We start from the raw sequence: 144,179 nt of genomic DNA on the forward strand, positions 1-144,179 counted from the left end.
CGACCTGTCTTATTGTTTAGTGATTAGAGCTTGTTATTTATCTCTGTAGACCAAAAAACTCAATTCTAAAGAAGCCCATCTTCTCTAGTTCTCATTTAGTCCCCAAACCTATCTTCTCCAGTACACTCATGAGACCCAGTAGTGCAAAAAAACCATGTCTGCATATCTGCTGGTACCGCAAGCATCATTTGCTCGATAAATATAATCCATCCTACAGTCTTTTTATTGAAGTACATTTATCCTTCTTCTAGAAGAATGCATAAATATGTGATCTGAGATGCTTTCTTTACTACTGCTAAAGCAAAATTCTATCTGACAGCTTTGCACTGTTGGATCATGAACAACACCAAGACAAATCTGCTATAAATCTCGTTTTAAGGTTCAAGAAGAAGAGCTGGTGAGTGTAAAAGAACCCCCTAGAGTGTGTTGTATAGAGTACGGCTTCACTTCTTGCCTGTTTCAGATGCTATCAGAGTCAGAATGTTTCACTGCAGCGTCTCAATTTTGAGAGTTAAGTAAAATTTTGTTTAGTTCTGTACTTAATATGTACTTCCGAACATAATGCCGGTGCTTTGGGTCGTTAATCTGCATAATATTCGATGCTCTGTACAACAATATCCATTTGTTAATTATGACACCTTTATAGTTTTGATACAAAACATGACAAACGGTACGGCAACTCCGATTTTTCCTCGCACTGGCTTTAATGTTTCCACAGGAAGCAGGATTTATCGGCTCAGCCGTACACTCCCACTCGCCTATAACCTGAAGGTCGAGGTGAGGGCGTTGTTTTCAGGCTCTGGGAGCATCACTCCTATCGTCCATCATTCACGGCCGTCCCATTCAGCGGCGAATGGTAATTACAGCCACTGATGTGTGTCTGCCTAATAAACAGCTCGTTGGAAATGTTCAAGGACTAACGCACGCAGCACACCGACCCCGAGCTTACCATTACTCATATGTCAATCTCATACATTTCCTCCACCTGCTCCTTATTCCTTGCCTGCTGTCGCTTTTTTTTCGGTCTTCAGACTCCAGACACTTTTAGGTTAAAGCGACTGTTTCTCAGAGTCTGAGAAACACCGCACGAATAGCAGCATCCAAATGTCAGAGACTATTACTGTTGTAATTGCCTTTATTAAAAGGTTATTAAAAGCGAATGCATTTTATGCAGTTAGTTCACGTTTTTTCGCAAATACCTTGTACCTGAAACAAATCCTTTTTTTTAATAAGTTACATAAAATGTTGTGGAACATCCAGCATTGCTTTTCTTTCCCTCTTCTGACCTTAATTAGACAAAAAAAGAAACAAAAACCTGAGAAACAGCAAAGCTCTCTGTCCTCAAGAATGTTATAAAACTTCAAATTACAGCTTCAACTTTGACACTGGAGACTCCTTCCATATTTAGTAAAAACACATCTCCATCCATCCATCCATCCATCCATCCATCATCTGTACCACATCTTACGCAGAATCACAGGGACCCTGACGTCTATCCAAGGGGACATGGGTCATGAACTTGGTGGACACCCTGGACAGGATACCAAGAATCACAGAGCACAATCACACACCACAGACAATTTAGAGATGCCAATCAGCCTACTACTCTCTACACTCTGCTACATCTTCTCCGTATAATATAATTAGAATTGTACATAATTGTTAATTCATAGATTATCCTAGTTTATCTATCCATAAATGTCTATCTATCTATCTATCTATCTATCTATCTATCTATCTATCTATCTATCTATCTATCTATCTATCTATCTATCTATCTATCTATCTATCTATCTTTTTGGACAAGGGGAGGAAACCCTCAAAAGCACAGGGAGAACCTTGAAGGTATGAGGCAAACATTCTAACTAGCATATTTCTTCCACAATAAGGTTTAACATATATTAGAACACTTACATTTCTGTTTTGTTTGTTTTTTCACCCTTTTTCAGACACCCTTATCCAGAGAGACGTACAAAAGTGCTCTGAAGTCTCAATCAATGAATGCATCAACACTGGTTCTCAGACTTAGGATACCCTCAGGCCAAAAACTGTGTTAGGAAAAAAATATGACAAAAAAAAAACCCCAAACAATTAAAAATTATATACATAAAACAAACGTAAAATAAGAGCTAGTTTCAGGAAGAGGTAGGTATTAATCTGTATGAAAACGGCCAGTGACTCAGCTGCTTGGACATCTAGGAGAAGTTCATTCCACCACCTCAGTGCCAGAACAGAAAAGAGTCTTGATGTATACTTACTTCTTATCCCCGAGAGATGGTCGGACCAGTCGAGCAGTGCTAGTAGATTGAAGGGAGCGTGGTGCAATGCGAGGAGTAGACAATTATATAACAAAGACATTTATATAAACATGTGATTTGCCTTGCAGCCAGAGCTACTCTAGAGCTGCTATTAAAGAAAATTAATCCACACAGATTCACAAATTCAGCAGCTCTGTACTATAAATCTTATTTAAACTAGTCTGTCATTTATCTCCTCAATGCAGTAATGAGAAATATAACCCCATAGAAGTGTATTCACTGCTAATAAAAAAGAAAACAGTTGTTTTTTTTTTTTAATTGTGGCTTCCATAGTTCACTTTAAGGTCAGCTGGAATTGGGAATTGGTCCAGGTTTCCTCAACCAACCGCATATAACGATAGTGTCAGCTTGGAAATAATGGGTCTGTTCATTCGGGGTGGATTGTGTGTTTCTGTGTGGGCTTCGAGCAAGAACAGAGCGCGATATAAAAGCCTTTATCTCCGTCCTTGACAGTAGCCGTGCAGATCGGAGCATCCATCTTGGCCTCAGAGGCCGTTTGAGGATTTACTGGACTTTCGGTGACAAGGAGGACACACTCTCTCCAGACGTTCCCTGTCTCGTGATGGCTGTTGGAAGACTGTAAATAAAATTGTGGATGAGTGCTCTGTTGGGGATACAATGCGGTGAATTTATGGTTGCTAGGATTATTGCCAAAGACAGCTGTGATACTGGAGCAGCACGGGGAAAGAAAGAAGGGATCTTCACATGGGGTGGAGTCGGATGTCGGATATCGGATATTAAACACCCTGTGTTTACACTAATAACTAACTAAATGAAACGCGATCATTTATTTCCACAACACGGACCTCTGGCTTCAAAGACAAGCATCAGAATGAATTTAAAATCTATTTTTACTTATGCAAATTCGTCAACAAATGATTGACTCAAGTATTTCTGGGCCAATTTTTATGCTTCGGGTTGCTTCTGGCCTTCCTCCAAATCTCTACTCTCTTAACTTTATTCACTACATTCCATTGTGGTAGTGTTTGCCAAACAGAAATGGAAGAAAAACTCCCTAGGAATCTCTTCCTTGGTTTCATTACCAAATAAAAATAGCATGTGCATGTGTATAAATTATACAGTAGACTGAATTCATGACTTGTGAGGAATCCCAAGTGTAAACTTGAGTCTTGACAATATGTAGGGAATATGACATAATCAGACATGGTGTTATAGGGAATAACATAACACTGGTAACAACATCACAGCCGCTTGTCATGGATTATTTTCCAATAACAGCATGTCCTGAAGTGATTTGCCAACAAGAGCAATGTGTTATTTATTAAAAAAATATATAACGTTCTGCTGGATTACTGTAGCAGAGCAGGACATTATGATGGATCTGGACAGAAAATCTATTTTTGTACCAATTTTTGTACTTCTTTGTCATGTTTAATATTTTTTAGATTTTCTGGAGACGTTCAACTGATGGAAACTTTTTAAACGTTGGATAAAAATCTTTTTTTTGTTGTTGTAATATTGTGCCCCTGTTTTTACGGCAAAGCTATGCATAATTGTAAAATTAATATTATATTATAATATTATATATATCCTCAAGATCTTTTTTTGGATATTTTTGTCTTGCCTGAGTTCTCTGAATTTTCTAGATTCTTCTTAGAACCTTCTAGAAACACTGAATTTCTTAAAATAATAATTTCATAATAATGTCATAACCTATACTATCATAACCATAATTCTTATGTTACATTATACATCACTGTTTTAAAACTTTCTGCAGGGTTAATGGTGCATAATTACTCTGGAAACTGTTAACTCACATGGTGGTCTGGCTAATAGTCACCGTTATGCTAATGCACGAGTGTACAAGCACTCATGCATGCGCCCAGAGACCCGTGATAAGGTTGGGAGGCGTGCGCCCCTGAGACCCGGCTCCAAATGTGACAGCGTTGTTAATGAGCTATAAGCTAAATACACAGTGAATACATTAATACATTAGCAGGCCGTAATTCTCATTGCGGATGCTGATCAGCCAGACACATGCCACTGCGGTGTTTGCAGGAGCAAAGAGCCTGCAGCGACGGCCGCCTTCTTCTACTTCATCATCGAGACACTGACATTTCAAACTTTGTCTCTGTAACAGATGCTTCAATTTGGGGCCTGTTTTCCTGCAATATGAGACATTATGGGAAACCGTTTCAAATGTTATTGAATGCTATAAAAAGGTATTTTTAAGTTTTGGGTGTGTGAATAAAAGAAATGGAACGTTAGCTGCTTTATCGGTGTCATATAATAGAGTAGCAGGGACAGCTGGACTTAGCATCTCTAATAATAAATAAATAAATAAAAATAAATAAATAAATATTAAACTTTTTTAATTTTATTAATAATTAATTAATTAATTATAAAATATATTAAAGAAATATATATATATATATATATTATATATATATATATTTTACAAATAATAAATAAATTCATGAAATATAATAAATAAATAAATAAACAAACAAGGGATGTGGTAGCTTAGTGGTTAAGGTGTTGGATTACTGATTGGAAAGTTGTGAGTTTGTGATCCAGGTCCACCAAGCTGTCACGGTCCCTCAGTCCCTAAGCAAGGCCCTTAACCCTCAATTGCTTAGTTGTATAAAAAATGAGACATTCGGCTGAGGCTGATTTCTTTCTAGCTCAGAGTGTAGATTCATTCAGTGCAGCGATTGAGTTTTTCCCAGACTCTCATGCTTTTATGGAAACTGTGTGTAGAAAAACTACCTGCAGTTCAGCAACTCCAGATTTCTAAACATGAGCCGATATTTACATGAATTATTTAGCTGAAGGCAGCTCATTAGACCAAAGACTAGCTAAGTAAAGAACCCTAAGATTTTATAGCAAACCTGAATAAACCATGTTTTTCGCTAACACTTAAACACACACTGCTAAGAGCGATCTCCGATAAGCCTAGCTATAACTTTGTTTGGTGCAGCAGTCGTAAAGGTCTCCATATAAACTGGTCTGCTTATGTCTTGTAAGTGCAGTCGGTCTCTGATGTCTTTCTGAGTTTGTTCTTTACAAGGTAACTTGGCAAGAAGCTTCAACACAGGAACATAAGCCTGTTCTTCACATTCTTGTTCTCGAACAGACGGCCAAAGTTCACATTTTCTCTGCTCTAGCAGACCTTTAACTCCTTAAAGACTTGGTAATTTGATATTCTGTTGAATCAGGTGTGGGGGAAATGTTTTAAGGGGAAAAAAGCAGCAGGCTAAAATGTTTTATCTGCATTTTGGTTATTAGCTTGATGCAATGATGACAGCAATGGAGCAAGATTTGAATATGAAATGGAGGGAATGAAGCTATAAACTGAGGTGAAATAGCCTAAACATCATGTCTGTGCAATAAATATGACTTTAAAGAAATGAAATAAATAACAGATTGCTCTATTTTTTATTTCAGAGAGGTCGAGCCAAGCCTCGAAAGCATTCTTGTGAATACCAAAAAATACGTTTTTATTGAATTCACTTTAAAACGGGCCACAGAGCATAAGGCTTAGGGGCATTCTTCCATCTCACTGAAGCCTCACCTCTCACCCTCTCCCAAGAAATGTCATCACAGTCAATGTTTTGGTCCTGCTGTGATTCTTTCTGAGCTGATGTTTTTCCTCGTCTATGGAAAACGTCAGGAAGGCCAGTTTAACCAAAACATTCATCAAGGCCCATCTCGAAACACCACCTTCGTCATGTTAATTAGCGCCCTGCTGATTCGGTGATGTGTCCCGCCATGGAATACGCCTGGACGTCTACGCAGAGCTCTTTTTTTTTCCGAAGTCTTAAATCAAAACCTTATTGAGCTTGTAGTGCTGAGGTGTTGCCAGGAATCAATAGTGTGCTACAGCTGAGATGGGACTTGGTGTTGACTTGCTGTCCGTCACATTGGTTGCAGCGGGACAAAAAAAAGCAATTAACAACTAGACAGGCTGTATTCATTGGGTTAGGAGCTTGTTTCGATTACTGAAAAGCTGCAGAATTTCTCACCCTGATCTTTATATACACATCAGAAGTGTAGGATAATGCTAATACTAATAATAAAAATCAACAATTCCCTCTTCTGAGAAAAAAAGAAGAAGAAAAATTAGGAATTATATTTATATTCAAAGGCTAAGGGAAGTTATTGAAACTGTCTGAATGCAAATAAAAAAGTACACGACTATGTAACATCAACAATATATAAACCTCAACAAAATATGACAGACATGACAGAAAGCTGTTTTTGTGTATTTTTGATTATTAAAAAATAAAAAAAAAATTAAAATAAAAACTACGTACAAATTCTCACTGAAAAAAAATAACAATGTGTCTGGAATAAAATTTTGACTTTCATTAGAAGTGAGTTTTATTTTCAGTTTTCTGTTCTTTTCTCAGTACAAGCTAAAATTTGTTGAAATGAATACTTCCAAAATAATTCTGGAGTTTTGACTGCCACAGTTGTGCGGATTATCTTCTTTCGGGTTCGACCACAAGCTCCACTGCATAAGGAACTAAAATAACTTCCCACTTTATCGTCCCTAGAACGTTCTATAAGACAAAGATTTATGAGGCCACATTTTTAAGTTCTTCAAGCTGATTGTTGAGAACAGATTCTGTAGGCAAAAACAACATGGCCAACTATTTGTGTAGCGGTGACTAATGACTAAGGCATGTTCCAGCTGTGTGTGTTGGTTAGCAGCAGTCTTCACACAGCTGGGATTCAGCTCTCCTTCATTTAGCTGCACTTCAGTCCAGCCATGAAGTGGAACACAATGTATGTGTGATACTACTGTATCTAGTGCTTCTAAATATTTGCACTCCACATCACAGCTAGCGACTGTTAATGAGCCTGTAGCTCAATTTTTTTAATCAATATTTCTTTCTATGCTGTTTTTAAATTTGCCCTAATAATCTTGTATTGCATATGATGTTTGAGATTGAAGTTTAACCTCCTTTGCTGAGACTGACCAGCCAATAAGCCACATCTCCTTCAATAGGACTGATACACACACAAGGTGTGTGTATCAGTCTCTACTTGACAGACACAGGTAAAGAGGCCATGCTTTCTTCACTGAGACTGACAGATACAGAGGCCACATCTTCTTCACTGGGACTGACTGACAGACACAAGTCCATAGGTCATCCCAATGACAAGAGGCCACACCACTTTCACTGGAACTGATGGACACGCCACCTTTAATGGAAATGGCAGAAGAATAGGTCTGTGCCTCCTTCACTCTAATTGACTAACAGATACAGAGGCAAAGCCTACTTTACATGAGTGGACTAAATGACACAGGCCAAACCTATGCCAATGGACCTGACAGAGGCCACACCTCCTTTACTATAACTGACAGAGGCCACACCTGCATTAGTGGAATTGACAGAGGCCACACCTCCTTCACTGGACCTGACAGAGGCCACACCTCCATTACTGCAACTGACAGAAGCCACACCTCCATTACTGGAAGTAACAGAGGCCAAGACTCCTTCATGGGACCCGACAGAGGCCACATCTCCTTCACTTGAACTGACAGAGGTCACACCTCCTTTACCAGAACTGACAGAGGCCACACCTCCTTCACTAGACCTGACAGAGACCACACCTGCATTAAGGCCACACCTCCTTCACTGGAATTGACAGAGGCCACACCTCCATTACTGCAACTGACAGAGGCCACACCTCCATTACTGGAACTGACAGAAGCCACACCTCCATTACTGGAACTGACAGAAGCCACACCTCCATTACTGGAAATAACAGAGGCCAAGTCTCCTTCATAGGACCTGACAGAGACCACACCTTCTTCACTTGAACTGACAGAGGTCACACCTCCTTTACCAGAACTGACAGAGGCCACACCTCCTTCACTAGACCTGACAGGGACCACACCTCCATTAAGGCCACACGTCCTTCACTGGAACTGACAGAGACCACACCTCTATTACTGGAACTGACAGAAGCCACACCTCCATTACTGGAACTGACAGAAGCCACACCTCTATTACTGGAAATGACAGAGACCACGCCTTCTTCACAGGACCTGACAGAGGCCACACCTTATTCACTGGACCTAACAGAGGCCACACCTCCTTTAATGTAACTGACAGAGACCACACCTCCATTACTGGAAATAACAGATGCCAAGACTCCTTCATGGGACCTGACAGAGGTCACACCTCCTTTACCAGAACTGACAGAGGCCACACCTCCTTCACTAGACCTGACAAAGACTACACCTCCTTCACTTGAACTGACAGAGGTCACACCTCCTTTACCAGAACTGACAGAGACCACACCTCCATAAAGGCCACACCTCCATTAAGGCCACACGTCCTTCACTGGAACTGACATAGGCCACACCTCTATTACTGGAACTGACAGAAGCCACACCTCCATTACTGGAAACAACAGAGACCACGCCTCCTTCACAGGACCTGACAGAGGCCACACCTCCTTCACTGTACCTGACAGAGGCCACACCTCCTTCACCTGAACTGAGTGTGGCCACACATCCTTCACCTGAACTGACAAAAGTCATGCCTCCTCCACTGGAATTTGAAGCCACACCTACTTTAAGAAGCATCGAAGTTGAAAGAAATGTAACTCCATTTAATATTCTTTACATGTTTACAACAAGAGTATGTTGAAATAAAAACATCTGTGTCATAATTACAGAGACAGAAGCATCAGACTCGTCAATCTGCACACCTTTAGTTTATTTTCAGTTCCCTCGCCTCAATATGGCAAATATTCACTACAGAAATCGATTTCTAAATCACTGACTCCAATCTCAGAGGCGAGGAAACCAATCAATAACCATGCAAAAATAGAAAGTACAGCTATTGATTACCCAGTTACTGAAAACACAACAGCGGAGCAGATTGAGTAATTAGATACATATAGATTAACTCTCTCTCTATGTAAGTAAGATCATGAAAAAGCAGAGATTTATTACACCTCGACCCAGCTGAGAAAAGCTCACTATTAGTCAGTTCAGGCTACTATTTGACCTGACCCTGATTTTTTTAAAATTTATTTTTCATACTGTATATCAGAGGCTCTAAGCTTTAAATGCGATAAAATCATACACTCTGTCTTTTAAGTGAAATCAGCCTCGTACCAGGGATCAATAACATCCCTGTTTTCCCACCACTGCTCTTCTTTACAAGCTGTTCAAGCAGATAAAGCTTTGAGTGAGATAAAGAGAGACAGAGCAAATGTGTTTGTGTTTCACTGTGTGGGAGGGAGAAGCAGAGAGAAAGAGGTAGAAAAAGCGCATTAGGTCTCCGGCTGGAAAAGCGGTTTGATTGCTGGAGCCTGACAGGCCTGCGCTGCATTAGCGCACTGATAGCTGCAGATAAAGTACTTGGGAAGATTCTCCACAAACAGAAACTCAATCCATCAAAGATCTCCAGCGGCACAGAGGGAAACAAAGCATGCTTTTATTAAAAGTGCTCGGACGCACCATGCCAGTTGATTGCATGTAGAGCGTAGCATTACTTCAGAGTTATAATCTCTATAATCAATGGAGTCCTGATTAATTTCATATTGAACTTAAAAATCAGCATCTTCGTACTTCAGATCAGCGTGTGGTTGTGCTAAAAATGTCAGAAATTGAAGAAGAAAATGGTATAAAAACACAATAGAATGCCATACGGAGAGCAGTATATGCACAAGAAATTGCACGTGTAATGCAACATGTAATTTGAACAGACTAAAAGCATTGGAAATCTGTTGCTAGGAAACTGGGAGATGTGGACGCTGAGCATAAGCTAGTGACTGAGGCACAATTTAGCTAGCTATCACCAGCCATTAAGTGTTTTATATAAAGAAGGTAAAAGTAAAGTGACCGTAAAAACAACACAAAGCCTTTCAGAACATCAAAACGTACCCTTAGCCTTGGTGGCAATTTACTAAAAACTCCTCATGGCTAAAATAGACTATTATTACACTAAGCAGTGAGAGCTAACTGAACTCGAACTGAAGAGATCACAAAAATAAGTTGTTTATATGGATTTTTCTAGAAAGGGTCAAATGAATTCCATTGACAATTTTTTTCTAAAAAAAAAAAAAAAAAAAAAATTAGAAAACTTTCCTAATATAATTTTTTTTTGGAGCAAGCTGATGATCTTGATCTTTCTGGAGCACACTAAAGATCTTGTTGATGATTTTTTGGAGCAAGAGTTTTAATAGAAAAACAAAAAACAAGCAAAAACATCTGTAAGGAAATGTTTTTGAAGGAACCTCCAGTCTCAGCATTCTGTTAATATTAAATAAATAAATAAATAAATATAAAAGCCTGGTGAAAAAGGACTGTTGTTTTGCAGATGTTCCACAGTATTAAAAGCAACTGTAAACGGATAAAAACTACAATACGTCATTCTTTAACACACTTTGCAGATTGATTGCTGTGGTATAAGAGGAATAAAACACTCGGCTGATTAAGTTCCTATAAGGTCGTGAATACAGTTAATGTATTAACACGACTACGGAGAAATGACATCATTAAACTCACACTCAGTGTAAACAAAAATGTCACTTCCTTGCAATTTCACAATTGTGATTTAACGTCAGACGAGCGCCAGAGGCAAACGAAGACTGTGTAGTGAACGCATTATATGAAACTGAAAGGTAACATTTACACAACGTGGCTGAATAATATGCCGAAGCTGCATTAATGGAAATTAGTATTTCTAATGGCAGAAGGTGCACAGTGTGTTATACAGTGAGCCCCGAGCTGGAAAATTGCTTTTCTCTTCTCCACGCCGGTGCTTTAGTTCCTACTCTGTAACCAATTCTTCCTTAATTTATCACTCGGCGTACGCTGACTTGCCAGTTTATTAGATACTAGATCAATATAGCTAACAAACCGGCAGCTCTGTGTATGTGCCAAATGCCGTGAATGATAATGAACCTTGTTTAGGGATAACTACGCGTGAATAAACGTGAATCTGAGTGAAACTACTGAGTGAAGCGTAGACACAACACAAGCTTGTGTACGCTCCGAAAAAGCAAAATACACAGGCTTTGTTTTATGTGGACGCTTTTTATTCTCGGAATTTGATTCTCAACACAGCGTGACAGAATCTGGGTATTTTTCTCTTTGACGCTGTGTTTATTTCTCGTACAACATTCCTGAAACAGCATTTGTTTTATGCATGGTTAGATTAATAGAGAAATACCTTATGTGTTGTGTGTGTGTGTTGTGTGTGCGAGAGCGACAGAGCGAGAGAGAGAGAGAGAGAGAGAGAGAGAATTCAGATATATATCTCCTTAAAACATGCTCTAACTATTTACACAGAAATATTAATATCATACACAATTTGTCAATAATCTGAACCACATCTTGTCTCTGCTAGTTAGCCACATTAGCATAAACATAAAGCAAACCAACTCAACTAACGTTAGCAAAGTTAGCTAGCATGCAGAAATGTGGGTGAGATAGCTACAGTTAAAACATGGTGATTGGGTACTAGCTAACTACTGTAACATGAAGCAATAACATAATATCATTAGCTAGCAAATGGCTATTCGCTACATAAAGCAAGCCAACTCAACTAATCTTAGCAATGTGAGCTAGCATGCAGAAATGTGAATGAGATAGCTACAGTTAAAACCTGGTGATTGTGTTTTTAGCTAACTACTGTAGCATGATGCAATAACTGAATATCATTAGCTAGCAAACAGCTATTCGCAACAACATATATGTCAGTTGACATTATTTATCAATTGTTTGTTAATGAAAATAAGCTGTTAAAAGTTTTGATGTTTTACACAATTATGTTACAAAGCACATAAACCTGACTTGTTAGCTAATTTTAACTGACACTTGTTGCTAATGGCAGCTAAGTCAGTTGCTGAAGAAGCTATCTTCATCATGAGATAAAATTTTCAATTTTATCAAAGGTCTGCTGTGCTTACAGAATTTTGCCTCAAATTATATAAAATCTTCAAGCTGTCTGCTAGCTAACATGAACCACAAGCTAAGTATTAATTCCATGCTAGCTAATATTAACCTCTAACTTGTTGGGTCACAATCACATCAATTAAAATGATTTATCTAACATCAGCAAAGTTAAAGTTAAAATTGTTTAGTATTACAGTAAAAGCCTTAAAATAAAAATAGAAATTTTAGAGATCTATTGAATTTATGGCAATTTTTAAACATGGTTTTCTGTTGTTCATAAAAACATTGCTAACTTCAGCTAATATCGGGATCTAATTTGTAGCTCATGTCAGTTTGCTAACATTATCACCATGTCAAAATGTAAACTTTCTAGAACTTTTGCATGTTGTTACATCAAACAAACATCATGTTTCACATTATTTAAACCTGACTAAAGTGGAAAGTTAGCTAAGAAACAAATACAAACCATACAAAAACTCTAGCTAATATTATCAAAGACAGTAAGTTAGTATTTAGCTAACGTCACCTAAGTTAATCAGTCAGTTGGCTAACATTATCATGAGGTAAAAATATAAATGTTATAGAAGCTTTGCTTGTTACATCATTATCTTTCACATTATATAAACCTGACTAATCTAAACATTTAGTTAACTAACTAACAGAAACCAGTAGCTAATATTATCCAAGACACTTGTCATTGTTAGCTAACAACTTTGTAGTTAGCTAAGTTAGTTAGTGAGGTAGCAATAAGTAAAAGTTGGCATTTTATTAGAAGGTTTGCAGCTGTTACATTATATTTCTTCATATTAAACAAAAATATGTAATGTGAGGTGTTAGCTAGCTAACTAACACTGACCCCTAGCTAGCTATTGTTTCCATTGTGACTAATATTGTGAGGTAACTTCCATCAAATTTTAGCAAAGCTTTGCTGTTTTTGTCGAATTATGACTCGAAAGTGACCCGATCCTAGCTAATGTGAGCAGTTAGCTAGCTAGCAAAACAAACTGTAATTAGCATGCTGATTAAAAAAACCCCAATTGGTAGTTAGCTAATGTAGGCTAGGTCAGTGAAAGAACACTGTATGATGTTTTGTTTCCAGAGTGAAGTTATATAAAAGTCTGAGATGAAGCTGGCTATCAAAAAATCAGCTGTTGGGAATATTGGAGATTTTTCCACGAGGCTGCATGCGTTTCACTTCATCAGTCTGAGGAACTGCAGCTAAAATGGAGTCTATTGGGAAGGGAAAAAAAGCATTTTTAAGTGGATTCTGATATTAAAGTTATTAAAATGCATTTGTGTGTCAGCATTTTGACATTAAAGATTGAAGGGAACCTGAGTGAATCAAAAGGGATGACAGGAACCAGGTGTGTGTGTGTGTGTGTGTGTGTGTGTGTGTGTTAGCTCTTTGCATATTCCATTATAGCAACACAGGTGTTGTGGAAAAGCCGTGCATCTTTCCCTAACCTCACACAAACACTCGCTCACACACACACGCATCCATCGCCTGTTGATCAGATAGCCGCCATAACTAATGAAAAGTGCCGTGGAAGTGACAGAAAGATTAATGAAGTTTCCCAGGCCGCACTCCTGCGGGGACGGCGGCACGTTAAACGCTATCCGCAGTGACAAATAATGCACCTTCTCAGCGCTGACACCTCAGAGTCAAGGTTAAAAAACACATTTGGCCAGCAGGAGAGGAGCGTCGTCCGCTCCGAGAGCCTCTGCTGCTGCAGATATGGAATGAATAGATTTACTCAAAGAGCTTCTGGTGATGGGAGAAAAGGGGATTGTGGGAAAAATGTACTGAGGAAACAAGGGTTAACGGGAAACAGGAGTACAGCAATGAGTGAAGCAAGTAGCCTTTACCTCAAATGAGTCCTCAGCATGTGAGACAGGATTGGTGTCCAACTTGTGCGCTTGAGGTATGTTGCTAATGTAGCTAATGAATAATGGACGTTTGTTTCAGAAAAAAACAACAACTTTGTGTCAACTTTATTTCTTGAGTGATGTCACCAAGATGTGGGGATGTAGTTCAGTTTGACAAAACTAGGTCTATTTGGGTGTCCTTAATGTGTCTCCAGGTCTGTTTTTGGGTGCACAAGGTGTCCCCAGGTCTATTGTGGTGTCAATAAGGTGTCCCCAGGTCTATTGTGGTGTCAATAAGGTGTCCCCAGGTCTATTTTGGTGTCCTCAATGTGTCCCCAGGTCTGTATTTGGGTGCTCAAGGTGTCCCCAGGTCTATTGTGGTGTCAATAAGGTGTCCCTAGGGCATTTTGGTGTCATTAAATGTCATTTTGGCTATGTCTGTTTCTGGGTGCTCAAGGTGTCCCAAGGTCTATTTTGGTGTCAATAAGTTGTCCCTATGTCATTGTGGTACATTAATGTGTCCCCAGGTCTGTTTCTGGGTGCTCAAGGTGTCCCATGGTCTATTTTGGTGTCCTTAATGTGTCCCCAGGTCTGTTTTTGGGTGCTCAAGATGTCCCTGAATCGATTTCACTGTCAATAAGGGGTCCCCAGGTCTATTTTGGTGTCCTTAATGTGCCCCCATGTCTGTTTTTGTGTGCTTGGGATGTCTCCAGGTCATTTTGATGTCAATATGGTGTCCCCAGGTCTATTGTGGTGTCAATAAGGTGTCCCCAGGTCATTTTGGTGTCAATAAGGTATCCCCAGTTCTATTTTGTTGTCCTTAATGTGTCCTTATGCCGGTTTCTGGGTGCTCATGGTGCCCCTAGGCCTATTTAGGTGTCAATAAGGTGTCCCAATGTCTATTTTGGTGTCCCTAATGTGTCCCCAGGTCTATTTTGGTGTCATTAAGGTGTCCCCAAGTCTGGTGGAAAACCAGGGTCTCACATTTGGCACAGTAAAACTTGCTAGGCTCTGCCTCTTAGATAGAATTACCTCAGAAATTATAAAAGTTATGAGGATATCTTTAATTGTATCATTTATCATCTAGCACGTATAGTATATTTAGTTGTTTAATTTATTTCTTATAACTTTGGTAGCAAAAAAAGTAAGACCTTAACGTTTTTAAATTATATTTTTCTTTTAGTTGAGTCAGAATGTTTACCTTAACATTTTCAGAACACCTGGAGCCATTGCGTTTGCCAAAACATGTTTGCCAAAACATGTTTTTTGAATGTTGCATAAACGTTATTTTCAGAACTTTCCAACCAAACCTTCTTAGAAGTTGTGGAATATTTTTTTATCCTAATCATATATAGCTTACAGATAACCTTATTAGAACATGATGTAAATGCTGACAAGGTTCTAAGATGGTTATAACGTTCTAATATTAATATTCCTGCTTTCACGTTATTAGAACGTTTCAGAATAACCCTTTTAGATCCTTCTAGAATCCCTTTAGATTATTCACTCCTAATTGTTAAAAAGTAGACTCCCAAGCTTCCTGATGTTATCTTAATTGATTTCCCAGCTAACACAGAACGTTATATGAACGTTCATGAAATATTCCCAGTGGTTAACCTCTGAAGGTTAAGGTAACGTTCTAAAAATAGCGCTAAATACAAATACAAGTCTTTTTAACCTGAACAGAACATAAGAGTTAATTCAGTTTGTGTCCAGTGTTTATAGGAGATCTGTGTTGTGTCAGTCATCACATGTGTTCACAGGATGCATAAAAAAATATCCAGTCTGTTGCTCGGATCGGAAAATCTGATCCGATTTGGTCCAAAAATCACAATCCTCAAGGACAGTGAGGATTTTTTTCCCTTTTGGGTAAATTGGAATAAACAGAAGTGAAATGCAGTCTCCTGTTTCCTTTTCTAACTTTGTTGGTGTGTGTGTGTGTGTGTGTACACGTGCCGTGTGGCCAACGTCTCCTTTGGCTAAGCCCCTCATTTGCAGTCGATAGGTGTGGGCCAGCTTTGTAGCGGTCAATTCCTCCTGACCTTCAGCTGTATTATGTTGAAGCGATCGAGAAGATCTAAGCGGAGACAAGCAGCCGGTCAAAAGGAGTCTGGACACACACACACACACACACATAGCAGCATCTATTCAGGGAGTTTGGGGATATTGTAGGGATTTGTTGTTTTGTCATTAATGCAGCTTCTTTTCCCAAAGAACAAAGTGATGGAGAAGGAGAGCGGTTACAGCTGAGATGTGAAATTTCATCAGGTATCCCTTTTACCCTGCCAAGAGCCTTGTTACTTAAAATATAATGCTTTTTAAAGGAGAAGGCGGCACAGTGTGATTCTACAGTGAGATCATTTGTTTCTCACAAATATGACATTTCATCCAAGTAATACAGACGAAAATTTCTCCGTCACATTTGAATGACATTTGGCGCAAACGATTCTTCAGACCTGTTGCGTGACACACCGTAAAACATAACGCTGATCATTCTCAGGGTAATCCATTGTCTTCACTACTTGTGAGGTTATATATTTATGTCTTTATGGCTGCAGGTGAACTTTTGTTTCTATGTTTAACCATCTTGCAATATTTTACAGTGTAATTCGTGGTCCGACTTTTCTTCAGTTTCCTGTTAACAAAGTCCCATTGAAAGAAAATTGAAATAAATTTTCGTTTGCTGTCATGTGTACAATACATTTCTCAGTAACATTTGAGCGACTTTTGGCTCAAATGATTCTCCAGACCTGGAAAACATGACAGTGATGTGAAATTTACACCATTTCGTCTCTTGAACCCCAAGTTTCGGGATAGTGAACTCAGGTTTTTAAAGATGAATTAAGCTTAAAGTAATCTGTTGTCTTGACTACTTGAGGTAATCTTTTACTCCCGTCTTTAAGGCACCATGTCTAACCATCTTGAAATGTCTTATGGTGTAATTCGTGGTCCGACTTTTCTTCAGTTCCCCATTCCAGCGCCGAAATACAGTTAGTTCCCATTAAAAAACAAAATGGAAATGTCATACATACAGTCCATTTTGGCTCAAATGATTCTCCAGGCCTGGAAAACATGACTGATGTGAAATTTACATTATTTCCAATTTCAATTGTCATGACAAGTTTCGTGACATTGGACTCAAGTTTTACTCACATCTTTAAGGCTGCAGGTGAACTTTTAAGCTTTTAAGTTCAACCATCTTGAAATGTCTTACAGTGTAATTTGCGGTCCGACTTTTCTTCAGTTCCCAATTTTAGCGGCTAAATATAGCGGTTAGGTCCTATTGAAAGAAAATTGCAATATTTTTTTGTTTAGCTGTCATACATTTCTCTCTAACATTTGAGCGACTTTCGGCTCAGATGGTTATTCAGACCTGGAAAACATGACAGTGATGTGAAACCTACAATATTTCGTCTCTTTAACTCCAAGTTTTCGGACAAATTTTCCAAAAATGAATGAAGCTTAAAGTAATCTGTTGTCCACGTGAACTCCGAGTTGAGTTTCACTCACATCTTTAAGGCACCAGGTGAACTTTTGTTTCTATGTCTAACCATCTTGAAATGTCTTACGGTGTGATTCGTGGTCCGTCTTTTCTTCAGTTCCCCATTTTAGCACCTAAATACAGTTAGAACACACTGAAAGAAAATTGAAATAAATTTTCGTTTGCTGTCATACATACAGTACATTTCTTAGTTGAACGACTTTTGGCTTAAATGATTCTCCAGACCTGGAAATCATGACAGTGATGAAAAACTGCAAGTTTTTTTTACTTAACTCCAAGTTTTGGCATATCGAACTCAAAAATGAATTAAGCTTAAAGTAATCCCTTGTCTCAACTACGTGATCTTTCAGTTTTACTCTCATCATTTAGGCACCTTTGTTTCCATATCTAACCATCTTGAAATGTCTTACGGTGTGATTCGTGGTCCGACTTTTCTTCAGTTCCCCATTTTAGCACCTAAATACAGTTAGTTAGTAAAAAAAACTGGAAATAATTTTTCTTCTGCTGTCATACACACAGTATATGATCTATTATTAACTGCCCAGAGAGACATTAATAATAATAATAAGAAAAGATAATAAGAAAAGTAAAGCATGGAAGAAAGTTCACAGACGTACTGTACATACACTGATGAATGTATTGTAGATGACTTTAAATTAATGCTACTGAGAGTTGAGTGTGTGTGTGTGTGTGAGTGTGTGTGTGTGAAAGTATTCCTGCGTCGTATCCAGTCATCCGGTGGGATCTTCACCAGGATAAAGCGCTTACAGAAGATGAAGAGTATTATACAGTTATTAATCTTAAGGCGTATTATTCGAAGATGTTTGCTATAATTACGTTTTTAGATGTCAGTGAAACGTAATTCTCATTTTTTTTTAAATCCTTGGCGTATAAGGTAGGATCTAAACCTGTCACTGTTTTAAGACAGCAGCTTCTCTTAGTTATGATTTATTTAATAGCCGCGCTCTCGCCGCTTGATCGACGAATTCAGCTCAACTTCCCTTCCTGTGACTTTCCTCCCGTGATTAATCGACGTAAACAATTCTGTCAATTAATCAAGGAACGACGGAGACAGAGTAAACACCGATAGCGCTCGTGGCAGAAGGAGAGAAAGGGAGTGAATGAGGAATAGAGGAGAGAAAGAGAAGAGAGGGGAAGGAGAGAGGGAACATGACAAAGGGACTGCAAAAAGCCAGAGTAATGGAGAATGAGTGAGAGGAAAGAGAGAGGAGAGAAATAAAGGAGAAAAAGAGGGAGAAAGAGAGAAGAGAAAAGCAACAAGATATGGTAATGAGCACTAACAGATAAAGCCAGAACAATTGAAAGAGAGAAATAATGAAGGGGAGAAAGATAGATAAATGGAAGAGAGCGAGAGGGGGGGATGATAAACAGAAACATACAAGCACCAAAAAAAAAAAAACACAGTGGAAACAGAAAAGAGACTGAAGCAGAGAGAGAGAGAGAGAGTGAGAGAGAGAGAGAGAGAGAGAGAGAGAGAGCAATGCAAACAAACAGAAAGAGAAGAAAATACACAGATGATAAGAGAAGTAGAGAGAGAGAGAGAAAGAAAGAGAGAGAGAGAGAGAGAGAGAGAGAGCAATGCAAACAAACAGAAAGGGAAGAAAATACACAGATGATAAGAGAAGTAGAGAGAGAGAAAGAGAGAGAGAGAGAGAGAGAGCGACAGAATGAGACAGAGAGAAAAAAAGATTGACACGCAGAAAGAGAGAAAGATATGGAGAGAGAAATAAAGAGAGAATAAGAAGGAAACACAAGAAAGAGATGCACAGAGAGAGAGAGAGAGAGAGAGAGAGAGACAGAGATGGAAGAAAGTGAGAGACAGACAGAAAGACAGGAAGAGAAAGAAAGAGATACACCTGGAGAAGAAAGAGACACAAGAGAGAGAAAGAGGGAGACAATAAGTAAGAGAAACAGAGACATATGCACACACACACACAGAGAGAGAGAGAGAGAGAGAGAGAGAGAGAGAGAGAGAGAGCAGTATATAAAGCAGCGGACAGCAGATGCAGAAAGCCAGAACAAGGGAGAGACTGAGAGGGAGACTGGAACAGAAAAAGTGGAGTTTGGATACAGACACACACAAGCAAGCAAGCGCACACGCACACACACACACACACATACACACTCCAGGAACCCTGGGACGAGAGAGAGAGAGAGAGATTGACGGAGGAGGGACAAGACAGCGTTGTGGCAGCGCGTGCGGTGGTTAAACCACACACGCGCTCTGTCTCTCCTACAGAGCACTGCCTCTCTCTCTTACACACACGGTCTCTGACACACACCACACACGCGCACACACACACACACACACAGACACACACACACACACTTGCGCGCGCGTGCTGAGAGCATGGAGCGTCCGTCGGCGTCTCCAGCACGCGACCAAGCCGGAGAGCTGCGCGCCTAACGGATTATGGAGAGCAGCATGTTTCTGGGTAAGTGAGAACACACACACACACACACACACACACACACAGTCTCGTCCATCACTTAGCAGCTGTGAGTTTGAGACTCAGTGGAAATCTGGAGAAATCTTTGTGGACTTGCATGATGCTTCTTATTAAGGAAAGAGAATCAGAAACAAATGTAGTCCATTAGCCAAGAACATGTCTGGACTCTCAAGTTTGCTAATGTTGTTAATAAATAATGGAAGCATATAGCCTCCAGTTTAGCATTGCAAACTTGTTCAGTATATCAGACCGGTCTCAGACACTGTTATCTATGGAGCCTTCAGTACATCATGTTCTTCCTCAGCACATGAGCACCAGCATTAGAATTTAGAGGTGTGACTTTCTGAAAGTTTGAAGGCGGAGTTATGCACTCAGAGTGATTGTACACGGTGTGTCCGAAACATACGTCGATCCTTCTCTGTCCTACACACAATCCCACAATCCTGTGCGTGTACGAGTGTATCATTTTTGTACAGATCTAAATTTTGGTTCATTTTGCAAAACCCCAACCACCAATCATACAACAGCTACGAGTGAAGGCTAACACGTGAGACGTGTGAAGACGCTAAAGACGTATCCATCAAACTGCTGCATCAGCAACTCTGAGAAAAACTTTGCCCTCTTACGCATACTTGAGCTCACAGATGATTGTGATTGGCTGGTGATGCTGTGATTGACAGAGGGCAGAGCGTATGCCCCGCCCACTCACCGGGCAGAGACGTGAACGGATGTGGCATCATCAGGATTTCTCGCAACCTTCTGTTTGCTTATTTTTATTTCATTTTTTCTGTTTTTATTTTGTTTTATTTCTGCTTATTTTTTAGTTAACATTCTTTCTGTTTTTATTGAAATTCTTTTATTTAATTTCTTCTTTTTTTAAAAAAAATATTTCTGTTTTTGTTTTATTTCATTTCTGCTGATTTTTCAATTATTTCTGTTTTTATTTTGATTATTTTTTATTTAATTATTTCTGTTGTTATTTTGTTATATTTCACTTTATTATTTCTGGTTTTATTTCATTTCTGTTGATTTTTAAAAGTACTACTGTTTTCATTTTTTGTTGATTTTCAGTTCATTATTTCTGTTTTTATTTGATTTCTGTCGATTTCTAGTTCATTATTTAGATTATAATATTTCAGTACAGTTCTTTGAATCATTTTTATACTTCTATTTTTTATACATTTTATTTTACTTTACATGTGTGTACTAATTTCATTTTGCTAACATTTGAACTTATTGAATTATAAATTTATTTTTATCTCTCTTGTCAAATCTATGATATTATTTTTTTCATCATATTATATTTACTACTCAATTTTTACAGCACTTTCAGTGACCATGTGTATGATAAATGCTTTATAATGTAAATATTATATTTAAAGTCATACATTATTATTATTATTATTATTATTATTATTACTAATATTATTCAGTCTAACCTAACTGATTTATAGTTTGCACCCATTAGCGTATGCTATCAGTATCTCGGTAACGTTATGAAACCTTTTTAAAGACCGCCTTGTGTTTTGGCCACGCCCATAATTCCATTATTCCACAAAAAAAAAAAAAAAAAAGATTGATCTGTTTGGGGATAACTCTCTTCTACCTGTCCCTTGTATCTAAGGCGAATGTTTTCATAATAATAATAATAATAACAATAATAATGATAATAGTGGAATGTTCCTAGTACATTTTTATAACCATTAAATTTTCCATAAACATTGCACAATCAACCTTCTCAGAAATATCGTTTCCATAACCTAAAAATAACGTTACAGGAACGTTCTTGGAATGTCTAGTAGTTGCTGAGGCTTTGAAGAAGCTTTGAAATAAATACATAAGCTTATTTTTGGTGGTCAGTAAAGTGAGTCTGTAGTAATCATGTAGTGTATATGCAGCAGATACAGAAGATCAAGATGAAGTGCTCCGTTAATACAGATGTTTTCCAGAGAAAACATCCTGCTCGACTGGACGTTAATCTAGTTATCGATGTTGATATCTCTGAAAACGATTATTCCTGATATCTTAAGAAAGGCCTGATGTTTAGCACACACAGAAATACTTCCATGAACATGCTCGATTGTGTTTCGTAACACGCAGTCGTTCCTCGAAACCCCTCCCTTCACTGTTGTAGGTGAAAACAAAAATAAGTTTGCCTGCAGGCCATTAAAAATAATCCTGAACAAGAAATGATCCGTGCAGAAATGATCTCATGCTGTGGGCACGGTCGTCTTATCTGGATCGGTGTCAAGGCTGGGAGCGTAGTTATGGGCCGAGGCGTGTATGAACCGGTTCCCTGTGGGAGTCTGTGGTTGATGCTAATAGTGTTTAAACGTCGCAGCGGTTTTGCTCTGATTACTAAGCGTAGAGCACAGAGTAAAGTGAACACCTGCAGTGAGTTACAAGGTGCTCATCTCTCGTGTGTGTGTGTGAATCAGAAATGAGATGGTCGTAGCCAAGAGTCACTGAGCGAGTGTTGTTTGAAATCTATTTTATACAGTAGTTATGTAACATAAACATGAGGCTCGTCTTCCACCTCTGAGAGGTCGAATGCGGACGAATGAACACTGATTCCTTGGGGGACGTGTCGTTTGGGAATCAGTCGACTCTTTGATTCGAATCTTTTCATCCCAAGGCGATCGTCGGCTTGCGGATCCCGAAGAGGCGCTGGTTTTTTGTGATGCTTTTGCTGCAAAGATATCAGTATTCTGTATTCACGATTCTTTAATGCCACACGAGTGAAAAACATCGAGAGAAATTATGAACGTCCGAGTTGTTTTGATCGGTAGAGAATAAAGATTTGATTTGAGACAGCTCTGCGAAAGCGGGGAGACGTGTGTATGAATATCGCCTGTGTGTGAATGAGGCAGTGTTGAGTTTCTCTGCTGCTTGTAATTATGGATATATGAGGTAATGTACATCAGGACAAAATGAATCCTTTTTAAATTCTATCAAAATAACAGTGCAGGAATTTTGATGATGCATTTGCATGTGTTAAAATTCTCATCCAACAGTTGATTCGATATAAAATTAAAGACAAAAAACTGGCTAGTTTTTTTGGGGGGAAAAATGGCAAGGATTCGTTTGAGATCTGGAAGAGTCGACTCATGAATCATTTGTGATTGATTGATTGTGTCAGAATCCTCTGACTCTAAAAAGAGTCAAGTTCAAAAGTCTCAATTTCCTGGAGGTGATTTTCTTTGTAAAGAGTGATTATTTGACCGCAGTGTAACCTTGAACCTTTCAGGCCAGTCTTATCTGACCTCTACCATCAACAAGGTGTTTCTGAACACAGACAATCAGTACTGCGAGATCTGAAACAGATAATGTGAAAAGGAAAAGCATTATTCATTCTTAGCATGGCTTCAAGTGGAAATAAGATTTTCTAGCAGCGTGTAAAAGCAAAGGGAAATTCAAAATCCTTAAACACGGGTCTCAGGTAATGAACTCTTTCAGCAGAGCTTCTTAAAACCTTAATTGTGTGCACTTTTAAAATGGGAAGTGCTTCAGAATGCAATTACTAAGAGTGTGTAATGCTTCATGTTATGCTAATGCTAGCTGGAGTCTAACACTTGTTTTTCTCCGCTCTGCTTGCATCAGTGAGTGTAGTGTGTGTGTGTGTGTGTGTGCAAGCGTAAGGCTTCACGTTTCACAGTCAGCGACATGGACGTGTATCAATTACAAAGGTGTCATCTTCGTCCCCACAGACATCATCTTCCTTTCGCGTCTTATTATGATCGGCACATCAGAGAGGCGAGACGGGAGTTTTCTTTCTTGCAGCCAAAAACGCACACTACACTAATGCATCAAGGTCACGGTGGGAGCTGTGACAGTGAGCAGGGTTTTAGTGATGGATGTAGCGTCTGTTTCCCAGAGGCAGAGAGTCAGGGAGTGTGCTAAGCCTTCGTGAACCCCCCTCTGGTACCATGAGTTCTGCAATCACATCTGGATTTGGTTCAATTCCGCTGGGGACTGACTGCACACATCATCTGTAAAAAATTAAAAAAAAAAAAAAAAAAAAAAAGAAAGAAAGAAAGAAGAAGGACTGGGTTTGAAAGAAAAACACTTTCTTAAACTCCACTACAACATTATGACATAATTTCTAATATGAAACCAAGTTTGTGTGTAAGACAAGTGATGATTCGTTGATTTGACTCTGTGATTCACTGAATCACTGCTTCAAAACACTGCGTCGTTGAGAGAAATTTTGTCTTGGAAAATTTTTCAACACCAATTTTATAGTTTTATCACTCATTTGAATCCTGTCAGTCCTAATGAAGGAGGCGTGGCCTGTGTGAATAAAGAGGCGTGTTCTATATGTTTGTCAGTCTTACTGAATAGGTTCTGGCTTCTGTGCAGCTTTCTAGCCTGTATCAGTGAGTCCTAGTAGAGAGGCGTGACCTCTGTGTGTATTAGTTATCATAAAGGAGGCGTGGCATATATGCTTGTTAGTCCAGGTGAAGAGGCGTGGCCTTTGTGCATGCCATTTGTCATAAGAAGCGTAGCCTTTATGCTTGTTAGTCCTAGTGAAGAGGCGTGGCCTTTGTGCCATTAAGGAGGTGTGGCCTGTATGCCTCTTAGCAATTAGCATGAGTGCATTTATGTAATGCTAACAAGAGGCATGGCTTCTTCTGTCATTTGTTGACAGCCTCTAACTGACTCTTACGTGATTTTATGCCTGAAATGTTATATTTCAGCAAGACTAATTGGATGGCATTAAATAAGTTCTGTAGCTTGCTATATAATTAGTTATAGCTAATTATAGGAACCAAGATCAATATATCTTTCTTACTATAATAAGAAGCTTGTTAAAAAAGCTAATCAGAGCTTGTTAGCATTACATAAATGCACTCATGCTAATTGCTCTGCTCTAGTTTCCACTCGTTATTAGTCACAACGAGCTGATTCGGATCGAAGTGTTCGTATGAGTCCCGGTTGTGTGGTCTGTCATTACTCACTCGGCCAGACCACACGACGTCCTGCTCACTTTAAACACGCCATCGCCGAACGAGTTCAAACCCACTTTCTCAGAAGTGCAGGGGAATCCCGAGTGTGTTTTTAACCACGATCTGAAGCTAAGCTGTTCAGGACGAAGTGTGTTTTCTGGACAGCGCTCCTTCCCTGGCGACAAGCTCCTGAAGGATTAGTGTACTCGTCCTGAGAGTGGCACGCAATCGAAGGGCAGATTTACTGCGCGGCTCAAGCCGGCCGGACGTTTTCCACATTACGGCTCGGTGGGGAAAAAAACAACGTTGTAAAAGACAGGCTCATGCAACGGGCATGGTGTCAGAATCCCACCATAACGACCCGGGTTTCTGCTCAAGTTAATAAGCCATGCAGCCCTTAATCCAAATGGCTCTCATCCAACAGCCATGTTGGAGTTTATAAAATGTGGGTTGCAACACACACACACACACACACACTCGTTGTCCAAGATAACACACCCTGTTGATTAGGGGGATTTTGCAAGGGTGCACGTTAGAAACCAAATCTAAAGCAAAGTGTGTGTGTAAAAGTAAGAGGCTTATAAAAGATCTCTGTAACTCAGGCGTCTATCCAATATTAATGTTCTGTTCATACCTTCAGAGAATGTTGAACATAAGCAAACACTCTGTGCTAGGGTTCTGCATAGACCTTTAAAGGGTTTCCCCAAACAGCCAACAAACCTTTCAGGAGCCATGGTTTGTAAAAGTAAACACTTACCAAACTAAGGTCTTGGAAAAAATTGGTTCTTCAAGGGTTCTTTGAGAGTTCATTGGATAATCAAGGGTTCTTAGCTATTAATATAAAGTTCTGCTTGAAACATTTTTTAATGAAAAGTTCAGGAATCCTTCTAACATATGAAGACTATGAGTCTACCAATCCACAGTCTTCATATAGTGGTTCCTTAAATGTTCTTCAATGTTTCTACTTCAGATCCTTTCTGATCAGGAAACACAAAATCGTAAGGGTCTATGGAGAACCTTTAACGTTTTTCTCAGCGGAACATTTAAAGAAACCTTAAGAGTTCAAAAAAGATTTTTTAAAAACTCTTTAGTCACACTTTTCCTTCAAATGAACACACTCCAATTTACACTATTAGAAAATTGGGTTCTCATTCGGTTCTTTAAGAATTCATTGTCTAATCAAAAGTATGATGATTCTGCTTGAAATCCTTTCTCATGTACTGTATATACAGAACCTTTAAAGTTGAACACATGCTAATCTACACTGTTCTATAAAAGTTCCTTAAAGGTTCATGGGATACTCACTTGTGCATGGCTTGCAAAAAAGGGTTCTATTAGATAGCTCTTCTGATTGGGAAACACTCTACACTAGGAAGAATGAAAAAAAGGGGTTTCTGCAGTGATGCCGTTGAAGAACCTTTATTGGTTCCCCATAGAACCTTTCAGTAAATGGTTCTTAAATGAGAACCAGTGCCATATTTTATAGACTAAAGATCCTTTTCCACTCCAAAGAACTTTTTGTACAATGGAACCGTTCCATGGATGTGAAAGATTCTTCATAGAACCATATATCCTGACCAAGACCCATTTAAGGACCATTATTGAGGTCACCAGAGCGTGGAGCGTGAAGCTTAGGCATTGTTACTCCAGCATTAGTGCTGCCCATTTTACACAAAGCGTTGATGGAAAATCAACAATTATTTATTTTTTATACCACATTATGTGTTCCAGGAGACCACGCCAACATCATTAGAACTCATGATTTAGGTTCCCTACGGCTTTAATCAACGATGTCTAGAATTAATAGAAAAGGAATTGCTCCAATCTCGTGTTGTTTCCCAGGAGAAGAACCCTGGCTTCTAGTTTGGATTTGTTTTCTACAGATCTACTCGAGGTGTGTGTTCCGCGATACATTTCTGACCCAGAATCATGTAACGTGTAAAACTGGTGTGTTTCAGGCCTCAGGCGCGACTCTGCTCGCGTGCAGGCATGCCGCTCGGCCAACAAAGCCGCGACTCTTAATTTTTTACAGCCTTCTCTTTTTTATTCCCAGTCATTAATAGCTTGCAGGACTTGAAGTGTTATATTTTAAATCCATTTCAAACTGGTGTATTTTAATACAGGGTATGGGCTGCTTTTAGTAGCAGTTGTTATTGGTCTCAGTTGCTCAAAAAAACGATCTGAAACGCGCTTATCCTGAGGCAGTGAGCTTTTAATTCTGGACACACAAACCTCGGGTGGTGGTTTTATAATTCTCTACTCTGACGCCTCTCCCTCCTACAATAATAAAACCCGAAGCGTTGACTTTTATTTTCCATCTCCCGCTATATGTCCCTCCTGCTGCGTCGGCTTGCTTAATGCACCGGCTTTTGTCTGGTGCACTTAATAAGGACGCAGGCATCAGTCTCGCCGTCTGACATTAAGCACTGCATTATGAAGTGCGCAGGATAGTGGACGTATTTGAAAATATATTAGAATAGAAATGTTGTCCTGAAGAATCTCAAGGTGTGTGTGCATTTTTATTTATTTATTTACAGTTTCCCACTAACCCAAGTGTAGTCGATTAGCCAAGATATTAGGTGAGCTAAGGGAAATTGTGGGTTTGTTCTGTCTCTTAACCTCACTTGCTTATGATTTCTGACACTGTATGACACTGGTTTCTATGAAAGTGGATGTATATTGTTGTTGTTACGTGTTTCGAGCATTTTAAAGTACTTTTCGAGTGAGTTGAAGCAGCTTGTAGTGTCAGGATAGCCAAATGTGTCAGGATTCAGTTGAGGATGCGAGGTCTTTACCCTTCAAGAACTCTATTATCTAAAGGGTTCTTTGAGAATCATTTGTGTAATCAAGAGATTTTTTAAAAAATATTATACTCTGAACCCTTTCCAAGAACTTCTTTTTCTCAAGAAAGCATAAAATCCTCAAAAAAAAAAAAACGGTTCCTTAAAGGCTAAAGCTTCCCACGAAACCAAGTGGTCTTGATTAGCAAGATATTAGGTGAGTTAATGGAAGTTCTAAATGGATTTGTTCTGTCTGCTGATGGTTTCTGACACATCGATGTCTATAAAAGTAGTTTTTTGTTGTTACTTTTGAAGTAGCTAGACTGTATGTCAGAATAGATAAATGTCAGGAACCATTCGAGGATGCAAGTGTAGCTACACGAGGATCTTTATCGTCGAGACCTAAGACGTGGTCTGAAAACGTAAACAGGTTCAAACCAGAGAGAATAAAAGTGCAGTAATTCAAAAAGTCTCAGGAATGAAGAGACAGAGTGTATACATTGTGATAAATGTGAGGACAGAGAGTCTGTTAATACTGTGAGAGTGTGTTATGAAGGTGATTGAGTCCAGGTGTTTGTAATCATTCCACTGGAGAACATGAATGTGAGAGAGTCTGGGTGTTGTAGGGCTGTTTTGGCAGGACAAATGAGACCAACACAATATTAGGCAGGTGGTCATAATGTTATGCCTGATTGGTGTAGTTTCCAATAATGAAATCCTTTTTCATGTACTGTAAGGCAGAACCTTTAAAGGTGAACACATTCTAATCTAGGGTTCTTCAAGAGTTCTTAAAAGGTTCGTTGGATACTCAGTTGTGCATGGCTTACAAAAAAAGGATTCCATTAGGTAGCTTTTCTGTTTGGGAAACACTCTACACTAGGAAGAATGAAAAAGGGGTTTTTACAGTGATGCCATTGAAGACCCGTTATAGGTTCCCCTTAGAACCTTTCAGTAAATGGTTATCTCGTAAAAGAACCTCCTCTTTTTTTCTTGCAATGGAACCATTTGATAGATGTTAAAGATTCTTCATGGAACCATATGGCCTGACCAAGAACCATTTAAGGACCATTACTGAGGTCACCAGAGCATGGAGCGTGAAGCTTAGGCATTGTTACTCCAGCATTAGTGCTGCCCATTTTACACAAAATGCTGATGGAAAATCAACAATTATTTATTTTTTATACCACATCATGTGTTCCAGGAGACCACGCCAACATCATTAGAACACTGATTTAGGTTCCCTACGGCTTTAATCAACGATGTCTAGAATTAATAAAAGCCAAATCTTGTATTGTTGCCCAGGAGAGGAAGTAGCTGCCGGGAAAATTTTCTTAGTAGCTTAGCGTCTTTAAGTCATCCCAGTGCCAGAATCCATTACATTTTATTCTATAGCTACTTTATTGGACAAAATAAAATGAGCACGCTTTCTACAAGGCTAGGGTGTCTGATGCCAGTAGAAATAGCTAGTTCTAGTAAACACTAGCTAGCTCGCTTCCAGTGTGTATTTTTTTCTGTGTTCTCCGAGCTAAAACACTTCCATCCGATTTAAGTGTCTGCTAAAACTCCTTGTAGTCAATACAGTCTATCACGTGTATTCACAATGAATTTGTTTACTCTCACACTCTTATTCTCTGTCCTGATTGGCTGCATTTCCTGTCTGTCATCATGTAGTCAGACATCTTGTGTGCCTACATTCGAGCTGTCGTAAAGAAAAAAATCACGTTCTGTATTTTGCGGCTATACCAATCAGACTATATTCTAGTCCTAATTTATCGGTGATGGAGCCATGATAAATTTTTCACTGGTTTTCTTTTGCTTCAGGGAGAATGATAGAAGCTCTACATTTTTTTTAACAGGCAGCATAGGGCAATGTTTATGTGAGGTACCCTGATGTTGCTTATGAGCACTCTATTTTTATTGGAATCAACAGCCAGAGCTACACATTTCTAACGGATATTAAATCGTCCTATCATTATACATTACTGTGTTGCTGGACCCTCTCCTACACTCGCACATCTTTTGGCAGAAGTGCTTTTTATTGCTCCAAAAACAGGAAAAACTGCCACATCTGGTCTTTGTTATTTATCATCCTGATCATGAACAGACGATCCGCAGTCGACCTACAGAGCTAATCATCTCTGCGATAAATACCCATGCCTCCAGTCTGTTGCTTTTACTGCTACTGTAGTTATGAAACATCTCACAAATAGGACACAAATATGACACATCGTGTTGTTTACGATGCACGTGGATCACTCACGTGACGTTATCAGTATGCTCGCCGCTCGTCAGATGCCAGAACTCTGTTTACAAATACGCATGTCAAGCCTCACAGCGGGAAAGAAGTCGAAAATGCGAAAGCAGGAAAATCTGAGGCTACGTATCGATACCGATCAGCCAGGATGTCCTCACATGACTCGAAGCAGGCTGATGAGGCATCGTAAATTTATCCCTATTCTCGCGTCTCACCTCACCTTCACCTGAATTTTAGAAGAGAACCGTTGCGATAAATTTGCTAGTCCTTGACATGTTTTGTCTCCTTCTCTGTCTCGGGTCTCACTTTCTCCCATTGCTTTGTTTTCCTTTGCTGATTTATGTGCAGGTTAGAAGATGATGCTTAACGACTGCTTATAAAAATATTACTTTTTTTTCCTTCCTTCTTCCATAGGTTTACATTAACAAGAGACAAGTAACTTGGCTCAGTCCATTTATATCATGTCTAGAGAAAACAAGTTTAACGCAAATAAAATAACACACTAATTATTGTGAAGACTGGTTGATTGATTTATATGTTGTGTGCACAATACATCTTCAATAGCATGATAATTCTACTAGCTATGTACACTCACAAGCTTTACATATATTCATAATTTTCTTCTGTATACACATTTAATCAGAGGTACTGTATATCCAGGACAAAGGGGGTAATTTGGGGTAAAAACTAAAGTTGTGAGTGGGGAATTAAAGAAACGTCAGACCACACGCTCCACAGAAGGAATTACTCGAGACCTCATTATACCGAATTTGCATAGGAATAGAAAACTTCCATGCCACAGTGCCTCCAGAGTTGCGAATTGAACCCTGGTCTCTGGCAGGTTCATTTAGGATACAAAGTCCAGACCCATATCCTGGATTAAAAACTGATGAGGAACTTTATTAAGGTAAACAACAAACTAACAGGAAACAAAACAGAAATGAAAAGGGCAAAGAGAAACAAATACTCAAAGAAAAAACAAAGCACAACAGGTATATATAGAGGGAGCAATCAGGGGAATAGGTGTGATAATGTGGGAAAACGGAACGATGAGTTGGGCGGGACAAACACATGTAAAGTCATAAAGGTAAACAAAAGCACATGGCAAAAATAAATAAATAAATAAACACAAACAATAACGGAAAAAGCCTTGGCAGATCGCCAGAGAATTTATTATCATGTAATAAGCATGTAATTACACATCTACATTACCCCAGATCTGAGCAAGCGAGAGCTGGGGTGTGGCAACGAATAATAATCAACAGGTTTATTGCTGTCGTTGACATATATTGTTTGTTATATTACATTTATTATGCTGTAATAACTATTTACATTTATTACAGCATTCACAGTCAAGCTTCACAGCAAGGAAACTCCTTTAAAACACACTGTTTCGATATCACTGGCCCTTTCCGCTTGGTGCATCCTTCGAAAACAAACGTTTGCCTGTTGCTATGCCGTTAGTTAGCATGAATGCTCTCGACACATCCATCTTGTCCTCTCTGTCTTTCTTTCTTCTTGCCCTCAAAGTGACCCGAGACGACGGGACACAACATAATTATGTTTATTTTTGGTCGGCAGTGTTTGTTTAATGATCATCACCCTTTCCCCTTCATATACAAACCAAACAGTCATAACACTGTCTGGATTTGAGTTCCTCTCTATACAAGGCTCTAATAAATATGCAGCACTGCAGATGAAAATGTAACCCTAACGGAATATAGGTAGATTTTTCTTCTCGGTAGATACTCTTTCTTTATTTTTCGGGAATGTTTAAATACGCTGTCTGTAAAACACTCCCTTTATAGCGCTTAACCACCGCAACTGGCTGGTAAATTAAAGGAGTTTCCTCGCTGTGCCAGATTTTTAGCCACGTTTGGCAGGTGGGCGGGTTTTCATTTCAAGCCCCGCTGCCAGCGCAATTAAAAGTGACTGAGAATGCTGTAATAACTGTGAATAGTTATTACAGAATAATAAATGCAATATAACAAACAATATATATCCATGACAGCAATAAACCTGTTGCTGATTATTATTCGTTGTCACACTCCAGCTTCCGCTCGATCCGGGTGGAATGTAGATGTGGATGGGTTTTTAATATAAAATGAAATGTTGTAAAAAGCATAATGTGTAATTACATGTTTATTACATGCCGATGAATTCTCTGTCTCTCTGTATTACTTTCTTTTTCTTGCTCTAATCGTCTCTCAACCATGTCCTACATTCCTTCTTCTTCTTCTTCTTTCACTTTCCGTTTCCCTCTTTGTCCATCATCGATTTTCTCTCTTTTCTGCTCTCTCTCTCTCTCTCTCTCTCTCTCTCTCTGTCTCTTATTGTCTCTGTCGTGTTTTGTTTTTTCATTCTTTTCTCTTCCGCTTCATCTCCACTCCTGTTTCTTTTCCTCCTTCCTCCCTTTTTTTTCCCATCACCTCCCTTTTTTTCAATTTCCTCTCTTCGCTGTTTGCTTGTTTTTCCATCTTTTCACTCTCTATTTTATCTATTTCTCTCTTTTTTTTGTCTTTCTTACTTTACCTGTCCACCTATGCTTTTTTTGGTCTTGTTCTCTTTTGCTTTTCTTTATCTCATTCAACCTCTCTGTTTGAACATTACTGCTTTTCTCACCTCTCTCTCTCTCTCTCTCTCTCTCTCTCTCTGTAGGTAGTGTGTGTCAGGGTGGCTTGGTGCCGGCTCTGGTCCGAGCTCCTCTCCCCCAGGTTCACTCGTCTGTTGGCCTGAAACACTTCCTTCCCTTCTCGCTGGAGACGAGCCCCGCCCTCAACCTGCTGCCCACTTTCAGCTCGGTGAGTCTCTCTCTCTCTCTCTCTCATTATCTCTTTCTTGCTTTCTCCCCATCCCTCTCTTTCTCTCATTCTCTTATTCTCCCTCTCTCTCTCTCTCTCACACACACACACACACACACACACACACTGGGGTCATTAATGTTGTTGTTGCTGTAATTTAAACCAGGGTTTTCAGATGATTGCTGGTGCTGGTGCTGCTGGTGCTGGTGCTGCTGGTGCTGGTGCTGGTGGGGGCTGGTTGAGGAAAGTGTGTGTAACTGTGTAATCATGCTGCCTGTATACACTCAACAACACAAACACGATCCAAGAAGATGTTAGTGCCTGAGAGCGCTCGGCTCAGCACAGAGATGTTTGTAGTAGGCAGTGGCGATGAGCCGCGATCGATCGATTTGTTTAGCTTGCACTTAGTCTTACTCTATATAATAAATAAATCGTCAATACCTCAGTACCTGAATTGTGTATGTCAGTGCTCAGACTCAGTCGTTATGAGAATCGGTTTCTTGCACGCGTCGTCTCAGGGAGTGTTTCTGTGTACCGATTTCTATAAAGCTGCTTTGTGAAAATGTCTAGTTAAAAGCAGTATAGAAATAATAATAATAATAATAATAATAATAATAATAATACATTTTATTTATAGGCACCTTTCTAGTCACTCAAGGCCACCATACAAGTAATAAATAATGAAATATCAATAATAATAATAATAATTAATAAAATAATAATAATAATAAAACAATGCTTAAAAAACAGGTAGGTAGATTTGAGTGCAGCTGAAGATCATGTAGAATAAACATTTCTGAATATACAGGTTATGAGCCATGTTTTGAATGTTGGTAGAGAATCTGTGTTACGGATTTTTTTTTCCGGGAGAGAATTCCAGAGACTGGGAGCATTGCGGCTAAATGCTTTAGCGCTCATGGCTAGTGTCCACCAGCAGTTTGCGGGGCGAGGTTTGGGCGCCGGCGAACAATGCTACGGAGATGTAGGGAACATGATCTGGAAACGCCGTTAATCTGTGACTCGAAGGACAGACTACTATCAAAGATGACCCCCAAGACGGAGAAACTGAGGAAATGGAGTTGATTTGCGTTGACGTGGGGGCGGAGTTTACCTGAAACAGAGCTGCAAGTTATTGGTTAGAATGATACTGACGTATTGAGCAACGATTGAATTATTTTATGACAGTTTTTCAGCTTGTAACTAATAGATATTCATGCTTTGCTGTAAATCCACATGCTATTACCTGTTATTAAATACGTGACTCAAATTTTCTTTCTTTCTTTCTTTCTTTCTTTATTTCTTTCTTTTAATTTTTTTAAAAATTTTTTTAATTTTTTGTCCTTTCCAGAGGGAAAATAGATACAGCGATCAGGACATACATAATTTTTTGGAAATAAAGAAAAAAACAACGACATATAAATGGAAATTCATACATCCGTATAAATGTTACTATGGAGATTATATTATAACCAGGTATGAATGCCCTCAATCTTGAAAACTAATTCCTCAAATGTTCCTTATGCTTTATATTTTCTACAACAGAACATGGGGAGCTATTCCTTACAACTTGAATTCTCTATACATTATTTGAGTCGTAAACATGCGCAAATTTAGCAGATTTGACGGCGTTCGGTCAGTTTATCCTTCACAATATGGGGTGTTATATTTAAAAGAGATTGCATTGAATTGAACATTTTATTCAGTGTTGAATGTGGTGGTCTAGACGCCATTGAAGCTACGACTTAAGAAAAAGCTAGAAACGTTGGAGGTGTAAATGACAGACAGGTGATTATTATGATCTGAACAGGCAGTAACTCGAATCTGAACTTTCTCTGCATAGAAATCCTTGTAACCTCGAAAATTGTATCCCTATAAAAAATATCTCTGAAGTAAGTTTTAGTAAAAATTAGCCCTCAGGTCTGCGTCTTTTTCCATAAAAGTTAAGTCCAGGGATAAACACGGTTTCAGCAGACAGGGTGGAGTTATTAAAGGGATCAGAGAAAACCTGAAAAGTTGCGGTCATTGCTTGTAGTGGTTCTCATGCAAGAGTCCAAACTAGACGGCGCAAACACACACACACACACACACACACACAGTGAGTCAGAACTGAAATTGTATCAGTGCCAGCTGACTTGGGTCCCAGAGCACTCAAAATATAATCACACACATTTCTTCTCTAATCATTACTCAAATCAACACACATCTCTCTCTCTCTCTCTCTCTCTCTCTCTCTGAATTATTTCCCCAACCTTAATGTTCCCGTGTTTCTTTTCCTTTCCTTTTCTTTTCTCCACACTCACTATTTTTATCTCTCTCTCCTTCTCTCTTTTTCTGCCTATTAACATTTGTCACTCTGTCTACATTTCTTTTCTTTCTTGTTTTCGTTTTTGTTCTCGGCCACAGATTTTTTTACTTCTGCTCTTTCAGTCTTTCTTTTTGTCTTTAGCTTTCTCTCTCTCTGTCGTCAAACCTCTCTCTATCTTTCTTTCTCTCTGTCCCTTTTCAGTCTTCAAATCTTTCTCTTTTTCCTTTTACACTGTTTTTTTCTTCTTTTTTTCTGTTCTCTCTCTGTTTCCTGTTCTCTCTTTCTGTCTTTCTCTTCTTTCACATCTCTCTCTCTCTATCTTCATCTTTTTCTTTCTTTCTTTCTTTCTTTCTTTCTTTCTTTCTTTCTTTCTTTCTTCCAATGTGTCTCTGTCTTTCTCTCTTTTGTCATATGCATCTATTTTTGTCTTTACTTTCAGCAACTCCACAGACCTGTAGTCTTACTGTGTGTGTGTGTGTGTTTGTGCATGTGTGTGCTTAGAAACACTGCAGTCAGGTTCACTCTTGCTGCCCCGAGGGACATTAAGCCTCTCATTCGTCCAGTTTGAACTCATAAAAGAGCCAGAGAATCAGAGGAAACGTGACAGCGGTTAGTTTTGCGAGTGCTGATGTTATGAGACTCTCTATTGTTCGGCACACAGCTGCTAATGCACACGCTGAACGTCTCAGGGCATTAATAAGTGCAAACGTGGGTCAGTTTATCCTTTCTGGAGAGTAAATCGGGGCTGGGGGCCTCTGTCGTCCAAATAAAAGCCCCATTTAAACCAAGTGTAAAACATTACAACATCCTCAGTGAAGCCCTGACATGCACATACACTGTTATTGCTGCACATGGTGTGGAAGGTAAATATTGTGGCTGCGAGTGTGAGCGCTCATCTCACCGTCACTCAGGATTGTGGGAACGTAGAGAGGTGATCCTCAGCGCATAGGCGAATACATTTCTGGGATTTTAGTCTTTTGAAGACTAAAAAGTCATTTGACTCGGTGAACATGTGTCTACTCTTCTTGGTTGACAAGTTTCAATGTGTTTCCAGATGCTTTTTTGCTCACCACGGTTGTAAAGAGTGGTTATACGAGTGACTATGTTAGTTCAAACCAATTTAGCCATTCTTCTTTCTCACCGAATAGCTGTTTCTGTGCGCAGAACTAAGGTCTCCACACCATTCTGTAAAAGAGCTTATAACCGAAATCACATTATCTAAGCCCCTCCCCAAACAAACCGTTTCTCTATCGATTCTGATGTTCGCTATTCGGGATCAGAATCAGGTTTATCGGCTAAGTATGTTTTGCACACACAAGGAATTTTGTGGTGACCCTCAAAAGCATAGACATTAAAAACGACACTATGCATCTAGTTTACAGACAATGCTATTGAGATGAAATAAAGATCATAATATACAGAGTATGTGATTTTTTGGAGGCTGAGAAGTGCAGAACAAAATAACAAATCGAAAAAGACCAAGACAATTCAGACAAACTGGATAAAGGTAGGTATAGTTTGTGAGTGGATGCTTATACCTACCTTTTCTGAATTGGCTTTGTTTGGCACTTCTCGACCACCGTCCTGCTGAGATGTGTGAGTAGTGCAAGTGTGTGTGTGTAGCATATGTGGATGAAGTGAATGTTCTTACACTACAGTATTGTTTAACATCACCATTAACTCATTGTCTTCTAATTGCATGAGTTAATGCATAGCACCTGATTGGCTGACGTGATTCCTCCTCGTAAAAATTCGATTCATTTAAGAATGAATAGAATTGGGAAGAAATATCAGAACGTGATGGTGCAATGGAAAGTGGTGTTCCTAATAAAGTGGCCGGTGAGCGTACGTCTGGAAATCTTATTCCAGTACTTTATTTTTCCTACTTTAAAGTCATCTAGGTGCTGGAAATAAGCTGTGTAATAAAAAAATATATGACTGGACTCCACCTTGGTGATTCAGTGCTACGCAGCGGTGTTGTACAGAAAAGAAGATCCCAACAGATTATTCTTAACCAGGACTGAAGGTGACGGTGTCCAAAAAAGAACAGAACAAATGAATGAATGACGCTGAGAAGTTTTCAGTTAGGGATTTTTTCCCCACTGCTCCAAAAAAAAAATACCATTTATCTCGCCTGGAGCCTACATTTGTCTTCGAGAAGCAATACAAACTCTATTTCCACTGTAGAGCAATCAGCCGTGGGAGCTATCGATTTCTCGCCCAGCTGCGCCGCGCAAAATTGCTTCAGAGTGGAACGGCAGGAGGAACGACTCGGCCCCGGGCCTCGGCTGACGGGACTGCTGGTCAGACTCCAGTACCGAGAACTGATTTAACTTGAATCATTTATCAAAACCTAATAGGATGTTTTACTTATTATTCAAGAGTGCATTATTAAAAACCACCGAAGGAGTCCCTGTTTACGTGCAACTGGTGGTCCTGAGGACACAAACGAATCCGTTAACACTGTTAAGTGTCGATGAAAACCCTGTTAGTAATATACACTCATCAGCCACTTTATTAGGAACACCTGTACACCCGTACGTTCATGCAGTCACCCAGTTAACCGGACGTGTGGCAGCGTAAAATCAGACAGATAGAAGTTTAATCAGAATGGTGTTGAAAAACAAAGAAACATCCATCGGGTATCAGTTCTGATGAGAGGAAGATGGGTTGGATGCTTTAGGCTGAATACAGTAACTCAAATTTTTAAAAAGAATAATCATTCTTTGCAGCCGTGTTGAGCAGAAAAGCATTTCAAGAACATGTCTCACACACACACACAAACACGCACAGAAAGGCAGATTTATTACTATTTCTTATATTTTGAGTGAAAGCAGTGTGTGTGTGTGTTTGTGTATTTGGTTATACCATGTTTTGGATGCATGTTGAAGAGTGTGAGGTCGACTTGTGCTGTGATAACAAATCTTACAATCTCTCTCTCTCTCTGACACACACACACACACACACACACACACACACAGACAGAGTCCCATTTCTGGAAGACTTATTGGTGTAGATATCATCATGGTAGCACTGCTAACTCTCATATTCTCTCTCTCTCTCTCTATCTCTCTCTCTCTCTCGGCTCCCAGAATGACATTTCATCCTAACCCACACGTTGACGTGTCTCCTAGTGGCCTTTTTCTAATACATTGCAGAACTAATGCCCTAAAGCCAGCACTGATTTTTAGGAGGACAGTTCAGACCAGTTGGAATGCGCTCCAGCGCTCCGATAATACACCGAGTTTTAATTAAAACCTTTCACGTGTTAGGGAATTAAATACGTCTCAGACTGAAAGCTCGGTGAAAAAGGAGAAATGATTTCCACTTCCTTGGGCATGCGCCTTAAATCATGCGCAGGATTGTTTTCAGCCTATTAATAAAGAAAGCAACATGGGCAGCAGTGGCAGGCGATGATTGTGGCATCGTTCAGTGTCTCAACCTTCGGATGTAATTTCACAACAAATCACAACAGGACTCTCGGAAATTTGGGAAACGTTTCCGCGTCCTGATTTGCTCAAGTCACAAATCGCCTTTGTCAAAAAGGGCGGAGCTTAAGTCACCATCTTTTTTTATTTACGATAATCCCAACCGTGTTCTCAAAAAATTTACATATCAACTGTTACATGCACACAATAATTTCAGCTGATAGCATGTGTGCTAGTTTGATTAGCAATACAATGCTAGGATTTTCATTAGAATATAACATTTGACATGAAATCAGATGTAATTATGACCGAATAATTTTTTTGTCTGTGGCAATGAAAGGTCAGTCTAAAACCAGTTTTACTGTCTCTCTCTCTCTGTCTCTCTGTCTCACTATCTCTTTGTCTCTATCTCTGTCTCTATCTCTCTCTCTCTCTCTCGCTGTTTCTCTCTCTCTCTCAACTCTCTCTCTCTCTCTCTCTCTCTCTCCTTTAACTGGCTGCAGCTTCTGGCAGTCGTTATGAAGTCTGACTTCTTTCATGCCTGAAATTCGAGTTATATATAGACACATTTCTTACAATTTCTGACCTTTGAAACAGCACAGATCGTGAATTAGTGTTACAAAACTGTCAGAAAAATATACAGAATCAAAGGAAAATCTAATTTTGCCCCTTTACATGTTTCACACACTGAGTTTTCTGGCTAGTTTTCTAGCTTGCTAACAAACCTGCCACAGTTTTAGTGCTGGTTTAATCTAGTACAGCTAGTTTAGCTACATGACTGCTTACATTAAGCATACTTTTCAGGCCAACATTTCACTTCCCATATTCCGTTTTTGTAAAGAAATGCTAGTTTAATCTAGTACAGCTAGTTTAGCTACATGACTGAGTTGAGAATGTATTAGGGTGTACATTTAGAACCAACGTTTCAAGCCCTGGATCTTACACGTGTTCATTTACTCAGGTGACATCTGAGAAGGAGACATCTGGTCTGGCACACTAACACTTTGCACCTGCGGCATGCCTGAGAGAAACACTCCCTAAAGCCTGCCGCCGCCTTCACCCACCCCCCCATGCTGAAAACACGCTCACATCTTCAAACAGCAAAATTTACGAGTTCCATGAGGGCGCCATTGTTTCAAAGCTTAGCCTGGGGCTACGCTCGTCCTAGCTAATCGCTAAGCCTTACTGCTTGATCTTGTCACCTCGTGCACGCATATCCTCCTTTCTCGATGATATACAGCCGCTACTTAGTCAAGAGCATCAGGGTCCCAGCAAAGTTACCTGCCCTTCGGCCCATCTCGGCTACGAACAGCTGCCGTCTTTATGAACACGGATATAATAAATGTAGAAATTGTGCCGCCAGTGTAATTGGTAGAAGTAACTGTTTCATTCTCCGTTCTTTAGCGTAGCTGCATAATCGTACCGGCTCTTTGTCAGTTCCTCATTACACAATGATCAATCTTGCTCGGCGGGCGCCAAAGGACGTTCTAGCAAAGACGAATAGCCTCATCTATGATCTTGGTGAAGTCGTTATGCCATCAAACCGCTCATCTCTGCTTTAGGAAGTGGAATTCTCAAGGAAAACTGTGTTTTGTGGACCGAGGAAGAACAAACGAGATTTATTTTATTTTGTGAAGAAAATATGCAATTTTTACCTGAAAGGTGCCAAAACTTTTGAGCATATTTGGTTCCCTATATAGCCTTTTGATTGACGGATGTGCCAGAAAAAATACCATCAGTATGAACCTTATATGAAAGGTTTTTGGGAAAACTAATATATATATATATATAATTTAGATTCAGTTTATTGTGGTAAGAGGAACAATGGCTAAAGAACCATACAGCCAAAAGGTTCTTCAGGGAGGAATTATGGACTGAAAAGCTTTATTAGGGAAGAATCATTGACTGAAAGGTTCTTTATAGATAAATTACGGACTGAAGCGTTCTTTCATGAGGAGTCATAGACCCAAAGGTCCTTTAGAGATTAATTAGACTGAAAGGATCAGAATTAAATGCTTCTATCGAGAAGAATCAATGGCTGAAAGGTTCTTAATGGAAGTGTCCAGGTCTGGAAGGTTCTTTATGGAAAAGTCACGGACAGGAAGTGTCTTTAGGGAAGAATTGTGGACTGAAATGTGCTTTAGGGTAGAAACCTGGACCAGATGGTTCGTTAGAGTAGAATTGTTGACGTACAGAAAAGAATTATGGACTGGAAGGATCTTTAGGGAAGAATTGTGGACTGAAATGTTCTTTAGTGTAGTATCATGGACCAAAGGGTTTGTAAGAGAACAATTGTGAACTGCAAGTTTCTTTGTCAAGAAAAAAATCATGACTGACATGGACCGAAAGGTGTTTTGGTGAAGAATCCTGGACTGTAAGGTTTGTTAATAAAGAATTGTTGACTGAAAGATTCTTTAGCAATGAATCATGGACTCAAAGGTTCTTTAGATAAGAATAATTGACTGCAAGGCTTCTCAGAGACTAATCATGGAGGGAAAGAATCACGGAAAGAAAGGATCTTTAGGGTGGAATAATGAGGTGAAGGAATAATTGACTGAAATGTTCTTTAGAGATGAATCATGGACTGAGAGAAACCTGGACCAGTTCTTCAGTTCTGAAGAACTATGGACTCAGAGGTTCTTTCATAGGAAAATACTAAACTGAAAGGTTCTTTAGGGAAAAATAAAGGACTAAAAGCTTCTTTGGGGAAAATAAAGGACTGGAAGGTTCTTCAGCAAAATGGAGGACTGAATGGTTCTTCAGGGAAAAATAAAGGACCGGAAGGTTCTTCAGGGAAAATGGAGGACTGAATGGTTCTTCAGCAAAAAATAGAGGCCTGGAAGGTTCTTCAGGAAAAAAATAGAAGACTTGAAGGTTCTTCAAGGGAAAAGAAAGGACTGAAAGGTTCTTCAGGAAAAAATAGAGGTCCGCAGGTTTCTTCAGGGAAAATAGAGGACTGAAAGGTTCTTCAGGGAAAAATAGAAGACTAGAAGGTTCTTTAGGGAAAATAGAGGACTGGAATTTTCTTCAGGGAAAAATATAAGACTGGAAGGTTCTTCATGGAAAAATAGAGGACTGAAGGGTTCTTCAGGGAAATGGATCTTTAGATAATGGATAATGATGGAATGAAAGATTTTTCATGGAAAAATAAAACTGAGATGTTCTTCAGGGAAAAATAGAGGACTGGAAGATTCTTTAAAGACAAGTACGAGAATCAAAGATTCTTTAGGGAAAAATAGAGGACTGAAAGATTCTTCAAGGGAAGGTTCTTTAGAGATGAATCATTGACTGAAATGTTCTTCAGGGTAAAAAAAAAAAAAAAAAGGACTGAAAGATTCTTCCGGGGGAAAAAGGACCAAAAGGTTCTTTAGTGATGAATCATGGACTGAAAGGTTCTTTAGTGAAAAATGAAGAAGTGTAACAGTCTTCAGGGAAGACTAATGAACTAATGAACATCTTATTACTATTAAACTTATTATACATATATTTTGAAGAATATGTTGCAACATATTGCTGTAAAATGATAACAGATAAACTTCTTATTAAAATGCTCAATATTCTAAATAAATTCTGCAAAATAGAATTCAGTGCTGATGTGTCATATGCTGGTGATTATACGGATCATTACAAGCAGCAGTTTTAATGTTTCACACACAGTATCGTGAGTCTGTAAAGAGATGGAGAACAATGTTCCTAATGACTCCCAGCTTGTTAGGTGTCTCATGCATGTTATGTAATCAATACAAATAAAATCAGATCAGTGTTTCGTTAACTGTTAGCGGTGCTAGCATTATTAGCTGTTCTCCGTAGCTCCAGTGCGGCTCTCTTTTGCGCGTGTGTGTGGGAGGCTGCGGTGTGATTAGTATGATTATGATTATACGTGGAAATTCTCACACTGAGCCGAGAAGTGGTGAGGGAATTTGTGCAGCACGGCTGGATAATCACGAAGAGGTCGGGAAATGGATACAGGCGTTCATATGCATGAGAAGTGAAAGACATCTCATTACAAAATACTGGCATTTCTGCGCTAACACAATTATAAATTTATTGTCGTGAAATGACGCCGCATTATTCAGGGTCAAATTTGTGAGGTCATGTAGTGTGTTTAATCAGGTTGCATACAGAGTCTGGGAGGCTTGTTGATTAGCTGCCTTGTGTGTAGGTGATGTGTTTGGGGCTTAAATGACTTCTTTGAAGGTCAGAAAACAAATCAAATTTGATTGCTCCGCATTTCAAGAGCAGGTTTTGATTCCCAGGCTATAGCTGATATGATGTGGTGCTCAGTAGGAACACAGCTTAAAGGAATAAAGCTTGTTATCTACTGTATCTCTAGCGTGTGTGAAGGAGATCGTGGACTTTAGAGAAGAATCATGGACCAAACAGTTCTTTAGAGGAAGATCTGATGTATTGGGCTGAAATATTCTTTAGACTCTTAAAAATAAAGCTGCCAGGAAGAACCTGAAAGGCGTTTTCACACTGATGACGCAGAAGAACCATTTTTTTCCTCAAAGAACCAGTTTCCTCAAAGAACATTTCAGGAATAGGTTCTTAAAAGAAATGCAATAAAAGACTAAAGATCCTTTACCACTGCAAAGTACCTTTTGTGTGATGGAAATGTTCCATGGATGCTTCAAAGGTTCTTTATAGAACCATACACCCTGGCAAAGAACCATTTAAGGTTAAGAACCTTTATTTTTGAGAGTGGAGTGTAGAATCCTGGACCAAATGATTCGTAAGAATCAATTCAAGGCATTCTTTAGAAAAGAATCATCACATTTAAGGTTCTTCAAAAAAGCATCAGAGACTTATAGGTTCTTTAGAAAAGAAATACTGGTCTTATAGGTTCATGTAGACAAGATCTGAAGACTCAAATGTTCTTTAGGAAAAAATCATAGACATAAAGTCTCCTTAGAAAAGAATCGTAGCCTTAAAGGTTCCTGTATACAAGAACCCAAGACTTAAAGGATATTTAGACAAGACCCCAATACTAAAATATTTTTAGCAAAGAGTCATAGACTTCAGGGGTTCTTTAGAACCAAATTATAGTCTTAAAGGTTCTGTAGAAAATAACCCAAGACTTGAAGGTTCTTTAGAAAGGAATTATAGTCTTAAAGGTACTTAAGAAAATAATCCTAGCCCTAAAGGTTCTTTAGAAAAGAATTATAGACTTAAAGGTTCTTTAGGAAAGAACCCAAGACTTAAAGAGGTTCTTTAGACAAAAACCCACGTTTTTAAAGGTTCTTTTGAAAAGAACCCAAGACTTAAAGGATCCTTAGAAAAGAATTATAGACTTAAAGGTTCTTTAGGAAAGATCCCAAGACTTAAAGAGGTTCTTTAGACAAAAACCCAAGACCTAAAGGTTCTTTAGAAAAGAAACCAAGACATAAAGGATCTTTAGAAAAGAATTATAGCCTTAAGCATTATTTAGGATATAATCCTAGCCTTATATCCTAGTTTTGTTCTTTAGACAAAAACGCAAGATTTAAAGGTTCTTTCGAAAAGAATTACAACGTTAAGGACTCTTTAGACAAAAGCCCAAGACTTAAAGGTTCTTTAGAAAAGAATTATAGACTCAAAGGTTCTTTAGAAAAGAATCCAAGATTTAAAGGTTCTTTAGAAAAGAATCCAAGATTTAGAGGTTCTTTAGAAAAGAATCCAAGATTTAAAGGTTCTTTAGAAAAGAATCCAAGATTTAGAGGTTCTTTAGAAAAGAATTATAGACTCAAAGGTTCTTTAGGAAAGAACCCAAGACTTAAAGGATCTTTAGACAAGAATCATAGCCTTAAGGGTTCTTTAGACAAGAACCTTAAAGTCGTAAAGCGTGTTTATTGACTGAAAGTGTTCTTTAGTGTAGAAACCTGGACTGACAGGTTTGTTAATGAAGAATTGTTGACTGAAAGATTCTTAGCAGTGAATCATGGACTCAGAGGTTCTTCAGATAAGAATAATTGACTGAAGTCTCTCTAAAATAGGTGACAATGTCTACTCCCCAGTATTATTTCTTGTTACTGGGTGCGTCTCATAACTGCATGACACTTTTCTCATGTAAGATCCATGCCAAGAACCGTGCAGTGATCCCACTCCTGTGCTGTACTTGTGGTTTATAGCATTAGGCTCGTAGTAATAGAACAAGACCCAGAATATTATTTTCAGTTGGAACAGAGATCGGTTCTCAGGATCCTTCCCTCACACACAGGCTTTTTTTTAACAGAACGACTCTTAGAAGTAGCAGAACACACGGCGTCCTGTGTTACAGAGGAAAGGGAAAGAGGCTGGTGGTGTATCCTATCGCAATCGTGCAGAGACACGGAGAGAAAGAGAACCGAAAAAAAAAGAGACGAAGACGGAGGGAGTGCTGAGAGAAATGTCTTTTCTTTCTGTCATAAGAGAGGCTGTTGGGTCAGTGGCCCAGCGTGTGGTATCTGGGTCTTTCAGACGTGCCTTTTCTCTCTCTCTCTCTGTGTGTGTGTGTGTGTGTCCGGAAAGCGACATGGCAAGCCTGAGTATCTGAATAGAACCACTGGTGAGATGCCCATTTACCCATCAGCCCTGAGATTCTGCGCTCCCTCACTGTGGGAGTCCAGAGAGGAAGTTTCACACACACACACACACACACACCGTGTATTGCTAATGACTGCAACAACAATATTTAAATCTTTTAACCTTAACCTTAGTAACAAAAACTAAAAACATATTATTACTATTATTTTTTAAAATATATTATTTTTATTAAAATCTCTAAAATAAGAGAGAGAGAGACGTTTTTCTTGCCTTGACCAGACGATTGGCCCCCACATAGTCTCAAATCTGTTCAATATTCCTGTCATAGTTTAACCAAGATATAACCTCCCCCCCCACACACACACACACACCAGAGAGCTTCCTTTATCAAAAAGCCTGACGCTCATTATTCAGGAATGCAATATTTCAACCAGATACTATTTTCATCTCATCCTCTAACACCTGATACGGACTCCGCTCATCCACTCCTCTTCGGTGTCATCATCCTTTGGAGTCGAAGCCAAAACAAACACACGCTGTTTTGACTGAAAAATGATGGCGTCTGCTGTGTGAAATGTGATCTGAGGGGAAATGAAGTAAAAAAATCAGCTGAAAGTCTGAAATAGTTTTACTGCATAAGTGCTGGAATTATGGAATGAATCATATGTATAAAACATCTAATTATAGAAGAGATTTTCAAAACAGATAACGGAGATGAGACGCAGCTTCTATCCAGGTGTGTGTATGAAGCAGCATGCTGAACTAGAACATTTATTTTATTTTTTTTTTTAACTCTATTCTGTCTATGATACTTTACTCTGTTGAATTCTCCACTCTGATTGGTCAGAAGTTGTTGATGGACTTTCTAACAGCAGCGATAGCCATTCTTTTCTTTATTTCTGAAAGGTCATTATCAGTGAAAAATATATAAACGGCGCTCTGGTGAGGTTTAACGTTGAGCACTGATGGAAGGAGTTTCCAGTGTCAGAGCTCTGGAAGGGTCGTAAACAATTTTTTAACTTTTCCAGTTGGGGAAAGTTTTCAAGTGTGAGGCAGGTATGAATACAGGTTTATTTAAGAGGTAGCAAATAGTCCAAATCATGAGGAACTGATGATGTCACACAAGGTCAGGTAAGAAAAAGGAAAAAACAGGAAGAAATATCAGTAAACAGCAGGACATGTAAACCAAAGGCTTGGAATCGTTCGAACACCAAGGCTTGGGATCATTTGATTATGATTACGGATCCATATTAATAAAATATGTAGACTTCTGGTGGCCCAGTGACAGGATCCTGTGCTCTCATTGCCGTGGCGCGGGTTTGATTCCCAGGCAGGGAGCTAACCCAGCCACTGAAGAGTTAACTCTCTGTGCCGGTCTCAAGCACGGATTAAATGGGAGGGTTTGCGTCAGGAACAGCATTCGGCGTAAATCCTGTGCCACATCAAAACATGCGGACCAAATGATCCTCTGTAGTGACTCCAAACAGGGAGCAGCTGAAAGAGCAACAAATAATAAAATATGCTATTAAAGAAAAAAAATGAATTAAAGAATATTTATATAATATAATGCATAATATAAAGATTTTTATTCCTCGTGCTCTACATCCATTTACCAACAATTTGATATTTTTTATCCATTTATAGTTATGCTGAATGTTGTGGAACATCTAGGAAACAAGTTATTTATATTACAGAAGCTATAAACATAGCCATCTGCTTTTTTTTTGTCTTTTTCGGAGTTAATAAGATGGAAAGAAACTCAGCTTGTCGCAAAGCACATGGTTTCTCCTGCACTAGACACTTTCTTGTTTCTCTCGAGGTTAATCGATAGATAGATAGATAGATAGATAGAGAGATAGATAGATAGATAGATAGATAGATAGATAGATAGATAGATAGATAGATCAGGTTGTAAATTGCACACTGTATATTTTACAAATAGTCAGAATACACAGGGTAATGTGATAACTGATGATGTGTAATAATTTAAGGGAAAAAATTCACATTAATTCTTGACTTCTGTTCTGATGAACCGGTGAACGAGGGAGTGAGTGTGCATTGTGGGAAGTGGAGTCCGGTGTTTGAAGGCTGCGGTACGTGTTAGGAATCAGAGACCAAAGTTTTACTAGACCTGACATCTGGACAGATGTGCGTTCAGGTTGCTCAGTAACCAGTTCCCTGACAAGCTGAATTTCTTTCATCTTATTAATTCAAGAGAGACACAAAAAAAAGAGGTTGGTAAAGGAACGACTGTCTATAGATGCTGTGATGTAAATAACTTGTTTTCTAGACGCTCTGAAACATTAATCATAACTATAAACGGATAAAAAGTGCAAAGAACATTACATTCTATAACTAATGAATCACTATTAGTTGGTAAATGGCTGAACGAAGAATAAAACTCTTTAAGATGTGCTGTTCGGAGAAAATAAACATGTGGGTGATAAAAGTAACTCTGCTTCACATCAGTGACTTTTTTTTTGCACAGCATGAAGCTGTCATATTTTATTTATATGGATACGTAATCGATAAAAAAAAAACACTGGAGAAAATAGTCAGTGAGAGATTTGAGAGTGGAAGAAACATCCAGTATTTTAGGATCAGGTCATTCCTGTATATTTTCTTTGTTTTCTTTGTATTTTTCGAATATATTAGATAAAATGGATGCTTTCTTTACTTATCAGCCACAATGTGACAGACTTTCTTAAAACCCGGCCTTTAATCATGGCCCTCATGGACACACACTCCCATCAACCACCTGCACTCACACTCCCAGTCACCATCATTCGAATTTTGTTCACGTGTTTAATTATATTTGCTTTAGCACTGTTTATAATCACCTTATAATTATACGCTCAGTCCTTTCACGTTAACAACGTTTACCAAGCCTGTCTTTATCCCCGGGTTCTAGACTAAGTATGTCCTTTGTTCTTTACTAACTTGTTCGAAACCTGATTATATCCTCATTGACCTGTGCCTGCTTTTAGTGTGTATTGGATTGTTCGCTAGGGCTGTATTGATCCTTGTATCCCGCCTCAAATAGTTTGTGTTCATGACATAAAAAGCAAACCCCAAAGCAAACACCAAACATGTCTTTATGTGATGTAATACAGTGGAACCTCAGCATGCGAATACCCTCCTTTATGCATTTTAGCCTTAAGAATTGAAATTTTGCAAGAAATTTGCGTCGGCACGAGAAGCATTTTCGGCATACAAATGAACCGAACCGAAGTTGTGCTTCATCCAGGAGCCGTTCAAAGCCAACTGAAGCGAGTTTACGGATTTTATGAAATTTTGTCAGTGAAAGCTGTTTCGAAAGAGTCAATCCACGATACGAACGTTGCCTTTGGCATGTGTTCAAAAGCTAGGTGATTTTTCGGGCGTTTTTTTTGTTGACAGATTGGTGGCGTGGGTGGTCTGTTCTATTTTTAGCCCAAGCTTGGTGGCACGACTTCCTGTGAGGAGCCTTAACATGGAATGCTTGGGTCAGTTCTTTGTAAGCAGCCATACAGTTTACATACACTTCGTATTGGGAATATTGGTCATATTTATGGGTGGCTGGAACGGATTATCTGCATTTACATTATTTCTTATGGGAAAATTCGTTTTGCAATACAGATTTTCAGCTTAAGAACTCGCCCCCAGAATTAATTAAATTATCAAGGTACTGTATAAGCAGAGAAATGGCATTTTTGGGATTTTTATTTCCCACAACTATAGCGATATTTCCTGAGTCAGTCCTCGATGCCCCACAGATGGCCAACATTTTACCCTTTCGCCGAATTCCCACTGGGTTAAAATATAGCTCCTGCGTAAACGAAATGTTAAATGTTCATCAGTCTCTTGCTGGAGGGAAGTGTTGTAAAGAGGTAGTCTGCAGGGTGAGCGGTGTGGGTTTGAAGTTTATGATCCTTTCTTACAGAAGTACTTTAATGTACAGAGGCACCTGAGGGAAAATTGAGGCCTCTCATACGCTTTTGTGTGGAGATGGAAGGAAATCAGCACACTTCAAACAACCGGCGAAGAGAGCATCATCACATCACAGGAAATAGACACGGCACAGCGGCTTGGGTTTACATGCATTTGTGTTGTTGTTCTGTCAACGAAATGGTGTGTTGCTCATGATCAATAAAAACGAATGTCACGTTTTTTAGGGTGAAGATCAATGCGTCCAGTTCACAGGCTTTTGTTTATTACGCCACACGTCTCTCTTTCATTCTAAGTCTTGGCCCCGCCCTGTCCTGTCATTGGTCTGTTAATAATTGTCATTAATTCACCTTTGCACAGTCTCATACCTGTACAAATTTGTCTCTGATATGGGTTTTATAAACTATTCAACTAATAAATATCTAATAAGCCTTTGCTGTGGTGATCTAATAACTAATTAGTTAGTTAGTAGCTGACTAAAAATAGTCAGGAAATATATTTCATAATAATACATGAAGCCTGATCGACAGCCAACTTCTCGTTACGCTGATCAATGCTGAGCATTTCTATTTATTACCATCGATGTATAAAAATAAATTAGATTTTTAAACATACTACTCCTGACCCGAATAAAGCTGTTATTAAAAATCAAATGACGTCTAGACGATTGAGTAAATCCCAATCTACCCCAGTGATCTGGTCAGTAAAGCGTCCCACGCTGTGAATGCTTTTTTATTTATTTTTTCTCGCTCCTCAAAGGACTGATCCATCACCTCAGGTTAAATGTTCTTGTTTAAGTGTCTGATGGTTTTAAAATAATGTAATATGACATTAATATTCTGCCCATTTATTACACGGATTTATCTTTGTTGTTAATAGTCTCGCAAGAAGAAGCACCGAAGCTGGAAATGCAATTTGTATCCTGTCTGTTGTTGTTAACTCAAGTGTGGTTTGATTTGGACAACAATTTGCTGTTGTTAATGTAACTTTAGCATTTAAGAACAGGAATAAAATAGCCGCAAATGAGCTCATTTGTTTGTAAAGATTTTTAACGACTCTTCGAATATTAATATTCGGTCAGCCCTGGATGGTACGAAGCTGCGAGAAATGACGCTCTTCGTCCCTCTGGCTTTGCAGATTCTTCCTCGCGGATCTGAAAATGCAAATTTCTGTTGTTGAAAATCAATAGGTGCGCTCATTTCATCCCATTCGTGCGAGCTACGTAATTGGACAAAACATAGGGGCACGGATTACATGTGACAGGTCGTTTATCCCACTTTTGGTCAGCAATAAGTGCGCATGGTGTTGAACACTGCTGTTTATCAGGTGACCTATTTCTCATGTAAATGTTACATTTGAGACAAGCGGTTCATCCAAGATCTAGAAATGTAAAAAAGCTTTTTCTAAAGGTGTACGACTGAGAGAAATCTCCATTTTAGGGTTGATCTGGGACATCGTCTAAGAGGACGTGTCACTCTGAATGTCAGCATCACAGGTTTTGTCATTTATTTATTACGCCCCCTGTCCTTGCTGTCATCCCCTTCATTCCTGTCCACTTCCTGCCTGATTTCTGTCCAGCTCCTGTCCTCCCTTCTCGTCAGCGCGGAGGACGGGACGAGTGATGAACTCTCCTGTCATTTCTGATGCACTCTGTCGCGCAGCAGCGTCTCTCTGACAGGATAAAGAACGGCTGCGTTACTCCAGATGAGATGAGACAAGACTCCTCAGCCTTTCTAAAGAGTCGAGGAAAGTTCATATTGGTGAAGATAGACACGTTTACTTTTGGATAAAGAAACAGTGTGTCAAGTTGCTCTCCGGTTCTGATGACTGGTAGCAGCAGGGAGGCTGATTATTTTTCATCGGCAGTCTGACAGAGGGGAACGGGGCTTCAGTCGGGAACCAAATCGCCGACGTTTTCCGCGGTGGTCCTGCTGAGATGCGTCAGTGCTGTAAAGCTTCGGCATTACGGAGCCTCAGTAGGGGAGATGTGTAAAACATGCTACTGATTTACTTCAGCTTTGAAGTAGCGATGAAGTTGGTTCAAGAATTTGGAAGAGAAATTTTCTCCATGTTGTTTTGTTCGGTTCTAAGTGAGCGACGACAAAAACAGACCAGAAATTCCAGCCCTAAGGCTTTCGTGCCATTTTTATCCACTGCTAATGGATCACATCTATAGTTCTATACAAGACAATAATACTATAATAAATTTATTGCTCCATTTGTTGTTTAGTACGCTGCCTTTTCTGAGCTCCAAAATAAAAAAAAAAAACGCTTTTATTTATAGCCCTGCTGCTCGTTCAGTACACGTGTTTTTCGGCTTTTTTTTCTCGTTCTTTCTAAAGAACGTTCTCTATCGTTATCGAAAGAAAATCTTCGTGGAAAATCCTACAGGAATTATAATGAAGTGCAGATTAAAAAGACTCCATTTTGACTCACAGCTGCACTTTGTCTTGTTTTTTCGCAATACGACCTGATATCACATCCAACAAACATTTCTTTTATTTTGCTGGATTTAAGAAAAAAAACAAAAGAAATGGGATGAAATATTATCAGCTGGCTGTAAACAGTTTCCTGCTGACGAATAGCGATTCTTTTGTTTTGGAAAGTCGTATTCGGTCACGACGGATAGAAAGCTTTTTGGAAATTTCTTTTGCTTGAGAAAAAGTATGAACCCAAGTGATGGAAGATGATGATGATATTTCAATGAAAAATAACCTATTTTTAGTGTTTATTAGTGTTGGACAGTGGTAGTGTAATGATAAGAATAATCGTGATCGTAATCATTTATTTCTCAGATACAACCTTCTGGAATTTTCTACGATGCCATCAACGTTTTGCTTTATTCCTCATACAAGCAATAAATACTTGTCATTGTATTTTCGATAAAAAAGTTCTCTCTTTTCTATAAATCAGTTCTCTCGGTGAAAAATCATCACCTTCATCCGTCCATTTATCACGCCACATTTAGCTAAACAACCTCCGTATTTCATTAGAAGGTTAACGCTGATTAATGCCGTCCCTCCTGCTTGGGCTCAGGTTCATTCCCACCTGGAAAGACAACCTTCAGCTTCAGAGAATGGAATAAAACCTCCGAGTTGCCTTAGGCATGGTTCTTTTATTACTCAGATCTATTAAAAATACTAGTTTGGTAGTAGACAGACAGACAGACAGACAGGCAGACAGACAGACAGACAGACAGACAGACAGACAGATAGATAGATAGATAGATAGATAGATAGATAGATAGATAGATAGATAGATAGATAGATAGATAGAAAAACATTTATTTCATAAATATTTTGAGCTTTTCAAATATGAGCCCTCTTACTGAAATAGTAAAATAATATATTTTTTATATTTTTATGGATGTTCTCCCCATGCCTGTGTGGGTTTACTCCAGGTACTCCGGTTTCCTCCCACAGTCCAAAAACGTACATTAGGTTGATTGGTAATTCTAAGTTGTCCATAGGAGTGAGTGAGAGTGTGTGTGGTTGTCTGTCTATATATGTGGCCCTGTGATGGACTGGTGACCTGTGACAGCAGACCCCCGTGACCCTAATTAGGAATAAAGCGGGGTATAGATAATGGATAATGGATATTTTTATGGTTTTATTTCTGATCTGTTTACCCATAGAAGACATTTTTTGAGTGTTTACAGGCATTTAATTTAACACTGTAGGTTTCTATTTTCACCATCATGTGAGGTTTATGATTTATTTTCCAAATGGGTAAACAGTTCAGAAATAAAGCCATAATGTTAGCATGAAATGAAATGCTAACGTTTACTGAAATCACTCTCATATCAATTTGCTAGCTTGCTAACACTTAGCTAGCTAGCTGGCTTGCTATTTAAGATGATTGGATATGTAATGAGATGAATGTTGAACAGATGTTCCTGAGCTGTTTAAAAGTTTAGAAGAAAGTCTTTTTTTTTTTTTTTTTTTGGCAAAAGCAAAAAGCAGAAATACGACGTGTTTGGGGTTAACCTCGGGATACGTAGACGTTCTCACGCTCCCGCTTCTTACAGATGTTCCTTTTCTGTCTCACTGTCTCTCCTCCTTTCTTTTTCTCTCTTTCTTTTTTTCTCTCTTAGTCACTCCATCCATATTAATCTCTCCTTCTTGAGATAATTCCTGTTTCTCAGAATCTGTCTGGCTCATGCTGCTTCCTCATTCTCCACCGATTTAACATTCTCTCTCTCTCTCTCTCTCTCTCTCTCTCTCTCTCCCCCCCCCTCTCTGAACCGTTTGAAGCCATACTGGGGATTTATGTGGCTCTTATATCATGTAACCCCCTTTTTCACAGAAATCCATATGGTTCCAATATGAGCTGCTTTTAGCGGCGTATTAATGCTGTTCCCCAACTGAAATGGATTCATCAATTCGATAGTGATCCACACGACTTCCACAGCTGGCTCGCTCTCCTGAAAGATCTCTCTCTCTCCCTTTGTATCTTTCTCTCTATGTCTGTCTGTCTGTCTGTCTGTCTGCTTCTCCCTGTCTCTCTCTATCTTTATTTACCTCTGTCTGCCCCTCTCTCTCTCTCTCTCTCTCTCTCTCTCTCTCTCTCTCTCTGTCTTTCCCTTTATTTATCTCTGCTTGTCTCTCTTTATTTATCTCTGTCTGTCTCTCTCTTTGTTTGTCTGTTTCTCTCTCTCTCTCTCTCTCTCTCTCTCTCTACTTGTCTCTCTTTATTTATCTGTCTGTCTGTCTGTCTCTCTCTTTCTGTTTGTCTGTTTCTCTCTGTTTCTCTCTCTCCCTCAGTCTGTCTGTCTCTCTCTCTCTCTTTTTATTTATCTCTGTTTGTTTCCGTCTCTCTATCTATCTCTCTCTTTCACTGTCTCTCTCTCTCTCTCTCTCTGTCAGTCTGTCTGTCTGTCTCTCTCTCTCTGTCTGTCTCTCTCTCTCTCTCTCTCTCTCAGTCTCTAAGCGCACCTCAGTGAAGAGACAATTAATTATGTTTTAAATATGTTGAAATTTCCTCCTGTTTTGTTGTGTCCATGTTGATCATTGAGTGTCTTTGTCATGTTCCACTCCACAGTGGAGGTTGATATGAAGCTCATATGAAAGTCTAACCCTGGACTTTAAGAATTTGTAGTGTTTCATAAGTATTTATGTTTTTACTCAACAATATATTCATAGCAAGTTCCAGAAAAAAACCCAAATGGTTATTTTTACCCACACAAATGTTTCAAGGTAAATGTTGATATTGTTGCCCATTTCTGCTCTCTGAGATGCTCCAAATGTTTGTTCATCTAAAAAACAGCTGAAATTTGATCTTCACCCAGTAAAAGTCTGTGTAAGGTTATCCAACAGAGGGAAAAAAACACACATCTAAAACACACTGAAATCCTACAGACTCATTTGCGGCGATCAGATCATTCATCTGTTCATACCGATCGAAAACTTCCGAACGAGGAGCTCGTTTATGAACGAGAAATATCAGCATGCGATTTGTTCAGGAAGCAGATTTTTTCCCCTTGCTGTTAAACGATCCATCCTCTCATCCACTGCGTTCACATTAGTACAGAACGAGCTCGACCTCCTGCTTCCCTGATCACGTCGGACAAGATTAAAGAAGGAAGCCCGAACGCCGTTAAAGGCCAAAATTACAAGCAGGACAATTGCAGTTTGCAGCGATGGGAGCAGCGAGCGAGAACATCGGCGTCATTTCGTCTCGCTCGGCGGAATCTTATCACTGCAAACAGGCACCTGCGGAGTGTTTCGCTTTCCCATTAAAAACCCGAACGGCTCTCGCTGAGTGGCCAGGTGCACTTTCATTCAGGATGAGAATGTGATATGAAACGAATAAATGATTCTGTATTACTTATGAAATGGAATATGCTCGCAGTACATGATGATGTTTCACATTTATTCATTCGGCAGACACTTTTACCTTAAAGCGGAATTGAATCCGATAACAAGCCGAGGGACGTGCGGAAAAGAAAATGGTGGAGCGACAAATCAAATTCATATCGCTTTCTCTTTAAACCACTGGATCAGCCAAGGCACGTTCGGTGTTTTCTTTAGTTTTGCACTGAAGAGGAGGCTAATGATGCTCTGAAAGTCTGGCCCAAAATCCAAGAATCCTCTTTGTAAATAACTGTTCCTGGATGGAGTTTACTGCCTCGATGACGTGCTTTAGGACACAGTATGCAGGGAAATTTACTTTATAATACTCTATTTAAGTATTATTTTTGTTTTAGACTCATGACAAACAGCAGAAAGCAGCTTGATGGTGGCATCAGGACACATAATGTTCTCCAGACGAATATACTTCACATTCCACACAGCTGTTTTTCTGTCAAGAAGCCCCCAAGCTCATTTTTATCTCTCTGCTGGATGAGTATCTGATGCTGTGATGTTAATTAGACACTTCTCTCTCTCCTTTTCTCTCTCTGTCTCTCTCTCTCGTGCTTTCTTTTCCTTTCTCTCTCTCTCTGTCTCTCTCTTTCTTGCTCTCTCTTGCTCTCTCTCTCTCTCTCTCTCTCTTTCTTGCTCTCTCTCTCTTGCTCTGTCTCTCTCACTGTCTCTCTCTCTTTCTTGCTGTCTCTTGCTCTGTCTCTCTCTCTTGCTCTCTCTCTCCTCCTACAGATGGACCCAGTTCAGAAAGCAGTCCTACATCACACATTTGGCATCTCTCCTTCGTCTAAAAGGAAGCACGTCTCCTGTAACGTGTGCCAACTGCGATTTAACTCACAGGTAAGGAAGACAGAGGAAGAGACGATCCCCCAGACTCTTATTCAACACCGGCCAAAATGTCTGAGTCCTCTGGGAAGATGTTTTTTTTTTTTGGTTGTTTGTTTAACTAACATCTAACACGGTATTTATGATTTATGTTCATCAAAGATGATTCTGTGGTATTCGATTCAAGAAAGTGAGTCCGAATGAACCGGTAGAGATTTTCGTCTGATATAAAATGACTAATTTTCAATCGGTATAAACAGATGAATAACATAAACGGTGCAAATCTGATATAAAAAGAGTCTGTTGGATTTCAGTGTGTTTTAGACGTGTGTTTTTTCCCTCTGTTGGAGAACCTGACACGGAATTTTAACTGGTTGGAGATCAAATTTGAGCTGCTTTTTAGATGAACAAGCACTTGGGGCATCTCAGAGAGCAGAAATGTGTTTGATATCAACATTTACTTAGAAGATCTGTGTGGAAAAAACCAAAGGTTTTTGTTTTTTTCTGATCTTTTCAATGAATGTATTGCGCCCAGTAGGCTAGGGAAAAACAGAAATACTTATAAAACCCTACAAATTCTTAAAGTCCTGAGTATCAACTTTCATATAAGCTTCATATTAACCACCACTGTGGAGCGTGACATGACAAAGACATTCAATCATCAACATGGACACAACAAATACAGGAGCAAATTCCATTTTTTGACCCCAAGGAATGGCTGATGCTGACCCAACATCACTGATTGGGGCAGTGGTGGCTCAAGTGGTTAAGGCTCTGGGTTGTTTTTGACCTCAAGGAATGGCTGATGCTGACCCAACATCATTGATTGGGGCAGTGGTGGCTCAAGTGGTTAAGGCTCTGGGTTTTTTTTGACCTCAAGGAATGGCTGACGTTGACCCAGCATCACTGATTGGGGCAGTGGTGGCTCAAGTGGTTAAGGCTCTGGGTTGTTGGTTGGAGCACCAACAGGCTGGGTGTTGGGCAATTGAGCAATTGACCTTAACCCTCTCTGCTCCAGGGGTGCTGTATCATAGCTGCCCCTGCGCTCTGATGCCAACTTCCTCAGCTGGAATATGCAAAGAAAAGAATTTCACTGTGCTGTAATGTATGTGTGGCGATAATAAAGGCTTCATGTCCTCAGTTCTGTAAGTAAAACCCACTGCTTACTCGAGGGAACGAAATGTACAGCATCGAAACAGTTTTGCGAAATTCTATTCCTTCACCTGTTTAAAGTGGGTCTGATTTTTTATTCCAAAATGAAATGTGCCTCCGCTGAGCGCTTTAGTTCAACGACATGACAGACGTGTGTAGAGCCGAATTTGGAAATGAAGTCCGGCTGTCGTGACCATTTTGGATTTCCCTGACCTGAGACGCAGATAGATTTTGTAATGTGGGGGAAATTATTCAGCAGGTGTGCATTTGGAGTAATTCAGAGGAGTGTACAGCATCGTGTTTAATGGTTCTTCATCCGTTTTTCAAGCAGCGTCGCTCTGATTTTATAGATCGGCTTGAAATGTCTTAAAGCCTCACCTGTTTGGAACAGATACAGTGTAAACAAAATATTTAGACATTTTTTTATTTCACAGCAGACTTCATGATTATGATCAGCTGAGTAGAATCTTCTATTTCGGTCATGAACTCGGACTTCCTGTTTCCCTGGTTGATCTGTTTTTCCGTGCACATGCCAGAAAATGGAACACTCAAAAGAGTACATTTTGCTGAAATATAATCAGCAAGCACATTTGTCTGTTTTATGTGATTAATATAAAATACTTTTCTTAAAAAGACTTATCTAAGAAATTCAGGGCACTGGTGGCTCAGTGGTAGGTTTCTTGCCTACCATGTGGAAGGCCAGGGTTTGATTCCTAGCTAGTGCCCAAACCCCAGCCAATGGATGTCCAGATAAAAATGGGAGGGTTATGTCAGGAAGGGCATTTGGTGTAAAACCAGTGCCAAGCTGGACCAGTTGGTCTGCTGTGACAACCCCTCACACACATAGGGAACTTTTCTAAGAAGTTACAAAAAGCAATTTAATACTTTTACCTGTGAAACCTTTTAATCTTCAAGCTATGACCATGGCTAATGGCTAGTTAGCAAGGTCAAATTTTTTACTAGCAATCAAACCGCTGTTCAAATCATTGTCGGAGTTTTATAAAATTATTTTTTTGTTCAATTTTTTATTTGGTTGAGTTTATTTTCTCTCTTAAGTCTTTTGCTACCAGAGTTACAAGGCTAACGACTTGCTAAAGCTGGATCAGCTGAATCAGATCACACTCAACCTGTTAGCTGCTTCAGATAAAAGCACCTGCCAAGTGAATAAATGCACAAACGGCTGGTAGGCTTGGCATGTAAAAAAAACTCAGGAGTGTGTGCTGCTACACACAAACACACACACACACACACACACACACATTGCAGCTAATTCCACCTTTTTCCCCTCCGGGCTTCAACATCATACATCATGTTATTATTAGAGGCGCTGTAAAACTAACCGATGTTTGTGCGCCCTTTCAGAGAAAGCATTACCATAAAAGGTAACATCTGCTTGTGCCGTGGCAAAAACTCAAACTTCCCAAATGCCATATGTACGCTTTTTTTTTTTTTTTTACTTCGGTGTTGTTTTTAATTCATTCACAAGCGTTTTGTTCTGCACGATATCGTTTCACCTGAGGTCTTTAATCCTGAAGAACTTTCCATTTTTCCATTTCCACCATTTCCCTCTATTAAGACGGCTATCTATTGTGACTCGCTGACTTATTATGTTTGAGTTCTTATAATCTAGCAGAAGGTGATCAAGTCATTTCTGTTTTTTCATCATTCATGACACTGCAGCTCGGCGTGAAAAGCCTGGAGGAGATTTTGCATTTGAATCACAGCATCACCTCGAGGAAGCCTGTCCTCATCAAAACCACCTCCATCCTTTTTACCTGATTCCTCCCATTTTTCAAGAATTAAATAGGTCTCTGAGCGCTTTAGCTCGGGAATAGACGTTTCAGCGCTGGCTCATTTTCAATTCGTTTGGAAATGATATCTGACTTTCATGACATTTCAGGATTCAGAAAGTTCCAGGTAGTAGAGCTAAGATGTAGGTGAGGTTTCAGAACTTTCCGGAACTGCATGAAATGATGCAGGATTTAAGCAAGTGTTGTGAAGAAATGAGTTAATCAACACCTTCTGCCCAATCAGATTCGAGAACCGCTCTGAGGAATAATTAGGAATTAAAACACTTACAGTTCTAGAAATATACACTGAAAAATGGTATATGTATCCACTAAAAATTTAAGAAAAATATTATTTAGAGTTAAAATAAAAATATTTGATTTTGGCATTTATGATAAAGTGATATAATTAGCGCTGTATATTATAATATTTTTTAAAAATGTTACTGAATATGTGTTCAGTAAGATTTAAGAAAAATTATTCTGTAGAGTTAAAATAAAAAATATTTGATTTCGGCATTTTCTGGTTCATTTTCAATTCGTTTGGAAATGATATCTGACTTTTATGACATTTCAGGATTCAGAAAGTTCCAGGTAGAAGAGCTAAGATGTAGGTGAGATTGCGGAACTTTCTGGAACAGCATGAAACGAGGCGGGATTTCATGAAACCTCTGACCAATCAGATTTGAGAACTGCTCCGAGGTATAACTGAGGATTAAAACACTTACTGTTCTAGAAAAATGCACTGATAAAAAGAATAGGTTTTCTGCACTTATTGTAAAATTAATTGATTGAATAATGAATGAGAGTGATCAATTCACGTAGTATTAATGTGTGAATTCTCAGAAGAAAGTTGGCTTGGATTAGAAAACGAAATTTAGTCAATTAACCCTCCTATTGTCCTTGGGGTCACATTTCCCCCGTTTTCAAATGTTTTTATTTCAGAAATACGGTTTTATTTTACGTAAATGACAAAAGAAATTGGCTGTTTTAATGTCTGGTAATAGGTGTACTTGAAAAGGGTAACACAAAAACAGATCCACTAGTACAGGTCAGTATTGACCCGGGAGCACAAAAGTTGAATGGTCATCAGGAAGACAACATAATGACTTTGCATTTTATCTAACAATATCTAGCCTCTAGCATCCTGGGTTTCACTCGGTTCAGTCACATTGAACATTTTTTTGAATTCTTCAATTCTTTTTTTGAAAGAATTCAATATCAAAATGAACGAATGAGTAACATTTTACGTTTCTAGTTATATTTCATCCTGTGGAACCATCATTAGACAAATTACTTCCTGTTATCACTCAGCTGTAGAGAGTCAATCCTTCACCAGCCTCTCTTTTATCTGTCTTGGTGTAAAATAAAGCACTGTAAGAAACCTGAAAAGCCCCAAATCCTCCGTCCCGAAGTCCTAAAGATGTTGCTGAGACTGGAGACATCTCCCATAACCGTAAAAAAAACAGTGTCTTAGAGAAGACGTCACCACGTCAACGGTTAAGTGTTTTTCTTTGAATGGGAAGTTACTATAGAAAAGCTGACGTAGAAATAAACGCATTAAAATCAACCTGTTGTTTCAGTTATACACAGCTGGCACAAGTGGCTGAGCTGTGCTGTGATAGAAAATCAATCAACACCTCCTGGCCAATCAGATTAGAGAATTCAACTGAAATGAAATCAGATTAGAGAATTGAAACGTGCCGCCTCTCAGCTGCTGAACGCAAACCCTGCGGGAGTGAGGCTCTTGTTTGATTGATTGATGACATTATTTAACTTAGTAACGACTTGCTGAAGAAGAATCTTTTCTTCTAGCAAGGCCAATTCTTCCATATGGGTCTCTTAATGAAAGATTGATGGCGGTTGAAATTACACCAAACTCCCGTTCGCGTCCTGCCGCTCAGCGTCTCTGCAGTTGGATGGATGGAGGCGTATGACACCACATTTGTCTCAGCGTTATCAGCGTTCTCATAACAATATGCAACTAAGAAGACGCACTTGCAAATCCAAAAGGCATAAATCTGTAAGGTCCATCACTTCCATCTCCATTTCAGAGCGGTCTCCATTTTTCATCTGAGCTTATTGTGTTCACTGAGACGTTCATTTCACATTTCAAAGGCATTTATTTCTTTCTCTGGACGTCTGCACTGGAATGAAATTAAAGGTGTGGCGTGTGGTTTTACTGCAGCCGTGGACTTTTACTCGGTTCGAGATCTACAGCAGCTTGCGAGACTTTAGTTTACGACAAAAGACAGTTCGAATCATGACACAAATCGGCTATTTTGTAGCTGTCGCTTACAGTGTAGGTGTATGGACCATGTAAAGTGTTAATGACAAAAAATACTCAACAGTTTTGGAAATTTTTCTAGTGTTATTAGCAAAAAAGTATGGCTCTGTATGGCTAAAATGCCACTGTTACTAATACTGTTATTGAATTTTTATAGAATTGTTCTCATGGGTCACAGCTCATGAATACAAAGAGGTAAATACTAGAAGCGCTGACTGAACAAATGGATTAAAAAAAACACACACACAAAAACACCACACTCCATAGCCTTGAACATGAGTCTGTATAGTGAAGAAATACAAAATCAAATATTATGTCATATACACAGTCATATATGGTCCAGCATGCAGTGAAATGCTTTGATCGCCTTAAGAATTGAAATTTTGCAAGAAATTTGCATCAGCATACGAAGTATTTTCGGCATACGAACCGAACAGAATGCTAGCTAAGTTGTGCATATGTCTGTGAGCCGTTCAGAACTTGTTTTGCGTCAGTGGAAAGCCGAGCGAAGCAAGTTTACGAATTAAACACATTTTTTTTCAGTCAGCGAAAGCTGTATAGATAGAGTCAACCCAAGATACCAACGTTACCTTCAGCATGCATTCAAAAGCTAGGCGATTTTTCGGCGTGTGTTTTGTTGACAGATTGGTGGTGTGGGTGGACTGTTCTATTTTTAGCCCAAGCTTGGTGGCACGACTTCCTGTGAGGACCCTGGACATGGAATGCTTGGCTTGGGTCAGTTCTTTGAAAGCAGCCGTACAAGTTTACATACGCTTCATATTGGGAATATTGGTCATTATTTTGGGCGGCTGGAACGGATTATCTGCCTTTACATTATTTCTTAGGGGGAAAATTCATTTCGCAATACATATTTTCACCTCCCAAACGAATTAAATACACTATATTGCCAAAAGTATTCGCTCACCTGCCTTGACTCGCATATGAACTTAAGTGACATCCCATTCCTAATCCATAGGGTTCAATATGACGTCGGTCCACCCTTTCCACCTATAACAGCTTCAACTCTTCTGGGAAGGCTGTCCACAAGGTTTAGGAGTGTGTTTATGGGAATTTTTGACCATTCTTCCAGAAGCGCATTTGTGAGGTCACACACTGATGTTGGACGAGAAGGCCTGGCTCTCAGTCTCCGCTCTAATTCATCCCAAAGGTGTTCTATCGGGTTGAGGTCAGGACTCTGTGCAGGCCAGTCAAGTTCCTCCACACCAGACTCTGTCATCCATATCTTTATGGACCTTGCTTTGTGCACTGGTGCACAGTCATGTTGGAAGAGGAAGGGGCCAGCTCCAAACTGTTCCCACAAAGTTGGGAGCATGGAATTGTCCAAAATGTCTTGGTATGCTGAAGCATTCAGAGTTCCTTTCACTGGAACTAAGGGGCCAAGCCCAGCTCCTGAAAAACAACCCCACACCATAATCCCCCCTCCACCAAACTTTACACTTGGCACAATGCAGTCAGACAAGTACCGTTCTCCTGGCAACCGCCAAACCCAGACTCATCCATCAGATTGCCAGATGGAGAAGCGCGATTCGTCACTCCAGAGAACGCGTCTCTACTGCTCTAGAGTCCAGTGGCGGCGTGCTTTACACCACTGCATCCGACGCTTTGCATTGCACTTGGTGATGTATGGCTTGGATGCAGCTGCTCGGCCATGGAAACCCATTCCATGAAGCTCTCTGCGCACTGTTCTTGAGCTAATCTGAAGGCCACATGAAGTTTGGAGGTCTGTAGCGATTGACTCTGCAGAAAGTTGGTGACCTATTCGCACTATGCGCCTCAGCATCCCCTGACCCCGCTCCGTCAGTTTACGTGGCCTACCACTTCGTGGCTGAGTTGCTGTCGTTCCCAAACACTTCCACGTTCTTATAATACAGCTGACAGTTGACTGTGGAATATTTAGGAGCGAGGAAATTTCACGACTGGATTTGTTGCACAGGTGGCATCCTATCACAGTTCCACACTGGAATTCACTGAGCTCCTGAGAGCGACCCATTCTTTCACAAATGTTTGTAAAAATAGTCTGCATGCCTAGGTGCTTGATTTTATACACCTGTGGCCATGGAAGTGATTGGAACACCTGATTCTGATTATTTGGATGGGTGAGCGAATACTTTTGGCAATATAGTGTATGTATGCCGAGGTTCCACTGTATATATAAATGAAAATGTTCAGACACCAGTATTGTGTTTTTAGTGTGTCTGCTTCATGGGGATGATTTAGCTAGCTATTACAAGCTGTTATATGACAGAATATGCCAAAACAAGCTGTTATGTGACAGAATAATAACAGAAAACTACAGCGTGATTTTCCTCTGAAATGTTGGTAAATTACCAGAAAAAGATTGATCATGACTAAAATTACGATGTTTTTTTGGAAATGTCAACATTGCGTCACAGCTCATAATTCTCAACTTCTTTTTTGTACAAAGATGGTAATACGGTAAGAACACATCTCACACACTTGAACAACACACTAATAAATAATAAATAAGTTCCAGCTTTGCCGTTCCAACTCCTTCCATTTGTCCAGTCAGCAGATGTATCAGAGTAAAGATCAAGAACTTTGGACTTCACTGCTACTGTGTGGTTGGAAATCCTTCCTTGTGTTCACAAGCGCCTCTGAAACCAAACGTGAAACATGACACGTGACTAAAATGTAGTCTGAAGCCATGTGTAGCTGGTTGTCAGGAGAAGACAGAATGAGTAAGTGAAATATTTATGTGTGTGCGTGTTTAGACATCCGCATGCCAGTCATGAAGGGGGAGTGCTCTTCACACTCCTGTCTCGGCTTGTCGGAGAACTGACAGAGGTCTTATTTATCCTTCCTTTTCCGCCGCAGGCAATAACAGACAGAGGGAGAGGGGAACACATTCAGGTAAACAAGGGTAGAGGAGGCTTTGCGTATAAGACCCTCTTCAAGAAAATCATAATAATCCTGACTCTGAAGATGAATTCGGATGTCACTCGTTGTTAGGAGGCTGTGACACTGCCAATGCTAGTGTATTAATAATAATCCTGGTACCTTGCTATATCAACAAAGAGCAAACTGATGTATTTATCTGAAGTTTTGCGCAATAAATGCAGGAAAAATTTGAAAACTGTATAAATTTAAACTATTACACAAATGAGACATTTGTTCATTTCCTACCCCAGACGTCTACGGTGGAATGAAATTAAAGGTGTCGTGTATGGTTTGAGTGGTTGTATAATAAATCACTACCAAAGCGATCAGGTATAACATTATGACCACCAACAGGTGAAGTGAATAAGACTGATGATCTCCTCATCATGGCACCTGTTAGTGGGTGGGATTTATTAGGCAGCAGGTGAACATTTTGTCCTCAAAGTTGATGTGATAGAAGCAGGAAAAATGGACAAGTGTAAGGATTTGAGCGAGTTTGATGAAGGGCCAAATGTGATGGCTACATGACTGGATCAGAGCATCTCCAAAACTTCAGCTCTTGTGGGGTGTTCCCGGTCTGCAGTGGTCAGCATCTATCAAAAGTGGTCCAAGGAAGGAACAGTGGTGAACCGGCGACAGGGTCATGGGCGGTCAAGGCTCATTGATGCACGTGAGTAGCGAAGGCTGGCCCGTGTGATCCGATCCAACAGACAAGCTACTGTTGCTCAAATTGCTGAAGAAGTTAATGTTGGTTCTGATAGAAAGGGGTCAGAATACACAGTGCAGGATGGGTCAGGGCAGCGAAAGGGGGACCAACACAATATTAGGCAGGTGGTCATAATGTAAAGCCACAGTGACCTTTACACAAAATTACACAGTATCTATTGGAAATGCCACAATGTTCCTCAGATGTGCTGGTAAACTAATAATAAATTACTCTATGTGACTAAAATTCCACTGTTAGTACGGTTGGGTTGAAAACTATAAGAAGCTTCTGGAAACAACTTTTTGTCAAAAAATTGTAAAGACAACATTTATCATATATTGGGAGGAATGTGTTTGGGAGTATTGATTTTATACAACTACTACGACTTATAATAATAATAATAATAATAATAATAATAATAATAATAATAATAGGATAAGATTTGCAGGTGTACATTTAGTGTGCTCTAAAAGAAAGTTTTTTTTCCTGTGAGAAACCCTTGTATAGAAATATTTCTATATGAATGTACAGTCAACCAATCAGTTTGCAGCTTAAAAGTCATTCCTTCCTTCCTCCCTCCCTCACCCTGACTCCTACTCAGCCTCCCTCCCTCCCTCCCTCCCTTCCTTCTTTCCTTCCTTCCTTCTTTTCTCCCCTCACCCTGACTCCTACTCAGCTTCCTTCCTTCCTTCCTTCCTTCCTTCCTTCCTTCCTTCCTTTCTCCCTCCCTCACCCTGACTCCTACTCAGCCTCCCTCCCTCCCTCCCTTCCTTCCTTCCTTCCTTCCTTCCTTCCTTCCTTCCTTCCTTCCTTCCTTCCTTCCTTTAAGATTAATATTAGATGTATATTTAAATTTATTTGTATTAATCCCTAATGAGCAAGCCTGAGGCAACTATGGCAAGGAAAAACTCCCTTAGATGATAAGAGGAAGAAACCTTGAGAGGAACCAGACTCAAAAGGGAACCTCATCCTCATTTGGGAATTTACATGACCTGTACTACTAGTTAACGTATCTATTAAAACCAACCTCCACCTACTCTGAGACGGTAACCACACCCACTGTGGAGATATACAGAATGCCTGTCACTGACGTGTTATATTGCACTCTTTGAAAGTAAAAAGTTATAAACACTTTCCCCCACAATTTTCTCTCTTTGCCACATACTCTTTTCTGACATTCGCTCAAAAACATGACCCATCCGTTCACCTTAAAATCACCGAGACAATTCAGAGAGAGATTTACAAGTTGGAGAAAGCCTGTTGAAACCTTTGAAGACAGATTTGGCCTGGCTTAAAATGACATCCAGGCTCTGAAAGGGCTTGCTGTCATCCTCGGTCCCTCTGTTCCCCCAGGCAGATGGATTTTGTTTGCTTCCTTTGATCGGGATGTGACCGAGTCCACATTTCCGGCCATGACTCTTACATTGCTTTGTGGTTTGCAGTGTCTTTGCCATCGAGTCATCCTGCTAACTCTTTTTCTCTCCATTTCTCTCTGCATCTTGGTGCTGTTTCTTTCTCAGAGCCAAGCGCTGTCCCACTACAAAGGCACCAAGCACGCCAAGAAGCTTAAATCTCTGGAAGTGCCCAAGTGCAAGCAGAAAAGCTCTGCGGTAATGAGGGAAAACAGGAAGGAGCCTGAGAAGAACCTCTCGCTGCCTGCTCCACCAAGCAACACCGAGAGGAAAGGTACTGTCAGAGTTTTGGATGTTTGCATTCATTGTTGTATTACTTCTTGTACACATGAGCCTTAAGAACTTCCTTAAACTTTCGGTTCTGTTTGGATCAGAGCTGGAAATATAACATAAGATTTTGCAAATCATTCCAAAATTCCCTATTACACATTCTAATCACAACACTAACTCACCTCAATGTCTAACAACCTGTTTAATCTCTTTCTTTCCTGTCCTGTAACTGAACCAAAGCTCGGGTAATACTCGCATCTGATTGGTCAGATGGTTCTGATTCATTTTCTCAGCAAGGTTTCATTTCTAATATGCTGTCTACTATACTTCTATAGTAACATCTAACACAGGAACTTTTACTGCGAACGCCAAGATAGTGTCACTGGTATGGAGAAGTTTACTATGAGGTGATGCTTATTTAGCATTTTTTAGAATGAATCTCAGCACGATGGTACTCTTAGTATTGCTTCATAGAAAGATGGTAGAATGCGAATTTTCTATAAACTCCAAGAGAAAAAAATAGTCAGGTGAGGGAAGGACTGTTCCACAACATTATGGGCAATTATAAATGGATAAAAATTAAATTAAATTAAATTAAATTAAATTAAATTAAATTAAATTAAATTAAATTAAATTAAATTAAATTAAATTAAATTAAATTAAATTAAATTAAATAATAATAATAATAATGATAATAATAATAATAGGTTTATTTATTTATTGATTTATTTATTTTAAAGAGAAATTAAACACTCTGAGTCATGCCATTTTTTGGAAAATAATCAACTTAGGGATAACTCTTCCTTTTACAACCCACAACTGTTTTATACCTTTTTTTGCACAATTTACCTTTATTCATTTTAATCTTCACTTTAATTTGAAGTGACTTACAGATGAGAGATGATATAATAAAGCAGTTGGAGGTTATGAGCCCCGGCACTATGCCTTTGGCAGTAGATTTTATTTCCATTTTTATATAATCGAGAAATGTTATTTTAATTTATGTACGTATTATGTATATTTTACCCGTGCATATTGTTTTATATTGCTAGGTTTTAGATTTTACAACTGGCTGTAGCTTTTATTTATGGCAGTTCATTCAAATCTGTGTATGCGTTCTTTAATTTTAATGGATTCCATTATTCCTTGTCTACTGTTGTGCAGTCAGTTTTAATTCCTTATTAGGTTTTATTGCTTTGTTTGTCAATATCCAAGGCCCCTAGGCAAATCAGGCCTCCTGTTTAGTGATAAAGATAAAGCATTCGTTTTTAAGAACAATATGTAAAGGACTGAATGAGGTTATGATTGGCTTGAGAGTAACAAGGTGAAAAAATATATCATCCCTTATTTGCACTTCTGTCCATATTAGGATGAGCCACAAGCATAGAAAAGGACTTTTAGGTTTGATTTTCATTGTTTATCGCACTATGAATTGACAAATGACCGACATTTCCAATGAAAACACCCAAATCTGTAAGCCTGGGATAAAGCGGTGGGAAATTCACGGATGAGTAGTGAACAGAACGTGTGCATGAAATTTATCCAGCTGTAAGGACTTTGAAGATGATACGCTCTTCAGTTCAGCATCGTGAACATTTTGCTACATGCCAAGCTGTTTCTTGCGTTAAGTCTGAGTTTCTTGGTTTTTGTACAAAAAAAGTACAAAACAAAGAAACTTTGGAATGTAATTAGGATTTTTTGTGTTTAAAGTGGTGCCATCAAAAATGGCGCTCATATAAACCTGGTGGATTGTAAGCAATACTCTTAGCAACTGTGTCACTGTATATAAACACACGCAGTGAAGCATGGTGATGGTAGCATCATCTTATCCTATATATATATATATAGCATCACCATGCTTCACTGTGAAAATGATAATCCTCTTGGTGGCTTTTAAAGCAGATGTTCCAGTGGATTTAGAGAGAAACCAAGTTGTTACTCCCAGAGATGTAGTCTTAGCATGAGCCATCTAACTATTACTAATAGCCTTATGATTAGAAATCAAAAATCAGAAATCAGAAATGCAAAATGTATTTTCTTTTATTTCAGTTTGTGTTTATATATATATGTATATATATATATATATATATATATATATATATATATATATATGTTGCTTCTGGGACTAATGCTGTTGCACCTTGCACAGTTACTGCTCTTCAAGGACAGCCTCTTCTTTAGCTCTTGTTGTGCCATATTCTTTTCATTTTTTATATTTCCATTTATATTTATGGCATTTGGCAGACACCGTTATCCAGAGTGACGTACAAAAGTGCTTTGAAGTCTCCATCAGTAAATACATCAATTCTGATTCACTAGGACACAGACTGTTCGGCTGGGAGGAAATTTAAAAAAATATATATATATATAAACGAACAGGAAAACATAAGTAAGCACTAATTTATTTCAGGAAGAAGTAGGTCTTCACCCGTCGTTTGAAGACAGTCAAGACATCTAGCGGAAGTTCATTCCACCAAAAAACTGAGAAGAGTCTTGATGAGTATCTTCCTTGTACCCTGAGAGATCGTGGGACCGGTCAAGCAGTGCTAGAAGATCTAAGGGAACTGGTGGTTTTTTATAACCAAACCCTGATAGTTGGTACTTTTCCAAAACTTGGGAAACGATCCAGATTTGTTTTGCTAGCTGATTCATGTTCATTATTATGTTTGTTCAGATAACGTTCTTTAAAAGAAATCAGGTTCAGAAAATGATATACAGTGGAACCTCGGCATACAAATGCCCTCCATTACAAATTTTTGCCTTAATAACTTTGCAAGAAATTTGCGTCGGCATATGAAGCATTTTCAGCATACTAACAAACTGAACAGGCGGCTAAGTTGCGCGTACATCCGGGAGCCATTCAAAACTTGTTTGCATGAGTGGAAAGCCAACCGAAGCGAGTTCACAAATTTTACGAATTTTATTCTTCTCAGTGAAAGTTGTTTGGAAAGAGTCAACCCGCGATACCAATGTAGCCTTCAGCATGCATTCAAAAGCTAGGTGATTTTTCGGGCATTTTTTTGTTGACAGATTGGTGGCGTGGGTGGTCTGTCCTATTTTTAGCCCAAGCTTGGTGGCACGACTTCCTGTGAGGAACCTTGACCTGGAATGCTTGGCTTGGGTCAGTTCTTTGTAAGCAGCCATACAGTTTACATACGCTTCGTATTGGTCATATTGGTCATATTTTTGGGCAGCTGGAACGGATTATCTGCATTTACATTATTTCTTACAGGAAAATTCGTTTTACAATAAAAATTTTCACCTTAAGAATTCTCCTCCAGAATGAATTATGAGGTTCTACTGTATAATTGTTCAAATCATGTGATGATGCATCAGTTTCTGTTTATTAAGCTTCATAATAAACCTGACACTGATGAAGTATGGGGTGTGTGAGGTAGAGCTAGTTTAAGCATTGTTTATGATTTCATTTCTTAAGAAAATCCCATGTAATCCTTTGGGCTTCTTCAAATGGCTTTCCTTTAGTGTGCAGTCATAATAAGAGCTGGATTTGAGTGAAAAGTGCTTTATAAACACACTCTTCACAGTGAGGATGGAGCCGTTCCTCCACCCCATTATCCAGAATTCCTTAATTCAGCTTTGAACAAAGCTACCCAGGCGGCCTCTTTACATCAGGGTTTATTCGTGAATCAGAGCTTGGAGTTTTGCCCCAGCTGGATCACGCTAAGCTCCCTGGGCTGAAACTGTGTGCGTAAGCACTTTTCTGGAACTAAGCAACACGTAGCACATGTTTGGAAGTCGTTCTGGAGCCATAATTTATTACGCTTTGTGTTTTTTTGATCTGCCCGACCCGGGCTTAAGAGGTCCATCTCGTTCTCTGACAACGTCTATTTCTGCTCAAACACCTGCAACAGTTTGATGGCGGTTTTTATGGGAGAGGTGTTAGCCTGCAGTTTCTGGAGGAAATCTACTCATGGTCATAAATTACTCGGAGATTTTCACTAACAACCTCCTGTTCGTCAGCGTTCGGGTCCAGAGTGGTAAAGAGTTTCATCTGATGCAGTGTGGATCTGAAGAAGAGAAAGTAAGACAGCAGCAGAAGCGGAGGAAAGAAGCATCAGTTTGAAATGTCTGAGGATTCCCAGGTTCTTTTCCAAAAGAACAACAACTTCTTCTTCTTCATCTTCTTCTTCTAACTTCCATGCTTATTTGCATGGAATTTCTCTTCTATTGTTTCTTCTTCTTCTTCTTCTTCTTCTTCTTCTTCTCCTCTTATCTTTTATGCTTATTTATTCTCTTCTTTTGAATTTCTCTTCTATTGTTTCTTCTTCTACCTCCTCATCTACTTTTTCTTCGTCTTCTTTTCTTCTTCTTTTATTTCTTCTACTTCTGCCACATATCCTCTGTTTCCACTTGTTTACTCAAAGCTCTTTTGTTTTTCTTTTATCTCTTTTCTTTCATTATTATTTTCTTCTTCTTCTTCTTCTTCTTGTCTAATTTTCCATGCTCATTTGTTCTCTTTTTGTGAATTTATCTTCTATTGTTTCTTCCTCATCTTCTTCTTCTTCTTCTTCTTCTTCTTTTCCCTGCACCTCTTTTTGTTACTTTGTGCTTTATTCTTTTATTTTGCTTCTCTTCCCTCATTTTTTCCCTTCTCCTCTCCTCCTGTCTTCTCTACAATAGATTGAACATGCTGATCACAGTTCTTCCAGCATGCGAAAGTGACTCTCCATTTATCACCTGCAGCCGTTGCTGGCGTTCCTGTTATTAAGGGCTCTAAACAAAAGAGGGCACACAGCTCTAAAGAGCATGGTGTACAGGATGGCACACAGCTGGCAGGGAAAAGCAGGCGTGCCTCACGCCAGATGATCCCCCACTCCTCTCCTCTCCAACCTCAGCAGCGCACACATTTGTTTGTCAGAATGCCAGTCGGTGATGAATATTAATGCGCAGAGGTGACAGAGATGAATAGCGGTGGCAGCAGAAAGGCGAATTAGCTGAAGTCAGATTGGCACTGGGCCAGGAACAGGAATAAAAGGCAGAGGACATGCAGGGTCAGAGGTCAATGGTGTAGGGCTAGCATGGCTGTTTAGGGTTTTTACACAAAACTTTTATTACTTTTTGGTTGGATTTGTCTTAGTCTAAAATGATTTCTGAAGACCAAACCATAGATCCTTGGATATAGGACTGTTAAACTCCACCCACTTCAATGCTGAGCTCATTTGCATAATGTGCAAAACCTTATGCAAGGTTTTATTACTTACTTACTTTTCTGGCATATCTGCACAAAATTTGTGTGAAATACTCTGAAACTCAGTTTTTTTTTTTTTTTTAAAGTGACATTTTTAAAGAATATGGCCTTCACATGCCAATCAATTCTTGTTGGGGCGGAGCTTTGTTGACAGTTTTGTAATCAGCTGTAACGTTGGACGTTTCCTTGGATTTTCACGAAACCTGGACTTCCCCAACAAAGTTCTGAGATGGCCAGCAAAGTTTAGGGTGTGATTATGAATAGGGGCGGAGTTCGTTTTAAATTGCTATTTCAAAATTCAGGAATTGGACATTTAGTGACAAAAGTGACATTTTTAAAGATAATGGTCTCCACATGCCAATAAATTCTTGTGGGGGTGGAGCTTTGTTGACTGTTTTGTAATCAGCTGTATGCTGGACATTTACATGGATTTGCAGGGAAACTCTGTCTTTATGAGATGACCAGCAAAGTTTGGGAGATGGAGGAGTGATGCAACAATTTGAAATGTCTGAGGTTTCCTCGGTTCCTCTTCAACAGGACAATCTATGCATATTTGTTCTTTTTTTTTTTGGCCAGCAAAGTTTGGGGTGTGGTTATGAATAGGGGCGGGGTTAATTTAAAATGGCTATTTCAGAAGGAAGCGAAACTCCAATTCAGGAATTAGACATTTGGTGACAAAAGTGACATTTTTAAAGATAATGCTTTCCACATGCCAATCAATTATTGTGGGGGCGGAGCTTTGTTGACTATTTTGTAAACAGCTGTAACACTGGACATTTCTATGGATTTCCATGAAACTTGGACTTCCCCAACAAAGTTCTGAGATGGTCAGCGAAATTTGGGGTGTGGTTATGAATAGGGGCGGAGTTCATTTTAAATAGCTATTTCAGAAGGAAAAGAAAGTCCAAATCAGGAATTGGACATTTAGTGACAAAAGTGACATTTTTAAAGATAATGGTCTCCACATGCCCACATAAATTCTTGTGGGCGCTTGTCGGAGCTTTGTTGACTGTTTTGTAAACATCTGTATGCCGGACATTTACATGGATTTTCAGGAAACTCTTTATGAGATGACCAGCAAAATTTGGGTGATGGAGGAGTGATGCAACAATTTGAAATGTCTGAGATTTCTTAGGTTCCTCTTCAACAGAACAATCCATGTGTATTTGTTTTTTTCTTTTGGCCAGCAAAGTTTGGGGTGTGGTTATAAATAGGGGTGGAGTTCATTTTAAATTGCTATTTCAAAATGAAGCAAAAGTCCAATTCAGCTGAATTTTGTCGTGCTGCATCGTTACTCCAGGTTACTTTAAAAAGCAGATTTCAGAAGGCATTATTAGCATTGTGGCCCTTTTTATTGTTTTGTACCCACTGAGATCGATATTTTCCAGAGATTTTTACTGTAATTGATAAAACAATGACTGAACTTCTGAAGGCTTGAGGTATTCTCTTCTTTTTTCTCCTTTCCTCTAGATAATGGATAAAGGGTCAGAGATCACAGGTTACCAATACAAGATTGGCTTGTATTTACTGTAGGTTGTCGTCAATGGAATGATGGCTGAAAATAACGTCTATAGGTTTTTCAGACTGTTGAAGTGAAACAGAGTCGCAACCGCGACATAAATGGGCATTTTGTCCATTCAAATAAAACAGAATACAACTGGTTAGAATTCAAATCAAATGAGGAAGACCAACGATCTTGGCACCTCTCCTCAAACACGTTCCTCTCATCAAAGCTCCTGCCAATGTCTGCTCTGTTATATATCACTACTGGCCACTTTCTTTGGAGGCACACTGCATGTGGCCTGACTTTTCCAGACGTCTCTGCCAACCAGTTCTAAAGTCCATATCCGATCTTTTAATGGTTTTGGAAACATTCTCGAGATGTTCGTTGTCTGGAGCTGAAATCGTTTGGAAGCGGTGGTTCAGTGGTTACGGCATTAGACTATAAGGTTGGGAGTTCAAATCCTAGGACCACCATTCCTGCCACTGCTGGGGCCCTTGAGCAAGGCCCTTAATCTTCAGATATATAAATGAGATCAATGTAAGTCGCTCTGGATAAGGGTGTCTCCGAAATACTGTAAATGTTTTCAATTACCAGAATGAAACATACAGTGTTTTAGTGTATATAAACAGAGGAAGCAGTAAAATTTCAGAGAGTTGGGAGAGGAGCAAAGCAGGTCTAAATGCAACGAGTTGATTAAACATTTAAAATCTTTCTCTCTCTCTCTCTCTCTCTCTCGTTTTTTTTGAACAGATTCAGTACTCTCGTGAAAATGTCAAACTATGCATGAGCACAGACTGTGATTAGGTGAACTCAGCTCTGAAACATTTTAACAGTTTCTTGGCTCATTTTCTGCAACGTCTGAAATGTTCTTCTGTCCCAGCCGAAGCAACACATCACGACAGTTTTACTCCATAATGAGAACCGTAATGATGCAAATATCACTTCTCTTGCCATCACGTTCTTCTGAGTCACTCGTAAGTGTAGAGTTTGGACTTTAGGTTATCTGTAGTCCAGGAATCCTGAATGTGGAGGTACGATTGTTCTAACATTTAAACATACTGAAGTACTTAAGAGTCTATAAATAGTTTTAACTGATGAAAAGAGCTGAAAATAAGATCCCCCGCATGCCTGGCTAGTTTGCTGAGCTACATTAGCAATAATACCTTAGCTAAATTAGATAGCTGATTAACAGAACATACCAAGAACACCATAATTCTTTAAAGTTGAGGGCAAACATTTAAAGGCTGACGTTTCATTTCACGTGGAGGCAAAAATGCGATACACCGTCCTGTATGAACTGATAATATATTTGTATATTTTTTTCTCTCTTGAAGATTTCCTTGACCAAGAGTACCACTATTCTGTTTCCTCATTTCAATACCACTCTAGTGCAAATATTTTATCAGTTATCAGTAGTGATTATACAAAGCCACCCCCCCCCCAAAAAAAGAAAACCCCAAAAATGGTTAAATAAATTCTTTCAAACATAAAATTAGTCACACTGCAAATCTACCAACTGAAAAAAAAAATAATATACATAATATTAAATAAAAAAATAAATATAATCGAAAATAATGAATAAAAATAAACATATACATGTATATTCTGTAACAAAATCTGGAATTGAATTTGAAAAAGAAATATATATTTTTTCTTTTTTCCTTAATGGAAAAGTCCATTTTTGTCTATCTATCTAACTATCTATCTATCTATCTATCTATCTATCTATCTATCTATCTATCTATCTATCTATCTATCTATCTATCTATCTATCTATCTGTCTGTCTGTCTGTCTGTCTGTCTATCTATGTACCTGTCTATCTATCTATCTATCTATCTATCTATCTATCTATCTATCTATCTATCTATCTATCTATCTGTCTGTCTGTCTGTCTGTCTGTCTGTCTGTCTGTCTGTCTATCTATCTATCTATCTATCTATCTATCTATCTATCTATCTATCTATCTATCTATCTATCTATCTATCCAGATCTGCTTATATGGATGCTGTATAAATCCAGGTAATTAAAATAAAATGATTTTTTTAAAGAATGCATCAATTCAGAACTCCAGAAAACACTTTTCTCTGTTTGAAACATATGATTTATTCATTTTTCCTCACTGAGGAAATAAAAAATTATTGCTAGGGGAGCTCAGAATTTTAGACACTTAAGTGGAATGAGATGGTAAGTGTATAAACAAAATGTGTGTGTGTGTGTGTGCTTTCCAGTTTCACTGTGATGCACAAAGGACAGCGAGGTTGTTGCTATAGATTAGAAGATGAGTCAGCAGCCGTCTGTGTTCTGTGTGTGTGTGTGTGTCAGAGAGATGTGCCTATAGCCCCGTCGCCATTCCTCAGTTCCACTCCAGTGCCGCAGGAAATGTACCCTGATATTAGCTATTAAAGAGCAGATTGTCAAGGGAGCAACGCCAGCTCTGACAGCTGTACAATACAGAGAGAGAGAGAGAGAGAGAGAGAGAGAGAGAGAAGGAGCAAGAGAGAGAGAGAAGAAGAGAAATGGAGAATAATGAGAAAGATAGAGAGAGGTTTCGATTGAGAGTGAGAGAAGACGTGAGAAGCAACGTTCAGCTTGTTCAGTCATCAGCACCAGTGAAGCTGACATCTCTCCCAAGCAGCTCCACACGTGAACACCAAGCACTGGATTGGAAAAAGTCCTTACACACACACACACACACAGACACACACACACACAGACACACACACACACAGACACACACACACAGACACACACACACAGACACACACACACACACACACACACAGACACACACACACACAGACACACACAGACACACACACACAGACACACACACACACAGACACACACATACACACACACACACACGACAGCTTGGCAAAACTGATGACACCGCTGCAAACAAAGTCCAGTTTGCACCCAGAGAATTATATCCCCTCCTCTCCTCTCCTCTCCTCTCCTCTCCTCTCCTCTCCTCTCTTCTCTTCTCTCCTTTCCTCTCCTCTCCTTTCCTTTCCTCTCCTCCTCTCCTCTCCTCTCCTCTCCTCCTCTCCTCCTCTCCTCTACCCCCTCTTCTCTCCTCTACCCCCCTCTCCTCTCCTCTACCCTCCTCTCCTCTCCTCTCCTCCTCTCCTCTACCCCCTCTCCTCTCCTCTCCTCCTCTCCTCTACCCTCCTCTCCTCCTCTCCTCTAACCCCCTCTCCTCTCCTCCTCTCCTCTAACCCCCTCTTCTCTCCTCTACCCCCTCTCCTCTCCTCTACCCTCCTCTCCTCTCCTCCTCTCCTCTAACCCCCTCTTCTCTCCTCTAACCCCCTCTTCATTCCTCTACCCCCTCTCCTCCTGCCCTCTCCTCTACCCTCCTCTTCTCTCCTCTACCCCCCTCTTCTCTCCTCTACCCCCTCTCCTCTCCTCTACCTTCCTCTCCTCTCCTCTCCTTTTCCACTCATTTTATACAAAAGACTCCTGAATTCTGCATCTTTTTGTATTGAATTTTTTGAACAGAAAATGATTGAATCGAGTGAAGCTGTGACAGGAAATCTAGCGCCGCAGGTCTGATCATTAATAACAAAATACAAATAAATTCCACTATGCAGAAGATCTTGATCTTAAGTTCTCTTCCACAAGCTGACCTTGCCACTGTCACATGTGACTTATTACAGACTTAGACCTAGATCTTGAATCAAATGGTTTACTCCCAGTAATACATATCCCACTGGACGAGACCACATTTAACCTTTAATCACTAGGAACTTTCTAGAAACTAAGTTACTCAATAAGTACAGGGAATGTTCCTACTGTGTTTCTACTGCATCTGTACTGAATGACTGACTGGGAGGATGGATGGATGATTAGATGGATGGATGGGAATCTATATTAACATATTAACATATATGCACACATTAACAAATATGTTTCTGAAGAAAGAAAGAAAGAAAGAAACATAAAAGAAAGAAAGAAAGACAATTAATGAATGAATGAGTTAATTAATTAATTAATGGGAATATGTATTACCACACAATCAAGCAAAGAAAGAAAGAAAGAAAGAAAGAAAGACAATTAATGAATGAATGAATGAATTAATTAATTAATTAATGGGAATATGTATTACCACACAATCAAGCAAAGAAAAGAAAGAAAGAAAGAAAGAAAGAAAGAAGACATTTATGAGAATATGTTTCTAATGACAAAGTTAACAAATGGATGGAAGGAAGGAAGGAAGGAAGGAAGGAAGGAAGGAAGGACGGATGGATGGACGGACGGAAGGAAGGAAGAAAGAAAGAAAGATAGAAAGAAAGAAAGAAAGAAATATTGATTAACTCCAGGTAATCTGCAGGAACCCACATGCTTGACTATGTTTTTGAATGCAGGTGGACGTCTATATCAGAAACTGAGGGAATGGAAAAGCGATAAAATCACCTTCTTGAACACTTATTACAGAGCAAGCAGGACTTCCTGGGACTGACTGCACAGCAGCACATATTGGGCCCCTAATCATTTTAATTAAAGGTATTAATCCAGCATCACGGAGGAAACATAATCAGAACCCGGGGGAATTGTGAAGTACTCAGCATACTAACGAGGACGGAGAAGAGTTTAATACGACGTACTGTAATTAAAGCAATGAGATTGGCAGCCTGCTCTTCTTCCTGAAAGGACAGTGAGGATAAAGTTGTAAATGAAGCAGGTCAGAGGACCGGTGTGTCTCGCTGTCTCATTCAGCTCTGTCCTTCATCCTATGTGTGTGTGTGTGTGTGTGTTCTGGAGATGACTGGGAGATTGATCACAGTCATTACAGACATTAATGAGGAGGAGCGAGTTCCTTCATTCGCTCGTTCTCCTTTTCTCTTCACTTCTGTGCTGTTTCAGGTCAGTGTGGATCTGCGGATTATGGATTAGCATCAGAGTGACAGAGAATCAAGGCTGCCCTCGTTCTCGCAGTGCAGCCCTTAATCACTTGTTTTCAAAGGCAGAATGGCTCGCTAATTGATTTATAGAGAAAGCTCGCTCGTGTAGAGCCGGTCTTATGCAAGAACACCTGCGATGTGCTTTTTTTTCCCACCAGCTACTTAGGTCTGTCTGTGTCAGTCTATCTTCTGTGAAAATGTGGAGGCTGGAGATAATTAGGCTAAATTAAGGAACATCTATGTAAGACTGTTGTTATGTCTGAACAGTTAGTTATGCTCGTTTGGTCATGAGCTTGAGTCATTTCTGTTCAAGATCCCAGTATGGGTTTCTCCAGTTTCCTTCTACGTAACAAAAACATGCCGGAAGGTGGACTGGCCACTCTGGATTGTTCCTAAATTTGGGATACACTCCAGATGCAATGCAACCACCAGAACTGCTAATAGCATGAGTTTCCACAGCTGTTCGAACCTAAGTTCTTCTAGTTCTGTCTAGATTTTTCTCTAGGATTCTTTGTTTCCTAGTTTCCCTCTTTCCTTTAAGATACTTCTTATTCCAGTTCACAAGCTTCCAAGTTGCTTTTGACTTATGTCTGCGTATCAGATTTACAATTCCTGTCTGTTCTATGACCCCTGCTGATGCCTGACTATAATTCACACATAGGACTCACTACAAACACTCTGAATGTCCAAAAACTCCTCAAGCTCTTATTTGTGACATGCTGGAAAAAAGAATAGCAGCAACAGTTGGCTTAGACTGGAATTCCAACTTTAACTGCATAAATTATAAGAAAGGATGCGGGACAACAAACAACAGAAAGTCAAGGGGCTTTTTAAAGGCTAGTTAAACCAACGAAATCTTCCAAAACAAAAAAAAAAGAAAAGAGGAAATACATCAAAAGCCATGTGTGTCATTAAACCAAAAAAGACCTACATAACTACAAAATACAAAACACAATAAAGTAGGAGCCAGGGAAATACTAGGCAAGCCTAGTGTTGCTGGTCCAAGGTTCCCTGATCAGACAATCAAGACGTCATTCATATCAACCATGAAGAATGGTGAAGCAGTGGAATATGGAAAACACTGGAGGCAATAAGTTTCTTTTGCATGATGTCTGTCTCCATTTTGGGTACCTACGTTTTTTAATTAGCTCACTGTTTATGAGTAAGAACTGCTAGACAAATGTAGACAAATGTAGAACTATGGAATACGTAAAACACTATGTGGTATCAGGGTACAACTCTCAGCTTGTTAGCTTGAAGCTGGTGTCAGCCATGGTACAGTGCACCTCTAGTAAAGAGGGTTAAGGCCCTTGCTCAAAAGCCCAACAGTGGCAGCTTGAACTCTTGACCTTCTGATCAATAACCCACCGCCTTAACCATCGAGTGACCACTGCCAACTTAGATTGCTGGTCTATTCTTAAAGTGTATACCACCACCCGTTTAACAGCGCATGTTCAGATGTTGGCATCCAGGGCATTCCGTGGTATCGAAGGTCAGGAAAGGTTGACCTGATCTGTCCTGCCTGCAAAGCAGTATCTGGCATTTGAGAAGGCGTTATGAGAAGCAAAGCAAATGGAAGTGTGGCCTGTTTCTTGCATTGACCTGCCTGGGTTTTTAAAGGTTATAAAGATTACCCATTGATCCCCCTGACCTCATTAAGTAAAAAAGAGCAGAATGGCCCTGAACCATTTAGGTTCTGTTGGTCATAGGGCTTAGAATAAACTGACAAGTCTATAAAAGTAAAGAACCTATATTTCCTTCATTCCTAAAATGCTGAATTAAACAATGGAAAGTTTCTGAAAGCATTGCTGACATGGTTTATTTCATCCTGCATTTTGACAATTTAATTCCAAGCGTCTACCGTATGCCTATCAACGATATGTACTGTAATAGAGCTGTACTCTCTGGTGTAACCCCTTCCCAGCATAGCTGAGGTTTGCAGTGTGTTGTGAGTGTATGCTTGTTTTTAGCTGCATCCCTTGGCATTGATGAAAGAGCTCCATCAGCTGTTCCCACTCAACTCTTACTCTCCACCAGGAAACTGATGAAGTAGAATCGGTTTTATACTAAAATCTCTCAAGCTTCCTACCTCATATGTGGTTCTTAGTCACTAAGTATTACAGGATTGGTATGAGCACATGGTGCCCTCTAGTCAGTGGAGAGGCATAAGAACACCTGTGCTTTTTATAGTCAGAGTCAATGATGCACTTTAACAACAGAGCAGAAGTCCCAGTTACTGCTAACAAATTGTCCGGCTAATCACCAGTGGCTGAGGTAGTGCAACTAACTGGGCCGTGGGAACACTCGAGATTAGTGATGCATTGTTTGAGATTGATTTGTCCTTCTTAGATTACTCTTTTGGGTGAACAAATGGTGCATGATGTGACATGGACAAGGACAATATTCTTTATTGGTTTCACAATTTCTGGCCCTTCCCCCAAGCAAGACATGCACATGCACATAATTTTGCACTTGAGTGATGAAGATATGAAAAACAATAAGGGAAACTTTCGGCTACCGTTCAACCACATTCACGAGGTCACAGTTCACAACAAAAAGCTGTTTTGTGTTATTGCAAGACTCCCACCACTGGCCATCTGTCTTCTATCCATATATAGCTGATATTTTTAGGTAATATGACAAATAAGGATGAACAACCATGCAATGCTTCTCTTAAAGATCACACACCTCAGACTTAAAAGATAAAAAAAACAGAGCCACTTAATGGCTCACCAAAATAGAAAGACATAATTCAGTATCGATTGAGTACTGAGATGGAGAGAGTGGATCCTGCCTCTGTGTTATGTCTGCACAAAAAGCGCAGGGTCTCATGGGATATCGATCACTGCTACACTGCCAACCCCAGGACCTCGTTCTGAGAGAAGGGAACCAATGGCAGTTTATCTTGGCTGTAATTAATTTCGATGTCAACCTCATTAGGTTATATTGACGAGCGACGCCGTCGAGCTTGATATTTGACACGACCGTTTTCAAAGAGCCGTGGCTCCGTGATTGATTATCTCACAATCAGGGATAAGACAAAGAGAAGTGGAAAGATCTGACTTCAGATGATAATGTGGGAAAACCTCTTAATGGAATTGTAGACTTTAGTGAAGGTGATTTGAATAAACTGGCCAGATGTTTGAACCGAGATAAAGTCTTCTAGATCCCAATTTTGTGGATCTGCAGCTGTCTAAGGTTTCACCCTTTTAATCGTATTTATTTATATATTTACTCATATCACCCTATTATAGAAACAAGGCTATTAAAGGTTTCCTGTGTAATAAACCTCATGCACTCTGATATGAAATTTGTTCTCGACATTCGAATGTTTTCAGTGTTTCTGAAGAGGTCAGACCACTGTGTGTCCCGGCATGAGTTAAAAGCACTTGTAATTTGCCGTAGCCAGAGGCAGTAATCTCAGACACATTATGCAAAAACTCCCTCAACAGTAGCTGTGTGTCAGAGGTTTACTTTCAGTTAAAATCAGCCATATCATTTGGTTAATTTACTGAGCTCAGCTTTTAGCCTGAAAGCCTGAAGATTTCTAAAGGGAATGGATTGGCTGGAAAAAAAACTCAAACAGAAGTCTTTCTCACCCAAAATAATTTCCATAAAAATCTGTTTAAATCTTTAAATAACCATTTAAAATGACATGCTAGAGCTGCATTATCTCTTTTTTTATAGATCTTTTCTGTATTGAATGGGTGCTTTATTTATAAAGTTTAATACTATCTGGATAGCTAGCAGCATTGCAGAATTACAATTCTGTCTTTAGTCTTATAGATCCGGTGCAAAACGAATGGAGTAAGTAATAAGCCAGTCTTTTGGCTAATAAACTAGATTGGGGGAGGTATTGTATCGGATCACTGCTGCTTTCACTGTTGCTGATATTGTTGTCTATAACTCCTCCCCGAACTGCCCGCTGTCCTGTATCTTGCTCTTTCATTGGCTGTAGGTCATCGCTGAGGTATTTTTCAGTCAGAACTCCTCTCACACTGCAAGACTTTGAGTCACCGACAGGTCCAGATATTTAGCATGCCAAATATTTCAAGGGAGTCAGATCAAGTTTTTAGTCATTCACACTGCGCGAGTAATGCTTTGCCTTGACTTTGCGAAACTAGTCGGTGACTGAAGTCATGCAGTGTGAACTCGGCGTTGGACAAACAGGACTGAACACAGAACAAGTGATCACAATCAGGTAACAAGGACTAGGAAAGAGACAAAACAACACAGTAATGTAAACAAAAGCAATTCACACTGTGAATCCAGATGAAACAACATTAAAAAAGCGGTGCTTATCGAACTGTGCACTTGAGGAGGAGGAGGAGGAGGAGTTACTCGCGCAGTGTGAATGACCAAAAACTTGATCTGACTCCCTTGAAATATTTGGCATGCTAAATATCTGGAACTGTCTGTGACTCAAAGTCTTGCAGTGCTGAGAGGAGGAATTCATGCCATGAGGTCAATTCACTGGCCAAATGTAGAATTTACCCAAGCTACAATGCAGAATAATAAACCTAAAAAATAGTGGCATAATTTAAAGAAAATGCACAAGGATGCAGAATTTTGGAAACATATATCAATTATTATACACCTCATAAACAATTTTTATATACCAATGATGCATTTTCAAGCCTAACAACATGAGGGAATTTATAGCAGGTCATAGAGCAGCGTAAGGTGATGAGGAATCACATTCGCATTCCGACTCATGGGTCACTACTGTGCAACAATCTGTAAGCATTGCTAAATGAGCCCTGGTCAGTCACATTTCATGAGCTGGATGATATGTGACTTTGGAAATATGCTAAAATAACAAAATAACAAATGTGGGGTTTCACCCAGTCTCAGGGGAAATGGTAGGAACTGGGCTGCGGTGCTGCTTGCACAGCCAGCTATGCACAGCTGTGTTCACGCTGTGACCATGTGTTAACAACAAAATGGTTTCAGGGTTGTAAACAGTAACGGGAATGGTTACAAGGCTGCTCAGATAGTTACACAAATGGGTCTGATACTTTTTAGCTAATCAGCAACAACAGCTTCTAAGTGTAGCAGCACCAATAAATCAACAGTATACCACCTCGTCACTGATTATTTTCCTATAACGGTACACCCCCAAGTGTTTTATCCCTCCCTTAGTGTCCTGCATCCTAAGTCTTCCAATACCAATTAGAAAACATTGCACAAAGCTTTATATAGTGGAAATCTGGAACCATCCACGGTTCCTTGATGTTCAAAAGGGTAACCATTCTCTTTATCCCACTTTCAGAATTGATCCCTGATCCATTACACCCGGTAGTTCCTTCATCTCCAGCCAAGTGCAGCTCCAGCGTGGCCTCGTCTGAAGCCGAGTTTACCTCAACAGAAGGACAGAGTCCAGACATCACTCCTGGAACAGTCCAGGATCCCGAAGCCGAGAAGGAGACGGAGGAGGAGAAAGCTTTGCGCCTTCTTTACTGCTCGCTTTGCAAAGTCGCCGTCAACTCAGCATCCCAGCTCGAAGCTCACAATAGTGGTAAGAGAGAGAGTGAGAAACAGACAGAAGCAAGCAAGCTTTCTTCACTTTCCATTACAAAGGTCATCCTCCTGTAAGACGATTCTTAGCAAATTGAGTTGGTGTGAAAGAAAACCTCGGATGTAAACAGAAAGCAGTTTTATGGGTGATGCAAGATATCCTGTTCTGAAAAAGTCCAGTTTTTTAAATCTTTTATCATTTCTTATTGTCCTAAGGCTATCAGATTATTTTGGGTTAAAAGTACCGAAATGGTTTCCTCAGTGCATTATGACTTGAAGACAGTAATGTAAAAAGCAAAACACAAAACATTCTCCAGCTCAATATTCTGCAGACTGTTTGCTAAAGCAGTAAATAGGATACTCTGTAAAGACTAACAGCTACAATCTGCCCTAGAATGGACTCATCTACTAAAAATATTTGAGCGCAACATGAACACTCAGCAGCTGTCTTCGTGTATCTTAATAGCATTAAATCACCAATGAGATTTCACCACCTAACGGCAGCATCTCAGCACTACTCGAGAGCGCTACAGATAGCTGCTGATAGAACCACAGTGCAGCGAAATAGTCATTGTCCCAAGACACATCTTTCCCAAAAATTGAGAGATGATCTTCTTTATGATGTTGAAATGTTCCATATAACAAAACGGTGCCCTTTTTGGATTTTTTTCCCCCAGGCACCAAGCACAAGACCATGCTGGAAGCGCGGAATGGTAACGGCTCCATCAAGTCCTTCCCCAGGCCAGGGGTGAAAAACAAGCTACTGTCACCTAGTGTTGCATCAACGGGCTTGCAGAACAAGACATTCCACTGTGAAACATGCGACGTGCATGTCAACTCAGAGACGCAGCTCAAACAGGTCAGAAAGACATTTTGAATGGAAAGTGATGTGATGGAAGCCAAAAATATTATGCATTTATTTAGAGAAAGAGAGAAAAAGAAAGCTAGAAATCTTTTCTAGAATGTTACATACTATATAGTATATTACAGTATAGCAAAATTCCTTCATTCACATATCCCAGCTTGTTAGGAATTTAAGGTCAGAGTACAGAGTCACCCATGATACATTACTCTTGCTTGAGGGTCCACCAGTGGCAGCTTGGCAGAGCAGAATCTTGAACCGTTGACCTTGTAATCAGCAACATGCACAAATCCACTGGAGCTAACTAATAGCCTTTAGTACAAAAGATACATAATCTCAGGGTTTAGAGCAACAGCTGGAATAATCTGTATTTACATGGAAGTTTACCACCATTGTGCATGGAATGATAGGTAAAGAATAGAACATTTTGAGGGCATGCTGTTAAAGGAAAAAAATCAATAATAGGGTGGTGTGAAATTTCCTGGGTCCTAAACCATATCAGTGAATTAGCCATTACTAAGGTGTGGTTTAAGCCATACAGCATGTTTACGATGAAATAGACTTCCTTAGCTACGTCAGCCAAGATGGTAGCTCCAGTGCGAGTGCAGACACCAAAACCGTGACAGATGAGTTGGGTAAAATTGTGATATTTCTGTTCATATCAAAAGGATGAAACCCAGTAACCATGTATATCTTTTCTTTCAGCACATCAGCAGCCGGCGCCATAAAGACAGAGCAGCAGGAAAACCGGCCAAGCCCAAGTACAGCCCCTACACCAAGAGCCCGAAAGGACAGACCAAACAGCAAATAGGAAATGCAGTAAGTGCTCAACTATCCATCCAGCTAAGATAACGGACGATAAATAACAAATATTTTTGTTTGACAATGAGCCATATTTATTCATGTGGCACTGGATTATATTTTGGTGTCACAACGAGCTGTTAACACAGAGGCACAAAGATTTTTGGCGGCATTGTAAGAGCAAAACGGTTCAGCAGATTTAGCTTATTATATACAGATGGGTGACAAATTAATGGAAAGTGGAAGCTGTGTAATGCTGTGGGAATTTTGTTGGCATTTCTGTGCTTCTAACCCCTTCCACATGGCCTGAGGGCTCACTCAGGGCTTACATATGCAGTGGCCATCACACTGACCAGATCTCAACCTAATTTACACTAATGGCAGACTTAGACACATTCCTCATTAAATCATCAAGTAAAGGAACATCTTTTGGATAAATAGTTCTCCATTTCCAGAGAGAGTCCATGCCAAGGCACAGCTGTTCTGGTAGTTTGTAATGACCTAACACCTTATTAGCACACTTTAGGTTGGATTTTCTTTTAATTTGTCACACATCTGTATCTTTCTAGTGCATTTTCTTTTTAGAGAGTACTGATTGGAGATTACTGGGATGAATTAACTGTCCTGATTTATCAGCTCTGATTGTAGCTTGTGACTGTTATGAAGTTTTGTTATTTTTGGCAAGTGCATGGCTAGAACTTTGCTAGCTACAGAGACAGACTTTTCAAACAGCCGTAATTCATAGTCAATAACCGATGAAACTATTTGCCAACATATTGCCTGCCAAGTTGCATTAATATGAAATTATTGGAAGAAATTAAACCTGACTTGAAGCCCCAAACTGAAAGGAGTGTTTGGCCATCCGTTGCTTTCTGGCCTCCGGTTCTTTCCAGCGTACTGTGTTCTCAGCTGCTAGCACTCTGCCACACTGACTGTATTTCTGCACCGCGTTCAGAAAACATAACAGTTCCCAAATGACCAGGATGCGCATAATGAAATTAACTATGGATTTTTTCAGCATAGTTTCCAAACAGACTCGGATTTCAGTTAATTCCACCAGAAGAAGAGACCTTCCAAAACCTTCCCTGAAACAAACATTGTGGCTATAATAAACGGACGTGCCTGTTTATTTGCTGACAGCAAGATGTGCACAAAACAGCACTTCGGTTAATAAACAGGTTTAATGGTTCACTGACTGTGTGTTTATTAGGTGGGATGCTGTGTTTATGTGCAAGGATGTTGTCAAATTATCTACTAAATTCTCCAGCACAAATGACCACCAACATGGTAGGAAAGATCACTTTTCTTAGTAAATATGGCCACATGTATATGGACATTTAAGCTAAGTTTGGTGGCTCCTTAGAAACTTTCCTGCATTCAATACGGCTTTCCAGCTCAAATCACAGCTGCTGGTTATAAGAGCTGAGAGAGCAGGGTCAGACAGTTCATCACCTGCATCTAAAGCCTGGCTGAGTTGCACATACGTGAGCTGATGTTCTCAATGACCAATCACTGTTTGCCATTATTCCCAAGGACCAATCACTGTTCACCATTATTTCCAAAGACCAATCACTGTTCGCCATTATTCCCAAGGACCAATTAATGATCCACTTTTTTTCCAGTGACCAATCACTCTTCGCCATTATTCCCAAAGACCAATCACTGCTCCTCTTTTTTCCAAAGACCAATCACTATTTGCCATTATTCCCAAGGACCAATCATTGAGCCACTGTTTTTCAATGATCAATAACTGATTACCATTTTTTCCAATGACCAATTGCTTGTCAATGACCAATGACTCACCACAGTTATTCCCAAGGACCAATCACTGGTCCACTTTTTTCCCAATGACCAATCACTCTTCGTCATTATTCCCAAAGACCAATCACTGATCCACTTTTTTCCAATGACCAATCACTGTTCGTCATTATTCCCAAGGACCAATCACTGATCCATTTTTTTTCAATAACCAATCACTGATTACCATTGTTTCCAACGACCAATCTCTTGTCAATGACCAATGACTCATCACCATTTTTCCCAATGACCAATTACTGATTACTGTTGTTTTCAATGACCATTCACTGATCACCAATGTATCCAACAACCAATCACTGATCAACATCATTGTCTGTGACCAATGACTCCTTACAATTAGTCACTGATCACCATCATCATCCCTGATTAAAATAGAATCACAACCACCAATCATTGATCACCATCATTTCTAATGACTAATCACTAATTACCATCATACTCAACAAACTATCACTGATCACTATTGAATCCAATTATCCATTGCCCATCACCAATGAGTCATCACCATTTTACCCAACAACCAAACACTGATCACTATTGTTTTCAGTGACCATTCACTGATCACCAGTGTACCCAGTGTACTGATCATCATCATTGTTTATGACCAATGAATCATCACAATGATCATTGTGACCATTGCTTTCAATGACCAATTATTAACCACCATCATTCCTAATCCCTGAATAACACTGAGTCACAGCCACCAATCACTGATCACAATTATATTTAAAGACTAATCATTAATTACCCTTGTTCTGAACAACCAATCAGTGGTCACAAAATAAATCCATGGACTAAATTCCAATGACCAGTGAAAAATGACCATCATTTTTCCCAACTGAGCACCATAGTTTGTCCCACCCGCACATTGCTTTGTTCTTTGTTTTAAATGTTCTTCTTTATGGTATTTTTACAGTAATAAGTCACTTATATCATCTGTAACCATTTCCTTCCTGTCTATTTTACTTTGTCTGCATTCTTGATAGAAATTAAATTACTAAAGTTTATTCTGATAAATTTATTTATTCTGATAAAACTCCTGATAAAATCTGTTCTAAAAGTCCTTTTTGTACCATGTTTTGATATGCAAATGTTCATAACAAATCACTTAATATGCAAATTACACCATTTCAGCATGCATTAGCTACTTTCCTCTGAAAAACATTGATTAGTAAAGGAACTTTGGTGATGGTGTACCACAAGGGCCAATTTTGGGCCAAATCTTTTTTTCTCACACAGCTGCCATCTTTTGAAACCAAAGCAAGTAAGGATGACTTAACTCTATATATTTTCTGACACATTCTCTGTCTCTCTACCTAGCCAGTGAAGCTGCCTCTGAGTAAGGACATGGGCCAGCCACTGACCGCCACGATAGTGCCCTCTCATCTGGCAGCCGTTGCCGCGGCTGCCGCCGCCACCTTCCCACTTCGCGCCAGCCATAACCCGTCCCTTTTCCAGACTCAGTCTCTCCCCACAACACTTCTTCGCCCTGCACCTGGGCCTATCAGGACCAGCCATGCACCGGTACTATTCGCTCCCTACTGACCTCCGAACTGTGACTCTGGATTAAGTCTGACTCGCCATCTCAGCACTAATTTAATTGTGGTCCAGTCGTGTGGATTATTGCCTTTTTTTTTGTCCATCATCACACCAGAATCCTGTACGGATTCGATCCTGTGTGATACTATACCGCAATAATTAAAAAGACAAACCAGGTAACTATGCATTGTCATCACCATATGACATACTGACGCTAAGCTCTAAAAGGATTTTAAGGATATATTGGTTTTTTTTTATTTGGTCATGTCATTGCTTTTGGAAAAATAGTAAAATTATGTATGAGAAGAGAGAGGCTGAAGTATGGGAAAAGAAGTTCTACTGCTCAGCTGTTTGCACTTTAAGCCCTTCCTTCTGTGGATGTCTTCAGTGCTTTAGATCAGTAGGACGTGATTTATTCCTTCCTGTATTTTGTTTTTATTTGTACGTATGTGCATTTGGTGTCGTGCGAATGGAAAATGGAGTTGGGGGGAAAAAAAAAAGTGAATTACTGCTGATTTATTACTTGCTAAGCAAAGTGTGTGTGTGTGTGTGTGTGTGTACATGTTTGTACATCCCTTGAAGCTACCCATGCAAAAATCTACACAGGTCACAAGGATGGTAAAGTTCGTCTATCTCATCTAACAATGTGAAAAAAAGAAAAAAGATTTCAAATAAAGTCTTACTTTGCTAACTTTTTTATATCGAAACAAATACTTCTACAACTTCACACACACACACGCACACCATGTTTTGATTAACTTTATTGATGAATGATACTTAGGAAATATCCCAGTGTGTCCTGTTGCCATAACGGAATCTTTCTGTTTATTCTGGTACATGAAATGCTGCTATTGACAATGAGGAGAACAAATCGTTATTGAATCAATTCAGCCTAATTTTGAACCATGAGAGAACAATAAACATGAATTTCATAATCGCCTCTAAACAAAATCTGCCACCCCTCTGTGTCTCTGGAGCTTCAATGAGCGTGAGACTCATTTGTCAAAATCTCACAAGTCTCCAGGTGCTGAATGAACTCAGCTGGTCGTCCTCCATGGACCTACACTTGAACTCTCTCCGTTGTGTTGCGTAAATTTCCCACTATGACTTATCCCTGCCTGAGGAAGACTGAGGGGAAAAGTCTCGCTAGCACACGTTCCAATCCCAGCTGAGACGTTAGTCTGCCTAGAAGATAGCGGGAGTTGCTGAATGGGATTGCTGGCACCGTCGTGCGGCCATAACTTATTTATTAACTAATAATGACCAACATCTGTATGTGGGATGGGCTCTTTTTATTCAGTTTGCTTTTCCAGCAAGCTGTCATTCTCACACACATACACACGTATTACTGGTTGCAACCTAGCCAGCTGTGGAGACAGGCAAAATTTTAGGTAGTCTAAATCAAGTTAAGTGCTCTGAAGGAAGCTTGCATATCATTTGCACAAAATTGTATTTTACACAATTTTGTTTGTCGATGTTGTTTTAACCCCTGCTTAAATGTTATCTGAAGACAGTGATGCAGCAGCGCTTTAGTCTTTTCATATATCCAACTCCTTATCTGTACACTCAAGCTTCAAAGCTCACACTAATACAGCCATCAACGATATCATACTTATCATCTCATAAATTGACGAGTCTCAATTTTACCTCCTCAGTTTCTATCTGCTGAATGGCCTGATTATAAAGGTGACTCTTTGGAAGTCTTTTAGAAAAATTCTGGCACTAACAAAATATCCATCCATAAGAGAGCAGTACACTGAATGATAGCTAAAGCTAAACAATATGGAACCACTGGGGACCCAACAACACACACGTCTTCATAATCTCCAGTAAAGCAAAGAATTGGTGTGGTGGAACCATCATACCCCAACATCATACACAGGTCTTCTCATTCTCCAGTAAAGCAAAGAATTGGTGTGGTGGAACCATCATACCCGAACAACATACACAGGTCTTCTCATTCTCCAGTAAAGCAAAGAATTGGTGTGGTGGAACCATCATACCCCAACATCATACACAGGTCTTCTCATTCTCCAGTAAAGCAAAGAATTGGTGTGGTGGAACCATCATACCCCAACATCATACACAGGTCTTCTCATTCTCCAGTAAAGCAAAGAATTGGTGTGGTGGAACCATCATACCCGAACAACATACACAGGTCTTCTCATTCTCCAGTAAAGCAAAGAATTGGTGTGGTGGAACCATCATACCCCAACACCATACACAGGTCTTCTCATTCTCCAGTAAAGCAAAGAATTGGTGTGGTGGAACCATCATACCCCAACATCATACACAGGTCTTCTCATTCTCTAGTAAAGCAAAGAATTGGTGTGGTGGAACCATCATACCCCAACATCATACACCGGTCTTCTCATTCTCTAGTAAAGCAAAGAATTGGTGTGGTGGAACCATCATCCCCCAACACCATACACAGGTCTTCTCATTCTCCAGTAAAGCAAAGAATTGGTGTGGTGGAACCATCATACGCAATTGGGAACTTTTCAGCAATCTAGAACAACCCAGTACAAGGGTTCCTATAAGAGAACAGACTGTTGAAGGGTTCTATCAGAGGCATTCATTCTCTAAGATGCTTTGGAGGAATCTAAAAATGGCTGGATCCCCAGGTCCAATATTTAGTTTGTCTGTGGTGAAAACCCTTAAAGAACCCTTGTAGGACCCCTTTAGAAAACTAGAACCAATAACCATCCATAGAACCATTGGGGAATCCAATAGCATACACAGTGCTTCCATCAATGATATCATACTCATCTAGCTGAGCCTAAGACTCTCAGACTTTCGAAGCTATCTATAATTGCATTGCATTCTGGGACAATGAGTCCAACTAATATTGCGCCCATGTCTCCATTACTTCAAACCGTATGTGAGGTGAGTCAGGAAAGAAGTTTTTGCTAAAACACTGAATCCCTAACATTATCCCTCATGTTGGAATTTCATTTAAAAAAATCTGCTGTTAAACACTATTTAAAAGCAGCACTAGCATTAACAAAATCCACGTGTGATGTTGGACCTAAACACAGCAATTTCCTTTTTAACAGCTAATAAAATTAGCACCAGACTCACTAAATGTCACCGATATTTAATAAAACAGTGTTGGATATTTATAGCGTGAACATGTGACCAAAATGTGTAAAGATTATGTGTTCTTAATGATTTCTTTTCGAACCTGTAACTGCTAAATTGTAAGATCTGCACTTGAACAATGGAAAATTCCTCTCGCTTCTTTAACATTGATACTTACTTGAAAAGCTCTCTCAACGAGTCACGATTCGACGAGTCGTTTGGAGCTCGACGCTGCATAATGCACACTCGAGCGCAAATAATTGCATTGCGCTGCTTTTTCTCCCCACATACCATACAACACATCGGAGTGAGTCTCTGCCCTTTCTTTTCAAGTGCCTGAGAGAGGATGGTTAAAAAAAAAGGGAAAGGAATATATAACGGAACCACACAGGGCGGCAGGAATTCCTCCCAAATGAACAGATGGATGGCAAATTCACACCTTCAGTCATTCTTGAGCTTCTGATCAGGAGGAATGTAGTCAGTAATTAGCATTCTGTCACAGGAGGATTGGGTTTTTCTTTGCTCATATTGCACTCTCTGTGCTAGATAGCCCGGAGCTGTGAAAGCCTGCGGCGTGCGATGCATCACACGAATCTCCTGCAGGAAATGGAGCAATTTCATGGATCATGCTGACAGAGGGGCGCAGTCTCAATTTGACCTCCCAGTTCTCTTGGGAGTGAGTTTCTATCTGCTGAAGGAATGTGAATGACCTGATTATAAAGGTGACTCAATAGACTGCAACATTCAAACACTTTTGGAAGTCTTTTGCAAAAATTCTTACATTAACAAAATACATACATCCATAGCAGAGCAGTTCGCTGACTGATAGCTAACACTAAACCCCATGGAACCATTGGGACCCCAACAGGACTTCATATACTCCAGTAAAGCAAAGAATTGGTGAGGTGGAACCACCATACCCCAACAGCATACACAGGTCTTTATATACTCCAGTAAAGCAAAGAGTTGGTCTGATGGAACCATCGTACTCCAACAGCATATACAGGTCTTTATATTCCCCAGTATTAGCAAAGAGTTGGTCTGGTGGAACCATTATATGAAATTGGGATAGCATTATAGAATTAACTTTTCAGCAATCTAGAACAATCCAGGACACGGATTCTTATACCTTTCTTATAGGAGAACACACTGTTGAAAGGTTTTACATACAATTTCCATTAGAGGGACCCACTGGAAGAACATAAAAAATGGCTGGATCCCATGGATCACTATTTCCCTTTAGAAAGCTAGAACCAATAACCATCCATAGAACCACTGAGGAATTTAAAAACATACACAGTGCTTCTCATTCTCCAATATTGTGAAGAGAAATTACACAGAGAAAAAGGAAAAACATTACAGTATCATTGTATAATTAAAGGTTCTTAGCCTCCAGAAAGTGTTCAACTTGGAACCCTTTCTGATAGAACAACCAGTGGTCCTTAAAGTAAACCACATTTTAAGACTCTCAAATAGCTGGTTCCCCAGTTTTAGGTGAAATCTTATTTTCATTCTAGCAACGTCTTTTTTGGCTTGTTTCATTGCTTTCGGAGGTTTTTAAAGGCGTAAAGCCGAACATCAGATGATTTTTGCTTTCATAACCAGCTCCAAGTAAAATGGTTTAGAAAGATCTGGCACCAGTAGACACCAATAGTCAATAGCCACCAACCTTTTAGGAGAACCCAAGAGCATGTTGTGTAAGTTTTTTTTTTTATAAAGTCCTACAGCTGAAAGTAGAACCATTTTAGTAAGCTAGAAACAATAAACATCCATAGAACCCATTGGAGAATTCATTATATGGTGAGCATTTAGTAATCTAAGATAGCTACACTCATTAAAAAAACAGTTCTTTAAGGGTTCATTAGATGATTAAAGGTTCTTAGCATTCATAAAGGGTACAACATGAAACCCTTTCTGATTGGGTTCTCTTTTTCTAGAGAGACTTATTTTGTACCACACTGGATGACCCCAATTTTCTTCTAGGACCTAAAGGCTCCTTTGATTTTTGCCCCAGTTGAAATTGAAATTATTAAGGGATGAATATTTCAGAAATTGTTCTTTAAGGTTTGTTTTAACACCTAAAGGGTTCTTTGAATTGCTCTGTCGTGAAACCCTTAATGGGTGAACAATCATTAATATAGTATATCTGCAGACTTTATAGGTTCCTTTGGGTAAATAATGGTTCTTAGCATCCTAAAAGTGTTCTACTGTAAATGTCTACATAGATCTTTTCAAAGTTCGCTGCATTGCAAAGACCCTCAAGTTTCCAATACACCATTCTCAAAGGTTTTTTGGTTTGTCTATTTATGTAGAACCCTTCCAATAAAGGTGTTTTGTATAAAAGCTTCTCAGTAGAACCTTCTCTGGAACGCTAGAGCAATTAACTATTAAATGAATACTAAAGGAAACTTTTTTTTAGAGTACAGTTCAGTATTTAGGACTGTATAGACTTTCCATCAGGAGTCTTAATCAGGATTTGAAATATTGCCGCTCTGGCTCCTAATGGCTGTCGTTATTCAGTAAATGACACACAGTATGTGATGTGTTCAAAGACAATTATGAGAGCTAATACGGTAGGCCAAGTTTACTTTTAAGTAAGAAAAATAGAGATGATCGGTGGTGTTGACTCAGAGGAGCCATGGATCGAGTCTGGAGGGAATTGACTGTACGCTCAGTGGAAGGTAATTAATAACAGCACGAAAAGATTTCATTTCAGGTTGACTTGGAGGTAATGTAGCATGCACTCGGCAAACTGGAGTCGGGCTTCGTTATTATTAAGACCACTCATATCAATTACCTCTGAAAAATGAGCCTTGGTGAGAATTAATTTAATCCAGCTCAGGGTTTGGAGGTGCAGTTCAGTGCAAGAAACTAATTATTTTCCACCTGTTGAAAGTTCTTCGAGTAAGTGCTGTGCAAACACATAGCGTATACTTTCAAAAAATAAAGGTATGAAACTGCATGATCTTTGGGGTTGTAATGGCAAGGGTATGTATTTCAGACACAACACTGAACTCTAAATGTGAATTAATAGTACAGCACATGTACTTTTCGAAAAATAACGATACACTATATGGACAAAAATGTGCGGCCAACTGACCATCATCCCCATGTGGTTCTTCCTCAAGCTGTTGCCTAACAGTTGGAAGCACACATTTAGATACGTCTTTCTATTCCACAAAGCGAGCTCCATAAAGACATTTTGCAATGTTTGGAAAGGAAGAAAGGAACTCCTGCACAGAGACCTCACCTCAACCCCACTGAACACGTTGAACTGAAACGCCCCAGGCTTCCACTTCCAACATTGGTGTCTGATCTCAATAATAGTGCTGTGGAGGAAATATGTACTCTTGATGGTATCACCCAAGCAACAAAAAAACCTTGTAGAAATAAGGGTATCAAACTGTAGCCTTTACTGTTCAAATTCTTTCTTTGCCTATCCCATCCTTGGGAGTTTGGGGGTCAAAGCACAGGGTAACCAATGCTGCAGCAACCCAGGAACAGTTAGGGGTTGAGGGCTCAATGGCTCATTGGTGCCAGCTTGGTAGTGCCTGTGCTTGAACCCTGACCGTCCGATCCACAACCCAGAGCCTTAACCACTTGAGCTACTAATATATAGACGCCCAAATCCACGTGAACAACACTAACTCCACTTCATAATTAAATTCAGACCACAGCACATATGCTCCTTATAGAGATAACATGAAGCAGAATGAAATTCTCAAAACTTCCCCTTCATCCCAAATGGTAGTCGATCATATTTGACATATTCGGTGCCTGGCGTTTGCATCTTTATGTTTTTGCATTGGTGAAAAAAAACCTGTCTTTTAAGAAAAGTATTTTCCAGAAACTCCTCCAAGTATATCCATTTTCTTTAGAAATGCAACACAGACTTCAATGTGGTTTGGTACACAGCAGTGGGACTTAGCATCATCTATAAACATGAATTAAACTTTATCTTGCAATTAAATGCTGTATAGTTATTGGACAGCAAGCATGGACAAACTGCGAATTTTCAAGATAATTACTGAATGGATCAAATTGCCTATTTGGTGAACACACTACTCTAATAACTTTTATACTGAACCTGTGAGCACTGTAGCATTTAATTGCATGAACGAGTGAGCAAGTGTACAATTATACAAGAAGTGTTTCTTTAAATTTCTTAGTCCTGAAAGTTATAGAACTATATAATAAAGTCTGAACTGGATTTAATGAGACTAGCGGTTCCTGCTTTGCAACCATGACTCCCCAGATCCACTACAATCCTGACCAGGCTAATCTGGGTACCATTCCTCTGCTAACACTGATATGAAGCTGATCTGTTTGAGTGAAGTGGAAAGAATGAAGGACTAAAATGCATCCACATCGTTCTTGAAGCAGGCGATAAATCTCTGGTAGTCAAAATGCAATGTGGATAATGTAGGAAACTGAAAATCTAAAGAAATTGATTCTGAACACTGATATACAAGTCATTCAGGATGGCTTTTTTACACATTAAGAACACACACAACCACCAGAACCACCATGATCGCCATCTCACTGGTTTCTCCATCCAGAGTCAAGAGGACTGACAGTAATAAATGCAGCAGCTGGGTTATCATCTTAATGGGACTGTCAGTGACGTGTCATCTCAGTACTCCAGGTGACAGGTGGGACGAGTGAAGCGTGCTGAGGACTTATCAGATCACAGGCAAAAAACGGGACATGATTCGAGCTGTCACTCTGTTGTTTCGGTCTACGAAAGGTGCAAAATTAGCATCAGCACAATCTGAAAGAAGGCTGATACAGGAATATGGTGTATCGAGCGACGTAAATAGGATCGTATCTGATTTGCATGTACATTGATTTTGATTTAGGATGTTCAAAAAAAACCTTGGAGTAATTTGCGCCTAAAAATGTGCTGATTCAAGCTGCTGGGATGCAATGTTGTTAAAAAAAATAATAATACCATGATCTTGATCTAGATTGGCACAGGATTGTTAGACCTCCTAAAGCTCATGGACTGAGCTAGTGTGCATGGAGCCTTTTTAAAATCTACATCAAGTACAGTGCTGCCATCTAGAGGGCAACAAGCAGGAATACAGCAAATTGAACCTATACCCATGTGACTCTGGTATTATTATTTTTTGGTATTTTTAGAAATCTGGAAATTGAAGGATTTTCCTTTATTTTTGCATGTTGTGGATTGTTATGTGCAAATCCATTAAAAAAACAAACTGAGCACCCCAAAAAGTGACTGCGGCAATCATGATTAAATGCACACTGACCTGACAACAATAAAATAAAAGAAATATGATGTTTCATACATAGTCATGCCTAAAACCACTTAAAGGGTTTGATGTCTGCACTGCTAGATTTTGGCCGACTTTGGTTAACCAGATGCAGAGCTTTTGTCACAGTTCCCATATTTCTCATAGTTGCTAAGGAGACCGGTTGCTAAGGGGAGGTGAGTAAACAGCCAACATCCATGCAAGTGCCACTTGAGGACTTCAAAAGCAGAAGGAAAACATGGTACACACTAATCACAGGCCTGTTGAAGTCTGAAATGAATGGTGGCTTTGCTGAAGGATGATAGCAGCCTCTTTGTTTTGCTGAACCAGTTCTTGGCTTGACTTGATATCTGAAGTAATTCTAATGTACTTTGATTTTGGAAAACAAAGTGGGGATTGTGTCACTTGCTTTGATATAACTTGCACTTTTATAATCCTGAAATTCATAGTAAAGATGAGGAATATGGATGCTATCAATTCTCTGGAAAAGACTGACGTCACCTCTGGGCAAAAGGCTCTGCAAGGCTTGCCTAAGAACATAGATGCTTCAGCATTTCTCTCCAGTCTGAACAATCGTCTTAGTCATGCAAATGTAAAACTCATCAATGGCAGAGAAGTGAAAAAGTTAACGGAAAATGCCTTGGTCATGATGGACAACCGCAAAGGGGAATGAACGGTCCAATATTTTTAAAAATTGTTTATATATTTCCTGGCAGGGCTGCTTCACAAACCGTGACCAGGGAACATCCTGTTCAGCTGGAACAGCTGTACGATCTTTTGCTGTCCCTAGAGTCAAGTGAGCTGGAGTTCCTTGCTTAAATAAGTGTGGTTTTCCACATTCTTAACTTGCAGAACACTGATGAAATTGGAGAGGACACCAGGCAGCAGCTGGAGCTTTAGATGCTTCCAAGAAGCTGAATGATTGATGGTGACCTTGGTGGGGACCACACTGAGGCTTGCTCCATGTGCCCTACAATGATCTGTGAGATGCAATCCCTCCAGAGCCAGGCATTCAATGGCCTGTGGTCCTTGAGCCCTACAACAGCATCTTCACGTCAGACACCACCCCTCCAGAACATGGCCTCCAATAGCCTGTGGTCCCTGTACCCTACAGTGGCATGTTCAGGTCAGAAATCACCCATTCAGAGCCTGACCTCCAATGGCCTATGATCCCTGTGCCCTACAAGAGCCTGTCCTATTTAGACACCACCTCTCCAGAGCCTGGCCTCCAATGACCTATGATCCCTGTGCCCAACAAGAGCATGTCCTGTTTAGACGCCACCCCTCCATAGCCTGGCCTCCAATAGCCTGTGATCCCTGTGCCCTACAATGGCATCTCCAGGTCAGACACCACCCCGCTCCAGAGCCTGGTCTCCAATGGCCTGTTATCCCTGTGCTCTACAAGAGCATCTCCTGGTTAGACACCACCACTCCGGAGCCTGGCATTCAATGTACCTTACAATGGCATCTCTGAGACAGAAACCATCCCTCTAGAGCCTGGCCTTCAATGGCCTGTGATCCGTGTGCCCTACAATGGCATTTCCAGGACAGAACCCACCCCTCCAGAGCCTGGCCTCTGGAAACGTCAGTGGCATTTACAAAGGAAAACCCATCCCTCAAGAGCCTTGCCTTAAGTGGCCTGTGATCATGATGCCCAACAACAGCATCTCCAAGTGAGAAACCATTCCTCTAGAGTGCTACCTTTAGAGGAGCTCACTCTTACCAGGAGGTGGAAAGAACCAGAAACCTGTTTAAAGGTCTCTAGATTGAGAAGACAAGGATTTGCAGAATATAACAGAAAAGCTAGAACCAGGTTATTCAGAAATCTATCAAAATATGCCCAGCTGTCGCTCAAAGAGAACATCGTTCGCAGTTCTCTGCAACAGCATTGACTATTTCTACTTAATTAACCACACATGATGTGTGGCTGTGAGTGATAATGTGATCTGAATAAAATATCCACACCACATGAACTGTATACAATTCACCCCCTTTATTGGAAATATTAACTAGTACCTGGACATTTAAAAAACAATCAGTCCCTCAGTGTTAATGCTGTTACATCACTCAATCCTTTTCAGCTCTCGGGCGGCTGCTTATTAATTACCTCAGCTACCTGTGGCAATTTAGCAGCACTGCTAATCAAGCCTATTGTGGTCCATTTCAGCTTGATCACACTGCAGAGACACCAGGCAGGCATAATCTCATAATGACTTATTTAAAAATACAACTCATATTTTGTGCAACTTGATAGTATCTCGATAGAAAAAAAAAACATTTAGCATCTCAAAAGAAGCACTAGACAGACCATAGGTTAAATGTCAAGTTGATTTGTTAATAACACTACATACAAGGAGAAAATAAAGACAACCATCAAAACATTATTTGGCCAATTTGTGAAATCTCTTATTTAAAGGGAACTGTACAAAAGAAGAAAAAAAAAGAGAGAGTGCATACATACGGTCCATCATGGCAAACAGTTCATATAGTAGTTTTGAAGATGGAGATAGCGAGATATACTGGGTTTCTACCTTGACACCTTGAAATTTTTCTACTACTGGGCATTAACGCCTTCAATGACCGGAATATATTCCAAAGATGAATCAATAAAGAGCCTTCAAAGCTTTAGTTTCCGCAGCTGTGCTACACTGCATCACAATAATGCATCAGCCATGCACTATGAAGAATTATCAGTGACATTTACGAGAGCGACCGGAGCTCAAAGGGCTGAAGGAATGGAGGCTTTTATCTACTGCTCTTTAGTGTTAACGTACATAACGCCAACACATGACTCCATCAACAGTAAGTCCATACAGCAGGGCAGGATGCTAATAGCCAACCTTTGTTTATTCTTTTCCCTCAGAAGACACAGCCATTGGTCAAATCAGGTCTGAAGATGAGACTAGGACGTCCATCCAGTACAGTAACAGATTCACTGAGGCCGTCGGCCAGCAATACTTTATTAACCTCCGAGAAGAGACAAGGAGAGAGTATTCTTAGATTGGAGGAGGAATGCGTAGGTAGAATGATGAGCATTTTCTAATAACTACACAACAAAGAGCTTGGATAAGCAGAGGTCTGCTTATGCCCTTGTTTTGCATCCGTCTGATTCTTTTACGTGACTGATATCATATTTGAGCTGGAACTCAGCTAGAGGGGGTGGGGAAAAGTCACTTTCCATTGAAGAACCTGGACACCAAAATATTCAGTAGGAGATTCCCAAAATCCTGGATGGTGTACGAGTTTTACGACTTTTTTCTTTTTAAACATGAGAATTATTTTACCAGATTAACAGTCAAAACATGCAAAAAACAGCTTCTCCCTAGATCATTTACATAAGTAACGGTGATCATTTAGGTAGCATCTTTTGTTTAGGATCGGGTTGTTCTTGGTCAGACCTCCACAGCTGATTGACGACGACTTCTATGGCACTCAAACACACTGAAAGCTGCATGTACAGCTCGACTTGGCTGCAAATACAGCCACCAAACTCGTTCAGGACATATTACTGTGCCTCCACATCCTTAATACTACACTATACAACACACACACACGCGCACAAACACACACACACACGATCAAGCTCTCTTTCTTCCCCTCTCATTCGACCTAGTTAACTTTCCCCCTGTGTTAAGTTAAAAATGTGTATTTAGGCTTTGTAGTGATACATGCATCCATTATACTGAAGTACTTATATTTGCTTAAAAAAGAAAAAAAAAAAAAACAGAAACCAAAAAAATAAAGGTATTAGAAACAGAGCTATACAGAGTCTTTAGCAGTTCCAGGGAGCGAGGTTTGGAAGGATGCGCCCCATGTCCAGAAGTGATGCAGAGTTAGTTGGGAGGTGAGAATGTGTGCGTTTGGTGGTTAGTTGCTGCAGCACGGCCCTTTGGCAGGTTGCGCTGTCTCTGCCAGGTCCACTCCTCGATTTCGGCCTGCGCTCGTTCCGGGCGCCTGGGGCTCGTTCTTGGGGAGTTTCTTTGCTATAATGGAAAAAAAAAAAAAAAAAAGATTGATGCTTGACATGTTTGGTGTGTGATTTTTGTGTCTTTGTTACAGTATTGCTTGAAGCGCCTTGTAGCCAACAGTTATCAAATATAAATATGGTCAGAACCTTCAGTGGAAATCAGCTTAATGTCTTTAGTAACAAGAAGGTTTGCGTTTTCTGGTTTCTCTGTAATATGACGAGCTGCAGGGTTTTTTCTGTCTTAACATTAAATAAGAAAAAAAGAGGCTGGTGCAGGAATCACTATAGCTGCCATAATGCAAGTAATCATCTTTAAGTCTTTTTATTCCTCTTAGGCCACAGAAATTTGCCGATGCTAACCATTTAAGTGTTACGTCATTGTATAAAAAAAATTGTTAAAACTGGCAATTTACTGTGGCCTAAGAGGAATAAAAAGACTTGAAGATGCTGTTATTAGAAACATAATTAACTATATTATTATTATTATTATTATATATTAACTATAACTGAAACTAACATCAGTCCACTAGGCATCGTATCCTTAATTATTTTCCCCACAGCAGCACACCTCCAAGTATATTAGTCCCTATTTAATTACATGCATCTGATAAATCCTTGCAAATACATACCGATAGCCATAAAAATCTCGTTCACGTTCATCGACGTCTTTGCTGACGTTTCCATGAAAAGCAAACTGTTGTCATCTGCATAAGACTGTGCGTCCTGCAAGCAGAAGAAAGAAAAAAAAATCATCGGACTACAAACAAATTACCTTCAGCCTTAATATTCTGCACATCATGACCATTTACAATGCACATATAATGTCATCATAGACATCATATAACGAGTCTTTTCATCTATTAATCAGTTCCTGACAATACAGATTGTTCACACATAACCATGACACTCAAAATAGCTAGAGGCTAACGAGCTCACTCATAATTAAAGTAATAGTTTTAATTAGGACAGAATGGGGAGACAAAAAAAGCGGAACCATAGCAACAGTCGTGTACTTATTGTGTGTTAACTGTGTCAGCTATGTGGAAGCAAAAAATATCTTATGATTTAAAAAAAAATATGATATGTTTTTAACGTGATTAAGACAAATATCATGGCAATTGTACAATCCTTTACAGAAGGAATAAAAAAACACAAACCTGAAAGTCCAGTGCTCTCTTGTTGGCAAGATCTGCTTTGTTTCCAGCCAGAGCTATTACAATATTAGGACTGGCTTGCCTCTGAAGCTCTTTAACCCAATTCTTTGCACGTGCAAATGATTCCTGCAACAGAAACAAAAAAGACATGAGATAGCATATCCTGGACAATCATCCTGCATTACTGTCCATTACTTGTGCATCCTCGAGTGCACTTTCTGCCCCTGGCTTGGCGCCAGTCAATTATATGGCAAGCACATGATGAGAAACGTGACCTTGGGGTCTGTTCAAGCACCGACTCACTTCATTTGTGATGTCATACACCACTATGGCCGCCTGCGCTCCTCTGTAATACATCGGAGCCAAACTGTGGTAGCGCTCCTGACCGGCTGTGTCCCAGATCTCAAACTTCACCGTCGTGTCATCCAAACATACTGTCTGAGTCAGGAAGGCCGCTGTGGGAGGAAAGAGGGGGGAAAAAAAACAAAACAAACAAACAGAGGTGGAGTCAGATTCCTGTGGCTGTTTTCCCAGTATATGAGCACCTTGAGGCCACACAGCATTCTCTGTTTTCTTATAAATATTTACTTCATAGTGTTGGCCTTCACACACAGCATAACCGGTACTTATTATAATCCTAGTAATCCATAATTACACATAACGTGAAAAAGCCGTATCCAGAAAAACTAAGTACCTTTTGTCAGGCACGCATTTCCTGACTGGAAGTACGACCGTGTGTTACAGATTACAGGGAAATTTTTAGCATGAAATTATAGTTCGATACTTGTTGTAGATTTTGTTAGCTACTTGCTTTGGTATAGTTTCAACATAATTGCATAATGTAATAACATGGTGTTAGGAGGAAAGGTGAGTTATATCCCTATCAGTCAGAAACACAGCAATGAAAAAAAGGTAAACAAACATTTGCACATAAAAGCTCACAAAACAAAGAGCCAGTGCTTTGTTCAATAAATTACTAACTAGTTCATAACATTCTGTGCATTATATCCAGCATATATCTGCTTTTACTGTCCAAATATCCCGAGCGCCTTACATTTACATCGCACTACTGCGATGTATTTAAAAAATAAATACCTAAAAAATGCTGCAACCCAAAAATACACAGAATGTTGCAGTCGTGTCAATTCGAGTCGCTTCCTCGCTGCAATCAAACAGCTATAGCTCTCTCCTGGAACTGGAAGGAGGTCATCTTGCTCATACAGTCACGGATCGGTTGTTTTGATCTGTATGAGCGCGACTGCCGTCTTCTCACCTGCTTGTGTGACATGGACCGAGGTGGAAAAGCAGCAGGGATTGATTCGTATGGACTACATGCTGTGAATGTGAAAGCACCCTATAATCTCACTTGGATCAATTTATACTTTATACAGGGTGTCGGGGGAAAAAGATGGGACCAATATGAAAATGCTGAACGATTATGTTGATCTGAAAGCAAAATGAATTGGTTTCATTGTTTCCTGACCTTTCATAATATAACGTTATAACCTTTCCTAAAGTTGAAAGTGTGTCATCTGGTAAAAAAAAAAAGCCAAAACACTTACGGATAACAGGAAATGCAAAAGGAAAAAGGAAGCAGTGCTTTTCACTCTGTGTCAGTGTATGTGTAACGTGAGGTGATGTTAACAACAGGATAATCCGTGGTCTTTTCTTGAAAAATGAAAACAAGCAAACTGTATAATATAGCAGTTATACCTACAGCATCTCTGTTTGTTCACGGTACTGAATGTCCTGCGGTGTCTGGTTCTCTGTTGGATCATGAGGATTAGTGTCGGTGGACACGTCTCTTACGCACGTATATGTATTCGCCAGTGTGCGAGGTGAGCAGGAGTGTTTTTACGACACGTCTATCCGTGTTTTTTTTGTTTTTAATTTTAACTAAACGTCTTTCGTCAGACAGAAACCGAACAGTCTTTGGAGAAGGGTTGACCACTGTGAAACTGACTCTAAGCCGAAGTGCTACTTCCTCATTTCTCATGCAGGAGTGCGCTTACCTCCTATCGTGCTCTCCTGAAACTCATGGAACTGGCCTTTGACGAAGCGCAGCACCAGGCTGGATTTGCCCACCGCAGACTCGCCCAGCAGCACCAGTTTGAACTGACAGATTTTGTTGCTGGCTGCGTTCGGCCCGTTAGGTCTCGTAGCACCGCCTCTTCCTGCCATGACCCAGTCACCAGTCACCTGTTATGAACTTGAGTTGGATCTGTTCAACTCTGAAAAAGAAAGAAGGGGGAGCTCAGTCAACATAATGATGTCATAGGATCAATAATTTACAGGACTGCGTTTTCTTTTTTTAATCATTATTGTTCCATAAATTCTGTATTTCCTTTGCATACTTTTTCCCCCCTCACATATTACTGCTATCTTCATGCACACTCAAGTGCCTCTGTTCTTCCAGAATTTATTTTATAACAGTGACCTTAATTACAATAGTATTTTAGATGACTGCAGGTGTGTGACTCACAGAACAGCTCTTCAAACCTGTATCTGCTCTCACCGTCTTATTTGCTCTCCTTTCTCTTGTTTAATAGTGGATTATTGTAGAAGCATTTCATATTTAGCTTTTTTCTGTACAATGTAAGTACCCTTTTGTATGTTAGTACAACTTAATACCTGTGTATGGATCATAAATGACATGACATTTTGAACACCAGTGCAAAAGCGTAACATATTTTCCAATCCCTCAGGATGCTCACGCTCGAGCTTGCACTGGCTGCCTGGTTAATAACAGGACAGTACTGAAGGGTCGGTACTTAATGGATCAGTATCAGATATTAGCCAATATTTAAAGCCTACTGAAAAAGAAAATGGTGCCATGAGCTTGTTATTACTTACTAAACTGGCATTATTCCAACATGCTATATAATAATAACAGTAATCAGTGCTAGATAAACCGGGAGATCTTCTATAAATCTAACTATTTGACCAATCAGAGCCTAGATTCCTGATTAATAACTTGCCTAAATGTGATATTACACACATACATATCTACATCGTTGGACCTCACAAGATTTGGTGATTTTGTTTTTTTTTTAAAGACTAGAAGCAAAGTCACAAAGTTTTAGTTTTAAGAACTGTCCAGCAATAGACTGACCTTCTTAATTCCCAATCACTGACCATAAGTGTTGGTTCAACCTGTGTATTTACGCTTAGTTATGAACTCTCTTCATGACAATATTTATTATAACATTGCATCTGTATCCATTCCCTTTACATCTATTTCCTGCCTGCTCACTACCTGTATTTCACTTTTCCTATTCTATAAATTCTCAGAAGGAATTAAAATAAATAAACTTGACTATTTAACGTACAATAATCAGTGACCAAACACAACCAACCGTCCTATAATTTTCTACACTGATAGCACTCCTGCATCGCTCTATTCTAATTCACAGTTCGATATGCAAATGAGCGTGACGTCACAACTAATATGCAAATCAGCTGAGCTTTACCTAACCTCAGGAGACTCGACAACACTGCTCACGTTACCTAATTTTAGCCATTGCATAACGCACGTTGTGAGCGAATAGTCACTGAAATACACGTGCACGGCTATAAATAAACCTTCCTTTGGCTTGTTTGTACGGTTTAAGGCACGTGAACTTGAAATAATCACGCCTGATGAAACTCCGGTATGGGATTAGGTAACAAATAAAGCTCACGCGCCCTAGCTAGCTAACAAATATGAGCCCTGACATGATTAGGTAGCTATATCCAGAGCTTTATTTACCTAATTAATAAATTCTAACGATCAAACTTGACGATAAGTGACAGTTTATTCCCATTTCCGGTGCGTTCGCTCACCCTTGTTTTCCTCAGGCCAAAGCATTTGTTTTGACTGTCATCACAGAGGCTGGCTAGCATGCTAACTAACTCTGCTCGACTTGTCAACAAAATAAAAACAGCGTATTTTATATATATATATATATATATATATATATATATATATATATATATATATATATATATATGTGTGTGTGTGTGTGTGTGTGTATATATATATATACACAAGGTTATATTTCAAACAAACCGAAAATGTCGCGAGAACATCCAACCTTTGCTAGCTAGTCAAATCAGAGTTAGCATCACGGCTAGCTGCGTATAGCTTCCTGACGACAAACATGGCCGACATTTACGCGTTATCGAGTTAGCAAAGAAAAATGAAAACAGGAAATTCGTTCATTCTCATCCGGAACGTTAATGGGAGAAAATACGCGTCGGTCCTCGATTTATTTTATTTATTTTATTTTATTTCATTCCATTTTATTTCACGCGACGACATGCTAACCTAGCAATGCTAATAATGCTAACCGGCTAAAGTAAAAAAAAAAAAGCGAAAGCTGCGAGCTGAGCCATGATGAAGCTAAAAAACATAAAAATGACACCACAGATACAGAAGAGCTCACCGCATGAAGTACCTGGTTTCCGAAATTTTTCAAAAAATTAGAGCAGGAGCGCGTTTGACGGTGAAGTTTAAAGAGAAAACCGAGAAGCAGAAAACAAGAGTTAAATTCCTTCCTCGTTTTTTTTTTTCTTTCTTTCTTTTTGCGCAACTTCCCCCGCAGATCTGCCTGACAGATCGGGTGACTGGAACTGACATGCGATGACGTAGAAGAGGCTGGGAACCAATCAGAACGCAGCGTCTCAGCGATTTTTTGTATTGGTTGATAACTTTCTCTTTTAACGCCCATATATACTGCCAAAAGTTTTGGGACACCCCTCCAATTCACTGATTTCAGGTGTTGTTTTTCAGGGTTTGGGCTCGGCCCCTTAGTTCCAGTGAAAGGAGCTCTTAATGCTTCAGCTTCATACCAAGATATTTTTTGGACAATTTCATGCTCCCAACTTTGAGGGAACAGTTTGGGGATGACCCCTTCCTGTTCCAACATGACTGCACACCAGTGCACAAAGCAAGGTCCATAATAAAGACATAGATGAGCGAGTTCGGTGTGGACTGGACCTGCACACCTGAACACCTTTTGGATGAATTCGAGCGGAGACTGCGAGCCAGGCCAAAACTGGGACGTCTGCCTTTACATGCACAGGAATTTATTATGGAGTTGTCCCACCGTTTGCAGCTATAACAGCTTCACCTCTTCTGGGAAGGCTTTCCACAAGGTTTAGGAGTGTGTTTATGGGAATTTTTTTGACCATTCCTCTGGAAGTGCATTTGTGAGGTCAGGCACTGATGATGGACGAAAAGGCCTGGCTCGCAGTCTCTCATCTATTTCATCCCAAAGATGTTCTATCAGATTGAGGTCAGGACTCTGTGCAGGCCACACCAAACTCGCTCAAGAGTTTCTTTCATTGGAACAAAGAGGGCCAAGCCCAACCCCTGAAAAACAACACTTGAATTCAATGATTTGGAGGCGTGTCCCAAAACATTAGGCAATATTGTGTAGATAAAAAATATAGATTGCTGATATACACACTTTCTGGCCTCCTGACCCAAACTACTGGAAGCATACAAATGTACAAAATTACAGTCTTTGTATGCTGTAGCTTTTCCTTCATTGGAGCTAAGAGGTCCAAACGTTGGTCCAGCATCAAAATAAAAAAAGCTACATGTTTTTGGTTTTAGATTTGATTTGAGCGGAAGAACTGTACAGACCCCTGACCTCTGAATCTTTAGGATGAACTGCAGCACTGACTGAACCCATACTGCAGTGCCTAACCTCAATAATGTGGATGAATGACCACAATCCACTAAGCCATCCTCCAAAATCTAGTAAAAAGCCTTCACAGAACAGTGGAGCTTATTATAACAGCAAAAGAAGAATAGATCTGGATTGGGATATTCAAAAACCATATATGGGCGTGACTTTAAGTGTACCTAAAATTTGTGTTTGTAAATGTTTTCCAAAGTGTATAATTATTTTATTTTTATATAAAATAGGAAGAAACGGTTGAAAAAAAATAAAATAAAATAAAAATAAGGCTTACTTTCATAATTGAATAACCTGAGACCGATTGCCGTAAGCAACGCCCCCTCCCCGCGCCCCAGCCAATCCCATTCCACCTTTATATGGCATTCTAATTAATATTCATTATTCGTTATTAATATTCATGAACTGGGTGTGTTCTAGGGAATGCGGTTGTGGCTATAGGTGGCGGAAACGCGCTGCCAACAAATCCGTTGCTAAACGACAGGAGGTAAACATTCAGGGTCGAATATAATTATAAAATTCAGCCTTATCCACTTCTACACGCTTGCAATGAATGTTTTTGAAAGGACAACGAGCGCCTGGAGACGCAGGGACACTTTCCCTAATATTAGAGCGGTAATATATTATTGATCAGGCTGATAACGTTCTCACAAGGCTATAAGGACATTGAATTTGTGACTAATAAATATTTATTCCTTGGAAAAAAGGCTGGGAAAGTTCTACCACCAGGAGACAGGGCACAGGCATGTCTGCAGGAAATATTCCCAAAGGTGAGTTATTGCTTCCATATAGCTGATTTGCTTTATAGATTTATAGATTACATGTGATACTGATGGTGTCTGATCAGGAAATGAACCACAAGTTTGATGAATTAAAGATATGATGAATTAAATAAAATGAAAAGAAGGTCTGTTCATGAATATTATAAACATAAATACTTAAATAAACAAAACATCAGTACACCGATCTTCTTAACAAAATTAAAGAAATAGTGTGAAAATTAGAAATTAATTGATTTTTTTTTTAAGATCATTTTGTTGGATTTTATATATTTAAAAAAAATACATTAAAGTCATACATTGTTCATGAGTTGTTTAGGGAACATTACGTCACTGCTGTACTCACGTGTTGTTTTGGCATCGAGGTCATGCTGAATGTGTCGAAGTGAGACTTGAAGACATTTCAACACTCGTTTGTTCTGGTGGTAAATAATGTCTATATTAAGTCTCAATTACCAGAATTTGGCCACATGCTTTACTGATATGTTTCTTCCTGCCATTGTCACGTTTAATGGTTTCAGGGTTAATTGGCATCTCCAGAGCTCAGATCACACAATATCATCGGGGTATAAACACAGGGCAATTTCCCACCATTCAGTAGAATTGTGGTAGGAGATGTTCCTCGGTTGAGAAGCTGCAACTCATACGCTTATGAAATGAAGATCATGGTGTGCATGCATTAAAAAAAGTTTTTAAGATGACACAGAACTTGGTTAACATCCTTAAAGATTCCTAAACGTCTGCTTCTCCATAGCCTGGGACGTCCCAAGTGGTCAAGAAGTTTCTTAAAAGTACACATCCAGAGCCAGGACAAATCCGTGTGTTCTTCGGGAAAGCAAACGACCCTGATATCTCCAGCAGTCTGGTGCATGGGATAAGCACACGGTCGTCTATCGATGTAAATATTCCTATATTCCATAATTATCTTCGTACTGAATTAATGATAATAACAATAATGTGTTTTTAGGCGGGACCTTTGATAAACCCACCACCTAAAACCTGCTACCAAGAGAGGCTGCGAGAGCTTCAGGAGGCCATTTACAGCAGCAGACAGAAAGCTCCATTTGGACGGTCCAGTGTTACGGTCCCCAGGCTTCCAGATGGTCTTGATCCTGAAAAAACAACTTTTGGTGTTAAATTACTTTATTGTAAGAATCAGATAATCTTCTCTTTAGATTTTTACTACACATTCATGAGCAGTTAGAGAATTAGAGTGGAGACTGTGAGCCAGACCTCCTCATCTAACATCAGTGCCTGACCATACAAATGCGCTTCTAGAGGAACGGTCAAAAATTCCCATAAACACACTCCTAAACCTTGTGGAAAACCTTCCCAGAAGAGTTGAAGCTGTTATAGCTACAAAGAGCGGGCCAACTCTATATTACATTCATATGCATGTAAAGGTAGATGTCCCAGTTTTGGAATGGCTCCTAGTTTTCTCTCTGATTCATCCCAAAGATGTTCTACTGGGTTGAGGTCAGGAGGTCAGGTGCAGGCCAGTCAAGTTCCTCTACACCAAACTCACTCATCCATGACTTTGTTTTGCACCCAACCCCTGAAAAACAACACCTGAATCCAATGATTTGGAGGTGTGTCCCAAAACTTTTGGCAATATCGTGTGACAAGGCTTCTTCTTCTAGCATGTTGAACTGAATATTCCAAAGGCCTACTACTAAGGCATGATCAACTATTTCTGGTAGATTTTTGAAGTGTGGATCCTTGGACACTACAGCTAATCTTGCCCTCCTTCTTTGTATGATAAAAAGGTAGGACGCAAAAGAACGGTGAACAAAATAATATAGAATAAATTATATAAGGAATGATGAAGGAAGAAAAGCTGAACTGATTTTATATGTCATGTGTGTTCCTGTACATGCATACTTTTTTTTGCTACATTCTTAAAAGTGTGCAGTTTATCTTCACATATTTTTAGTGCAAGGTATAAGTAGGTGAATTGGGATGATGCATATATCTTCCCTCACAAAACTTAAAGAAGTGTGTGCATTTTACTGAAAGCAGTTTTCAAGATTCTGAAGCTTGTGGCTTGAAAAGTGAACAAAAGATTCATCACAATTAGCTACTGTCACTCCGATAGACAAAAGAAAGAGCAGTCGCGTTCATCTAGGGCTAATTATATAGGAAGATTGGGAGCTCTTCTCAGCTCGTGTCGCTTTGGATAGAATAGATGTAAAATAAATAAACAAATCTTAATTATTTGCAAGCTTAGATCCTGATGATGCCACAGCCTTCAGTGGCTGGGAGCCAAAGGAGCAAGATTAGCCGTGGAAAAAAGGTAGAGGTGCTAATTTTGTCTGGAGAGAAAGAAAAGTATTAGAAAATAACTGGAATTATAAATGTAAATCATATTTACTTTCCAAAAAAACATTAGAAGTGCTTTTGGGGGTTGCATTTATAATTATATATATATTTTTTTTTACAAATTAAGATCTATTGTTTCAGACCGTTGGAGGGAGGACTAACTTCATCACAGAACTAAAATTAGTATTATTGATCTTTTTTGGGGGGCAGCTTATAATGCTGGAGAGATCATCAATCCACCAAAAACACCACAGCAGGTAGAACAAGAAGCGCAGGATGGACACGAGCAATACATCCGCTCACACAGCTCCTACTTTGTTGGTAAGAACATTAAAAAAAAACATGCAACGACTGACGTAAACAGGTGACTGGATTAACGTTATTTCTTGCTCGCTGTCGCAGGTGAGCGTCTGAACAGGAAGTATGACTTGAGGAGCTACAGGAAGGACAGCAGGTTCGGTGTGGTCACTCCGCATCACAATGATGGACGCAACACGAGAAAGTCTCTTCAATGGCTCTGTGATGCACAAACGTAAGCCTGATTATGTCATGAGGAGAAGATAAAAGATTATACTTAAATAGGATGACTTATAGGAACATATGAACCAGATGAGCACAATTAAGGAAGGAAATGAAGCAGACAACAGAGAAGAAACAAAATATGAATAAAGAAATGTATATGTAAATATATATATAAAAAAAAAATGAGTCAGTGTGCCCTCTGGTGGTCATGGGAGGAATTACTTAAATTAGACATATAGATATAGAACCTCCCTTATAGCACTGGAGCTATGGAGCTTATGTATCTGCTGGAAATCTGTTTCAGCCAACTAAATAAATATTCTTGAGTAAATAATATAAGCAGGAATAAAACTGTAGCCGGATGCAGTAACGCTAGGTGGCGGCCATCTTGTTTTTGTGCGGGTTTTCTTTTCCTGTTCTGCGTTTAAAAGCAGAATGCTCAAAGCAAGCTACGTACTTGATCTTGATTTTGTAAATGCAAAAAACTACTTTAGCCTAAAAGGATAGGCTAAAGTTAGCATTCTGTTGGGGTTTCTGTTACTTGTTGGCTTTTTAGAACCAGTCTGAAAGAAGAGAAGCAAAGAAACAGAGTCTCAATTGATCAGATAGAAAAGGGAAAATTGTGCAAGTTTCATTATTGCCTGAATTTATTGCAGAAATTTCTGTAAATGAAGTAGTGTAGGTAATAATTGAGGTATATTAGAGTTACACAATAATAATTATAGATGAATTATACTGTTTTTTTCTACCAGGAGACGTAGAAAAAGATTTTTCTTTACCTTTAAGATGCCGTTTATTAAACAGAACAGTGATGCGTCTACAGGATGTTAAAAATAACTTCTTTACACGAAGGAACCACAGCGCAAAATTTGTCTCGAAGCGATGCGACGACTTCAGAGAGAGGACGCAGTCTCAGATCGGCAAAGTCCGTGACCCGTAAGTCCTAATCACTGTAGCTGCTGGATACATTATCATCAGCTGGAGGGCAAACATTAATGCGTATTGATCTGTTTTAGGATCGCAGACACCTTGGCGGTTCCGGCTGATCACACTTTCGGAGCGCTGCTGCCTCCGGACCACTTCGGTAATTTGAACAGGACTTGCGTTTAGTTTAAAAGGCTTTATCTTGGCTGTGCTTTCATATGAAAATAATAACAGATATAAATCCTAATAATCATTGACCGGGGGGTGTGATGAGCTGTGACATAATCTTTCTATTATTACAGTTAAAGTTTATTACTTTCCTGTAACAGCACACTTTTATTCCTCTTTTACCACAGCTATTTTTTATTCTTAATAAGACTTATTATCAGTTTTTAGTTGCATTTGGCAGACACCCTTATCCAGAGTGACTTACACTTTTATTTCATTTTAAAATTGAGCAATTGGGGGTTAAGGGCCTTGCTCAGGGGCCCAGCAGTGGTAGCTTGGTGGACCTGTGATTCAAACTCACAACCTTTCAATCTGTAGTCCAACACCTTATCCACTCAGCTTCCACATCCTACATTTAATGTTCCTGTTATAGCACATTTAAAAAGTGTATCCAAAGTTGTGTATCTGAGATTTAAGATTTTAAATGGTCACATACACAGTTATACACCATTCAGGCATAACATTATGACCATTATGAGCCTAATATTGTGTGAAGAAATCCTCAATATATAGACCCTCTTTATTTAGACACACACACACACAAACTGAAGTACGCTGACTTTTCATTTTGTCGGCTGGAATGGAAATGGACTGATGGGACTTTTTCAATCCGTGTAAACAAATGAATTATTTTATGGCCGCAAGTCTGATATGAAATGAGTCAGTCAGCTTTCAGTGTGTTTTAGACGTGTGTTTTTCCTTCTGTTGGAGAACCTTACACAGAATTTAGTGGTTAAAGATTAAATTTGAGCTGCTTTTTAGATGAACAAGCACTTGGAGCAATACAGAAAGCAGAAATGGGTTTGATAAAAAAAAAAGAACTGTTTTTTGGAACATTTCTATGAATATATTGTCCGTAGTAAGTAGTCCATAGTCCATACTTTCATACGAGCTTCATATTGACCATCAATGTGGATTGGGACATGGCCAAGATATTCAATGCTGAACATCGAAACAACCAAACAAGCAAATTTCATGATTTTGGTCTCTGAGGAGACCAAAGAGAGGTGAACTAGAATTTGCTGAGCAGCGGCCATATTGATTTAACAATTCCTTACTCACCTAGGTGCAGCAGACGTCCTGTATGCCACGCCCCCTTCAGAGCACAGGAAAGGACAGGACAGACGTGACACGCTGGTCAGCGCCGTACGCCAGCACCTGAAGAAGGCCAACTTTCACAACTTCACCTCTTTGCTGCAAGCATTCAGACACTACGATAAGGTCAAATGCTAATTAGTCATATGCTACTTCACTGGTTACACAGAGCCAGTAACACACAAGTGTACCTAATAAACTGGCAATCCAGTGTATAACATGCTATAAAAGCCCATTCATGTTAAACTGTGATTAATGTATCACAAAAAGAATGGAAGTTAGAGTTGTTTTGTAGCTACAACTAGCCTTTATCATTATTAAGTATAATGTTAGAATTTCTAACCATCACTAACTGGCTTTAAATCACTGTTAATTGAAATGCTAGCATTAATGACCATCACTAACTAGCTTTTAATTCATTATCAAGTGTAATGTTAGCATTATTAACCAGCACTAACTAGCTTTAATTCACTGTTAATTAAAATACTAGCATTATTAACCATCATTGACTAGCTTTAATTCATTATCAACTGTAATGTTAACATTTTTAACCATCAATAACTTAACTTTTAATTGAAATGCTAACATTATTAGCCATCATTAACTAGATTTTAAAAGTAATGTTAGCATTTCTAACCCTCCTCAACTAGCATTGTTCTATTACTGCCATTGTTACTAGCATTGCTAATATCTCCACTTACCTTTATTTAATTATTAGCATTGTTACTAGCATTTTAACCATCTCCGAGTGTTAGCGTTCTCTTCACACTGCACTTTTAATCTAAGCACAATTCTGCTGCCTGTTAATCAGTAACATTTATTAGCTTTAGCGTTTAGTGTATTCCAGGGCTGCGTTTGGTGCTTTTTTGGGGGGGGTAATCAAGTCAGTTTTGTTCTAGCGTAGAAAGGCCAAGGAAATATCGATAAGGAGGACCTGAGGGACGTGTGCCGCGAGTTTAACCTGGACCTCAGCGCTGATATCCTGGATGAACTTATGGAGTACTGCGACGTTGATAAAGACGGGCTAATTAACTTCCTGGAATTTGCAAATTTCCTTAATTGGAAGGACAAAATGCCGATCAGTCAAGCGGAGCAAAGGATTTTGACAGGAGGTGAGATAAATGTTTTCGATCTAATACAGTTTATTATTTGAAGATGGAATTAACACACACTCCATACTAATGAACTCATAGACGACGAAGAAGAAGCCTTTATTATTGTCACATATACATTACAGCACACTGAAATTCTTTCTTCTGAAACTCTTTTATATTATCAGCTACACTATATTGCCAAAAGTTTTGGGACATCTGCCTTAACATGCACATGAATGTAATATGGAGTTGGCCCACCTTTTGCAGCTATAACAGCTTCAACTCTTCTGGGAAGGTTTTCCATGGCTTTCCAAGGTTTAAGAGTGTGTTTATGGGAATTTTTGACCATTCCTCTAGAAGCGAATTTGTGAGGTCAGGCACTTATGGACGAAAGGGGATGAAAAGGCCTGGCTCGCAGTCTCCACTCTAATTCATCCCAAAGGAACAGGAACAGGAAGGGGTCATCCCCAAACTATTCCTACAAAGTTGAGAGCATGAATTTGTCCAAAATGTCTTGGTATGAAGCTGAAGCATTGAGAGTTTCTTTCGCTGGAACTAAGGGGCCGAGCCAAACCCCCTAAAAAAAACCCCCACCTGAATTCAATGATTTGGAGGCGTGTCCCAAAACTTTTGCCAATATAGTGTATTTAAAAAAATGCTACTGCTTGACAGATATAAACTGATGTTCAATTCATTTAGTGGCCTTTATGGTTGAAATATTGTTTTAGAATTTACATTTAAATTTTTAGAATCAGATTCTTTGCTGTCTTAAAAACGTCAGATTTTGCAGAACTGACTATAACACCACTGCCAACCTGCATAAGAAAAACACACAGATTAATATGGCACAGTGAGAAGAGGGTCTGAGGCTGATTTCTTTCTAACCCAGACTGTGAACCCATGACTAATAAAGAGGATTAAAGTGGATTACTAAAATCGCACCCTAAGTGCTTTAATTGATCGGTATTTTTTTAGCTTTCCATTTAATATCACAAAAGATTTCACGTTGTTAAATACTGAAGGCACAAAGCCTTTATTATCGCCACACATACGTTACAGCACAGTGGAATTCTTTTCTTCACATATCCCAGCGGAGGAAGTTGGGGTCAGAGCACAGGGGCAGCTATGATACAGCACCCCTAGAGCAGTGAGGGTTAATGGCCTTGCTCAATTGCCCATCAGTGGAGCTTGGTGGTGCTGGGGCTTGAACCCTGATCCTCTGATCAACAATGTAGAGCCTTAACCATTTGATCCAACAGGTTCGTTAAAGCACATACAGGCTGTTTTGACCTGAACTTCTGTCCAAACTTTCAGAGCAGAAATCCAGCACTAGAGCCAAGGTTCAGGAAGCTGAAGCAGAAAAACAGGCCGGGACTGAAATCCTGGCTAAGTGTGAAGACCTGGAACCTGTGAAGTTGGGGAGCTTTCTGAAGACCCCCAAAACACTGTGCAGAACTGGAGCAGAGCCAGAGCGCTTCATCACCTCATCCTCTGTCATTTGCACCATTGCGGGTGACCAGGCTGCTGACGGTGAGGGTCAGCATCTCAAACCTGGGGATCAAATGCGGAAGTCATGGGTGGAACGTTTTAATCGAAACAGTTTACACTGATGAACTGATTTAATTATTCATCAAATCGTCATTTTGTGAAAGGACAGCGACTAGCAATAACAGAAGAAATGAACAGGCTTGTAATGCTACAAGAACATACGAATGATAGACATAAATGTACAATTGAGTGCGAATATTAACAACATTTAATGTTTTTTTTTATGGACACACTTCATCGTTGAATCTATATATAAAACGTGGCTTTCCACTTTATTAGGAACAACTATACATGCTCATTCATGCTATTAGCTAATCACGTGACATCAGACATCAGAATGGAATAAAGCTGATCATAAATTAAACTAGAATAATAAACAAAAGTCAGTAGGACACACATGGACCATTTCTATTTTAATGTTATAGCATGGCAGATTATGTTATTTACATTGCTTTGTGTTCTTCAGATAAACGGGCATACGGCATTCCATCGGTGCGCACAGATCTGGCTGCCCCACGTATCAAACGCGTCAGTGACCGAACAAACTATGGTGAAGAGGGGTCAGTATATGAATTACTGTTTCCTACGCTGTACTCGCTATCGGGGGTGCACGAGAGAGATTTCTTCTGCCCTCGCACCAAGAACGAGGTGGGCCAACACTTACCATAAACATAAAACATAAATAAAAATAATCTCAAAATATATATTGGGGTTTATCAGTTTAAAGAAGGGGATATTACCAGCAGTGGGAGGTTAATGGGTTGAAGAGTTCAGTAAGGAGGTAAAAGCTCTTCCTTAGCCTGATAGTCTTGGACCGCAGGCACCTGAACCCCTTCCCAGAGGGTTAGGAGGGTAAACAGTTTATGGGTGTCCTTGACGATGCTGCGAAGCTTTAATGCTTCCTCTGAACGTCCTCAATGGCAGGAAGTGGGGTCCCAATAATGCACTGGGCTGGTTTTCATCACCCTCTGTAGTGCTTTCCGTTGCATAATAGAGCATTTCCCGTACCGGACTGAGACACATCTGGTTAGGGTGCTCTTAGTTTTTAAAAAATAAATAAATAAATAAAAAATTAGGAGGCATAAGCTTTAGGTATAAGCAATTTGTGATGTCACAAAATCAGCTGGACCAATCGTAATCAATATGCAAATTAGAGACGTAGATGAATTGGACCTCAGGAATTGAGCAGTCCTGTAAATTCACACATGCTGGCTTTTGTAGTGATGGCAAAGCTGTGGGATGCTATCAGGGCTACTGAATCGTTTGATAAAATGATAAACAATTTATTATTGTACAAATATTGTTATTTTTTAATAACAATAAGTCAAAATATTCTGATTAAATGTTTATTTTTTTTCTTTCTCACTATGAGCTTTCTAATAATCATGAATTTAAAAATATTTCTGACATATGTTTTGGGAGAAATTCACTAATATTCATTTTCAATTTACATTTTAATATATTTTGATTTCTTTCAGATGCAGCAGGTTTTCCAGAACGCCGGCTTCCGTATTCCCGATCCGACGTTCGAGGAGGCCTGGAGCTTGGCTTTCAATAGTCACCCAAGTGGAGAAGTGTGTGTGGAGAGTTTTCGAAACTTTCTGAGCGAGCTGCAGGCAAAGTAGGGAACGATGTGTATTGTTCAGACTTTATCTTATAACGAGGATAGATATAGAATTATGATGATAGATATAGAATAACGAGGATAGATATAGAATAACGAGGATAGATATGAAATGCTGTGTTCCAAGTAAAGATGACGAGCAACGATATTACATTAGAATTATAATATTGAAAATATTAGTAATGTTACATATTAGTTATTGACATACTTCTTATAATATTTGCTTACTTTGTGAGTTGCTGAAATGATCATTTACTGTATAATAATAATAATAATAATAATAGTAATAGTAATGTTCGGCTGGCTGTAACATGCAGGTATTTCCCAGCTTTTGGGGGCTTTTCTGTATTCAGAAGCCTAAAATGCATTGGTTACTTACCGTGCACTTTATTAGGAACACCTGTACACCTAAATATTCATGAAATTAATTCTTTAGCCAATCATGTAGCAGCTGTATAAAATCCTACATAAACAGTACAGCAGTTTCAGATAAACCATCAGAACCATCTTTCTTCTAATTGTCCACTTTGGGTGATCCTGTAGCCTCAGATTCTTGTTCTTGGCTGAAAGGATAGAAGCCCAGTTGTAGCCCATTCACTTCACGGTCTGATATTTTGTGTGTTTTACATTTCTGTTATTTAGCAGATGCCCTTATCCAGAGCGACTTACATTTTTATCTCATTACATACAACTGAGCGATTAAGGGTTAAGGGCCTTGCTCAGGGGCCTCACCACTGGCAGCTTTGTGGACCTTGGATTCGAACCTTCTGATCAGTACTCAACCTTAACCAGTAAGCTATCACATCCAATGAAATGCTTGAAATGCTTTTCTGCTCAGCAGGGTTGTAAAGAGTCATTATTTGAGATACAGTATCCTTCCTGTTGGATTAAACCATTTGAAGATTTAAACTCAGCTCTTCTCCAAAGAGTCAGCTTGAATCAATGGAATAGTTTCGTATTGTAAACTCTTAGATTTGTTTAAATCTGTGCTATTGGTGTCATGCACCCAAGCTGCTGAATGTGTGACCGTCGCTGTCACTGTCCTCTTCTGTCCTCTGCCACTGTGTCAAAATTCATTAAAAGCATATGAAACATTCTGTATAATAACTGTCACTGCTTTATAACTTTATAACAATCTGACGTTAAAAACCGACGTTTTACGCCATTGGAAAATCTTCAGTACAGATCTATATTTTTCTCTTCTACTTTTCTATGTACATTATCTACAGTATAATAATAATAATAATAATAATAATAATAATAATAATAATAATAAAGGATATTTTAACAAGAGAAAATATTTTCAATCTAGGCAAATTTATTCTGAGATAATTCAGCCCTTAATAAATAAATAAATATATATTGTTTTCTTTTTTAACGTCTCTTTTACTCTTTTCAAGCTTTACATTCTTTTCATGGGATTATCGAGCTTCTTTCTGGAAATAAATGGTTAAAATATAAAAGAAAGTAAAGGAAGAAATAACCTGCCAGTAAAATTTCCACCTTGAAAAAAAAATAGGTTTAATTTTTTATATTTTTGGTGTATTGTATTCCTGTTAAAAGTAGTCACTAATTAGACTATATTTAATAATTGATCATTAATAATAAAGACATTTCCTAGGTGTTTAAAAAGTCTGTAAACTGCCATAGATTACCTTGTCTGTCAGCGCTTGGCCCCCGAATAAAACATAAATAAATAAACAAGTAAATAAACAAATAAAGAAAGAAATAATTCCTAATTAAAAAATAATAAATCCACCATTTGTAAAACTGATGAAAAACATCTCTGATACATGCATGTCATCCCTTTTTCTGAAAAAAAAAAAAAAAGCTCCTTATAAGATGTTATTCTTTATCCAGTCTTGGAGCTACAGAATTAAAAGATTGAGCGGAATTCATTAACTTGTTGTTTCAAAATATGTTAGTAGGATTACGATTTTTTTTTCAGCAGTAATGGAGTTTGTGTGGGGGATTTTTCGTCATGTGTGTGCAAACAGGTCTTAATATGATTACCGGAGTGGATATCATTTCAGTTTAAATCGACATGCTAATACCATATTAGCCAATTAATCGCGCAAGCATCGAGGAAGAGAACAATCCGGAAGAAAATGCTGCTGCCGTTGTGCATTAATACACCATTTTACACCCTTTTCGGATTAGGGCTCATTTTTATTTTATTAATCTGCTTAATATAAAAAAAACGAAACTAATTTGTGCATACGTGTAATAATAACGTCATTGGACACTGTTTGAGAAATCCTCCAGTGTGTGTGTGTGTGTGAATGCGCTGTTAGGCATTAATTTGACACAGGCCCGGATTTAAGACAGTCTATCTGAGAAGCGGATTAATGGAATAAAATTACTGGAATAAATATGTGTGAAAAGAAGGAATGACTGACAAACCGCGTTTCTTTTTCCTCTAGCAGAAAGACGCCTTTGAAGCTTATTAATCCTCACGTACACACACCTACTGCATAGCTGACGCATAAGAGAGCAAAGCATTCATTAGTGCATAAGGCTGTTATACCGCGGTGTTGCTGAATTCTCAACTCCTATTGGTCAGAAGGTGTTAATTAATTTGTAGTAACAGCAGCTCTGGCATTTGGAGACAACTCTACTGATCCATTCATTTTCTATAGCGCTTATACTATAGAGGGTGTCAGGGAGCCTCTGGGGACTCGGGGTACCAGGCAGGGGGGGACACCCTGGATGGGTTAGCAGCTGAGTGCAGGACACCGTTACACACACACACACACTCATGAACCCATTCACACACTACGCACAAAACCCTGCAGGTAACCCATGAAGCACAGAAGAACATGTCCACACACACTGGGCGAAGGCAAGAATCGAACCTCCAACCCCAGAGATATATATGTATATATGTATATATATATATATATATATATATATATATATATATATAATGTGTATGTATATATATATATATATATATATATATATATATATATAATGTGTATTGTATATATATATATATGTATATATATATATATATATATATATGTATATATGTATATATATATATATATATATATATATATATATATATATAATGTGTATGTATATATATATATATATAATCTGTAAAATAATTGATAGATTAAATATATTATCAGTGAAATAAAAAGGATTCTTTAGCATATGAAAATATCTTTGAATCTAGCCAAAGTTATTATGAGATTATTCAGCCTTTAAAAAAAATGAATGAATGAATGAATGAATGAATGAATAAATAAATAAATAAATAAATAAATAAATAAATAAATAAATAAATAAATAAATAATCTCTTTTGCTTATTCCAAGCTTTAAATTTCTTTCATGGGATTATTAAGCTTTTTTGGAAATAAAAAATAAATACATGAATAAATAAAAAGAAAAAAAGAAGAAAGAAAAGAAAAGAAAATGATCCACCTATAATCTGCCAATAGAATTTTTATCTTGAAAAAAATATTTTAAAGATAGGTTTCATTATTATATATTTGGTTTATTGTAATCCTATAACAGGAAATAGTCACTAGATTTTGACCCTAATAATTTAATAGGTGTGTGCTTTTTTATTTTTATTTTTTATTATTTTTTTTAGTTCTTCTGTTTGTTTCTTTCCCACTCTGAGGAGTAGCTTTTGTTGATAAAAAAAAAAACTTAACATATTAACATGTTAGTAACATATTAATAATAACCCCAGTTATTATAGTGTTACAAAGAAAATAAGAAGAAAGTGAAGTATGCACTGAGATATTGTATGTGGGGGAAAAAAAAATGACATGGTGACCAGTGAGGATTCGAACCGCGAGGAAATGAATCACACGGATGCAAATTCAGGAAGAATTTTCCTTAAAGTTTACTCCATGTGACAGTTTGCATGTGTGTAAAATGCAGAAAGTCGGAGTGTTAATGTGGCAGATGGTGCGATTTTGCAGACATGAGCCTGAAGTGTGCAAATAGCTGAGAGCAAACCTATTAGCAACTGTATATCTGTCAGAGGAGCACGGAAAACAAATGTCTGTCATAAAGACTAGAAACCCATTAACTACACTTAAACTCATCTACGGCTCGCCGACCGTCATCAGTCAGTCGTGTGGTGTCAACTGGTTTGCATGCACACTTCATTAAAAAAGTGTGAGAAAAGTCAGAAAGTTTGTGCACTGCGATTTAAACGCTATCAATTCCGGGAGAAGTCTCAGAAAACATCAGGTCACGTGATAAAACTGCGAGCCATGATGTACAGAGTTAAGCTCTTTTAGTCATGCTCTGTTGAACCCGCATACGTACATGTTCTTGGTATGCGACGGAGCCGCCATCATGGCTGCTAATTCATATTTAGCGTTTGACAGATTACAGACACAAAAACAAGCTCGCGACTTTGAGCATTACTGTCAAAATGTCCAGGCAGAACGTGTAGAAGAAAAAAAAAAGAGAAAGCATCGTCAAGTCTCTCGCAATCAAATCAGCAACACTTCAAACTCAGAGCTCTCACACGTACGTGTACGTAAATGATATAACGACGTCGATGTTGATCTCTGCTTCGTGTTCGTTAGAACTTGTAGGGATTGTTGCTGTCATTTTTCTTTTTTCTTTTGTTACACCCTGTTCGGCAATCATCATTACGTTATCGTTAAAGATCCAGAAGTTCCAGCGATCCAGAAGTTCTTGAGCACGAAGCGGAGGAATTAATACAGTAACATGGATCAGATTGTTTATTTCAAGCGGCAGTGCCTCATGTCTGCAGAACCCCAGTGGTCCATATTCGCTCAAATTTTTTCTTAGCGGTTAGCATGTTTGTCTACGGGGTATCTATCTATCTATCTATCTATCTATCTATCTATCTATCTATCTATCTATCTATCTATCTATCTATCTGTCTGTCTGTCTCGTTGTCTATCTATCTATCTATCTATCTATCTATCTATCTATCTATCTATCTATCTATCTATCTATCTGTCTGTCTGTCTCGTTGTCTATCTATCTATCTATCTATCTATCTATCTATCTATCTATCTATCTATCTATCTGTCTCTTTGTCTGTCTGTCTGTCTATCTATCTATCTATCTATCTATCTATCTATCTATCTATCTATCTATCTATCTATCTATCTGTCTGTCTGTCCGTCCGTCTATCTATGTATCTGTCTGTCTCTCTGTCTCTTTGTCTGTCTGTCTGTCTCTCTGTCTCTTTGTCTGTCTGTCTGTCTGTCTGTCTATCTGTCTGTCTGTCTGTCTGTCTGTCTATCTATCTATCTATCTACAGTATCTATCTAATTTGCAGATCAATTTGCAACTGTCAAATCTTTGTCAGAATGATAAGAATAAAAAAAATAAAAAAAATTATAATGTACTTTTAAGTTTCAGCTCTAATTTTCTATGTAAAAATCTAAAATACACATAAAATTCAACATTTCATTTTTATATTTATTTTTTTGTAAATCAGATAGCTTGCTTGGAAGCTTGTCCCCTCACTTCAAAAGTGCAGTGATTTATTTATTTATTCGCTTTCCCAGTGAATGAAATCGTGATGAAACAAAAAAAATGGCAAAGGTGGCCGAGAAAACCCGACTGGGAAACGTACTTCCGCTCTGGAATTCTTGTTAGTGTTCGGATTTGTGTCCTGTTGATCATTTTAAACACACCTGACAGCACCTCGTATATCCTCAGGGTGGATTTGTGATCTAATCTTTAAACAAATTTAGGACTCATCTTATCGAATGATTTTCCCTCATTTCAGCCTTTTGCGTTCTGTTCTGAGGCTTAGATGTTTATTTTTTTGGAAGGAGTCTCCAGTGTCAGTGTCACTTTAAGCTCGTTGCCATGGTTACGTCTCTAGGAGGAGTTTCTGCTTCGTACTTTTTATATCAGAAACGTGCCAAGTACCAACACGTTATCACGAGTTATCTTGTTTCTCAATCGTCAAGCATCAAATGTAACTACAACAGGATAAAAAAAAAAAACCTGACCTTAACAAGTATGTTCATGTTTTTAGAAATGTAAACTATAAAGCATGAATTAGATTTTAGGCCATTTCTATTTCTATTACTGTCAGGAAAGAGGAATTGTGTTATAAAATGTACATTTAGTCAGGTTTTTTTTTTTTTGACTAACAGAAAGAAAGAAATGATTGTCATTCGCATATTTCTTTATAATTCTAACCACAACTCAATTCCTTTGCATTATCTTCTGTTGCTTACATCTAACACATATATAATGTTTTTGCAATGACGTCACTTCCCGGAAATTTGACGGAAGCTCTCAGGCGTTTTTACCCACAATGCCTGGATGTTTGATGTAGTTTATTTCCTCCAGTAGATGGAGCCAAAGGCCTGTATTTCTCAGGTTTTACAGTCTCGTCTGAAAAGTTTCATTTCACCACATGAACGAGTTGCTTTTAATCATCTCTTTGTCACGCTTTCAACAAATGACTGCATATTTATAAAGAAATGACTTCATATTGATGAATAAGTTCAACTGTCAAGATACAGATATTAATAAACTCTTACAATATTAGCAAAATCTCATCTGCTTGGTCATTTAATGAATACAGGTCATACAATTCAGTAACGTTAATTTTTAACAAAAAAATGTAAATAAATTAATTAATTAAAATAATAAATAAATAAATAAATAAAAAAAATAAAAAAGCATAAATAGTGCTCCTAAAAATATTATCAGTAACAGTAATTACATATAATTTTTTTTTTTATTCTTAATTTATCGATTATTTATTTCACATATTATATGTTCATTTCAGTTTAAGGTGTTTTGTAATCCAATATTAAAATCATAAAATTGTACATAATTTTAGTGTGTTTTTTTTAGTGGGTGGGGCACATTAATATGTATTAATTTAAAAAATAAACGTTTTAAAAAAATAAGCCTCTGTGAATGAAGAGAGGAAAGGCAGACCCATTTCCTTCAACACGCAGGTGCAAAAAAAAAAAAAACCGTCACTGTCCTACATTTGATCATCAGAATAAAACATCAACACCCCACCCCCACCCCACCCCACGCGCGCGCGCGCGCACACACACACGCACACACACACTGATCCTGGTGATTACAGGTCACGTGCTTCTGATGCCTGGTTGCACGTGTGCTCCCCCCCCCCTTATTTTAAATCACCGTCCAAAGGTTATTAATAATTATTCATTAATGTTTAACCTATCACCGCTGCGCACGTGTGCCAAGCCCCGCCCCTCGGCACTCATAACGGTCGAATTACTTTTAAGACTTTCAGCCTTAGCATAATTAGCACCTGTGTGTACCGAAAGATATCTGCTTGGTGAGGATGCTAACAATTCTACTTAAAAAAAAATAAAAAATAACTAATAATTTATTATTTATAGATTGCTTTTCTTTAAAAAAAAAAAAAAAAGTTTAACATAGTTTTATTACAGGAAGTAATATTTTAAGTACAGGTACAGGTATTTTAAGTATTTATTAAGTACAGGATTAGCTTTTGAAATAATTTATTTCAATTAATTCTATTCATTTATTTTATTTACATTTTTTCTTCCGCTAGCTAAATGTTGACTAATGATGGGACTAATGATACTAATAATTAATAATTATTAGTACTAATTTATTCAATTTAAAAAAGCATATTCGTACTCCATAGCAAGAGACGTGTATATGCTAATTTATTTTAGCTCCCAGTGGCTAGCTATATGTTTACATGATTCTAGAACAAAAACTAATACTAACATGACAAAATGAACATTCGAAACTATATACTTCATTTAAAAAAATTCAATAAATAAATAAACTAGCTAGGAACAGACAGCTAAACCAGTTGCTCTCTAGATGCTAGCATAATATCGAAAACAAATGACCGAATTAGGCCAATTTACTATTTATTATTTATGTGATTTGTGAAAAATTAGCATGATTCTGCTTCATAGCGTAGTTTATTTTTCGTTCAGAGAGTATTTGCTAGTTTACCTCAGCTTCCCGTCACTAGCTAGATATTAATATGATCCTAATGAAATTAGGAATAAATAACAGAAATAACTTTCAAATGTATTTATTGTTGCACATTTTCACTAGATGGCATAAGTTATTCAAAAAGAGACAAGCGTTACTCTAGCTGCCTGTTGCTAGCTAGATATTAGCAAAGTGCTAATTCTGTTACCTCACTGATCGACCAAACCTCAACATTTTATTCCACATTTTAGTTTCTTTTTATGGTTCAGTTACGTAGCCTGAATGTGATCGATCCAATCTTGCAAAAAAATTTTGGCACTCTTGCGAAAAAGCCTGTCGTATTAAAATTACCGTAACTAACCCGAGTGTGTTTGGAAATGTCCCATAGTGACCTGGACTCGATCCTCAGCTCCAGTGAGTATGCAGGGTCAAGCATCATGAGTTCATATTACAATAATGCTCCTGATGCTTGTCTTCGTGCTAAATGTTTTAGCACTCAGCATGTTCACGTTTCACGGCTGCGTATGCAACGCGCAAACTTTTAACATATGTTGATTTGGTCACATTTAAGAAGTGAAAGAGTTGTTAGACCTCCTAGTGGTTTGCTCGCTGAAGAAATCTTGGGAACTGCCAAGATATCTTCTCTAAAACGCTGACCTAAATCACATCAAATTCAAAATGGCTGCTTCTGAGCTTAGGTGATCGATAAAGTAATAATAATAATAATAATAATAATAATAATAATAATAATATTAATAAAGTGAAGACACTGAAAACATGATGTTTGGATTTTTAAAAAATCACCTTGTCAGAAAATGACAAAATTATTTAAAAATATTTTTGTCAGCATAATGGATTTTATATCACTTTATTAGAATGGGAATACAGATTTAAACCTCTGTTAGAAAGTTATAAACTCCACCACAGCCTTAATGTAATTAATATTAACCACGTTGAAGTGCCAGAATAAGTTTAATATGTCACAGCCCTGTAACTCGCGTTATGATTGGTTGAGATTTGAATAAAGACCCTGGTTTAGTGTTTGTAGCTTTTTTTCCTTTTCTTTCTTTTTTTTTTTATATTTTATAAATTTAAGTGACATCACAGTCCCAAATTTGGCCTAAGGTTAGATTAGATAAATAATCAGCAGCACAGCTCTTGATTATTGCACCAGATCACTGATATAGAAAGCCCAGTAAGATCTATTACAGTAATTATCTCCATGGGTCTGAGATGCCTTTACAGCTGTGGGTTGAACGGAGCAGAATAATAGAATCTAGCGCTGCACAAAAAATTTCATTCTCCAATTAATTACTTTGTAGGCCATATTTTTGCACTCAATATTCTCCTTCTCAAATTTGGCAAGCTTTTTACTTTTTTTTTTTTTCCCATGCTCTTCTTTGCTAATCGTATAAATGTAGTCAACAGGCCCTGTTCTCAGCACAAAATAAAGCAAATGAATTGCACGAGCCGAAGAAATGAAATCTTAATTCTGTCGTTTGCGTCGCTGGTCCGGTGGCCCTGATGCGGATTTTCTTAAAATAGACCTTTTATATATCCAAAGTGTGTGCTCTCTCTCTCTCTCTCTCTCTGTCTCTCTCTCACACACACATACACTTGTACAAATGCAGATATCTCATATATCTCCTCTCTAACTTTTTTTAACAGTAGTTAATGAGAAGAATTAGTGCAAATGCTTGAAGTAATAGTTTTAAATTTTTTTTCCCCCAGGAAAACATTTCTCCCTCTATCTCTCTCTCTCTCTCTCTCTCTCTTTTTTTTATAACTTGTTTTTTTTTCTCCCCGATCTATGCATAAATTAAAAAATCTGCTGAAATTTATTATTCATCAGAGATGTGATTAATATGCAAAATTATGCAAATTAAGATGCAATTAGGCTCCAATTCTCCAGTGGAATTTTCCATTATAATTTAATACAAAGTAACAGAGTAATTGGTGTCACGTGTAATTACGGTTACTCAAGTGTACTTTCCGGCATGCAAATGATGCACTATATGTCGGTTATCCTATGCAAATGCACCATGTGCTGCTTCCACAACTTGGAAACACCTAACAGCAGAACGCCAGGCTTTGATGGATGTATAGAGTCCCGGATTGGCACCATTTTTTTTTTTTTTTTTTTTACGTGTACAACTCTAAAAGCCCCTAACTTTTAGAGAAAGTTTATAAGGAAGGCCTGCTTCTTTTCAGTGTCACTACTGCGTGCCTCTGAATTCACACACTGGCTTGATTAGGGATGATTTAGGCAGCGAGAGAGCTGTCATGGTCTGCGAGCGTTCGGAGATCAGCTGCTTCTCGGGAGCCTAAATTGATTTGAAATTGTTACACGGCTGGTTACAAGACCTGACGCCAAGCTTGTTGACACCGACATCGGAGGTGTGACCTCTGAGGCGCTCGCTCCACCTTCTTACACTTGTTCTCTTTCTCTCTTTCTCTCCCTCTCTCTCTCTCTCTCAACATTGTGCTGCGCACGTTTGTATTTTCTTGTAATGCTTCTCTACTTTCCCACGCTCCCATTGTCTCTTTTCAGCCTTGCTTTCTTTCTTCACGCCCTCATTTTATTTCTCTTCTACTTTCTCATTTTCGCTTCTTCTTTCTTACTTCTCACTTTTTTTAGCCTCTGCCTTTCTGTCGTTCTGCCTTTCCCTGTCGCTCTCGATAACACGTTTTTTTTTTCTCTATCGTGTGTGCAAAAAAAGAAAATGCTCCGTCCACCTTTCTTTCTTTCTTTCTTTCTTTCTTTCTTTCTTTCTTTCTTTCTTTCTTTCTTTCTTTCTTTCTTTCTCTCTCTCTATACATCCCACTCTCTTTTTCCTTTTTCCTTTCTGTTATCTCATCTTACTTTTGACTTGACTTGGGTGTGCTGATAAACATATCTTGATGTGAGGTAAATATTAGATTAAAAATAGGCCGGAGTTTTAACTATGATGTTAGAAGTGTTAATATTTGATTATGATATCAATCGAGCATCACTGTGACTCTCTGTCTCTCTCTCTCTCTCTCTCTCTCTCACACTCTTCTCAGTGTTTTCTGTCTCCTTCGCCCTTCTCACCCTCAATTCTACTTCCACTCTCTACTATTCACTGCCTAATTGGTCCATGAAGTTCTTCGAAAATTCTTCCCCTCCGCTCTCTCTCCCCGTCATTCTTCCTCCAGTTCATCACTTTCTCTCCCTCCGCTCCGAACAAAGACATCGCTCTCGCTCGTCGAACCGCCTCCACCTTGCACACAACTCTCTCAAAGAACGTAATCCCTGAATAAAAATCTCTGCACAAAGGAAACTCGAGCTCAATCCCATAACACACGGCCACGGCAGACAATACGCCCTCCCACCAGCGCCCGTCTATACCTTCTAACGCCCTGGGGAGGTATAGAAAAAGAAAAAAATACCCTTATGCTAGTAGTATTAAGTGTCTGTCACCATGCACCATATCTTTTTTTGATATTTAATATTTACTCTCACTTGACAGGATGACTTTCATTGGGATGAGCTTGATTGTGTAGTCCGATGTTTTGGGTTGCCATATCTAAAAATCTAAAATAAAATGTTTTATATATATATATATATATATATATATATATATATATATATATATATATATATATATGTATATATATAGATCGACGGTGATTGTTCGAGAGAGAGACATAAAGAAAGAAAGAAAGAAAGAAAGAAAGAAAGCGAGAAGCAAAGCAAGGTAAAACAAAAGCAGAGTAAGAAAAGGCATCTGTTTTGTGGCATCTGCACATGCTGTACGATATAGGTCAAGAGATGGTTTGCATGCATGTAGTGCGTTTCCTGTACATGTCGCAGTTTAATAATAGCACGCCGGCTTTCTGACGTGCAGCACAACACTCCAAGCCGAGCCCCAAGCCGAAGCCCCTTTCGCTTGGCTCCCGAGTTTTTTAGGGGTTTCATCTCAGCAGGGTTGGCACCGGGGATGCGTGGGTGAGGAGATGTAATCTCACAACGCTCTTCTGTGTGGTCCTGCTGCTGCAACGCTGAAGAACGGCAGCCTCCGCGTCAAAGATTACATCTGCTCGGTAGATGCAATGCGGCGTCCTGAATCTAGGCCACGCTCTGATGTGTGCGAAGGGTACAGGAGGCACGTACCATGCCCTTCCCCTTGTTCATAAGGTGCTTTGTGATCCGACATCACGGTTCGTACGAAAAAGGAGGTGCACATCTGGCTCAGGTGTTCTTTAAGCACGGGAACATGACAGCGCGTGTGATTTTTACACCCAACGTGCGATAAAACAGTTTTGCTCAACAGCAGCTAATCTGTATCTATATCTGTCTCGGCAGCAGAAGCTAATTCATTTTAATAACAACGCTGTGGAATAATTTGTCACAAGTTGTGCAGAAATTACTGGGTGAAATTATTCAAATGTGTAACATCGCAGTGAAAGAAAACCGTTCATTTTTATTAGAAATTGACTCCATTAAAAAACAAAATCCTATAAACAGACACGTCTGAACATATGTGTTCTGGCAAGAGTAGTCTGAATTTCTGTACGGGGAAGAGAAAAAAAAACAGACGAAAAAATGAAGAAAAGACATTATTTGAAATATTTGTCGAACAGATGTGCGTTGTTTTTTTGTCTTCTCTTTTTGTAAATATGTCAGAACAAACAGATGCGGGGCGAGAGAGCATGCGTCACAGTAATTTGGTTCCTCTCTCTCTGCGGATTACCGAGCAGCTCCAGCCGCCGCTGTGTGTCTCTGCCAGTTCCTGTTCGCCATTTCTGGGCTTGTGCTGCACCTTGAAATGTATGCCAAACGCATTTCTGAGGCTGTAATTAAATTTAGTCCACCTTCACACACTTCAGGAAGGCAGAAGAACAAGCAGAAAGCACAAGCCGCTTTTCGCAGGCCTTCTGCAGTGGCGTCTCGTCTCGAAGCCAACAAAACAAACATAAACCAACATTTGTTTTAGTGTATGTGTATTAACTGTGTTTTTCACACACACACACACACACACACACACATACAAAGAAACTCCAAATCATTAGCAGTCACGTGGACGGACTTCACCCGAGCGTTTAGCCGACCAGCGTGAGGTTTGTTAACTTCCTAATATGATGCACGTCAGAAAGGACATGCAGCGATTGCGTCTCTGATCTCAAATGAACTGGATCAAATATAAACAAACCGTATGGCGATAAAAACCGCTGTGGAGATGATATCTGGTTTCTGTTCTGAAATCTTAAGTCACTTTTGTTATAAGTAGCTCAGACCTTCAGACGTCTCCATTAAAAAAAATCTCCACTTGAGGTCGCAAAATTCAAAAACCATATGTGACTGCAAACATGATAATATACCAAAAATATATCAAATATCAAACTGTAATAAAATTTAATATGAATCAAATTTTGCTTTCATTAAAATTTAAATTTAATTATCTATCTATCTATCTATCTATCTATCTATCTATCTATCTATCTATGTCTGTCTGTCTGTCTGTCTGTCTGTCTATCTATCTATCTATCTATCTATCTATCTATCTATCTATCTATCTATCTATCTATCTATCTGTCTGTCTCTTTGTCTATCTATCTATCTATCTATCTATCTATCTATCTATCTATCTATCTGTCTGTCTGTCTGTCTGTCTGTCTGTCTGTCTGTCTGTCTGTCTATCTATCTATCTATCTATCTATCTATCTATCTATCTGTCTGTCTCTTTGTCTATCTATCTATCTATCTATCTATCTATCTATCTATCTATCTATCTATCTATCTATCTGTCTGTCTCTTTGTCTATCTATCTATCTATCTATCTATCTATCTATCTGTCTGTCTGTCTGTCTGTCTATCTATCTATCTATCTATCTATCTATCTATCTATCTATCTATCTATCTGTCTGTCTCTTTGTCTATCTATCTATCTATCTATCTATCTATCTATCTATCTATCTATCTATCTATCTATCTATCTATCTGTCTGTCTGTCTGTCTGTCTAGGTGAAGGATTTTTTTGATGTAAGAGAAAAGAACATTGTATGTAAATGCGAAATATTTGTACAATGCAATCTGCATACTTGTTTTTCTTCTTCTTCTTCTTTTTCTTCTTCCTCAACTTAAGCAAAAGGTTTGTGGAGCTGCACCAGTGGGACCAGCTCTGATTTAGTTTTATTCGTATTGATTTATTCAAAAATGTCTGACACACAGGGGGAGGGGCAACAGAGTTGGGGTGGGGCAGCGGAGATCAGGGGGAGGTTGGGGGAGGGGTGCGAAAGTCCTCCTTCCTCATCGAAGGAGCCAGTTCTTAGCTACATTACGAAACACTTAACGTATTAAAACATCCCAGATTCAAGTCTCTGTGACTGCATGCAGATTTTTAGGCCTTGCTGATGCTCCACATGCAGGTGAAACAGTCAGGTTTGGACTCGCTCGTCAGGCTTATACGCTAAACGCCTGCTGCAAGTCAGTCCTAGGCGTTTCATACAAACGAATCCGTACTTAACTGTTTTAACTCCGACGTGTTTTGTCACTTTTCTTGAGTGTTCAAATTGAAATGCACTGCAGCGTGTGTCATAGCTGGTGTAAAAGCCCCTCCAGGAACAACATGTTTCAGCAGTGTGTATTTTTAATATTTATGAACTCGAGGTGCAAATGAGTAAAAGATCAGGACAAATTCGCTTAAAGTGAAATACTGTTGCAAAGCACTCATCCACATTTTTTTTTGCTTTCTTTCTTTCCCCACCATGTACAAAGATGTCATATCGTTCCTGTCAAGCTTGGCTTCACATCCAGGCTTTGTTCCCAGAAGACCAAAGGCTGAGGCCTAATAGCGTCTCCCGCCGGTGAAACGTCTTTGTGACATCGCGCTGTCCATTGTCTGTGTACGCCGGCTATTACCGCTAACACAACATTCATCACGCCGAGCTAAAGGAATAATTAGCGGCTTAAACACCCAGAGCACCAAAGTGTCTCATCTTGGAGATGAACACGTGAACGTGTCACCTGCTACCAAGCGAGCAAGACGAAAGAAAACGCGGTCTCCCCCAGCTTCCCTGGAAGAAATGAACCACGGATTATCATCCTCCAGACCCTTAAAAGTTCTCCTTGCAGCCCGGAAGGTTTTTTTGATGCTCGCTTTGACATTTCAGGGTGTAGGAATGGTTTTCTGGGTAGTTTTTCGGGGGGTTGATGGTTAATAAGAGGGAGACTACGCGTCAGGATCTCAATTTGGGGGGAGCGTGTGAAATCGGTGGCACCTCTCCTGTGCGCTCGGGCTGAATCGGTGCCATATCTCATGATGGACTAAGGCAGGGAGTGGAGGCAGCCAGGGATGAATACAGCTTAATCTTTACACGGGCCGCATGTGAGCGCTTGATAACGCGCACGCTTTCTTCCCGACGCCGGCGCTGTTCTCGTCCGGCTGCCAGGTTGATGCGTTCCGAACAGCCGTGTTCCACTGCGATATTTTAGCGCTTGAGCAAAAAAAAAAAATAAAATAAAAAAAACCGAGAGAGAGAGAGAGAGAGAGAGAGGAGCAGCAGTACCTAAGGAGGGAGTTAATGCATGTTTTTGGAATCTGCTATAATTCCTGATGCGTTTCAAGAGACAGATATGGAGTCTTACAGCTGCACACAATAACTATAAATGGATCGCACCTATTATAGTATCAGATATTAAGGTATCTTAAAGCTCAGCTGTGAGAGAGACGGCTTTTTCCTCACGTATTCTCCAAGCAACAGAAAAGGCTCAGCGCCGAATGCAGGCCACCGAGAAAGGCGCAGAGGTTGCATTTTTCATCATCCCGAATTCACCCGGCATACACGTTCCTAACGACTTTGGGATTGAAATGCACGAAACTAAATGCGCCGCTTTTTCTTTTTTCCCCAAGAAACACACAGGCGTTTGTTGTGATTGCATTATCATAAATGATTCTATACCATCTGCCTGTCAATAATTATGGTACAGATTTGCAAGGCCTTTGACCCCGAAACGTGGCAGAAACCCAGGTGGAGAGCTCGGCTGCCTAAATGAGCGCGCACGCTCTCTTGCGCCACCTCCTCTCTGAAGCACATGGTTCCACAGGCTGCTCAATTAAAAAACAGGGTGCACTGTGATATTAGCAGCAAATTAATAGTCGCTCGCTAATTGAACGTATCGTATTCAGGCGGTGGTATGTCTTCGGAACAAATGCGTGTTTGATGAAAAAAGCTCGTATTTAGACGCCGCCGTCCATCCTCTCAGTGGTTTATTAGAAATGCTTCTTGAGTAATAGCTTGTTGTTATTTTTCCTCAGTGGAAAACAGAATGATTAAAATGCACCACGTCAGGCTTCAAGCTTTAAGTCTATAGTATTTAACGTCAGCAATCGGGATGACACACCAGGCTAGAGCTTGGACTTTTCTGCAACAACCCTGCAATTCCTCAGCCAGATGTTTGCCCAGCACATACTGTATACAGTATATTGCACTAATTGCAACACATCTGCACTTTCTTCACTATAGACATGCCGTTCAATCACTAATCTATATTCATATATATTTAAAATATTATATCTATTGTTCCCTTTCTGTTTACAGATCATTCTATTTCTATTTTTATTTTAAGTACTTTAATTCTACTTTTTAAATCTATTTTGTTTTATTCTATTTTTTAATTCTACATTATATTCTATTTTTAGTTAACATTTTATGCTATTTTTATTCTTTTGTTGTTTTATTGTTGTTTGATTCTTTATTCACAACAGACATGCCACTAATCTGTATTCATATATATATATATATATTTTAAAACATTATATCTTTATATATTTTTCCCTTTGTGTTTACAGAAAATTTTTATTTTTTTATCGTATGTAAATTTTTTCTACTTTTTATTTATTTTTTAAATCTGTTTCATTCTGTAATATTCTATTTTTTATTCTACCTTTTATACTATTCTTAGTCAGAATTTTATTCTACTTTATTCTATTACTGTTATGCTTTTTTTATTCTACTTTTTATGACACGGACAGCCATACACCTACACGTCTTACTGTGTACGGTTGCGACAAATACAGGCCGAATAAAATTAGAATTCGCAGATTACCTTATTCTCATGGAGGTAAACTGAAAATGACAAATTGTGCCGTTTTACATCCAAGCGCTATGATTCGTGCTTAAAACATCGTTTCCGTCGCAGGTTCCGGCGAGTGCAAAATCGGACATACTAATTGAAAAGTTAATTGTATTTCACAAGCCATCAGTTGTCATTTAGCAGAATAAGAGAGCCATATCCTCTCCTGGGACCGACTTTATTTCGGTCCCGGTCTCTCAGGATCGCCGTGTCACAGAACGTAGGGTTTAGACTTTTAATTAAAAGTCGAATGAAAAAGGACTGCACACACATTTTTTTAAAAAATGCTGCACTACAAAACAAGCTTTCGTGCTTCATGCACATTTCCTCCCTGTTCGTAGTCATGTGTTCGACAGCTCAATGCCACTTCGACATGAAAGCAGGGGAGTTTTCACAGCGTAACGCAACCCTCCGTGTGGAATTCTCAGCCTGGAAGTTTGTCACTCGTAAGCCTCTCTGTGCACGCAAAGACAAACGGCAAAAACAAATGCATCTACCCAGCCAATTAGGCTCCATGCTCCCTCAGCTGACGGAAGAGTTTTCCTCATCCCACACTGAACCACACGTTACCCAATTCCTTCATATCATTTCATTCAAATCAACCGGAATGCTCCTGAGAGTGAAATTGGACCAGCATAGCATTATATCACCGCTGATTCATGTTACTTTCAGGTTTTTGCAAAGCACCCTGCATTCTTCCTCCTCTGTCTTTGTCATTTGTGGAAACCTTCTGAACTGCTCTTACTCATCTTTGAACCAAGAAACGCAGACTTTTCTAAAAATCGTCTGCTGCTTTCTTATTAACGTCAGAGATTTGACGTGAGAATGAATTCAGGCTGCACGTGGTGAGAAGACGAGGAAGAAGATGAAGAAGAAGAAGGAAGAAAGAAAGAAAAGTAGGCTGTATTAAGGCTGCATTATACATGACAAATTGCACAAGCTGCTTTTTCTCGTTTGGTAAAATTGAACACAGCCCGCAGGCAGGCATTGAACTCTGCGTGTTGTACAAGCAGGGCCACGTCCACGGAGGGTCAGAGAAGATTTAATTGATTCTTTCTCTGCTAGCGCGCCTTATTAGACCTGCCATGTTTGCAGTGGGAACGTGTAATTGCTCCTCCCTGGTGGCTGCTTGTGAAGAAGGAGAGGATGAATAATTGGTCACTTGCACTTTCATGAGGCATGGAGGCAACTAAAAAATAGTAATATTAAAAAAACAGTTGTTTCCAAAAAAAAAAGGAATTTTACCCTAGAGATGTCTGAATAAATTTAAAACAGAGTAAGAGCTTAAAGAGAAATCTAAATTTTACACTCGATATCAACAGTATCGTATCATCTGGTCTGAAGGTCTCACTTTTTGGGTTCCTCAAGTGTTTGTTTGCTTACACTCTGTACAATAAAGCTTCCAGCAAGAACCCAAAGTGGGGTTTCCCCAGTGACGTCAGAGAAGAACCATTTTTAGTTCCTCAAAGAACCTTTCAGTAAATGGTTCTTAAAGGATCCCCCCCCCCCTTTTTTTAGTGCCAGACACTAAAAGGTTCTCATATGGTTCTTAGTCGGGGTGTATGGTTCCTTTCATGGAACATTTCCGTTCCATTTTACAAAATGAAAAAAAAAAATTGTTTTTCGTGGTGTTTTGAACAAAGGTGCTCTTCTAAGAACCACTTAATGTAAAAGGTGCTTTTGGAGAACCAAAAATGGTTCTTTAACAGCCTTTCTGGCACCTTTATTTTCAAATGAGAGTCTCAGAGAGAGAGACATCTTACAGATCTTACTCATAGAAGTGTCCACCCTGAAAAACATTAGTGCAGGAGATTCACGTTCTTCTGATCACACTCTAGTTTTTAATACGTCTGTATGATGATGATGATGATGAATTTGGGTGAATCAGATGAATCTCCTGTTTGTCTTGGAACAGGGTAGACGCTGATGAGTAGGTGCAGTTTTATATGTGCCAGAATATCACAGAGACTGCAGTTTCAAGTTTGCGTAACTCATCAAGCCTCCATCAGATTCACCAACCAACATTAAACCAATGTCTAACCACACCTTGCTGGGACAGGCAACCATCAGGGTTTGGCAACAAAGCAGTTATAAGATGACTCGCAATGGAACAAGTCAACATTTTGTATATTATACCACAGTGAAAGCTGACTTCTTGAAATCTGTGTTGCTGGAATTCCTTCTTGAAATTTTTTCTTATCCAATGGCAGCACCTGGTAGCCCCGCCCATATTCCTCTACGTAGACAAAGCTGCAAATGTCCAACTTTTTTCAGTGGAATAAATGAATAATACAGATCTTAAAGTGCACTATTTATACTACAAAATGGTAGAATAGTGCATGTGTGCGATTTGGGAAGTTTTTCAACCATTTCTTTTTAGGTTATATTAATATACATATATATATATATATATATATATATATATATATATAAATATATGTATTGTTGTTATAATTAAAATTAAAAACAGTGCAAGTATAAATAGATTAAAAAATCTTGTAATGTAATGATTACTAAACTGCTCTGTTACTGTAAAACCTCTTCAGGACGTCCTGTTATAGGACAATAAAAAACCTTCACGTCAGACATCACATCACTCTGCTGTTCCAATAAATGTTTTACTCTTTGTCTATAGTATGACTAAAAAAATGGAAAATCACTCTCAGGTATAGTGTTTATAGCAAAGGAAATGTCACAGTAGAAATGACCGTGTCAGCATATATTTTCCCCCCCGTACATCTGTGTCACATTCTGCAAACGATTCATGGTTTAGTCACGACGAAGGCTCTGAACAGACTGTTGACATTCCGCTGAAATGAATAAACACTTCCTATTCGTGTCTGTGTGGTTTACTAGAATATTCATGCTTAAAAATACCATTAATTACTTGGTTACCAAACTCTTAAATTAGCAGTGAGGATATCTGAAAGTGAACCAGAGTGAAGCCGACCGATTGAACGTTTTTCGACCTCAGTGGAATTTGCTCCTATTTTTTGTTGTTTCTGTGTTCAGCATTGAACGTATTTAAGATGCCACACACCACAGCGGTGGTTAATATGAAGCTCAAATGAAACTAGACACTCAGAGCTTTAAGAATTTGTAGTGTTTCATAAGTATTTCTGTTTTTATCTAGGCTACTAGGGGCAATATATTCATAGATAAGTTCCATCAAAGATGGTTAGTTTTGTTCCCACACAAATGTTTCTATCTTCAACGTAAATGGTGATATTGAACGCATTTCTGTTCTCCAAGTGCTTGTTCACCAGCAGCTAATATCTGTAGTGATCTTCAATCACTAAAGGTTATCCCAACAGAGGGAAAAACACACGTCTCACACTGAAAGCCAGCACTGTTCCAACAGCTCACACCAGTCTGCTGGTAAAGAAAAAAAAGAGTTTTAAAGTTACTTGCTTCTTTATAGAAAATAAGCAATATAAAAAACTATTTTTAAAATATGCTTACAGTAGCTTCTCTAGTTCCTATAAATATATTGAGGCTCTGTCTGATATATTGTTTTGCTTGTATTTCCACATTTGTAAGTCGACTTCGTATAAAAGCGTCTGCTAAGTGAATAAATAGCAAAGGAAATGGAAAGTTTCGTCCATCGGTATACGATATCATGAAAATAATAAAGCTGTCACTTTCAGGAACACGCCGCTGATTCTTTTATAACACTAAGAGAGCGTGTTTCACTGTGGGCTAAAAAAAGAACACTATGTTTACACACTCGTATTGTTTTGTGCGTGATTGGAAAAAGAGCATAGCCTGGATCGACTTTTTTTTTTTCCGCGTTAGGAAACGGGCTAGCTTTACGGGCTTCCCGGGCTAGCTGACATGTCAGTAGTCCGGAATATCCGTCCGCATGTACGTAACCAAACAAACAGCTTACGTCAATCGAGTCACTTCACAGTTTCCATAGAAGCGCAGGAGACAGTTGCTGGACAACAATGTCCAAAACAAATCAGCTTGAAAACACTGAATCACAGTTCCTGAAATACCTTGTGCCTTTGGCACTCATTCCCATAGCAAGTTTGAAAAAAACGTGAGAACGTACAGGCGACAATTAATTTACTGTAATTAGGGGAATCCTCTGGGTGTCATATCAAATTTTCATACCACTACAATGAGTGCTGCAGTGTAAATATTACTCACCAGCCTCACTGTATTGAAACATGTCTGATGTTTTTACCCTCTGATGTGGCGACTCGCCTTTCTATCCTCCCACAGCTTACCTGAAGTCAGTCACGCCTGTTTTTTCCACTACGATTAAGACATAAAATACAGTCAGAGGATGTTAGTGCTGCAGTGCCTTCCTGAAAAACCTAAGCAAAAAATAAAAAAAATAAAAAAGTGAGACTTTCATTTTCAACAGCCAAATTTACATGATCATGGAAATCATTTGACATAGCAGCTGTCTTGAGAAAGTCTCTCTTTTCTTTCTTCACCAGTACACCGTCTTTTCATTCTGATGGATGAATGGAAATGGACATGTATTCAATCCATGTAAAGAAATGGATTGATGATTTTCTGGCTGCGAGTCTGTTATAAAATGAGTCGGTGTGTTTTAGACGTGTGTTTTTCTCTCTGTTGGATAACCTTACACAGAATTTTAGCGGTTGAAGACGATTTTAGTGATTGAAGACAACACCTTCAAATATTAGCTGCTTGTGAATAAGCACCCGGATCATCTCAGTGAGCAGAAATGGGTTCGATATCACCATTAACGTTGAACATTTGTGTGGGAACAAAACAAACCGTTTTTGGTTTGGAACTTTTCGATGAATATATTGTCCCTAGTAGGCTAGATAAAAACAGAAATACTTATAAAACCCTACAAATTCTTAACGCCTCAAGTGTCTACTTTTATCTGAGCTTCATATTAATCACCACTGTGGTGTGTGGCATGAGAAAGACATTCAATGCTGGACATGGAAACAACCAAACATTTTTTGGCCCCTGGGAATAAGAAGTTATACTTATTCTGATACTTTAGTGGTGCTTTAAACAGATATATGCACCATTACCTTGTCCACAATGCTCTTTAAAAAGATGCTGATCAGATATGAATACAACCATAAGCCTAAAAATAGCTGTGTACAATTAGAAAAAAAACAAAAAAAGCCAACTTAACTTGCTATAAGCTTCCATTTCTGTTAGCGTAAGCAGCACTAAACAGAATAATTTGCATTAATGTTCGAGCACAATAACACAGCCTACGACCCAGAATTATTCAAGAATGATTGTATCGCCGATTCTCGATTGTCGAGCTGTACTGAACTCACTCAACCCTCAGACCGCTGCGTCAAGAATCTTGAACCTCGAATATGTCAAGCTAGGGTTGGGGGTTTTGTTTTTAGCAAAGTTTTTGCAGGTAAAATTTCCCCCAAGAGTCATGTTCCAGAGCTAAACTTTGTCACCGGTTTTATTAGAGCATTTATACGCAAGCGCCTTATCACGTTGGTTGAAATTTTTGTTTTTTATTTACTTTATTATAGTTTATTGTCGCCGTGTTAGCTATGACTCAATAGTAATAATGCAAATGTTATATTCTGGGAATCATGCGACAAAATAACTGTCCCTAACCTTTATCTTAAACCACTCGTTTATAAGAATCATGTATTGACAGGAAGTATTTGACCTTATCTGTAGTTTTGCCACACTTCTCTCTGCGGTTCCACTGCCCCTCCCCTCATAGGTTTCTGGGTATTTCCTACTTAACTTTAAAAGGTGGAAGAGATTGAACTTGAAACATTTCACGTAGTGTACACAGGTGATATTTTAGGTCCTTTCTTCTTATGTTTATGAAACTTTTCTAAAACTAACCTGCCAACATGTTTGCCACATACCCCAGAGTATGTGATTGGTGGTGACCAATTCAGTAAAAAAAAAAAGAAAAAAGAAACAAAAACAAAATGAGGGTAAGTACCTGAAAACGTTAAACGCATATGAATAAACTGAAGTGGATTATGATCGCAAATGTTATTTAGAATTGTCTCGAATGTATTGAAAAAAATTAGCACTCTTTATTCTACAATAAACAGAATGCACAACCTTCCAAAAACCTAAAACACTAAAGCAGACCGGATTCAGACCTTGTGTTTTAACCGATAGCACAGTTCGAGTCAGTGTTTGGCACCCGGCGTCGCTGCCGAGAGAGAGCCGAGGGCATTGAGCGTGGTGAGGAATAGCAGTAGAAGAATAGCATCCTGTGTCGGTATGGCAGTGTCCAGTGTCGGTATCCAGGAACTCCGCCTCCGATGTCCCAGCCTGTGGCACTGGAGCCTTCACAGGGTGCGAGGCAGCGATACGCAGAGGAGATGCCCACCTCTGCTTATCGACACCAGTCCAGATGAACCCGAAAGAAACGCTTTTCCTAGCATTCCAGGGCTCTGCCCGCTGAGTATCTGGGCAAGCGCCGAGCGTCTCTTTGAGCTGTGACAGACCTAAGGCGAACGCTGAGCGGCTGCCAAGGTGCCCACAATTCGCTACGATTCTCAGGGCTCAGGTGCCTCCAGGCTTACTGGCCCGCCGAGACGTAAAACTCCCCCTCCTCCCTATATCCTCACGGGAACCTCGGCCAATCCGCAGCGCCTGGCATCGGCCCGATGGCTCCCGGAGCGGTGGCCGGGTTCGATACGCATTCAACTGAAGGGCTATTTTGCGTCACGGTGCATTCTGGGACACATGAAAGGAATGTTTTTCGGAGGTGGAGGCCAGATCTGCGGCATTCATGTTTCACACCGCGCCGATAAATAAAGAGAAAACACAAGGGCTCGGTGAATTTAGCGTTTTCTGTCAGAAAGTTTTATTTTTCTAAAATAGGCTTGCCATATTTCAGTTCTTTTACTGACTTTAATAAGCGTACAGTCACCGATTAGAGGCTGCTTTGGTTCTGAAGCTATCACTGTTGCTTAATGACTGTGAGATTGCTATGTTTTATATTTGATTAATGTCCAGAAGGCCAATTTTAACATTTTGTGTTCGGTGACACAGACGGTCACATGCAACACTCTTAAAAATAAAGGTGCCAGGAAGAACCCAAAAAGGGGTTTTCACAGGGGTGATGTCATAGAGGAACCACTTTTTTAAGTAAATTTAGTATATGTTTATAGTCTCTTTAACAACTGCACAGAACCTTTAGTGCAATAGAAAATGTCTCCTGAATGTTAAAGGGTCTTTATAGTACCAAGAACCATTAAAGAACCTTTATTTTCACGAGCTACAAACTGCCATAAATGACACCTATTCTTGCACAGTCCACGCTGGGAAATCTCACGCTTATGAGCCTGGCCTCAAGAGAAGAAAGTTTTTTCCCCTTCAAACTTCCAGTCCTCGTATCACGTCGGCTTGCCACTGTGGTAAAAAGTTGGCACTTTCCAATTCCAAACGCTGTTAAAAAGCATTATGGCATATTCAGAACGAGAACGGATTGTTCATTTTTTAAAACGTTTCCCCGAATCTCTGGCTGCTCTGCTCTATCGCTTTTGATTAATATGTGAAGGAAATGCTTCTGAAAGAGATTTATACTCCGGTGCATCTGCAAAATAATCAAATCATTACCGCCTAACGACAGCCGGATGACTGATGATCTGGCGAGCCCTCGAGACGCCTGGGCCTCGTAGCCTCGGAGGACGTGGAGTTGCCCACCTGTCAAACGCAGGGGAAGAGTTCTAAAGCTGCACTAATCCCGACCGTCTCACTGACGAGAGGCGACTCCTGTCCTCGTCTCATGGGGAAAACCAAACAGAACAGGGGCTCCCTCTCCTCCATCCATTCCTCTCTCCATCGGAAACGACAGATACCCCGTCGCTTTCGGTGGAGTGCGCTTGTCAAAAGCAACATGGAATATGAGAGGATTAATGGTTTGGAGTGAGGGAGGTGGGATCGAGTCTTTAACCAGACAACATAATTGAAACCCATGGAATTCTTTCTGTTCTGTACTCAGATCGACGCCTACTTATTAGACCTTTTTTATTTTGCAACAGACTAGTGCCAGGTTAAACAGTTCCCTGTCATTTGAAGCTTTAGGGAAAAATGTTTTGAAATCATGGTTCGGATCAGTCCAGGGGAACTGTCTTTTATTTTTTTTTTTTTGTCTGTGAGGTCACCCAGCTTGACCTTATTCTATTGGTTAATACCAAATTTGCGCGTTTCAAGGAGAACAAAACGATTTCCAGTCAATATCGAGGAATAATCGGAATAAATGCAGTGTTTATACGTAAGAGCGGTTTGCATGAAATCGTATGAGTAATGTCACCAACTTATTACTAGTAAACCGACTCGGTAAACAAATAACGTTTTTGGCTAGCTAATTTGAATTTTCGAGATTTTTTCACAATTTCATCACTTTTCAATTCTTCCATCAGACGAGATCCCGTCTTCCTGGTGCTGCCCCTTCCCAAGGTTCACCAATTTGCGGAGATGAAAACGGAATGAAATTGAAGAGAAGTGTAATTAACCACTAGCAAGAAAAAAAGAAATTTCATTTCACATTCTTGCTTTTTTTTTTTTTTCTTCTCTCACTCACAAATCGAACAAACAAAAGACCGCCGCTTCAATCCTCACTCTTAAGTGGGCACTACAGAAATCTGACCACACCAGGTCACACGTTTGAAGTTTCTTTTTCTCGGCCCCAGAGCAACGTTCAAGAAAAAAACAACAAAAAAAAAACCCCTGCTCTCTAAATCGCTGGAGGATGCGCTGTAAAATAAAAGCGAAATTCACAAGTAGAACGTTCCGGAGAGGCTCCACTGTCAACCCAGACAGAGATGTCTCATTTGTTCTGACAAAAAAAAACAAAAAAAAAAACATCTTCTTGGACAATTGTTAATTACCGAGTCAGGCCTTAAACGGTGTGCTCAAGTATTTTGATGGACTTAATGAAGCTCTTTCCTCTCCATCGTTCCTCGTCTTCCTCCTCCAAACTCAAACCAACACAGGTGTGCCCTGATGCCTACAGATGTTGCCATGGTTACCTCTCTGTGTAATTATCCAGAACAGCTGAACTTGGTTCCTCAACAAAGGGTAAATATACTGTATACACGTCTATCCTCACCGAACTATTTCTAATTTCTCATTTTAGAGAGAGAGAGAGAGAGAGAGAGAGAGAGATAACAGGCTGCTTGAGTGATTCGTCCTTGCTTACAGATCTAACACACGTTTTAATGGCAGGCAATTTTCTCACTGGTTTGTTGAAACCCAACACTGGAATTTTAGGAATTAACATGCGGTTTTGGGCGCTTTCATTCTCTCTGACTAACCTTTATCTAGGATCTGTTTGGATCAGGTCATAAATCTGCGAAAGCTCTATAAAAAGAGAAGGGGAAAAAAAGTCAGGAAAATCCCTGTGGAAAGAAAGAAAGAATGAAAGAAACTTTGTTAGCATTGAGTATGGGGTGTGTATTAGTTACAGTTACAGTGCAGCGATTTGGGTTTCCTGCTAATTGTTTAAAAAAAAAAAAATACACAAATGACTAAGAAGCTTACAGCGAAGGC

The 144,179-nt window shown here is 39.2% G+C and overlaps 3 protein-coding genes across 8 annotated transcripts; 2 read left to right on the forward strand and 1 right to left on the reverse strand.

The window, feature by feature from the left end:
* The first annotated feature begins 19,605 nt into the window (after positions 1-19,605).
* On the forward strand, positions 19,606-89,248 carry znf385d (zinc finger protein 385D). Of its 3 annotated transcripts, none has more exons than XM_058376179.1 (8): positions 19,606-20,031; positions 32,685-32,827; positions 55,582-55,689; positions 66,046-66,211; positions 83,095-83,340; positions 84,017-84,198; positions 84,907-85,020; positions 88,141-89,244. In XM_058376179.1, exons 1-8 carry the CDS (start codon positions 20,010-20,012, stop codon positions 88,363-88,365), a joined length of 1,206 nt encoding a protein of 401 aa, XP_058232162.1. In that variant the 5' UTR covers positions 19,606-20,009; the 3' UTR covers positions 88,366-89,244. The 3 variants fall into 3 exon arrangements, with proteins under 3 accessions (XP_058232162.1, XP_058232163.1, XP_058232164.1); XM_058376181.1 differs by having other exon boundaries at positions 19,607-20,031; positions 32,689-32,827; XM_058376180.1 differs by lacking the exon at positions 55,582-55,689 and having other exon boundaries at positions 88,141-89,248.
* A 9,443-nt stretch (positions 89,249-98,691) lies between these two features.
* Positions 98,692-106,423, reverse strand: rab5ab (RAB5A, member RAS oncogene family, b). Of its 4 annotated transcripts, none has more exons than XM_058376182.1 (6): positions 106,271-106,423; positions 103,847-104,065; positions 102,138-102,289; positions 101,838-101,960; positions 101,310-101,403; positions 98,692-100,696 (listed from the first exon to the last, which is right to left on the reverse strand). In XM_058376182.1, exons 2-6 carry the CDS (start codon positions 104,013-104,015, stop codon positions 100,581-100,583), a joined length of 654 nt encoding a protein of 217 aa, XP_058232165.1. In that variant the 5' UTR covers positions 104,016-104,065; positions 106,271-106,423; the 3' UTR covers positions 98,692-100,580. The 4 variants fall into 4 exon arrangements, with proteins under 4 accessions (XP_058232165.1, XP_058232166.1, XP_058232168.1 ...); XM_058376183.1 differs by having other exon boundaries at positions 106,259-106,397; XM_058376185.1 differs by lacking the exon at positions 106,271-106,423 and adding an exon at positions 105,883-105,901.
* Positions 106,424-106,443: 20 nt separating this feature from the next.
* On the forward strand, positions 106,444-118,810 carry efhb (EF-hand domain family, member B). The gene is made up of 13 exons (XM_058376178.1): positions 106,444-108,133; positions 108,226-108,288; positions 109,052-109,195; positions 109,265-109,445; positions 110,827-110,937; positions 111,019-111,148; positions 111,991-112,074; positions 112,155-112,222; positions 113,357-113,511; positions 114,290-114,497; positions 115,794-116,009; positions 116,494-116,675; positions 117,506-118,810. The coding sequence occupies exons 1-13, from the start codon at positions 108,068-108,070 to the stop codon at positions 117,650-117,652; spliced, it is 1,755 nt and encodes a 584-aa protein (XP_058232161.1). The 5' UTR covers positions 106,444-108,067; the 3' UTR covers positions 117,653-118,810.
* Positions 118,811-144,179: the final 25,369 nt, after the last annotated feature.

This window comes from Hemibagrus wyckioides, linkage group LG23, assembly GCF_019097595.1.
Source record: "Hemibagrus wyckioides isolate EC202008001 linkage group LG23, SWU_Hwy_1.0, whole genome shotgun sequence".
NCBI classification, from domain to species: domain Eukaryota; kingdom Metazoa; phylum Chordata; class Actinopteri; order Siluriformes; family Bagridae; genus Hemibagrus; species Hemibagrus wyckioides.

Bases quoted from the DNA above. Each gene is read 5' to 3' on its own strand.
- znf385d (XM_058376179.1), top strand. From the start codon at position 20,010: ATGGAGAGCAGCATGTTTCTGG. The intron at 20,032-32,684 runs GTAAGTGAGAAC...CTCTCTCTGTAG, and splicing joins GGAGAGCAGCATGTTTCTGG to GTAGTGTGTGTCAGGGTGGC. The intron at 84,199-84,906 runs GTCAGAAAGACA...CTTTTCTTTCAG, and splicing joins CAGAGACGCAGCTCAAACAG to CACATCAGCAGCCGGCGCCA.
- rab5ab (XM_058376182.1), bottom strand. From the start codon at position 104,015: ATGGCAGGAAGAGGCGGTGCTACGAGACCTAACGGGCCGAACGCAGCC. The intron at 102,290-103,846 runs GTAAGCGCACTC...TTCCTCCCACAG, and splicing joins TCAGGAGAGCACGATAGGAG to CGGCCTTCCTGACTCAGACA. The intron at 101,404-101,837 runs GTTTGTGTTTTT...TTCTGCTTGCAG, and splicing joins AGAGAGCACTGGACTTTCAG to GACGCACAGTCTTATGCAGA.
- efhb (XM_058376178.1), top strand. From the start codon at position 108,068: ATGAATGTTTTTGAAAGGACAACGAGCGCCTGGAGACGCAGGGACACT. The intron at 112,223-113,356 runs GTAATTTGAACA...TTACTCACCTAG, and splicing joins GCTGCCTCCGGACCACTTCG to GTGCAGCAGACGTCCTGTAT. The intron at 116,676-117,505 runs GTGGGCCAACAC...GATTTCTTTCAG, and splicing joins GCCCTCGCACCAAGAACGAG to ATGCAGCAGGTTTTCCAGAA.